The sequence below is a fragment of the Salvia hispanica genome, chromosome 4, assembly GCF_029641045.1.
Source record: "Salvia hispanica isolate PSC_SH4W2 chromosome 4, Shi_PSC_v1, whole genome shotgun sequence".
Lineage (NCBI taxonomy): Eukaryota > Viridiplantae > Streptophyta > Magnoliopsida > Lamiales > Lamiaceae > Salvia > Salvia hispanica.
Window position 1 is genome coordinate 4,878,369 of NC_142695.1, and position 125,181 is coordinate 5,003,549.

Below are 125,181 nucleotides of genomic sequence, written 5' to 3' on the forward strand. Positions count from 1 at the left end.
AATTATTTTTTAAAATAAAATAATACTAGTACAAAATGCATTCCAAAACATAAAAGTGTACATCCTTTAAGAATGATTTTTTCATAAAAAGAAGATAAATATTGTAGTTATAGGATTTTACCACTCCATTGATAGAGGGGTAAAGATACCTCTTCAAAATGGAAAAATGTATAATAGCTTCTCAAATACCATTACCTCTCCATTTAACTATTCCATTAAAGATGCTCTTAAAAATACTAGTAGTAAAAAAATAGGTAGTGTACTCTGAATTTATTTAATTTGCAAGTCGAATCAACAAAAAAAAATAAAAAAGAGCTTATTAACACGCATCAAAATAAATTAATTACATATGACGAAGTAAAATACTTAATGTATTAGATCAAATATAATCTATTTGACGCATTGGAGCGTTAATATTGTTGCGTGGCCGAGACGAAGGTTGTGTCAAGGCCACCCGAGCTATTTTTAGGTTTCGTGAGGGCGTGGGCTCGGTATTGGCTGTGATGTGAAAGAGCCCAGCAGATTGTGGTTGCCTCCAGTGAGAATGAGAAGAAGGATATAGAATTATATTTGTGTGAATTTTAGTTTGAAATCCTTTAATATGAACAATGATGTGAATCAAATTGAGTTCTAGTTTATTTTATGCTTTGTTTGAAAATGAAGATGAACTAATTTCGATTCATTCAGGTACATGGCTCGTAAATAAAGGATATGGCTCGAGCGAGAAGCTCGGCCGATCGATCGAGGGTTCACGGGATGCGAAAGAGAAAGCTCATTAAAATTCATGCCGTCCCCAAATTATCTATTTTTATGAGTCAGATGAATTATTAGTTTGATAGCTTCATAATTAAATGTAAATAAAATTGATTAATGAGATTTGAGGTCTACTTTTCAAAAAATAAACTGAGATTCCTGGCTAATTCAATCTCGATAATTTTTGGCCAATTCAATCTTATAATCATGAACCAGTTTAATAATAGTATACCAAATAACTGACCCTCACATGCTATGTAGCCAAACAAATGAATTATTCATAATCAACCTCAATTGACATTTAGGGAAATGAGTTTGATTTGTGCCCCAACCGACTGCACCACCTCCGGCAGCATTGTGACTATTGCCTCAACATCATCTCCGCCGCTGTTGACCAAAACCACCATATTCTTGATCGCCAAGGACGGCGTCGCGAACCGGCACGGCTGGCCCCACCCGTAATCCACCTTGTACGTAGAGAACCCCCGCCAGCTGGTGAAGTAGCACCACTCCATCTTCCCCGTCACCATCAGCACTGCGAGCATCGCCAGTTCCTTCATGTAACACTCTCTACTCATCGTTTTGGTGATATATCCATCTCTCACTTTTCGTATCGCCTCCCTCAGCCTGCTCACGAGATGGTGCAGCTCTCTAGAAGGATCCCCGAACGCCAGCGACGACATGAAGCAGTTTCCGAACACGTTTTCGAGAATCCCGGGAGGGTTCGTTCTCTGCCTCAGGCTCACTGCCATCTGAGCGGCGAATATCTTGTTCTTCTTCGATCTCGCCGCAATGAAATGCTTCCATATGAACGCCGACACCAGCTCCACTCGTGACGGGTCTTTTGTGGCGGATTCCGGCGAGGCCGTGGCGGCTTGTCGGAGAGTATCGATTTTCTTCTTGTCGAAAATGAATCTCTCGGTCACGTATTCGTCGCTGGGCTTATAAAACTTCATCAACGGTGAAAACGGGACGCAACTCAAGGGCCGGAAATACGGGTACGTGCCTAATATGGGTGGAGGGATATCTGTCTTTTCGCCTCTGCATTTTGCCGCCCAGGCGGAGACAAACGACATTGCGGAGGCGAAATCGGCGATCTTGTGGGAGACGCTGATGGTGATGGCGAGCCCACCGCAGTCGAAGAAGGTTACCTGTGTTGGAAAATTTAAAACATAAATACACCTCGTTGTAAAAGTAGAATTGAAAGGAAACGAAACGGAATATATAAATTTCATGGACTACTCGTAAAACCAATAAATATTAAGATGGAATATCTTAAGCCTTTATCTTAGCATTAGAGCAGGTCGTCAATTATAGACTGAAACTTTAACTGACACATAACATATCTAGGCCAAAGCAAAATACTGAATAACCAGATACATATATTTCAGTCAGCTCATTAGAGGACTATGATAGAAATCCATGAAGTTCCATCCTAAAACTAATTGGTGACAGAAGGAGAGGCTAATAGACCTATATATACAGTGGTTTCAGTTCATTAGAGGACTGATCCAACCAAATGAGTTTGGGGGTGAGTAGGAAAATGAAAAATATAACAAATATCCCACGTCGGTGTACCTGCACGACGAGAAGTGGCCATCCAGCATGGTCGAACGTTGTACAATACGAAGGGAGTAGAAGCTTCATATCTTTCACGGTGGATACTTGCAAGGCAGTTTCGAGTTGAGCGTGAACCTTGGCTTCAACGAACTCAAAGCCAGAGGCACTGTCGTTGCAGTCTACGTACATACCGTGTTTGAGCTTGCCAGCTAACGGGTAGAAAGAAGGCAGAGTAGCTAAGAGAGAGTGTTTCAAGATTTGAGATATGTGGATATGGTTGGAGGTGTTGAGGCCAGTTGGCTCATCGGCTTTGTAGAAGAAGATGAAAGGAATGTAAATAGATGGTAATGATCTGTCTATGTATGACAATTTGAGGTTTTTGAAGGTGTGAGGGGAGGGCTTCATTACCTCCTTAGAGATTATTTCCACACCACCTTGCATATCGTTTATATTTGCAGAGATATACAAACAAGTAGTTAGAGGGATCTGCTTTTATGTTTTTTTATGAAACGAATGATGATTATATATAGCACCACTTGTAAAAAAGAAATCATTATTATATTGTTTGTTCATTCAATATTTGAAACGTGCATTAATTCTAATAGGACTGTGTTGCATCTGTTGTATCCCAGAGGTTGCTTGCTAGCTAGGGCCGGCGGTTTACCCGAGTTCATGCTGCTCGTGCTCGGATGCAACCTAATTCAATAATGTTTTTATAATTATGGTGGAACGAAGAAAGTAGTTTCTTATTCTTGTTCGATAATTTTCTTTTGCATGCACTCCCTATATTAAAATAAATTTTTGTTTAGTCTTTGTATGATTGCACCTTTTACATTTTCACTGAATTTTATGATTGCTTGGCAAATAATCTTACTATACAACTTATTGCAAAACATAAGGGCGATAAATGTCAATATATGTAGGCCTTGTATTGTCTCACTTTATATATAAACGCCAAATATGTACAACTTGTTAAAAAACAAAAGGCCGTCAGGCCGGGGATAAATCCAAATTTTTCTGGGCCTTGTATCACGCTATCTATATCTCAAATCTAATCTACTCTCGATATCCACTCATTATATGTGTTCTAATCTTTAACTATATTTCAAATTTTTAATTGTGACTAAATTCTTCTATATACTCCATTTGCCAGAATTTTCAGTACGTTCATCTATTTGCTTGTTGGAGTTTCATATATAGTACTCTAGTATATACATTTAGAGGATTTAGGTTGAAATAATCCTTTAATATAAAGAACAATCCAAAAGGTAAAGGAACACCCGACAAAATTTAACCCAATGTAGCTATTAAAAATATTTATGGATATGTTCTTTATATTCATATTGTTAGAAGAAATATCGCACCAAATCATGAGGATTATATGCAATTGATATGGGAGAATAGTATACCTTATATAGAATGTAGCAATTATTGTAAATTAGATTTATCATATGTAGTTTTTCTCTAGCCTATATATTCTTGTAACCTCTGATCATACATACGATTGAATAAAAACGAATAATTCCCCCACTAATTTCCTACATGGCCTCAGAGCAGAAACGATCTTGGCTCAGAGAATTCTCATCATAGCCAAATATACCAATTCTCGACCTTTTCTTTTCCAACCCGAAACCATAATCTACAACAAAAATGTCAGAATACGATTCAATTCGGAGGGATATCTTGAAGGAGGAACCGACCCCATCAGTGGAGGCAGCCTACGGATGGATAAAGACGGAGGCGGCTCGACGTCGAATCATGCCACTGGCATCGCCCTCAACCACCGGAGAAGCCAACGGCAGCAATGTCGATTTATCATTTGGGGGTGAAATCGGACACGGATTCGCGGTCATCGGACAGAACTCCGCCGCCCAGAACCAGCGACCACTGTACCCCGATGCTCCACCGCGCCCCTCTGCCACTAGCCGATCGGGAAATCCATGCTCCGACACCTCGAAATTATGGTACTCTCACTGTGGAAAACAGAAGCACACATGGGAGACATGCTTCAAACGGTTGGGGTACCCGGAATGGTGGGAGGAGCGATAGAAATCAAGAGCAGGGGCGGCGCAGGCGAAACTCGTCGTAGGGGTGAACACCGACGGAACACCACGACGAATCGATTGTGGAAATCATGGGGAATCAAGTGGACCAGGGGCGTGGATGCGTCAGGAGGACCAACCCGTCGGCGGCAACGTGAGAGGCGCCAGAAATTTTGCAGAGAGGACTGGAATTCTCGACGGAACGGCGCAAGGAGGTAACGGGTTTGGGTTAATCCCAAACCCCAATTTGACCCTTTTTTGTTGTAGTTCTAAGAATTTATAGTTAATACCCCATAAGAACTATAAATTCTGAAAAATACCCCATGTAGTTAGTTTTCGACCCCCTGACTGTCCAAAAATTAAAATTGGACCCCAGACAGTTCGAGAATATCATGTTGACCACAATTATGTGTTTAAAAACCAATTTGAACCCCTGCAAGAAACTACCGTTGCATTTCATGTTCATGATGTCATTGATAAACACTCGAATGGTTGGATATTTGACTGTGGGGCAACTGATACCATGACTCCGGAAAGGAATGATTTTATTACTTTTGATAATGGCACGAAGTCATATATTAGAACTGCGAGTGGGGAATTGATTACTGTTGAAGGATCGGGCACCATTGAAATTTCACCTACACTTCGACTCACGAACTGTTTATATGTTCCTACTCTATTCCAGAGACTGATGTCCATTAGTCATGTGACTAAGGAATTGAATTGCACGCTCCTAATGCAACCCGACTTTTGTATTTTAAAGGATATTCAGACGAGGAGGATTCTTGGGCGTGGCACTGAGAAACAAGGACTCTATTACGTGGATGAGATAGCTCAACATGACAGTGCAATGCTAGCTCACGGATCCATGAAACATGAAACTTGGCTCTGGCACCGAAGACTAGGACACCCTTCTCCTAGTTACTTTCGATTGCTTTATCCGAACATTCCTATTTCTTCTGATTTTTCATGTGAAACTTGTGTTTTGGCCAAGAGCCACTGACAGTCCTTTAAGCCTACAAATACTCGTGTGAAATCCATGTTTTCTTTAGTACACTTTGATGTTTGGGCTCCTGCACCTGTGGTGGGCAGGAAAGATTTTCGATACTTTGTGATTTTTATTGATGACTGCACTAGAATGACATGGGTTTATTTTTAGAAAAACAAATCTGATGTGTTTGATAGATTTACCTCGTTCTTTAAATTGATTGAAACACAATTTCATACCACTATCAAAACCCTTAGGTCAGATAATGAGAGAGAATTTGAAAATAGTGTTATGACCTAATTTTGCAAAGAAAGGGGAGTGATCCACCAAACTTCATGTGCCTATACACCAAAACAAAATGGGGTTGCCGAGCGGAAAAATAGGACAATCCTAGAAATGACCCGAGCTATAATGATCGAATCCAAAGTCTCCAAATTTTTTTCGCCAGAAGTAGTTGCCACATCCATTTACCTCATTAATCGCCTTCCTACAAAAATCTTGAACATGAAAACCACCCATAATTCACTATCCAAACAAGCCAAAATACCCGAACACTTGAACCTTCAGTCCAAAGTCTTTGGCTGTACTGTCTACACTCATATCCCAAAACACGAGAGAACCAAACTATCACCTTGTGCAACCAAATGTGTCTTTGTGGGGTATGGGGTGAACCAAAAAGGTTACAGATGTTATGACCCTTCCACTTGAAAAATCACCACCACCATGAACTATAATTTCCTGGAAACCGAATTTTTCTATCATACCCACCTTAGTAGTCAGGAGGAAAGTGGTCCAAATAATTCCGATTACTATCTAAGTTGGGTTGTGCCATTGCCAAGCTCCTCGACTGGGGATTCAACAGATCTAGTGGTGGTCACTGCCGCCGAACTAGTCTCACCACAAGAACCTTCTCATCTGCCCCTAACTGATCCTCCTCTGACGATATCCGAGATAATTCTTGAACCGAATATTGTTGAAAGTCCAGTTATTACTGACCCAGTTGATTCAGAACCCTGAAAGGAGTATAACACTGTGGATGGAGATACCGGGAGATACATGCTTCCTTTCCGAAGTACAAGGAGGATCCCAGCAAAACGATATTCCCCTGAAAAGATAGGGAAGAAAAGCTGCTACGGAATGGCAAACTTCGTGCAAGGAAATTTGACTAAAATGGCTCGGGCATTTGAGGCTGCATTGTACGATGAAGAAGAGATCCCACAGACAGCCGATGAAGCAATGAAGCATAAGAAGTGGAGGGAAGCAATGCTTATTGAAATGAAAGTCTTGAGGAAGAATAGTGCGTGGATCAAAAGCAAGTTACCTGAAGGAGCTAGAACTGTCGGGTGCAGATGGGTATTTACGATAAAAAGGAGACCAAATGGGACAATAGAGAGATACAAGGCACGACTCGTGGCGAAGGGATACACCCAAATGTATGGTGTGGACTATGCTGAAACATTCTCCTCGGTTGCTAAGATTAACACTGTGCGGGTGTTATTCTCGATTGCGGCTAACAAGGATTAGCTGCTCTACCAGTTCGATGTGACGAATGCATTCCTACACGGAGAGCTACCTAAGCCAATATTCATGGAACCACCACCGGGTTTCACAGGAGAGTTTGTAGATGGGGAAGTGTGCCAACTCAAGAAGACACTATACGGGTTGAAACAATCACCACGAGCATGGTTTGGGAGGTTTACCGAAGTGATGAAGAAGTACGAGTACGAACAGAGTAATTCAGATCATACTCAGTTGTTCAAGAAAAAAGGAGGGAAGATCACATGTCTGATTATGTATGTAGACGACATGATCATTACTGGAGATGATGAGGAGGAGATAGCCGAACTAAAGAAGAACTTATTCCATAAGTTTGAGATGAAGGATCTTGGTCTCCTCAAGTATTTCTTGGGGATAGAGGTATCGAAGAAGGGAATCTTTATAAATCAGAGGAAGTATATACTTGACTTGTTGGCCGAGATAGGGATGATCGATTGCAAGCCAGCAGATACTCCTATGGTACAAAATCATGGATTGCAGATAATAGAAGGAGCGAAGCCGACTGACAGGGGGATCAGAGGTTAGTCGGGAAACTTATCTATTTATCTCACACTAGGCCGGATATTGCATACGCAGTTGGAGTAGTGAGTCAGTTTATGCATGCAACGCAAGAAGAACATTGGTAAGCGGTTTTGAGAATCGTTCGGTATCTGAAAGGAACGGCGGAACATAGACTTATGTTTGAGAAGCATGGGCACATGGAGATACATGGTTTCACTGACTCTGACTGGAACCCAAATGATAGAAAATCGACTGTCGGGTATCTTACATTTGTAGGAGGAAACCTTGTAACGTGGAGAAGCAAGAAGCAGAAGGTGGTAGCACTTTCTAGCGCAGAGGCAGAGTGTAGAGGAATTAAAAGTGGACTGACAGAGATATTGTGTGGCTGCGAAGACTGATGACGGAATTGGACCTTCGACCTGCCCTTCCTTATAGATTGTTTTGTGACAACAAGACGACCATTAGTATCTCAGAAAATCCGGTGCAACATGATAGAACCAAGCATGTGGAGGTAGACAGACACCTCGTCAAGGAAAATATTGAAGCAAAAGTGGTGGAAATATCTTATGTCAAATCTGAAGATCAGTTGGTAGATATCTTGACAAAGGCAGTGAATTCGAAGTCATTCCAAGAAGTATTATGCAAGCTAAGTATCAGGAATCTCATTACTTAGCTTGAGGGGGATTGTTAGAAGAAATATCGCACCAAATCAGGAAGACTATATGCAATTGATATGAGAGAATATTGTACCTTATATAGAATAGCAATTTATTGTAAATTAGGTTTACCATATGTAGATTTTCTCTAGCCTATATATTCTTGTAACCTCTGATCATACGATTGAATAAAAATGAATAATTCCCCCCACTGATATGTTCTTTATATTCATATATTTCGATTTTTGAGAACACAGAGAATGTAATCTTTTGTAAAGTTATTATGAACCCATGCCACTGTAATATAGGCTTCATCCCAAAAATCGACGTTTGATTTTCTCCAGCTCCGGCAGGAGCTTCTTTCATGCTAATCCTGTCACTAGAGATTTCTGCTGAGCATTTGAAAGCCAACTCAAATATAGATGCTGCAGATTCCAAAATTTTTTCGCCATCTTCTTCGTAGACATTCGCTACTAAGTTGGCATCTATAACTCGATATGTTGATTGTGGAACTGAACTTCTGATCCAACTCTGCAAGCTTTGATCTCCAACAAACATATCCTCACTTGGTCTTTTTCTTGTAAAGGTTTCCATTAACATCACACCATAGCTATACACATCACACCTTGTGGATACTAGGCCTCCTAAACCATATTCTGGAATGACAAAAACAATTTTCTGTTAAAAGACATGATTTTCTTGAAAGTATTTTATGCATAGAATTCACCTGGAGCAATGTAACCAAGTGTTGCAAGAGTGTTTGTCAGCACAACACTGCCCCCCTCGCATAAAAGTTTCGATATGCCAAAATCGCTAACATGAGCTACCATTTCATCATCTAGTAAGACATTACTAGGCTTCACATCACAATGAACAACCGGAGCCCCATAGCCATGATGAAGATATTCCAAAGCCGATGCAACATCAATCATTATGTTCATCCTTTGTATGAAATCCAAGAAACAGTTGTGCGAGTACAACCATCTCTCAAGGCTACCCTTAGGCACGTATTCAAGTACCAAAGCTTTGAATTCTTCGTTGGAGCAACTGCTTATGACTTTCGTCAGATTTCTGTGACGGATATTACGTAGAACCTCACATTCAACATCAAAGCTCCTGTAAGCAGCTTCATCAGCTTGCAGCTGAAACACCTTTACAGCAACGACATTTCCATCTCCAAGAATTCCTCTGTAAACAGAACCAAAGCTTCCCTTGCCTAGTAAATTGCTCTCATTGAACTCTTGAGTTGCTCGTGAGAGTTCATAATATGAAATTCTTTCAGGTATAACCACAGACAAAATTTCATCACTTCCAGTAGTTGCAACAACTCTCCTTCTATATCTGAGGAAAATAAACCCCAAACATAGAATTGTGGTAAGAGCAACAGCACCAGCAAGAATGAACATAGCGCGTCCTATCTTCTTCCCCTTTGATCTGCGTCCGGACACAACTTTACAAGGCTGGACATTGAACCTTGGAATTCCACATAATGCTACATTACCTTTAAAGGACTCCATTGTGAAGTTCACAAAAGGACCACCAGTGGGAATTGACATTAAAACTGTTGAGGTATCGAAGAGCCTGCAAAGATTTTGGTAATGAGCCAGAGAGGTTATTGAAGGACACATCCAGATTTTCCAAACCAAGCATGCTACCAATAGACACTGGGATGGAACCTTCAAGTCTGTTACGCGCCAAAGAAAGATCAACCAAATTTAGTAAGCTTCCAATAGTGCTTGGGATAGACCCTGACAGCTGGTTAAGGGATAGATTTATGTAGTTGGCTGCTGCTAACTTATCAACCTCTGGAGGTAAGAATCCAATCAATGAGTTCGCGGACAAGTCTAGTCTCAACAAATCCTTCAGGCTCCAGATGCCTAATGGTATGCTTGAAGTAAACATGTTAGAGTTCAGCAAAAGACGACGCAGGGATGTGACATTTCCTAAACATTGTGGAATCGAACCCGACAACTTATTTGAGCTCAAATCCAAATCAGACAAGCTGTGTAAACCACACAGATCATCTGTAATGGAGCCGCTCAAGGAATTGTTATCTAGAAACAAGCCTTGGAGATTGACCAAATGCTTCACAGTAGGTGGAATATTACCGGATAGGTAATTGCTGCCTAATGGAACTCTAATCAAGCTGGTCAAGTTGCCGATCTCATCAGGAATTCTGCCCTTCAATCCGCAGTAGGATGCAGAAAATTTTTCGAGGTGCGAAGATAAGTTCCCAATGGAAGACGGAAGAGCGCCACTAAAAAGATTACCACTAATAAACAAAAGTAGTCAGAAATCTGCAATTTGTCAATGAAGTAATGAAGCTGAGTTCTGAAGACGATGATCCAGTGATTAGATTGTTGTCTATAATATTAAGCCCTTTGATGAATGTTAGGCTTCCAAGAGAGTGAGGTACAGCGCCGGTAAATTTGTTAGCACTGAGGTCGAGATCCATGAGATAGGAGCAGTTAGAAATGGATTCAGGTATTCGTCCGCTTAAACTATTATCGCCAACATAAAGCACGTTAAGAAAGGGAATCCCGCTGCACAAATTGGTTGGAAGAGCACCCGACAAACCATTGCCAGAAAGTGCAAGAGATCTAAGAGTTGAAATGTTAAAAATCTCATATGGAATTGTACCACTCAGCATGTTCCCTTGCAGTGTAAGATGCTCCAACTGAATAATATGTTGGCCAATTTCTCTTGGTATAACATCTGTCAAAATAAAGTAAAAAATATATAGTTGATGAGTCTAAATGTTGGAGAACGCCTAGTCGGTTTGATTAAGGATTAAATTCTAATTATATCAAATTGTTGGGCTGTTTGGCCTATTAAATATTGCTACCTCTATCTTTAGAAATAAAAACTTTTAAAACGTTATAATTTGTACTCCCTCCGTTTCTTCATATTTGAGTCATTTTATCATTTTGGGACGTGTCTTTATAGTTGAGTCGTTCCCTTATATGGTAATTTTTTCCTCTTTCTTACTTTAATCTCTTTTACTTTATTCTCTCTACTTTATTCACTTTATATTTTATTCTCTTAACCTTTTCCTCTCTCTTACTTTTTTATCTATTTATTTAACAGATGCAACATTCATTTTTAAAACTCCGTGCCGAAAAGTTCCGCCTCGACTATGAAGAAACGGAGGGAATAGTAGTCCACAATTAATGGAGTGACGGATAGAAAAAAAATGATTGAAATATTTTTAATGAATAATGGGTCTCACTTTATTTGAAAAAAAATTTACCATAAAAAAATATTGTAAAATTTCTAATTTTAAGTGACGAACAAGTACAAAAATAATTTTTAATTACTTTTTAGTGGACGTATGTAGTACTCCCTCCGTCCCGCTTAAGATGACACGTTTTTCTTTTTAGTTTGTCCCAACTAATATGACACATTTCCTTTTTTGGTAACTTTCTCTCTCCAATTAATACACTCAACCACTTTTTCTCACTCCTATTAAAATATTCATCTTTCTTTATCTCTCTACTTTAATACTTACACCCACCTTCTCTCTCTCCAATTACACACTTTAACCAATAACTCCTAAAACCCCGTGCCGGCTAAGCAATGTGTCATCTTAGCCGGGACGGAGGGAGTAACAGATTTTCCCTAGATTTTCGGTCATAGACCAGTGGAGCTGGGTAGGGTCATAGCCAGGTGGGGTTGGTGACAAACGACCCACCATCAGCCCCAAATAATTATTGAATCGGCTTATGTTGGTCACTGATCCCATGTTGCCCACGCCTCGACGTCAATTATTAAAAAAGTTAATGCTATTACAATACTTTCTCCATCCTTCTAAAATAAATTTTTTTGAACAATGCGGGTTTAATGCACAATTGGTAAAATAAGAGAGAAAGATTGATAAAATAAGAGAAAAGAAGAGACAAAATGGTTTAAATAAAAGAAAGGAAGAGAAAAAGTTGTGGAAGTGATGTTAGTGGATTGTGGAGTCTACATCTTATAATATAAAAAGTTTCTATTTTTAAAGGATTTGATCCAAAATTAAATGGAAATAGTTTCTATTTTTATGAGACAAATGCATATTTATTATCTCCTCCCACTCTATAAGTTATGCTCCTAATCATCAATTCCTAAATCGTCATTAATAATACTTCCTCCGACCTTGAAAAGTACGTATAAATATTTAGTTCGACACGTATTTTTATGTATAATTAATAAAGTAAGAGAGAGATAAACGGTACTAGTTTAAGTAAGTGTTAGTGGAGAGTGAGTTTCACGTCAGTATAGTATAATCACATAAGTTATAAACAAAAAATAATTACGTTTAAGAATAATGTATTGTTCTATTAAAAAATTAGAAAGTTTATACTTTTTCAGAAACGAACTATTAAAAAAATAATTTTATACTCTTCAGAGACCATGAAGTAAAAAATACGGGAAAAAAAGGAGATAAGTAAATTATGATTAATATTCTTTTCATATCATTTCTGCCGATAAATTTGCAACTGAATAATCATACCCTTTTTGACTCCATACCTGTGAAATTGTTGTATCCCAGATCCAATGATTCTAACATTGTAAGATTCCCTATCTCTCTTGGAATGTTCCCGTAAAGATTAGTCCTCTCTAGGCTTAACACTTGCAACGATGATATATCGAAGATACTGAGGGGCAATGTGCCTGTAAGAAAATACACAGACTCGTAACTAAATAATTTTGAATAGAAAGACTAGTGGTGGAGGCCTGACTTTTATATCGAGGGGGCCAAATTATTATTAACAATTATGGTATATTTTTATTATCGATGACTCTAGAAAAAATTTGACTCTCATGGAGTTGTGAGAGATACATATGATGACAATTTGTCGATGTTTGAAATAATTAAAGAATGCAATTTCTTACTATCATTCTATCACAATATATATCCGTAGTCCGCCGTCCGCCATTAAGAGTACAGGTCACTTTTGCATATTCATTTTATAGAAATGATAATAAATAGTTAAAGTGGAGAAATAGTAAAGTAAGATAGAAAATAATGTAAAGAAGACTCTTATCAACATTTCTCCACTTTAACTATTTATAATCATTTTCATAAAACAAGTGCGCAAAAGTGACCGAAACTCCTAATGGCGGACGGAGGGAGTATATCTTTAATTTATATTGCTTATTCTCAAATTATTCATATCTCATTATCTATTTAGAGATGTCAAACGGGCCGACCCAACCTGGCCCAGGACCGCTCTGGGCGGGCCCAGACCCGGTCCACCAATGAAATGGAACGGGCTTGGGCTGGGTTTAGAAGGTTAAATGGGCTCTAATTGGGCCTTTTTTACAAATCCAGACCCACTCAAAGCCCAGCCTAGGCCCGGCCCAACCCAGCCTGGCCCGGCCCACTTACCAACTGGGTCCGAGCTTAGTCTGAGCCCATTGTATATACCAAAACTCAGGCCCGGCCCGGACCACTCCAGACATGGCCTAGGGCGAGCCTTAATGTCACCGGCCTCACTAGGCCCAGGTCGGGCAGGGGCGGCTGGCCCGGCCCACTTGACACTTCTATATCTATCTCTATCTCAGCTATGTACTATTCAAGTTAGAATTATTTCAATAGTAGTTGACATTAAAACTATGCAACAATTATTAACGGTAATTTAGACCCCAAGTATTAAAATCATGTATCAGCCACTACCCTTATGACACTATGTAGATCCGCTTCTGGAAAGAACTACTCCATCTATTTCACAAGAGTATGCACTCTTTTTTTTAGTCCATCCCACAAAAGCATGCACTTTCTAATTTTGAAAGTTTTTCTCCTTCTATTGAAGTAGATTCATTCTTCACTAACAATACTTTAATTACTTATGTCTTTCTCTCTCTTTTTCTTTACCAATTATAAAATTCGTGTCTAACAAAAAGTGCATGCTCAGTGTGACACGGAAGGAGTATATTATTAGTACCGGAACAATGCTATAATATCACTTGCCGTCTTTATTCTTTAAAACTATCTTCATATATATATGAACTTTTATATTTCTAAAATAACTTTTTTTACTTTATTAACCTAACTTTTGTTCTTTACTTTATTAACCAAAATACCTTTCAACCCTTAGGGGCTACTTTGGTAAAATTCTTTACTTTTTGTATCATCTCCTTTCTCTAAATAATCTAAAAATACTCCTTTCGAACCTAATAAATATGTCATTTTAATTTTACTATTTTTTTAAGTGGATCTTATATTCATCGAAATAATTATACTCAAAATTATATATTACTCCATTCACTTTCTTTCAAAAAGTAGGTACTAATACTAACTTTATTTATTTAGTACAAATAAAAGTAGGACTGATATTTTATTAACTTTTTCATCCATTTTCTTTCACAAAGTTAAACGATTTCTTAAAATTTGCACCAATCAAATATGAGACATTTAATTGGGACCAAAGGGAGTAATTACTTTCTCCGGTCCCCAGAAATGTACATATTTAATTGGTGCGTGTTTTAAGAAATTGTGACTTTGTGAAATAAGGTGAGTAAAAAAGTTAGTGGAGTGTGAATCCTACTTTTATATACTTCTAAGTTTACTCCTTTTGTTTCCTAAAAATAGAAATTCTTTCTTTTTTGGTCTGTTTCTTAAAAATAGTTTAAACATTCCCCTTTAGGAAATAGACCCCACAATCCACTAACACTAATTCCATCATTTTTTCTCTTCTTCTCTCTTACTTACCCCTTTTTTTCTCTTAATGTCTCTTCCTTTACAGATTTTGTATTAAACATATGTTGATTCCAAAATTCCTATTTTTAGAAAACGGGTGGAATATAATAACTGTGAATAGAATGAATTAGTAGAATGCGATATCTACTTACTGAAAACAATAAAAGTGAAATTAGATATTTATTAAGAACCATTCACATGATACTTAAAATGATTCTATTAATAAAAACAGAGGGAATATATTTTATATTAAATTAATAATTTGGATAAATATATTATGTATTTTATATTATCCTCTTCACTATTTATGAGTTGTGAAAAAAGCCTTTATATATTTATAAAAATAATTCAGCCAAGTAAATAGATACATATGGTAGGGACAGAAGCATATGAGAGAGATGCAAATTAGAGAATCATATAATATTTATTATTCAATTTAAAAATTAAAGAAGAGAGAGGAGAGAGGAAATATACAACAAAGAAATTTGTTATTTTGGTCAAAAAATGTTAAATGTGGATGTGTGATGATATTTTAAAACAATAGCAATTGCAAATGGTATTATAGCAAAGTTGAAAGAGAAAATATAAAATGTTTGTAAAGAAAGTGGAGCATACCACTTAGATGGTTTTCCGAGAGATCCAGAAATTGTAGCGCTCTCAAGTCGCCAACGGCTGCGGGTATCTGTCCCCTAAAAGAGTTGGAACTCAACGACAGCAACTCAAGTTGTGAACACCGTGACAGATTTGATGGAATTTGGCCGCTCAATCGATTTCCACGAAGGTGAAGCTTCTCAATCGACGGAAGATTAGCGCAAAGTTCATTTGGTATTCTGCCACTCAACATATTCACTGAGAAAGCTAAAACTCGTAGCGTTGATATGTTGAACAAAGCAGGTGGTATAGAGCCTGACAGATAATTATATTGAATGCTCAGATGCTGCAGTCTTTGCATTCCACCCAACTCTTGTGGGATTTTTCCTTGAAGGGAATTGGTTGAAAAATCAAGGTAATACAGATTTGTCAAGTTGGAGATGGATATTGGAATAGAACCTATGAAAGTGTTGTTTCTCAGAGAGAGATACTCGAGCTTAGGTAACAAAGACAGCCATGATGGGATCTCTCCCTTCATACCGTTGGACCAAAGAGAGAGATATTTCAACCGGCGCAAGCTAGACAACTCGTGAGGCAAAGTGCCGCTGAAATAGTTGCTCCTGAGGTCGAGAGACCTGAGGAAGGAGAGGTTTCCTAGCTGTGGTGGAATGCTTCCGTAGATTCCCATGTTGGAGATGTTTAACGCGGTGACTCTGTGGTGGCGCGTACTGCACGTAACACCAATCCAACTACAAACGGAGGTCGAACTGCTCCAATTTTTTGTGATGGTGAGATCAGGGTCTAGGGTGATTTCAGCTTTTAGTCTGAGAAGAGAAGATTCATCAGTGGTAATAAAAGATTATGAAGCAAGCCATGAAAAATGAAAGCAAAGAAGACTTAAGCTGAGAAAGGAAATATTTTCACTGTTTCATTCAATAAAAATCAGCTGCTGTCAAACTCTATGCATATATATATGCAGGGTTCAGCACCTAAGATAATAAACCCTAAAGGCATCTAATAACTGATTACACAAAAATACAAATCAAGCTGCTCCTGCAACAACTTGTTTCCAGCTGCGTTTGTGGTCCACACCACCAGTTGGCACGTTCTTATCTATAGTAGCTGCATCCTTCTTCTTACACACGTTCTCCACACTCTTTGTAAGACTTGTTTCACTTTCATTCGTTGCACAAGATGATGTGGATCGAGTTGCCACATCTTCATCCGTGAGCTGGCATGAGTCTTTCTCACAACCACTGTTAACACGCCCCCTCAATCCTAGCTTAGATTGCTCGACCACTCCAAGTTTTTCTCGCAATCTGATGAAGGATTGGTGACTTAAAGGTTTCGTCAAGATGTCGGCTATTTGACCTGAAGTAGGCACATGCCTGAGCTCCAACTCATTTGCCAAAACCTTGTCCCTCACAAAGTGAACATCCAGTTCAATGTGTTTAGTTCTTGAATGAAGAACCGGATTCGAGGCTAGTGCTATTGCACTCAAATTGTCAACCCAAACAACAGAACTTCCATTCTTCTTTACCTTCAGCTCACCAAGAAGTGAATGCAACCAACTGATTTCTGCTGCCACATGCGCCAAACTGCGATACTCTGCTTCTGTGCTAGAACGAGCTACTACTGTCTGTTTCTTCACACTCCAAGAGATCAGATTCTCACCGAAATAAGTGCAATAACCACTTGTTGATCGCCTATCATCTAAGTCCGAAGCCCAATCAGAATCACAAAATGCTGTAATGCTTCTTCCACTTCCACCTCTTATGTGAATCCCATGATTCAAAGTCCCTGACAAATATCTGAGGATCCTTTTCACTGCTTTCCAATGAGAGTCCAGAGGTTGAGCCATATACTGGCTCACTTTGTTAACAGCAAAATTGATGTCCGGTCTTGTGATTGCTACATATTGCAGTGCACCAACGGTGCTCCTAAAAAGCTTAGCATCTTCGAAGAGATTCCCAACTGATTTTCTTAAATCACAGTTAGAAACCATGGGTGTAGGACACCCCTTTGCTCCTAACATGTTCACTCTCTTTAAAAGATCTTGAACATAGGTGGATTGACTAAGATGCAGGCCATCTTTAGTTCTTAAAACCTCCACACCAAGAAATAGATTCACCTCCCCTAGATCTTTCAAAGAGAAAGGAGAGTGAAGTTGAGAAATAACAGTCCGAATAGAAGATGGAACATTACCAGTTATGAGCATATCATCAACGTAAAGTAGAAGATAAATTACTTCAGTGCCAATGTGCCTGATGAACAAAGAAGCATCAGCCTTTGACTGAGTGAATCCAAGAGAAAGTAAAACAGAGTGGATGGTAAAAAACCAAGCTCGAGAAGCTTGTTTTAAACCATATATTGCTTTGTTCAGTTTACAAACAAGATGAGGCCCTCCTTGCTCAAAACCAATGGGCTGCTTCATGTAAATTTCCTCTTTCAAAGTGCCATGTAGGAAAGCATTGTTAACATCCAAATGAGATATTGACCATCCGTTGGAGACAACAATAGAGAGAATAAGTCTGATTGTGGAAGGTTTCACTACAGGACTGAAAGTCTCAGAATAATCAAAGCCCGGCTGTTGGGTAAAGCCTTGGGCAACCAGCCTGGCCTTGTGTCTAGCAATGCTTCCATCAAGAAATTTTTTAAGTTTGAAGACCCATGTACAACCTATAAGGTTTTTTCCGGGTGGTAAAGTGGTAAGAATCCAGGTATGATTTTTAAGGAGAGCTAAAAACTCCGAGAGCATGGCAGCTTTCCAAATAGGAATCAAAAGAGCAAGGAGAGCAGATTTTGGAATTAGATCAGGTGACAATTTGATGGTGTAGATTTTAGGTTTGAAGACTCCTGCTTTTGATCGAGTAATCATGTGGTGTGTGTGAGGAGAGGGAGGTGGTGGTGGTGGTGGTGGTGAACTTGTGGGGTCAGTAGGTGACTAAGGTGAGGAGTGATCAGTGAGTATGGGGGAAGCTGGAACATCAACTGAGGCATGCGAATGTGAGTTATCTGAGGTAGGGGAATTGTTAGGATTGGATGTTTCTGAGGTAGGAATGACAGGTGAAAGAGGTGGAACAGGAGAGACAACTGAGGAAAATGGTGTTAAAAAGCTACCATGAAAAGAGGCATCAGCTGAGATAGTAGGAACATTGCCTGATGATGACTTATTTTTGAATGGAAAAGAAAGTTCATCAAAAGTTATGTCTCTTGTGATGATGGTTTTACCTCCGGGAAGTAGAGCTTTATAACCTTTATAGGAAGGGCTATATCCGAGAAAAGTTGCTCCAACAGACCTGAATTCCATTTTAATCTTGTTATATGGTCTGAGAAAAGGATAGCAAAGACAGCCAAAGGTTCTGAGAGCAGCGTAGTTCGGCTTCGATTTATGAAGTTTCTCAAATGGTGATAGGTTTCCAATGGTTCTGGAAGGCATGAGATTAATAAGATATGTAGCAGTAAGAAATGAATCATCCCAAAAGATGTGAGGCAGCCCAGCATGAGCAAGAAGGGATAAGCCTGTTTCAACTATGTGCCTGTGTTTTCTTTCCGCCAATCCATTTTGTTGTGGAGTGTAGGGACATGACACTCTATGAAGTATACCGGATTCTTTGAGAAAATCAGATAATGCTTGGAATTCACCTCCCCCATCTGATTGAAAAATTTTAATCTTGCAAGAGAATTGGTTTTCAACCAGCAACTTGAATTGTTTAAAAACAGATTGCACATCACTTTTATACTTCAAGAGATATATCCAGGTGAATCGACTATATTGATCAATGAAAGACACATAATAGCTGAAATTATTTCTTGAAGAGATTGGTGATGGCCCCCAAAGATCACTATGGATTATTTGTAGAGGAGACGTGCATTCTGAATTTGATAAAGTATAAGGTAATCTATGAGATTTTGATATGCTACAAGAATGGCACGGAAAATTTGTTTTCATTGACTGAAGTGGAATATTACATCCATCAAGAGCATTTTTAACAACATCATAGGAAGGATGTCCTAATCTATTGTGCCAAATGGCTACATCAGTGCATAAACTAGAGCTGAAAACAAGTGAATCTGTCAAGAGAGATGTGTTGACTGTGGGATTCTTGACTTGATTGAAAGAAGAAGTGGATGCAGTGCCTCTCTTGATTTTTGGCTGACTAACAAGAAAATGATAAAGTCCATCATCAAGAGTTCCCTGGAGCACGATTTCCTTGGATTGTCGGTCCTTGACAAAACAAGAGAAGGGATGAAACTCAAAGAAAACAGAGTTATCTCTAGCAAATTGAGAGACACTAATGAGATTTTTGGTTATGTTAGGCACATGTAGAAGGTTTTTTAGAAGGAGTTTTTTGCTAGAGAGAGAACCTCTATCAGACAGAAGATGTGTTTCTCCAATATGAGCAATATTCATTTTATGACCATCACCAAGAGCAAGTTTCTTACCTCCTGTGTACTCTGACCCAAGAGTGAGGTTGCTCAGATCATTTGTAACATGATTTGTTGCTCCTGAATCCGGATACCAAGCTGTGGTGTTGGAGGAGTCATAGCTATACTCTGAAGGACATGCCACTAAAGGAGAGGATCCCATAGGATTTGGTCTTGACTGCACTAGGTGTGCTGATGGGTGTTGTGGTGGCTGATATTGCTGCTGTTGCTGTCCACGGAAGGTTGAAGAGGATCCATTTGGCTCATATCTATACCAACATTTGTCTGCCCCATGCCCAGGTTTCTGGCACAGTTGGCATATTAGCTTTGAGTTGTTGTTATAGTTCCTGCCTCCTCTTCCTCCACGACCACTTCTTCCTCTCCCACCTCTGCTGGAATGGGATGAAAAGTGTGAGTTCCCATTTCGTTGCCCAGATTGTTGAGCCAAGTTGAGAGAAGGTTGTGTTCCTTCAGCACTTCCTGCACTATCAACTGAATCCATTTTCAGCCTTGTCTCAAAAGTCAAAAGTAGTACAGCAACTTCTTGCACTGTCCATGGCTCACGCCTTGATGAGATTGCCACCATTACTGAGTTATACTCTTGTGAAAGCCCACCAAGAATATAGAGTATCTGGTCTCGTTCTGTGACTGCACAATCTGCAGATCCTAAGAAATCACAATAAGATTTCATTTTGTTGAGATACTCTTGCATCCCAAGATTTTCTTTCTTGGTGTTTTGAAGCTGCGATCTAATCTGCATTATCTTAGCCAAGGATTGACTAGCATAGTTGGTAATTAGAGTCTTCCAGATATCTTTGGTAGTCTTGAGCCCGACGACTTGAATCAGGGCACTTTCTGAAAGAGATGACAACAACCATGCTCTCAGCCGCTGATCTTGACGACGGCTTGCGAGCATCTCGGCAGTAAGGGAGTCGGCTGAAGAGAGTGCTGGCGGCAGAGGAGTTTCCCCCGTGAGATAGCCTTCCAGGCCGTAGCCCCACACAGTTGCTTCGATTTGCTGTTGCCATATAAGAAAGTTGGAGTCCGTGAGTTTCACAGAGATAGGCAAATTACTTGGCAGAGATGGAATGGATAGAAAAGAGGAATCAGCACTAGCGTTTGATTCATTGGAATCTGCCATGCCTTAAAATGGAATGAAAGAGTAAAGCAAGAGGCAAAAGAGCCAGGATTAAAATCCTGCTCTGATACCATAAAAGATTATGAAGCAAGCCATGAAAAATGAAAGCAAAGAAGACTTAAGCTGAGAAAGGAAATATTTTCACTGTTTCATTCAATAAAAATCAGCTGCTGTCAAACTCTATGCATATATATATGCAGGGGTTCAGCACCTAAGATAATAAACCCTAAAGGCATCTAATAACTGATTACACAAAAATACAAATCAAGCTGCTCCTGCAACAACTTGTTTTCAGCTGCGTTTGTGGTCCACACCACCAGTTGGCACGTTCTTATCTATAGTAGCTGCATCCTTCTTCTTACACACGTTCTCCACACTCTTTGTAAGACTTGTTTCACTTTCATTCGTTGCACAAGATGATGTGGATCGAGTTGCCACATCTTCATCCGTGAGCTGGCATGAGTCTTTCTCACAACCACTGTTAACAGGTAAGGTTGGTGAATGTTTTGGCAGCGCAAGAGTTTTGGGATTGGGAGGTTATAACTAATATTACTATTAAGGCTATAATTTGAAAAACTTGATCGGAAGTTTTCTCCATGGATACTGATATGGATTGGGGAAACATGCTAGGCTGCTAACAATAAATACTAGTAGTACCTTGGGGAAACACATGAGTTTTAACACGTACTCCCTTCGTCCAAAAAAAATAGAGCAATTTGTGTATGACACGAGTTTTAATGTAGAATTGGTAAAGTAAGATAGAAGAGAAAAAAGTAAGAGAAAAGTAGTGTTAGTGGAATGATGTATTAAGGTTATTATTTGTTGAAAATTTTCTATAAATGAATGTGCTCTATTTTTTGTGGACGGCCAAAAATGGTTATTATACTTTATTTTTTGTGGACGGGGGGAGTATTTGGTAAGTAAAAGAGAGATAGAAAGAAAAAATTATTAAAGTATTGTTAATGGATAGTCTCACTTCATTAGCTAGAACAAAATTCCTAAAATAGAATGTTTCTATTTTTAAGGATAGACCAAAATGAAAATAATTTCTATATTTAAATAATGAAAGAATGTACTCTCTTTGTTCCTAAAAAGTATGAACATTTAGTTTGGCACGATTTTTAATGTATAACACGCAAAAAAAGAGAAAGAGACATATAAATGATGGTGTAAGTAGTGTTAGTGGCGCGAGTGAGTAGGTAGTGTAAAGGTATAAATTGTAAAAAAATGATGTGTAAAGATAATGTATTGTTTAACTGTTCTAAAATTAGAAAATTTATACTTTTCAAGGATAGACTAATAAAAAAATAGTTTATATTTTTTAAAGACGGGCAAATAAAAAAAATAGTTCCTTACTATTCAAAGATGGACTTTGTAGTATAACCATGTTTTTAATGCATAATTATGACTGAATAACATTTATTGGATTTAAACAAACTTCATCACATATTCATTGTGAATTATATTGAAGTTAATAAAGTTGTTGTGAATATTGAAATTAATAAAGTAGTTGTGAAGAAAGTAGTTGTGAAAAGGACAAATTGTTATAAAAAATTAGAAATTTTGTCAAATCTAGTCGAAAACCATAAAGTCATGTTTATTTGTCAAAATTTTATTTAAAAAAATAATTGATTCTTAATTTTTAGAATTTTAAAAATAATTTGATTGTTTAATTTTTAGAATTTTAAAACTAATTTGATTGTTTAATTTTTAGAATTTAGTGTTTGGTTTGATTTCAATCAAACTAGTAAATTAATCTGAATTCTGAAAATTAGGCATTAGGAGTCTCGGTTTACTACTTTAGTCTATCTGTCATTAGGGGTCTCAGTTCACTTACTATAAATAGTAGACACACCTTATTTTCCACTACCTTATTCCACTCACATTCTATTATAAAACTAAGTATATAAAAATGGGTCTCACATTCCACTATTTCTACTCATCCAATTTTCATTACATCTCTTAAAACTCATTCCGAACTCAAATGAGACTCCTAATGACGGTCGGAGGGAGTAGTATAATTTTCCACAATTCTGATTCCCATATTTTTTTAGGTGTTTTTTTCTTCTTAGTTTTAGGATTCTTACACATTTAAGCATTTAATGGAGAATGTAGGACTCATTTTTATATATTAATTAAGTCAGAATCATAATATTAAAATTATTGGGTATAATATTATTATTATTATTAGTAATAGTATTAGTACTAATTAAGCCAGTATTTTATACTCCATCCGCCTACGAAAAATAGTTTCATTTGCCATTTTGCGATGTCCACGAAAAATAGTCTCATTTTTAAAGACAAAAGTTTATCTCTCACATTTTTTCCACTTTTTATTTCTCTCTCATACTTTACCCACTTTTTCTCCACATTTTCTCTTACTTTACCTAATTTTTCTCTTCATCTCTCTTACTTTACCAATTTCACATTAAACTCGTGTCGTCCATAAATAAAACTATTTTTTATGGACGGAGGGAGTAGAAAATTTAAATATCTAATAATATTCCAAACATTAGAAAGTAAAATTGGTAGGATAAGTGATATAATTTTCCATGTCAACTTTACTTTTTCCTTCAAACTCGCATGGCATGAGTATAATCTAATATTGATACATTGGATCATTACTAAACGGTTAACACATGCTACTTCCTTTGTCCCTGAAAAGTATGAACTCTTTTCTTTTTAAACCATTCCTAAAAAGTATGAACATTCTAATTTTAAAAACTATTTTCTTTATAATAAGGTGAGACTCATTCTCCACTAACAATGTTTTAGAAAACTTTTTTTCTCTCTCTTATTTTACCAATTATTCGTGTAAAACCAAATGTTTATACTTTTGGACGGAGAGAGTACTGTGAAAGAAATGAATAACTTTTTGTAGACATATCATATGAATAAAATCAAACTATTTTCTTTTTTAAATTAGAAAATAGTAATCACTCTTTCCCACAAGAATATGCACTCTTTTCTTTTTAGTTCGTCCCATAATAATATGCATTTTTTAATTTTGAAAACTCTTTTTCTCTCTATTGGGGTGAGACTCATTTTCCACTTACAATACTTTAATTACTTTTCTCTCCATCTCTCTCTTACTTTATCATTTTTCCATTAAAACCCATACCGATTCCAAAGTGCATTCTCTAGAGGCGGAAGGAATACAACTTAAAATATATACTCCCTCCGTCTCAGTTTAAGAGTCACATTTTGTCATTTAAGTTCGTCCCAGTTTAAGAATCACATTTAGAATATACCATATTTGGGCATAAAAATTTTACCTCATTATTCTTCTAATTTACACTCAAATATCATTACTTTCATAAAAACAAAACAAAACAAAATTCTAAACATACAAAAAGTTAAAAGGGTCTCACTTTCCATTACCTTGCTTCAGTTATTACATACTCCAACAACCACTATCTCACTTCATTTAAAACACTCCACCAATTTCTTAAAACTAGTACCATAACTAAATCTTACTCTTAAACTGATACGGAGGGGAGGGAGTACTACTTAATTCGTAAATGATCAAGACCGGCACAAAGCAAAGCAAAGCAATGGAAGACTTTATAAGTCTTGTTTGATTATTCCAATAAGTGTTGTTTGATGGAAGACTTAACAAGTCTTGTTTGAAGACTTAATACTGATTGTTGACTTGCCTAGTCCGAATAAATTAGAATTGAATTAAATATGTGTCCCGAAGAGCAGCACAACGGTGGTATTTCAAAACAAAATATTAAATAAGTAAGTAGATTTTTATATATAAAATTCAAATGGTCCCCAACCGAATTTAATTTCTACGTTCAACTTGTCCTCTTGAAGAACATGACTATTCCAAGATAAGCGATTTATATATTTTTTGGGAACGTCCCAAAATAAGTGAGTCATATTTTGTTTTAGTATTTTCTCTATTATTTTTTCTTTCTACTTTATTAACTTTTTTATTTTATTTATTTTTCACTTTACTAACAAAATCTCATTTTCTTAAATTTTGTGTCGAAGAGTTTGTACTCCATTTATTTTGGGATTTATTTTGGGATGGAGGGAGTAGTATATGTCTCATTTACTAATTGGTCATTGTAGGGGTATAGGGTGGACAATCAATCGGTTAAGAATTTGAAAATGGATACGGACAACAAGAGAAATGAAGAGGAAAAAGGATATGTATAGTATAGTAGGTGGAGAGTCTTGTCTCATATCCTAACGGCAAACTGGCAAATGAAAAGAATAAAAAAAAAAAAGATAAATAGTACTCCCTCCGTCCCAGAGAAGTTGACACACTTTCCTTTTTAGTTTGTCCCACAAAAGATGTCACATTTCTCTTTTTGGAAAAAGTTCTCTCTCATATGAATATAAAAATTATATTTTCTCTCTCCATTTAACACACAAAACAAAACCTCCTAAAATTCCGTGCCATTTTCAAAGTATGCCAACTTCTCTGGGACGGAGGGAGTATCACTTTATACGTCAAATTATAAGAAATATAATACTTTCATTTTTTATTCCCAAATATTTCCCGATAGGGGGAGTGTTATATTGCTAACTCATAACTTAATTGTTAACTACAACTAAATAATAGCCATTAGATATTCAAATTAAGGGCTTAGATCATCAATCCCTAAATGTCAATACGATCAACGAAAAACGTCAATAAGGTCATAGGATTAATTCCAAAAAATATCAATAGGGGTATTAATGTCAATTAACTACATGTTTAGTTATAACTAACTTTTAAGAGAAATCCCAAAACTTTAAATTCGTATAACATATATCAAATTAAAGATAATTTCATAAGGATTCCAACGATATCCTACATGCATATGTTCCGACGTCAAAATTTTAAAAAAAAATCGAAAATTTTTAAATTTTTCGTACAACAAAAATGTCATCATGCTATATAAATTATGTCAATATAATACATGTAGAATGTCAATATAATACATGTAGAATGTCAATATAAACAATGAGTTAACATTTTTAAAGCATTGTGTTGACATTCTCAAAGCATTGTGTTGATATTTTCGAAACATTATATTGACATTTTTATCCAAAACCCTAATTTGGAGTTTTTTTTTATCTTTTTTTATTTTATTAATAAAAACGAAAATTACACGTGACAAATTGTAGACCACACATTTTCTAAAATCCTATGGCCTTAAATTAGTTGTAGTTAGCAATTAAATGATTAGTTAGCAATTGATCACTCCACTTTCCCGATGTTATACAGTGTACTAGTATTGAAATTTTTAGTCACGTGGAAATAAATGGCGTTTAATACTTATAATATATTTACACACGTTTATACTTCTCTCAAGGCATTTTCGATCATTTATACTAATAAAACTTATTTTAGTGCATGTCATATCAAATACTTCCTCTTTTCTAAGGTAGTTGTCATTTTCAGATTGTACAAAGTAGTTGAGTTATTTTCTTTTTGGACAAAAAGTTTATCTTCTAAATATCATCCTTCATTCGTTCCATTAAGTATGAAACGTTTGTTTTTCGGCACAGATTCTATGTAGTGTTGTTTTGTGAGTTAATTAAGAGAGAATAAAGCAAGAAAGGGGAAAAGCAGAGATGATGATATTTTCATTTTAAAAACGTTTCATTTTTAATAAAACAACCTAAACAGAAAAATATTTCAATTTTAATGGGACAGGGGAGTACTACTCTCTCTTAATCTCCGTTACTTTATCTTCTCTCTTAATTTACTCTCTCTACTTTAAAACTTACCATATCAATTTCTTAAATCTACCGTCCAAAAGAAATGCCCCAACTACCTTGGGATGGGAGAATAGTAATTTTACTCCAACTATTTACATTTAACTTAAATTTAAAAGAATAGTCTCTGTACCACCCATGTCCAAAAAAAAAAAAAATAGATTAGTTTTATCATTTTTGGTCATCCACCAAAGTTAGACAAATTTCTAATAATGCAGACTCAACAATCCTAGCACTACTTCTCTCTTACTTTTTTTTTTTTCTTATTTCTCTTATTTTACCAATTGCACATTAAATCTGTGTCATAAAGTTTTGTGGACAACGGTAGTATACATTATTTTTGGTCGTCCCATAATAGATATCACACTTTCCTTTTTAATTTGTCCCATAAAAGATGTCACATTTCATCTTTTGGAAAAAGTTTCCTTTCATATCAATTATAAAATTATATTTTTTCTCACCACTAAACATAAAAATAACATATCATAAAATCCCGTGACATGTCCTAAGTGTGACATCTACTATGGAAGAGAGGAAGTATATTTTACTCAAAAACCAATGAGATTAATTTGGAAGTATTATTAAAGCTAATTTTAGGTTTGAGCACAATTAATAAAATTACTATCCAAAACATGGATGCAAGATATTTTTCACAAAAAAAATAACTCGATTGTTTTTGTTTTTGCTAATTCATGATTTTTTTTGTTTATTTTATACAACTATTATACATAAAAAATTCCATGTTTAATAATACTTCATTAATGAACTTGTTTCAAAATTTATGTATAATTAGTAATATTAAATATATACATATCTCAAATTTTCATACTCCCTCCGTCCCACAAAAGATGTCACACTTTCCTTTTTAGTTTGTCCACAAAAGATGTCACATTTCCCTTTTTGGAAAAAGTTCTCTCTCACATGAATATAAAAAATATATTTTCTCTCTCCATTTAACACACAAAACAAAACCTCCTAAAATCTCGTGTCATCCCACAAGTGTGACATCTTTTATGGGACGAAGGGAGTATCATTTAATTATTTTTATCTCATTACTCATCTCCCTTGCATCCTTATTATTCCGCAACTTTCGACTACGCCAGCATAAAAAATACCCGATAATTGCTACCAATAAATTGGACCTCTAACGTCAAATCCTGCGTCTGCCACTAGATGCAAGATATATTTCACGAAAAAAATTCGATAATTAGAGTAATAAATCTTTAGGACACTATTACTCCTTTTCGTCCGTGAAATGTTGTCCAGTTTTGTCATTTTGGTTCGTCTGTGAAAAGTTTTCCATTTTGTTTTTTTTTTCTATTTTTGGTAAATGAACCTCATTTTTGGTTCGGCCGTGAAAAGTTGTCCACTTTACACTCATATTCTATTATAAAACTAATAGTACTATAAATATGGGATCCTCGTTCCACTAACATTTTAAACTCAATTTTTCACATTTCTTAAAACCCACACATTTCTTACAACCTGTATCAAGTTAAACTTGAAAATATTTCATGGACTAAGGTAGTACTAAAATTGACATACTTAAAAATGGAGAGAAAGTTGGGTTATTTTTGACAAATAGAGAAGTAGGATAGGTGCATAATGTGAGAGAGAATAATTTTCTTTTCTTGAATTACAAAATTTCAGTATTTCGACTGGCGAATACATCATTGAATCATATCCTCTCCGTTCCATAAAAGATGTATTTTACTTTTTTTTTGTCTTCCTAACATATAAAATAAAATCTCCTAAAATCTTGTGCTGTCCCACAAGTGTGACATCTTTTGTAGGACAGATGGATTAGTTATTTAATTGACATTTAGGGAAATGAGTTTGATATGTGTTCCCAACCGACTGCACCACCTCCGGCAGCATGGTGACTATTGCCTCAATATCATCTCCACCGCTGTTGACCAAAATCACCATATTCTCAAGGACGGCATCGTGTACCGGCACGGCTGGCCCCACCCGTAATCCACCTTGGCTGTGATGTGAAAGAGGAATGAGAAGACGTATATAGAATTGGTGTGAATTTTAGGTTGAAATCCTTTAATACAAATAATGTCGAGAATCAAACTAAGTTCTAGTTTATCACGTTTATTTTATGCATTGTTTGAAAATGAAAGATGACCTAATTTCGATCCATTCAGGTACATGGCTCGTAAATAAAGGGTATGGCTTGAGCGAGAAGGCCGAATGAGGGCTCACAGGATGTGAAAGAGGAAGCACATTAAAACTCATCCCATCCCCAAATGACCTATTTTTATGAGTTGGAGAGAGTATTAATTTCATAATAAAATATAAATAAAAGTAGTTAGTGGAATGTGGGATTTTACATATATTATAATACTGTAAAAAGTAAATTGAGACTCTGAAGATGCGCTTTAGAGTGCATGCAGTGTGCGTGTGTGCTTTTGATAATTCTCAATCCAATAGGTCCAGAGGAATCAACTAGATCTCAGGGTCTAGGGGATCATGAAACTATCAGACAGAGGTCGTTGGTTGCACTCTACATCTCAAAAACCTCAACCCACTATACTACAACCAGCACAGGGAAGTAAAAGATCGATCCCACGAGGACGGATGTGTTACGAAACTGCATTTGGGATGTTATGGAAAAAAGAGGGTTGGCTGCTGCCACACAATTTTTGGGTTGAGAACTTAAAACTACTGGGTCTGGGAGATTTAAAATTACTTTATTCTATCTACTGGGTCTAAGAAATGAGAACGTACGGAACATACATGACTTGAGAAACGAAATTTTGACTATTTTAAATAACTGGAGCTAACGGACTAGACGGACTTTCCTAATTTAGACAAACAAAGACAAAACAGACAGTGGGGACCAATTTCCTTAAACGACTAGTGTAACAGCCTGCCCTCCTAGGGTATAATAAATACGACGACTACTACCAAAACGGACTCAAAGAAATGAACGAAGGCTAGGGTTTCATTTAAAGAGTGTTGACCAAAAGATTAGAAAGAACTATCAGAGCATTTAAAACAACAACTTAACCTAGAAGCTTGAATAAGGAAAAGGAAGGTATAATAAATGACGTTCAAAAATCTCAAGAGTATGACATAGTTTCCAAGATAAAATCCACAAGATAGTCTAAGGCCTCTAAACCGAAAGGAGAGTGCAAAATATTCAAAATAAACATAAGTGTATCAAAACTCAGCGGAAAGCGACCAAGAGAAAGAATAGCTATGTATGGAGACACAACTACGCTTGAAGTTGAAAACAACCATCTTAATTAATTATCATGCTCAACACCCGCCACCGCTCGTCATCGTTCAACCTGCACATATGGAAAACACATGCAGGGCTGAGTATTTTGAAATACTCAGTGAGCTCATTGCCAAAACATTTTATAAGTTATGCCACCCTTACCAAGTGAACTCGAGTTTTAAGCAGTTATAAGAAAATATCACGAGTATCACAAAATATATTTTCCATAGACTGACCAGTCAAAATAACTCCCCATTTTTCCTCAACAAATTCCACAATCACAATCCTTCCATGGTGCGACGAAAGTGTGGCCACACTTTTCGCCCACGAGACCGGCCGACTAGCAAGGACGGCTCCCGATCCCCTCGTGTACACAGCCTGGTAGGGTTTGCGGCCCATACTCAGACCCGAATTCGTTAAACATATCCATAGCCCTATAGCCCAATGGAGCGAACTCTCAAACTGGGCATCAGGCGCACAATATCACAACAAAACAGACACAGGCATGACATAACAGTTAAACCACCCTTATTTCTCCACATTCATAGATTTGCACATAAAAGAGTTTAAGAGTAAAGCCCACCTCGACTGCTTAGGTTTCAAGTATGTTCTTTCCTTTGTTATCCGGCTTCGCAACTGAGGTTTCACCTTTTCAATCACATAGGCACATATCACAAATCAGATTCAAAACAAATTCCTAATTCATGCATGTCCCAACGCTTTTTCCCTTTTTCCCATCGATTCATCTTGTTATCACTAATCAAACTTAAGTCATGATCATCATATAAATTCCATTCGTATCTCAACTCTAGATCTAACACCAACATAAGTTACACAAGAGTATTTATGTAACAGCCCGCTTTCCTAGGGTACAATAAATGCGGCGACTGCTACCAAAACGGACTCAAATAAATGAACGAAGGCTAGGGTTTCAATTAAAGAGTGTTGACCAAAAGATTAGAAAGAACTATCAAAGTGTTTAAAGCAATAACTTAACCTCGAAACTCGAATAAGAAAAGGAAGGTGTAATAAATGACGTTCAACAATGTCAAGAGTATGACATAGTTTTCCAAGATAAAAACCACAAGATAGTCTAAAGCCTCTAACTCGAAAGGAGAGTGCAACATATTCAAAATAAACAGAAGTGTATCAAAACTCAGCGGAAAACGACCAAGGGAAAGAATAGCTATGTATGAAGACACAACTACGCTTGATGTTTCAAATATCCATCTTAATTAATTATCATGCTCAACACCCGCCACCGCTCGTCATCGTTCAACCTGCACATAAGGAAAACACATGCAGGGCTGAGTATTTTGAAATACTCAGTGAACTCGTTGCCAAAACATTTTATAAGTTATGCCACCCTTACCAAGTGAACTCGAGTTTTAAGCAGTTTAAATAGAATTTCACGAGTATCACAAAAATATTTAAGATAGATTGGCCAATCAAACAACTCCCCATTTTCTCATCAATTCATAAATCACAATCTTTCCATAGTGCGACGAAAGTGTGGCCACACTTTTCGCCCACGAGACCGGCCGACTAGCAAGGACGGCTCCCGATCCCCTCGTGTACACAGCCTGGTAGGGTTTGCGGCCCATACTCAAACCCGAATTCGTATAAACATATCCATAGCCCTATTGCCCAATGGAGCGAACTCACAAACTAGGCATCAGACGCACAATATCACAGTAAAACAGACATAGGCATGGCATAACAGTTAAACCACCCTTATAACACCAATCAATATTTTCGACAAAATAAAAGAGAGTTTTAAGAGTAAAGCCCACCTCGACTGCTTAGATTTTCAAGTAGTTTCGCTTTTCCGTTATCCGGCTTCGCAACCGAGGTTTCACCTTTTTATTCACATAGGCACATATCACAAATCAGATTCAATCACAATTCTCAACTCATGCATGTCTCAATACTTCCCTCTTTCCCATTGACTCATCTTAATCTTCATAAATCAGTAAAACCTAGTCATGCTTATCATATATTTTCCCTTAGTATTTCAACTCTAGGTTTATCATCAACATATGTCACACAAGAGTATCTAGCCATCAAGCACACCACACACACAACACACACGACACACTCACACACGCACACACACCACACGCACACACGACACACACACACACATGTTCCATATTCACATATCCCTTTTTATCCCACTTTCCTCAAACAAGATGCATGAGGGTTCAAGAAGACCGATTCATCGGTTAGAAAAAGGAAAATGGATGAAGAAGAAGGAATACTTATATATATATATAAACAAAGTACCTTTTTAGGGATAAACGATCGGTAGAAACAAAGTAGGGACTTGGTTCTTCAAGAATTCTTGGATTAAACTTCGATTCTTGTCCAAAAGATAGCAAGATATTGGAGAGTAGAAGAAGAAAAATTTGAGAGAGTGGGGAATGGTGGGGGACGAAAATTTGGGGTCTAGGGTTGGGGTCTTCTCTTATTTATAGTGTTCAACAAGATCTTTAGGTAATTAGAATAGAATATTTGGTAAGATTTTATTCTACACAATGAATAAAATAATATTGTGAAGTAGGGAAGAAGAAATACCAAAAATAAGTTCTAAGGCATAAACATGGAATTTTCAAAAATTTGGCCTTCTAATTAGCCATGGTTTCATTTTGGTATATTTTACGGAGTAGAATAAAATATCACGGAGTAGAAATGAAATAAAAATTCTCCACCATTGGCCTAGAAATAGGCGTGTGATTTGGTGTCTAAGTAAGGCATGGATTTTTTGAATGTTGACTAAAATAAGGTATGGCAAGGATCTCTTGAAGTATGGAAAGATTTGGTATAATATTTAAATTCTAGGTATGGAAAGAAATGAAACAAGGGATTAACTAAAAATAAAATAATTCTTTCCTTCCTATAACAAGTGATTTTCGAAAATCACTAGAAAAACAAAGGGCTCGATTTTTCTCCCAAAAAGAATAAGGAATAATTGAGTTTTGGATTTAATTTGGATAAAAATCCCAAGAATTAAATTAAATCTGGAAAAATAGAATTCCTCCTCCAAAAGGCTAGGGGTCGAAAATTACAAAACAAAAATTTAGGTGACAAGTATTTATGGGAATTTCCTCTAATATTCTCACTCACCCTTAAACAAATAATTCACCTTATAAATTAATTAATCACATAAATCTCATAATTCAATAAATCACATGCCACATCATGAAATCAATAAGTTTGACTTTTCAAACTTTCAACGCAAACCCTAGACTCAACTCGGCCATAGCATCACATGCAATAAATGCATTCACGACTCCACGTCATCACTAATAATTAAAAGGGCCCTAAAATTAGGGTTCTAAATTCCGAGATGTTACAATTTAGCCATCAACCACACACCACACAACACAACACACGCACACGACACGCACACACACCACGCACACGCCGCACACACACACCACATGCATACATATTTACATATCCCTTCTATCCCACTTTCATTCAAACAAGATGCATGAGGGTTCAAGAATACCGATTAATCGGTTAGAAAGAAGAGGAATCGAGTAGAACGAAGAAGATGGATATAAAAATACCTTAAAAGAAAAACGAACGGTAAGTATTAGACTCGGTTCTTCAAGATTCTTGGATTGAACTTCAATTCTTCTTCAAAAAATGACAAAGTATAGAAGAAAATTTGGAGAGAGTGGAGAAGGGAGAGGGGGGGGGGGGGCGAAAATTTGGGTAGGGGGCAAAAATTATGTGATGGCTAGGGTTAGGTTTTTGGCTCCTTATTTATAGAGTTCAATAAAATCTTTAGGTAAATAAATAGAATATTTGGTAAGATCTTATTTTCCACAATTAAATAAATAAATATTGTGAAGTAGGGAAGAAGAATTAACAAAATAGACTCTAGGGCAAAATCTCATGATTTTCGAAAATTAGGCTCTTAATTAGCCCAGATTTCGTTTTGAATATTTTACGGAGTAGAACAAAATATCACGGAGCAAAATAAAATAAAATCCTCCAAGTATATAGGGTAGTAGGCGTGTATTTTGGGGTTCTCCCATAAGGAATATATTTCGAATATTAACTAAAATAAGATAAGGCAAAATCTCTTGAGCTATGGAAAGATTTGGTAGAATATTTAAATTCTAGGTATGGAAGGAAATCAAATAAGGGATTAACTAAAATAAAATAATTTTTTCCTTCCCACAATAGGTGATTTTCGAAAATCACCAAGACACAAGGGGGCTCGATTTTTCTCCATAAAAATAAGGAATAATTGGGTTTTGGATTTAATTTGGATAAATATCCCAAGAATTAAATTAAATCCGGAAAAATTATAATTCCTCCTTCAAAAGGCCAAGGAGGTCGAAAATCACAAGAATTGGGTGGCAAGTATTTATGGAAATTTTCTCTAATATACTTACTCACCCTTAAACAAATAATTCATCTCATAAATTAATAAATCACATGCCACATCATATAATCAACAAGTTTGACTTTTCAAACTTCCAATGCAAACCCTAGACTCGACTTGGCCATAGCATCTCATGCAATAAATGCATTCATAAATATTTCACGTCTCCACGTCATCAAAATAAATTCTAGGGCTCTAAAATTAGGGTTCGGGAAATCGGGATGTTACAACTAGGGTCTAGAAAAACTGCAGAAAAGCAAAAAGGACTTGCAGAAAGTGCAGACAAAAGCAGATCTGATTCTAACTACCAACAAACTTCATCTTCTTCATGAATCAAACGAGAATATCAGAAAGAACAGAGCATTTAACACCATAAAAACAAAGTAAACTTCAGATCCAAACTTAAAACGAGAAATTAAAGCTGAAACTAACAGATCTACGCTACTGGACCTAGAGGATGCAGAAACAGACAGTAAATAGCCAGAACAGCAAACACCAGCTCCGCCAAACACCAACTCAAATCCAAACATCTCCATACGTAAATCCACAGCCTCCAACAACAAACCAACAAATCTCATCTCCAAACATCCAACAATCATCAACAACGAAAGAGAAAAGCAACAAATAAACATCAACTCAGCAAGATCTAACAAAAACCAACGTAAACTTCCATAATATGCAGAAATAGGTTCAGATCCAGCAAATCAAAGTCAGAAACTACAGTTACGAAACTAAAACCAACAAGTACCTGAAACGGAAAGAGAACTAAGCAAAACGAAAGTAAATATTGTTTCTTCGCTTTCATAAGGCGGTGTTACCGACAGCAAAACGATGAGAACCACCATGGCGGCCAGAAATCACCCCATATCCAAGTGCGCAGCAACTGAAATGTGTGCTTGAAGTGGGGAACTAAGTGATGAAAACATGGAGCCTCCAAAAGTGAGCTAAGAGAGTGTGTAGAGATAGATGTCCTATTTCTTCAATGTTGAGCTCTATATAAAAGTGAGGCTCTGATCCATAGGGCATCCTTTTGGTGAGTTGACGCTTATGCCCTTGAACAAGATGCTCTAAAAATCTGCTCTTTGCTCCTTTCTGCTCCTGTCGCCAACTTCTGATCCTCCCAGGTCTAGACGACGACATATGATTTCATCTCAAATTCATCTCCTTTGCGTCTGCCAGGTCAGGTAACAACGACTCCTAAGCCTGACAGATTTATCACACACCTGAACTCAGAAACATAGATTAATGCCCCAAAAACACAGAATTTTCATCTAAAACCAATGCATGAAACGAGCCTTATCAGACTCCTAATTCAATCTCAATAATTTTGGCCAATTCAATCTTATATAATCTTGAACCAGTTTAATAATACTCCTCACAAGCCATGACTACATTATAATTGGATTTTGCACCGGAAATAATGGAAAGTAAGCTATGTAGCCTAATAAATTAATTATTTCATAATCAACCTCAATTGACATTTAGGGAAATGAGTTTGATTTGTGCCCCAACCGCCTGCACCACCTCCGGCAGCATGGTGACTATTGCCTCAATATCATCTCCGCCGCTGTTGACCAAAACCACCATATTCTTGATCGCCAAGGACGGCGTCGCGAACCGGCACGGCTGGCCCCACCCGTAATCCACCTTGTACGCTGAGAACCCCCGCCAGCTCGTGAAGTAGCACCACTCCATTTGCCCCGTCACCATCAGCACTGCGAGCATCGCCAGTTCCTTCAAGTAACACTCTCTACTCATCATCTTGGTGATATATCCATCTCTCACTTTTCGTATCGCCTCCCTCAGCCTGCTCACGAGATGGTGCAGCTCTCTAGAAGGATCCCCGAACGCCAGCGACGACATGAAGCAGTTTCCGAACACGTTTTCGAGAATCCCGGGCGGGTCCGTTCTCTGCCTCAGGCTCACTGCCATCTGAGCGGCGAATATCTTGTTCTTCTTCGATCTCGCCGCAATGAAATGCTTCCATATGAACGCCGACACCAGCTCCACTCGTGACGGGTCTTTTGTGGCGGATTCCGGCGAGGCCGTGGTGGCTTGTCGGAGAATATCGATCTTCTTCTTGTCGAAAATGAATCTCTCGGTCACGTATTCGTCACTGGGCTTGTAATACTTCATCAACGGTGAAAACGGGACCCAACTCAAGGGCCGGAAATACGGGTACGTGCCTAATATGGATGGAGGAATCTCTGTCTTTTCGCCTCGGCATGTTGCTGCCCAGGCAGCAACGAAAGACATTGCGGAGGCGAAATCAGCGATCTTGTGGGAGACGCTGATGGCGATGGCGAGCCCCCCGCAATCGAAGAAGGTGACCTGTCTTGGAAAATTTTAAAAATAAATACTTCGCGTTGTAAAAGTAGAATTGAAAGTAAACGAAACGGAATATATAAATTTCATGGACTACTCCTCGTAAAACCAATAAATATTAGCAAGATGAAACCTCTTAATTAAACCTTTATCTTGGCATCAGAGCAGGTCGTCAATTTTAGATTGAAACTTTAACTGACACATAACATATCTAGGCCAAAGCAAAATACTGAATAACCAAATATATATATATTTCACTCAACTCATTAGAGTACTGTGATAGAAATCCATGAGGTTCCATCCTAAAACCAATTAGTAACAATAGGAGAGGCTGATAGACTTATATATACAGTGGTTTAGGGTGAGTAGGCAAATGAAATAAATAAATATAACAAATATCCCACGTCGGTGTACCTGCACGACGAGAAGTGGCCATCCAGCATGGTCGAAATCCGTACAATACGAAGGGAGGAGAAGCTTCATATCTGTCACGGTGGATCCTTGCAAGGCAGTTTCGAGTTCAGAGTGAACCTTGGCTTCAACGAACTCAAAGCCGGAGGCACTGTCAGAGCAGTCTACATACATACCGTGTTTGAGCTTGCCGGCTAACGGGTAGAAAGAAGGCAGAGTAGCTAAGAGAGAGTGTTTCAAGATTTGAGATATTTGGATATGGTTGGAGGTGTTGAGGCCGGTTGGCTCATCGGCGTTGTAGAAGAAGATGAAAGGAATGTAAATAGATGGTAATGATCTGTCTATGTATGACAATTTGAGGTTTTTGAAGGTATGAGGTGAGGGCTTCATCACCTCCTTTGAGATTATTTGCACTCCATCTTGCATATCGTTTATATTTGCAGAGATATACTAACAAGTAGTTAGAGGGATCTGCTTTTATGTTTTTTTATGAAACGAATGATGATCATATATAGCAACACTTGTAATAAAGAAATCATTATTATATTGTTTGTTCATTCAATATTTGAAACGTGCATTAGGACTGTGTTGCATCCTGTTGTATCCCAGAGGTCGCTTGCTAGCTAGGGCCCGCGGTTTACCCGAGTACGTGTTGCTCGTGCTCAGATGCAACCTAATTGAATAATGTTTTTATAATTATGGTGGAATGAAGGAAGTAGTTTCTTATTGTTGTTTGATAATTTTCTTTTGCATACACTCCCTATATTAAATTAATTTTTTATTTAGTATTTGTATAATTGCACCTTTTACATTTTCACTGAATATTATGATTGCTTAGCAAATAATCTTACTCTTACTATACAACTTATTACAAAACATAAGGGCGATAAATGTCAATTTATGTGGGCCTTGTATTTTCTCACATTATAAATAAACGCCAAATAAGGAGTAGAACTTATTGAAAACAAAAGGCCGTTAGGCCGGGGATAAATCCAAATTTTTCTGGGCCTTGTATAACGTTATCTATATCTCGAATCTAATCTACTCTCGATATCCACTCATTATATGTGTTCTAATCTTTTATATTTTAAATTTTTAATTGTGACAAAATTCTTCTATATACTCCATTTGCCAGAATTTTCAGTACGTTCATCTATTTGCTCGTTGGAGTTTCATAGTAGTATATAATTTTGAGGATTTAAATTTTAAAATATGGGTAGTTTATTTCAGTTTCATCAAAACTTGTTTGCTAAACAAGACCTCCTCCTATTTTAACGATTTTTTTCATATTTATATATGGATACTATTTTCACTGCATGATTGTTCAACATCCACAGGGGTGGGCCCGGGTGATCCTCATTTAGTTACGCTTTTGTTGAGATTTATCCGTCCGCCATTATTTGTTACAAGTTTTCTTTTAGGTTCGTTCATTTAATATTTGTCACATTTACTTTTACTATTTTTGGTAATTTACTTACATTTCACTAGTTTATTCTCATTCATATTTTATTATAAAATTAATACTTCATTTGTTCCAAAAAATAGACTAATTTTCTATTTTCAGTCGTCCTCCAAAATTAGACAAAGTCCAAATAAAGAAAGTTTTGAACAAACACACACTACTAATAATGTGGACTCCACAATCCACTAACATTACTTCCACTACCCCTCTCTCTCACTCTCTTACTTTTCTCATCTCTCACTTACTTTAACAATTCCACATTAAAACGCGTGTTGTACAACTTTGTCAATTTTAGGATACGAAGGAGTATATAAAAATAGGACCCACATTCCAATAACTTTTTCAGTCCACTTTTCATTACATTTTTAAAAACTCGTGCCAAATCAAAGTGTGCCAACTAATGGTAGACGTAACTATGTCGATTCCAAATATTTTTTTTGAAAGAAATCAAAATATATCAACTGTTTTTTAGCTATATTAAGCAAATTACTAACAATTATATAAAAACATAGTACTTCCTCCATCCATCATTAAATGTTTCATTTTTTTCTTTGTTGTCCGTCCGCTAATAATAAACGTCAAATTTCACTTTTAATATTTACTGTAGTTTTGATAATTGGATCCTACATTCCACTAACGCATTCCACTCATACTGTATTTTATTATAAAATCAATATATAAAAATAGGTTCGACATTCCATTAACTTTTTCTACTCAATTTAATTTATAAAGTCAAATAATTTCTCTCTCGCTCTCCTTATACGAAGAAAACAAAAGAAATTCTTGTTTCATCAGCTACAAAGTATACCCGGAAAGAATAACGCACAAATGAAAGCTGTAAATACACAACGCAAAGATTTCTTTATTTCTCTTGTCGCATAACTTCAATGACTTAATCTGTCCATTTCCATTGGACTATATAGCCGTATACGGCGGCATGCATAGTAACATTACTAAACCAACATAAATCTTGTCAAAAAAAGATTAAAAATTTCTATGTAAATGTAACATGTATCATTCTATATAAATTTCAAATGCATCAAATTGCATGACATGCTTAATTATCAAGGAAAATGAAGCACCATCACTACCTCATCACATGCTTCCCTATCCAAGGCCACATCAACCCTACTCTCCAGTTAGCCAAAACCCTCGCCACCCTCGGCGCCACCGTCACGTTCGCCACCTCCGCCAGCGGCCTCAAACGCGTGCACGACCGCCTCCCCTCCCCGGATGGCCTAACCTACGCTCCCTTCTCCGATGAGAACACCCCCGCCAGCGACACCACGACCTACATGACAAACATTAGGCGGTGTGGCACTGAAAGCCTTATCAAAATTATCCAAAACTCGCTTGACACGGGCTGGCCGGTAACCTGCCTAGTCTACAGCCTCCTCATGCCTTGGGCTGCCAAGGTGGCGCGTGACATGAACGTCCCCTCCGCCTTTCTCGCGATACAATGTGCCGCGGCCTTTGCCATTTATAGCCGATTATTTGGCGGCGGCAGCATTGATGGAGGAGAGATTGATTCATCGGTTTGTGTTAAGATACAAGATTTGCCTACTTTTTCTTCGTGTGATTTTCCAACATTTGTATTGCCTCAAAACTATATGCATTCTTTCATGAGGCCTATGATGACAGAGCACATGAAAGAGCTCGAAACCCTACCAAAACCGCTTGTTCTTCTAAACACATTTCAAGAACTCGAGCAAGAGGCGATCAAGGAGCTGGAGAGCAAGCTAAATGTCATTGCAATCGGGCCGTTGATTGCTACAAGCAACTCATTTGGTGGTGACTTGGATAACGAGGACAAGAATTATCTTCAATGGTTGGACTCGAAGCAAGAAAAATCGGTTGTGTACATTGCATTTGGTAGTTTGGTGGTGTTGAGCAATGAGCAAAAGGTAGAGATTTTGAAAGGACTTGTGGAGAGCAAGAGGCCGTTTTTGTGGGTAGTTAGATCACTAGATAGTGAGGAGGAGGAAGTGAAGAATATGTTTGATCAAGAAATTAGAAATTGTGATGGTATGATAGTGACATGGTGTTCACAAACGGAAGTGTTGAGTCATAAGTCTATAGGGTGTTTTGTGACGCATTGTGGGTGGAATTCGACTCTTGAAGGTCTGGTCAGTGGGGTCCCGTTGATTGGGTGCCCACATTATTCTGACCAGACGACGAATGCTAAGCTTGTGGAAGATGTGTGGGGGAATGGGGTTAGAGCAAGAATGAATGGAGAAGTTGTCATGAAAAGAGAAGAATTAGGGAAATGTTTGGATGTTGTGATGGGTGAGGAAGAAAGAGGTAAAGAGATTAGAAAAAGGGCTTGGTTGTTGAGAGGCATGGCCATGGATGCTGTCAAAGATGGTGGGTCTACCTACAATAATTTGAGGAAGGTTATTGACACTTCTTGAACGAGGGTTACTCGGTATTAGTGTTCGTTGGTTTATTAGACATGCTCACATGCATCCTAATTAATATCACTACGATGGTTTAGATTTAATGTTTAATTAGAAGAGACAAGCGTCGACAATATAATTTAAGTATTATTTTGGAATTTATAATTATTCGTGATTTTATGGTAATGATTAGTTTTGATATAGCTTAAATAATTTATTGGTATTATTTTTAAGCAATAAAAAAAATATTATAGAAGTGATCAAGGTCTAACTAATTTTAAGTGTATAATTACCATAACTCAATGTAAAGAGATTAGTTTTGATATAGCCTACCTAATATATGGAGTATATCTTGTATATATGGAGTGAAAAATTCAGTGGTCAAAATTACATTGAGTTATGGTAACTATTTTTTAATATATTTTTATTCCTTATATATTTAAATAATTTTAAAATATAGGAATCGAAAATTGAAGCGTTACATTCATCAATTACTCCAAAATATGATAATCAAGAATCGAGATCGATTCAATGATCTTCCACGAGAAATCACGGTGGACATCCTGTCAAGACTCCCTGCTCGAAGCATCATGAAGTCCAAGTGCGTTTGCAAGGCATGGCGCTATCTGGTGCAGTCCCCCGAATTCGGCCCGTTGCATGCTAGTCGTGCGGCCTTGTCCTCGGGCCACCTTCCCGCCATTGAGGACCTCACATTCTCAAACATTACCTACTCCCTCTTGGGGTATATTGAGGATAATGAAGTGATACAAAACCCACCCAACGGTTTGGTTCTCTCCCATAAATGGCCAAACCCTAACTCGTTTATACATAGCTCAGTTAATGGCTTGCTCTTCATGATCAACTTGATCTCCGCGTCTGAACTATTCATATGCAATCCAATCACTCGTGAGTATGTCACTTTTATTCTTGAGTGTGATTTGTGGGAATATGCATTTGGATTTGGTGTAAGTAAAAGTGGTCAACACAAGTTTGTCATGATTTCTCAATCTCAAAATACGTGTCAAGTATACACTCTAGGCACGGGGCAATGGAAAAGCATTGCGATTGGGAGCCAGTTTGAGTATGATGTGGAATACAAGGTTGTTTTTGTTAATGGGAATCTGGCTTGTACTTGATAGTAGCGAAGCTAGGATTTCTTGTCTCGATCTTGAAACAGAGCTATTTACCTCTTTTTCTTGTCCTGAACAAAAAGGCGATTTTGAGTTTTATTCCATATCTGATTTGGAGGGTCTCTTGTGCTTCAGTGATGATACATCTATGTATGAGATTGAAATATGGTGTATGAAAGAGTATGGAGATGACAAATCTTGGACTCTTGATTATGTTATCAAGAGACCAATGTTTACGGTCGAAATTGGTCACATTCTTCATTATATATTCAGGTACGATGATAATATGCCAAGAGAAAAAATTTATTATATTCTTGATGAAATTGAGGCATACCAAAAGAGGCTTCGTGGTGATGAATTTCTCCATACTTATCATATTCTTCGTCATATATTAGAAAATAATATGAGTGAGCACGTTAACGAGGATGAAATTGATGGTATTATTGATCAATTTAAACTACTTGAATTTGAGCATGATAAGCTTTATCCCATTAAAGCATTCCAAGATGGCAGGATCTTACTCGCGTTGGAAAAATCTGCTCGACTATTCTACTACCCGAGTGGCAAGACTAAATTTATTCGATTGATCACAGAACGGGGGAGCATTGCTCGTTCCAACTTAGTTTATAGTCCTAGTTTTGTTTCCCTCAAATCCTTGGTGATGGATAATATGAACGTTCATTCGTTTTAGAGTTTTATTACATTAGTATTTCTTTTGAGTTATATTGTTATATGAATGTATTTACTCTTTTTGATTGCTTTGTTTTGTCCTTTATAATAATCTATTTTGGCCTTGTTGTTAGTGTTTTATTATACTTAAGATGAAGGAGGAAGAGATATTTGGGGAATAAGTAGCCGGCCGCTCCCTATCTCGTTTCTTCTAACCCAAGAATAAAATTGCAGGAGTATATTTATATTGTTGGGTTGTTTTCAGTGTCATAGAATTGTTAGAATAAATAGAGATTTTACACTACATTTTATTATATAGTAATTTTTTAAATTTGGGTTTGTAAAATCGTTTATTGCATTTAATTAAGGTTAAAGTGAAATGAGATATTTATTAGCGGACGAACGGAAAAGGAAAAATAAGACATTTAATTGCAGAGGAAGGGAGCATTGATTTTCACTCTATGTGCGGTGTGTCCAAATATGCATAAACAACCGATTCTCAAATAGTAAGGAAATATATGTAAGTGCAGCTATATGAGCAACAATGATTAATATAGGTTGTTCCTTTACCCTAACAACAATTTGATCTCTGCTAGAGCCAAAATCGCTCCACCAGTTCCGACTTTCGAGCATTTGCTCAAAGCATGGGCTGATCAGAGGCATGTTTGAATACGCCTTTCCGGCTAATTTTATTCTACAAGCATCACTACCCTCTCCTCTTCTTGGTCGAAAGGACTCTGCTACAGCCCTAAGTTATCTGAGGCATCAGTTGTTGCAGTTTTCGCCCGATTTAGATGCTTGTTACTGGCCAAATGTAATCATATTTCATCGTGCCACAGATCTTATTTCAACGACACTTGTTGAAATATCTTCGTTATGGACCTGAAGCTGCTATGACTTTTCTCAGACCAACTCAAGGAGGCACCACGTTTCAAGATGTCTGCACCAAAACTGGAACGTAACTCTCCACTGCAGTCTCATCATATTCTGCAATCAATTAATGGATCAGGGAAAATGAGAACTACGAATTTGGCATGGTATGATATCCAGGAATATTTGTATGAATTGATCCGTGACTGAGCTATTTCTAAGCTACCAGTTACTGAAGACAACAATTTTAATAGTTGTATTAAATTTTAGATATTAGAATAAATCATGACTATGAAATTATCCTCAGATGGCAGTGATATTGGGATCACCTTTAGCATATTAAAGTCTTCTTCAATCAAAGCAGTATCAGAATCAGAAAATGCACGTGAAGGGCCTCCATCAGGTAAAACCCACATAAAACTTTCCTGTTGCATATTGAAAGAAACATAAAATCAGGAAAAAAAAGTGTTAAAAAGCAAAATTTACAGATATCACAGGCAAGATCATTAAATGTTCTTCAGAAAATGTGTAAGTAAAGAAATACTAGTTAATGTAGTTCTATTCAATGTCCTGAATTCGTCTTAATTAAAAGTTCCATTTAAAGTACGCTAAAGAAATGTAGTTATAATTTACTGAGCAAGTCACATGTTGTAAAAGGTAGATGGAAGCACGCTAAAGAAAAACTTGCTATATCATTATCAACTATGAACAATTTTAAGTACTATCGAGATTATGATGTTCAGCAAAATATTACAGTAAGTACTACTAAAAATGATTATATTTAAGAGATGGGAAGCCTTTGGAAGGAAAAAAAAAAAAGATATGGAGTAATATATACTTGATAATTTTATCATTTGATAAAAAGTAAGTGCGGTTTTATCAAACAAAAATCATTTCATATATACTTGATAATTTTATCCACACTTAATGTTGGATATAAAGCTCACCTCGATGCTTCCCAATAAAGTACTACTTCTCTACACAAGCTCGGCTTCAAAAGCAAACTCCTTGTACACGCCCTTCTTGAAAGAGGGTATGCATTCAATTAGTCTTATGAACATACATAAGGTGCATGGCATACAATGATCCTATAATGGAATGCATTCTATATATGATCGAGGTTCGATCAAGATAACTTCATTCCATGGACTAAGGGTTTATCTCAAATTAGGTCCTTTTGCCATTTTTTTGATACGAAAATACCCGTTTGAGCATTTGAGCAATTTGATCTTTTTACACTTTTAACAATTTAAATATGATATTATTGCAGTGGTGTACTAAATCTAATATTATTTCAAAATTATCATTCTTCTTCTTTTTTGTCATCCTTCACTTTATATCTTTATTTCAATATTAGATTTAATTTTAAAAAATTAAATTTTAAATTTTGATTTTTAAATATCAATAATTTTTTATTAATTATTAAAATTATTAAATAACAAAAATTAATAGTTTTGATCAATATTTGATAGTGTGTGATATTTAATCAATAAGGTATGACGGCGCCTTAGTTTTAATCATAAATAGATCATATAACACGATTTATTCTGAAATAAATATGCATCTAATGTAAGATTAATATAAGTTTCGTTTATTAATTTGAAAACAATCAAAATTAACTAGAAAATTTCAACAAAATACTCCTATATATAATTAAATTAGTAGTATCAAATTTTTAGTCAACTTCATGATATTTAATCACAGGGAATTATAACAACCGAACAAAGGCTAAATAGAATAGCTCTTTTTTTCCATCATGATTAATACTTCTATTATTTTTCTGTACTTCTTCCATTCAGCTGAATATTATATTAAATAACAAAAATTAATTGTTTTAATCAATACTTATAGTGTCCATTGAAGGGCAGGGGTTTTGCACGTGTGTCGTGTGCACGTGTCCCTCCTTTCGACAAGATTTATAGTTTCCCACTTTTGCAGCAAATATTATTAAGTATAAGCGGCAAGAGCGGGGTCGAACCCACGGAGACCATGGACCTACTCGAGATTATTTCTACAACACGGGGTTGGTGTTAGCCACCACGCCTTGAGCATTGGAGTATGGACCTAAAAACTAGAGTGGGAAACTTAACTTTAAACATGGTTTGAGAGCTTAAACTAATCTAACTAAGCGAGCATGAAATGAAATGTAAATCCCGACGTCGGAGTTGTCAATTCCTCTGTCGAGGCTACAGAGCTAAGCTACATGGATCTAAACATCTAAACTACAAACTGGGAAAAACATCCAAGAAACAGGAGTAAATAAATCATCAACATGAAAGTAAATCAAAGCGGTAAAGAAAGCAAGGATCCAACATCGGAGTCGTCAATTCCTCTGCCGAAACCATTAAACCTAACTAGAAAGCGAGGTATGAAAGAGCTTCTAAGATGGAGGCGTCAATTCCATCGTCGAATCAACCAACACACTGTAAACCTGCACTAAAACATTGAAACACATGAAAATAAACTAAAGCTGTAAAGAAAGTAAGGATCCAACATCGGAGTTGTCAATTCCTCTGTCAAAGCCGTTAAATCTAACTAGAAAGCAAGGTGGTGAAGGAGCTTCTAAATCGGGACCGACTCTGAAAGCTGGAGCGAAATCAGCAAGACCGGCGCAGCAGCACACCGGCGGTACAGTCGCGGTGAGGAGCTGGGCGACGAAACTGTGACAAAAACACAAAAGAGATGAAAGAGAAGAGCGAGAGTGAACACACCGGAAGGAGGCAATGGCGGAAGTGAACACAGTAGAAGGAGGCGACGACGATCGATGACGACGAACAATTGAGCCCTAGACTTTCGATTGGAGGATTGGCGAAATGATGAGAAGAGAAGGAGAAGAGTCGCGCGAAGATTAATTTTGAAAAATGATATGTTTTTCGAATTTAACCCTATTTTCATTTGTTAATGACAATTTTAACCCCGTCATCTTATAGTGAAGTAATTCGATCATATAATGATGTAAAATCTGGATGAATTTCAAATATTACATGGATGAATATCAGCCCTTGATTTTCTTAATCTTATGGCTGATATTTGTTCTCTAGTTATGTACTTAATGGGCACTTGCCCCATATTAATTAATCATATCTAGTTTGTATTGAAATTAGGTTGTGACTAGTGATGGGTTGGTATAGTATATATATCGTATTGAAATGTTATAGTATGTAAATTCTACACTAGAGATAAAAAAAAACTACTAACATACCCAAATTTTATATGCTACCATTTTCAACAATAATACTGTACCTCATTTTTAACTATTTTACCCACTTTATTTCTTATACTTATGCCATGAGACTATTTTTATAGGAAGAAGGGAACATTTGTTATTTATAAGGGATGATATGTTCCGAATGGCATCTTCTTGTGAAAACATTTTTAAAACAAAATTGGTCATGAGCCGCATTATGATTCTTCAAAAAATGAACTCTAACTAGCTAGTGTTTATTAAAATATGAAATTTTAGACAAGCCGTCCCAACACATATATAGATTTTTGGTTCATCAGCAGCAACGTAATATAATCCAACGGAATTAACGTTAAGTCGTAATTAAGACACAGCTAATTCTAAGGTTTCTTTAGTTCTGTCGTCATGATTTAACTGTTTGGCCATTTTCTCTTGGACTATATTTATGAACATACATAATTTAAAATCTTAGATTACGGCCGGCAGTGTACATTTATAGCATAGTCCCATTTTCCTTGTCATGTTCAATAATTTATTATAGATATCCTAAAAATAAAATTAACGTTATCTTTTACAAAAATTATAGGAGTAGTAAATTAGTTTTATCCAGGATTAATCATATAGGAGTATATAAATACCAAATACAAGCATTTAATCAGAGCGCATAACAAAACTTCCTTTTAGAAAAACCTTCTACACATTACTATATCAAAGAAAGAAAACCAGAAATGAAGCATCATCACTATCTGATCACTTGCTTCCCTCTCCAAGGCCACATCAACCCTTCTCTCCAGCTAGCCAAGAACCTCGCCGCCCTCGGCGCCACCGTCACGTTCTCTACCGCCGCCGGCGTCCTCGAATCCCTACCGCCCGCCCCCGACGGCTTGTCCTACGCCTCCTTCTACGACGAGAACTTCTCCCTCACTGCGGCCTACCTCACAAACTTGAGGAAATTTGGTCCCCAAAATCTCACCGAGATTATCCAAAAGTCCCTCGATGACGGCCGGCCGGTGACCTGCCTTGTCTACAGCCTCCTCATCCCGTGGGCTTCCATGGTGGCGCGTGACATGCACGTCCCCTCCGCCTTCCTCGCGATACAGTGCGCCGCCGCCTTCGCCATCTATAGCCGTTTCTTTGGCTGCGGCGGCGTTAAATCGGATGATTCGTCAGTTTGTGTGAAGATACAAGATTTGCCTACTTTCTCTAGTTGTGACTTGCCAACATTTGTATTGCCTGAAAACGCCATCAATCCGGTCATGGGGCCTATGATGATAGAGCACATGAAGGAGCTTGAGACCCTTCCAAAACCACTTGTTCTTCTAAACACATTTCAAGAACTCGAGCAAGAGGCGATCGAGGAGCTCGAGAGCAAGCTAAATGTCCTTGCAATTGGGCCGTTGATCGTGACGAGCTATTCATGTGTTGAGGAGAATTACATGGAGTGGTTGGACTCGAAGCCGGAGAAATCGGTTGTGTACGTTGCATTTGGTAGTTTGATGGTATTGAACAAAGAGCAAAAGGTTGAGATTTTGCATGGGCTTTTGCAGAGCAAGAGGCCGTTTTTGTGGGTAGTCAGATCATCGGATACCGAGGACGAGGACGAGGAGGTGAAAAAATTGGTTGAAGAAGAAATGAAGAAATGTGATGGTATGATAGTGGCATGGTGTTCTCAAATGGAGGTGTTAAGCCATAAGTCCATTGGTTGCTTTGTGACGCACTGTGGGTGGAATTCGACTCTTGAAGGTCTGGCCTGTGGGGTCCCGATGATTGGGTGCCCACATATTTCTGACCAGACCACGAACGCTATGCTTGTGGAGAAGGTGTGGGGGAATGGGGTCAGAGCGAGGGCGAATGGAGAAGTAGTGCTAAATAGAGAAGAATTAAGGGAGTGTGTGGATGTTGTGATGGGTGAAGGAGAGAGAGGTGAAGAGATTAGAAAAAATGCTTTAATGTTGAGAGGCATGGCCATTGAAGCTGTCAAAGATGGTGGGTCTAGCTACAATAATTTAAGGAAGATTATGTTGGAATAAAAAGAGCAAGACACAATGGAAGAATTAATCAAGAATATATCTTCCACAAAGAGAATCGAACTAAGAAAGGAAAAGATCGAGATTTTTGTATTTAATTTATACTTTCAAATTTATCTTATGAATTAGTCCAAAGTATAGGGATGTTGAACCACAAAAAAATGCAAAACAATATATCCAATATGACTTTCGAACTATGTTGTTATCTAAGAAACTCCAATCTTATTTTCTACCAGGTTGTAGAGATCTAGTTTATGAATTATAGCTTTGGATCACCGAAACTGTATCATTTTGTGCCATGTATTTTCGAAAAAATAATTACACAATGGAATCCGATGAATAATGTTAAGAAATCAGGCATAAAAAAATAAAGCCAAGACATTTTTTATACAAAAGCAATAGTTTCACTTTTAATTGAAGGGTTTCAAGCTCCTCCAAGTCGTTGTTCATCACCCTCCGAGCCTTCGGCGACGCCATCTGAGCCTCCGGTACGCCAGAACAAAGTTGATTTAATTCTATTGTAAATCAAATAATGTAACGCTCCACTTTTTCAAACCCTAATTTTCGGGTTATAAAATTTTTTGCATTAAATGCCTTAAATGCTTGATATGTGAATTAATTGATGAGTGATTTGCATAGTGTCTATGTGACCTAATTGCGTATGGGAATTGAGATTGAGTTGAATAGTCAACTTGTCGAAATGTTGACGTGGCTATTGAATAGTCAAAGATGTGGAAAAAATGATGTGGCCGTTGAAAGGTCAATACGTTGAGAAAAGGGAGTGGAAGTGAAGAGATGATTGATCTGAATATGTGAATATTTGATGCGGAGAAATATAATTGTGGGGGAATTATTATTATTTATTTTGCTAAGGGATGAGTGAGAAAAATAATAGGAGCATTTCTTAAACCATGTGGAATTTTCGGCCATCATGATTATTGGAGAAGAAATAATATTATTCTTGGATTTAATTATTTGTTTGGGATAATTATCCAAATTAAATCCAAAGTCCAAATACTCTATAATTCCTACATGGAATTTTCGAACTCCACCTTTGATTTTTCCCATGAGATTTTCGAAAATCTCATATATTGGAGAAGAGGGAATTATTTATTTATTTGATCCCTTATTTATTCTATTCCATGAATAAATATAAATATGCTAGAATATCCTAGCATATCTTGCCAAATCTAAGGAGATCTTACCATATCCTAATTTAATTAGGATTATTATTAAATCCCTTTTTGAGATTGAAAATCACACGCCACTTTTGATATTAAATTGGGGAGTATTTTATTTTATTCATGCTCCGTGATATATTATTCTACTCCGTGAAATATTTGAATTAATTATAGGCTATTAAAATAGCCTACAAAATTCGAAAATCCTCTTACTTCTCAACTAATTAACGCCACTTCCCCAATATCTCTCCCAAATCTTTTATTTATTTAATTATTGGGATATTATTATTGGCACTCTATAAATATGAGAAAGAGATCAAACCCTAGCACACCAAAAACCGGCGCCCCACTCCTCAACAATTTCGAAAATCTCTCTCCCACTTTCTCCATATTTTCTTCAAGTTTTCTACAAGATTTCTTCATCAATTGAGAAGAATTCAAGTGAAATTCAAGAGATTATTGAAGAATCAAGACTAATTCCTTGTTTCTACCGTTCGTTCTTTTGGAAAAGGTACTTTAATTATTGATCTCCTCTTCTTCTACCGATCAATCGGTGTTCTTGTTTCCACATGCATTTAGATTGAGTGAAGGGGAAATAAATTGATGAATTTTGGGATGCATGGATGTGTGTGTGTATGTGACCGTGTGTGTGTGTGCACGCCTCGGTCGGCGTGCACAAGTGTGGTGTTCGTGTGCGTGTGTTGTGTGTGTGGAACACTCATGCGTGACACGATTTAATGGTGAATTGGAGTTGTTATTTGAATAAAAATGATATGCTAATCATACTTTGATTTTGATTGATGATTTTGAAAGTAATCGATGGGAAAAAGGGAAATATGGGAAACATGCATATTTTGAAGTCAATGAGTGAAACTGATTTGTGATACGCCTAATTTAAAGGTGATACTTCGCGCTCTCAGCGTGATAAACGAGGAGAAGAGACTACTTTCGAGATAAGCCGACGAGGTGGGCTTTCTTTTAAAATAAGGACATTGTCCTAAACTGATATTGATGAGAATGAGATATGTGTTATCATGCCTTGATTTGTTTTGTCGTGCCTATCCCTCGTGGCTATGCCACTATTGATTTAATCGAATTCGGATCCTTGTAGAGCCGCAAACTCTACTTGGGTTAGTGTACACCAATGTTAGACCGAGTGCTGGCGTACGGGTCGGCCGGTCTAGTGACCTGGATTGCGGCCGCAGTCCTTGTCATGTAGAATGAGGATATGGTAAACGTCGATGAGAAAAATGGTTGCGCGACCGTGATATTTGGTAAAGAAAATATTTTGGTGCCTCGGGTCTTTCTAAAGTTAAAACCCCGATGGACACTTGAGAATGGCATGATAACTATAATTGTGATAAAACTGTTTTCGGCAATGAGTCCACTGAGTATGATTATAAGTACTCAGCCCTGCATGTGTTTTCCCTATGTGCAGGTTGAGCGGTGGCGAGCGGGCGGCGGTGTTGAGTAGGAAATAATAAGATGATCTGTTGGTACTTAAAGTGTCGTTGTGTCTCCATACATGGCCTCACTTCTCTCTTGATCGCTTCCGCTATATTATGAAAACTCGTGATCTTTGGTTGGGTATAAACTCTTTTAGGACGTGGGAATATTTTTGAACATGAAACATATGAGTCTATTTTGGAACCTTTGCTATTTTGGAGCATTTATTGTGATAGTCTTTTTGGATTTCACTGCTAAGGCATTATTTCTTCTTCTGCTCAATTGTTCATTAAATGCTTTGGCTAAATCCCTTTTAAAATGGAACCCTAGCCCATGATCTTTGATGCATTTAAGTCCGCCTAGTTAACGATCGCCGCATTTATTATACCCTAGATGGGCGGGTCGTTACAGTTGGTATCAGAGCCTCAGTTCTTTCCGCTCTGGACCCAAGAGTTTTGTTGAATTAAAAATCTGAAATTTGTGTAAATTGATTAATGGATAATCGTCGAAGGCTCAACACCGCAACTCGTCTCCGCTCAACCACGATGAATGAGGTAACAAGTATCTCTTGAATATTGATTTGAATTATGAAATATTGGAAGTTGAAGCGAATGGGAGTTGTTGTGATATTTGGAAATTTGTGATGGAGTATAAAATGATGATTATGCATGCAATTGAAATTTGCGGATTATGATTATGCAAAATAAAAGATGAATGCTGTTATGCAAGTGATTTGCGACTAAGATCGCTACGAATCGAATAAATGAGATTCTATATGATTTGTGATTTTCGTGATGAACGATATCTATGAGTATTGATTTGAATTGTGAGATGTTGGAAATTGCGATGGGAATATTACTCTGGTGAAAATGAAAATATTTCAATGGTAATAGAAGTTAATATGATGTCTTTGAAAAAAAAAATATTTCTTGGGAGTGTGAAATGATGTATATGCATGGATATGAAATTGCTAAGTGCGATTATGCCAAGAATGATGAATGATGTTGTGCAAGTGAACTTGTATTTTACTCGATAAAGAAAATCGGCGAATACGTGTTAGACTTCTTTGTGCTTGGATGAATGAAATCCTATATGACTGTGATCTCTTGATTGTATGTGAAACAACACCTATGGGAAATGTGAAGTAAATACTATGGCTTTTGGAAAATGTTGTGAAGATACGAATTGGGAGACATTATGAGAATATACAAATTGTTTTTAACAATGAGGCATGAAGGCGTTGAATGTGATGGATATTGAAGTATGATTGTGAATTTGTATTGGTTGATGTTGAGATTTGTTATCACTTCTGCGAAACTAAAGAATTAACTTGAAGGAAATACACGTTGCTTCCATGAACGACAAAACTTTATGCCTATGTGATTGAAATTTCATGACTATGAAACTGTGAAAGGAAAAGCATGATACGCGTGTGGTTGTGAGCTGTGATTGTGATGTACATGCGCATGAACTACATGATTTATGAAATGCGATTCCATGAATGATTGATTGACTAAGTGTTGCTATTCACATATATCGATTTACGATATTTGTTATGAAACACCAAATGGGTTATGTGACAAACATGTTTGATTGTGCAATATATGAATGAAGTTTCATGTGGTGATAACCTATGACCAATGAAGTACAAGGTATCGTATAGAATCACTACGAGAGTGAAATGTGAAATTTGTGAACTCTGTTGCGAACGTAGAAGCCATATGGAGCTTGAGTTAGGTAATGATCGAATATTCGTTGAAGTGTGAGACTTCAAGCTATGCTTGAAATTATAGAGTGCCTAAGAAGTAGGCCAGACTGAACGTGCTAGAACTCAGTTGCAAGATGACAACTGCAATATCACTTTCCCGAGTGACAAAACCAACGAAAATATATATATGTTGAACTTGGTGTATCCTTACAAGGGTGAGATCATACCTAAGAGCTAATAAAACTATGCAGTCTTGCATACCCTGCCAAAGTGGCAATGCGACACAAATACGACGACGTTTATGACACATTAAGATCGCGTGTATAATGGCAATCAAAAATGACTATGTGGCATGGCAAGAAGAAGACTTTGAAGATGCGACCATCAAAAATAGTTATTAATTTCGATGATACGATGAATCTCAATTTGGAATCCACGGTTTCATAGAACGATGCTACCATGTTCATGCTCGCGAAAAATGTGCGAGAGAGTGCGACCTTCGTAGCTTGAATGGCCGATTTTTAAATCAACAGTACTTACTTGGATCCTAAGTTCTTTTCGGGACGTTTTGAATGACTGTGAGCCATTGTCTATTTAAACGCCTTGGTTGATTCACAACTTGCAAGTGATATCCATTATTTCTTTTCCTATAACGAGTCATGACTCACTTGGCTTGAAAATTTGGTGTTTGCCCTTGTAACTTTGGACATCTGGATTGAGTGGTCTTCTTTAATTCGTCATTCACAAGGACGATATTTGAATTTACGAGCCTCCGTCATTGAACTTTGATCCTAAAGTTGTTTGCAGTTATGACCTTTAGTATGATCACATCTCCAGACCTGATTTATTCAAATGATGGAATATTCTACTTGAAATTTTGTTCACCTCTTCATTTCGCTAGTTCGCTCTTGCAGAAGTAAAATTCTTTGTAGCTCAATGATTTTTCTTTCGCCAACACCAAGTTGAGGCTACGATGTTCTCTTTTTCGTTAAACGGGTTTGATCGTGTTAATTTTCTGAAAAGTTCCAATCACTTTGGGTTGCCCTCAACAAACCCGTGAATCCATTGATGTGATTTCATTTTTCAATACCATGATGTCATTGAACCATTGATAGTGCTACTTCATGACATTTGTCTATGTTTCTAAATTCTGTCGCGACTGATTGTTTTAGGCTTTGACATGTTTGAACGATATCATTCATTGCTGTCCGGAATTTTTGCAAATTTTGATCGGGCAGTCTGCTATGGAATTTGAGATTTATGGTAGTTTCATCCTGTTTTCATGACCTACCTCATGCTCTTTCGAACTCTCGTCTGGAGTAAATTCTTAAGCTTTATGGGTTTTACTTGATCCCTCTAAACCCATTTAAATTCTCAGAATGGACGAGTTAAGTTCAATGGAACTTAGTCCTCGCTTTGTTTCAAACCAATTGTCAATGATGAGATTTGGAAGTGTCAAGCTAGAAATATTATCCTTGTTTCCTTGATTAAGTTTGGAGCCTTCCGATGAAAGACATTTTGATGGTGTTTTTTTTTTGAGTTGAAATCAATTTCTATCCAAGTAAGACTGTTTGATCAATTTTCGAATTATTGATAATAGACTCAAGGAAATGTTAGAATTGTGCTTTCGAATCACGCGCGGAAATTTTTACACCAACTAAAAGCATCGACATAATCAATAAACGAGACGTTAGATATTCTGCAACAACGAACTACCTGTCACAAGCTGCTAGAAGACCGAACTTAAACAATAATCTCTTGAGAAAGGAAATATGTGTACGAATGGTTGATGATCAAGGCATGACTACTAATGTGATAATTGGTTTTTGATAAGATGATGGTGTCTTCACCAGTGGGTGGGACGATATAAATCTCTCGAGCATGCTCAAACGTAGAAATTCTTTTACGAGATCTTAAAATTAGTCGCTCACGACCTGCAAGTAATGGCGATGGGAGAGATCGATATAATCTTGGGAATGGACTGGCTGACAACGAACTTTGCGACGATTCGTGGTAAGGAGAGGCAGATATCTCTACAAGCTCCGGGAAGCGAACCCATCATATACCACGGAATCTCGATGAACCGGCGAATCGCCATCATATCCGCGCTTCAAGCGACCGCAATGATGAAAAAAGGGCGAACTGCCTATCTTGTCTACCTCCATGGAGAGGAGAAAAACGAGAAGAAGATGGAAGATGTTGCTGTCATGCAAGAATTTCCCGACGTTTTTCCAGAAGTGTTACGTGGACCACCGCCAGATCGACAATTGGAGTTCACGATTGACCTTGAACCGGGAGCCGCACCCGTATCAAAGGCACTATATCGAATGGCGCCAAAAGAGTTGGAGGAATTAAAGATACAACTCCAAGAACTCATGGACTTAGGTTTCATTAGACCTAGTGTCTCGCCGTGGGGCGCACCAGTACTCTTCGTGAAGAAGAAGGACGGATCAATGAGGATGTGCATCGATTATAGGGAGCTAAACAAGTTGACCCTAAAGATGAAGTATCCACTGCCAAGGATAGACGACTTGTTTGACCAACTGCGAGGAGCAAGAGTCTTTTCAAAGATGGACTTGAGGTCCGGATATCACCAGCTACGAGTTCGAAGGGAGGATATACCCAAGACTGCGTTTCGCACAAGATATGGCCACTACGAGTTTGTGGTGATGCCGTTTGGATTGACGAATGCCCCAGCGGTATTCATGGATTTGATGAATCGAATATTCCATCCGTACTTGGATAAATTCGTTTTAGTCTTTATAGATGACGTGCTAGTCTACTCAAAGAACGAGAAGGAGCATGAGGAGCACCTACGAATCACGTTGGAGACGTTGAGGACCGAGAAGTTGTATGCCAAATTCAGCAAGTGTGAATTCTGGCTGAAGGAAGTGAATTTTCTAGGACACATTGTGTCGGCAGAAGGAATCCGAGTGGACCCCGCCAAGGTTGAGGCAGTACAACAATGGAAGTCGCCTTCAACACCAAACGAAATTCGGAGTTTCCTAGGATTGGCAGGATACTACCGAAGATTCATTGAAGGATTCTCCAAGATAGCGAGACCAATGACGCAACAACTTAAGAAGGGAGTCAAGGTGAATTGGACCTCAAAGTGTGAAGCAAGCTTTCAACTCTTGAAGGAAAAATTGACAACCGCACCAGTGTTAGCTGTGCCCGAGTCTGGAGTGAACTACGTAGTCTACACTGACGCTTCGAAGGTTGGATTAGGATGCGTATTGATGCAAAATAATAAAGTGATCGCCTACGCGTCACGACAATTAAGACCACATGAGTTGAATTACCCAACGCACGATTTGGAGTTAGCAGCAGTGGTACATGCCCTAAAGATTTGGAGGCATCTTCTCTACGGAGTTAGATGTGAAATCTTTACGGACCACAAGAGCTTAAAGTATTTCTTCGAGCAGAGAGACTTGAATATGCGACAACGAAGATGGCTCGAACTAGTGAAGGACTACGATTGTGACATCAACTACCACCCCGGCAAAGCAAATGTAGTGGCAGATGCTTTGAGCCGTAGAGATCATTCGCAAATAGCTACCTTTGCGACGGAAGAAGAAAGCTTGATACGAGAATTTAGCAAAATGCGATTAGAAGTGATAAGAGCACCTGAAACAGTGGAAGAGCGAATTGCCACTTTGGTGGTTAAACCAGATCTGAAAACGAGAATCGTTGCAGCGCAACGGATGGATGCGGAACTAGAGGAAATCCGTATTGAAGTAAGAACCGGTGAATCCGGAAAATTTAGTGAGGAGTCCGACAACGCCCTCACCTTTGAAGGAAGGTTGTGCGTGCCAAACAACGAAGAACTTAAGAACGAGATCATGAGCGAAGCTCATGAAACTCCATACACTGCTCACCCTGGAAGCACGAAGATGTACCAAGACTTGAAAAAGTCCTTTTGGTGGAATGGCATGAAGGGAGATATCGCAGCATTTGTAGAACGTTGCTTAGCCTGCCAACAGGTGAAGGCATTACATCAACGACCACATGGAAAATTACAACCATTAGAGATACCCGAGTGGAAATGGGAGCACATCGCCATGGATTTTGTGACGGCCTTGCCAAAGACCCTAAAAGGGAACACCGCAATTTGGGTGATTATAGATCGCCTTACCAAGAGTGCGCATTTCATACCGATTCCGGTAACCCATGGATCGAGCAAACTGGCTCGGATCTACATAAAGGAGATCGTGCGATTGCACGGAGTCCCAGTGACAATTACGTCCGATCGTGACCCGAAGTTCACATCGAAATTTTAGATTAGTCTACTGCGCGAACTTGGAACAAGATTGAACTTTAGCACGGCGTTTCACCCGCAGTCCGATGGACAATCCGAGAGGACGATACAAACTCTCGAGGATATGCTACGAGCCGTAGTGCTCGACCGAGGCGGAAGTTGGGAGACCGCACTACCGTTAATCGAATTTGCTTACAATAGCAGCTTCCAAGCAACAATCAACATGGCGCCATATGAAGCCTTATACGGAAGAAAATGTAGATCGCCGCTCTACTGGGATGAAGTTGGAGAGCGACGGGTGCTAGGACCCGATGCGGTCGAAGAAATGGTCGAAGTCGTTCGACAAATTCGTGTGAGAATAAAGGAAGCCCAGGACAGACAAAAGTCATACGCTGACGTCCGACGAACTGACTTACAATTTCAAGTCGGTGATAAAGTTTTTCTTAAAGTGTCCCCGTCGAAAGGGATAACACGTTTTGGCGTTAAAGGAAAATTGAAACCACGTTTTATTGGGCCTTACGAAATTCTAGAAGGAATAGGACCCGTAGCCTATCGATTGGCGCTACCGCCAAGTCTTGGAAACGTGCACAACGTCTTTCACGTATCGCAGTTGTGAAAATATGTGTTTGATCCGAAGCACGTGATTCACTACGAAGAAGTCGCGTTGAATTCCGACTTGAGCTACGAAGAGAAACCCCAAATGATCTTGGACCGAAAGGTTCAGAACTTGAGAAATAAATCCATTGCTAGCGTGAAAGTACTATGGAGGAACCACGAATATGAAGAAGCCACGTGGGAGCTTGAAGACAAGATGATGGAACTGTACCCGGATCTTTTTCCATGAGGTACCAAATTTCGGGACGAAATTTCTTTTAAGGGTGGTGGAATGTAACGCCCCACTATAACCTGGCTCTGATACCAACAGATGGAACGCCGCATTTATTATACCCTAGATGGACGGGTCGCTGCATTTAAATTAAATAGTAAAAATTACGAAAATCATCGAAATATCTTAAAATGCTAATCCATGACAACAAACAACGAAAAAGTATCTACACAATTTTTATTTACCTAGACACATTCTCAAAAGTAAACATCTAATTTTACTCAATCATGTTTGTCATTTTGGACCTTTTATTGCTCCGTCCATCCACCAAATGTTGTCCATATTTTTGTCATTTCGATTCATTCACAAAATATTATCTATTTTACTTTTTTTCCTATCTCATACTCTATTAAAAAATTAATACTAGTCCATCGTCCAATAAAATGTAAGCAATTGAAATCTCACGGAAAGTAATGCACAATTGGTAAATGGTAATGTAAAAGAGGATGTGAACTGTAGTAGTTAAAATAGTGTTAGTGAATAGTATGACTCACAATATTATTAGTGTTTATTGAATTATAATGGTGGACCATAGTGATATAAATTATATATAAATTGATGTATGTAGTTAATGAGTTTGAGACAACTTTTCATAAATGAAAATGCTCATACTTTTATTGGACGGATGAAAATGAAAAATGCACAAATTTTTATGAGACTGAGAGAGTATATAAAAGTGAGATTCATATTCCAGTCACTTTTTCAATTCTCTTCTGTTCACATTTTCTTAAAACATGCGTCGAGTTAAATATGGACTATTGGACGGATGGGTAACTCATAACACCTACTACCATAAAACTACTCCATGTCTCCTCCGTCCCAAAAATTGACAAATTTGATAATGACACGGATTTTAATATGTAATTGGAAAAGTAAGAGAAGGATGAGGAAAAAAGATAGTGAATTTGAGTGTTAGTGGAAGCGTGATCTATGTTGTAACTGACGCGTATGATTATTACTCCCTCCGTCCCGGCTAAGATGACACATTGTTTAGCCGGCACAGGATTTTAGGAGTTATTGGTTAAAGTGTTTAATTGGAGAGAGAGAAGGTGGGTGTAAGTATTAAAGTAGAGAGATAAAGAAAGAAGGATATTTTAATAGGAGTGAGAAAAAGTGGTTGAGTGTATTAATTGGAGAGAGAAAGTTACCAAAAAAGGAAATGTGTCATCTTAGTTGGGACAAACTAAAAAGGAAAACGTGTCATCTTAAGCGGGACGGAGGGAGTATATGTTTAAAAACTTTTCATATTTAGACTTTGTCTAATTTTAGGGTACAATCTAAATAATAGAATTAGTCTATTATTAGTCTATTTTTTTGGGACTAATGGAGTATAAATTCTACTACTTCAAACTTGAATAGCTCCGTTGCATAGTAGATAGTATAGTTGAAGAATGACACGAGATTTTAGGAGATTTTGTTTTGTGTGTTAGATGGAAATAGAAACTATTATATTTATATTAATGTGAGATAAACCTTTTTCTATAAAAAGGAAGTGTGAGATCTTTTATGGGATAAATTAAAAAGGAAAGTGGGATATGAATAAACAGAAGGATTAATGTATTTTAAAACCGCAAATTACAAAATGCTATCCGTTAATTAAGCCTTCTTTAAAGGGTTGCATTCATTATTTAACAAAAAGACAAAACATACTCGCTTAATCACATGGACTATTGAATTTGAGCTACCGCTATAAATAGTGAACTTAAAAAAGTGTCCACAATCGGTCATTAACTATTATAATTGTCAAAAAATGGAATATTGTATCCACCAAATCAGGAGACACTCTTCAATGCTGCATAATTTAATCGTCAAAAATTGGAATGATTAATTAACCGGAAATTTCAATGTCGTTTCTCTTACTTCTCCAATGCTGAAAATTCTCAGCGAGACATACTAAGAAATCTGGTTCTCTACTTTGAACTTTGAAGATGATTGCGAGCTCTTTCTCCGCACCAATTTCCTGCAATTTAAGGCTAGCTTCGAGTTACTCGCAATTTAACCAGCATAGGTTGATCAGCTGCCGGTTTTTCTTCGAGAGAGGTGGTAGATTCGTTAGCAGAAGTCAACGAGTTTACTGCGGGTCTCAGGTATTTTTCATGCGTGTGTGTGCGTGTCGCGATTTTCCTGCACTAGTTAAGAATTGTACTCCTATTTACTTGTTTGGTTGATGTTGTTTAGTTTCTGTTCAAGTGATCAGTCTGCTTAATTGGAACTTTTTGCTATTGGTTTTGGAACTGATGATTGTAGTTCCTCTTTTTGTCAATTTCATTATCAGTATCTTCTATTTCAGAATTGGCTGATAGATAGCAGTTTCTGTGCATTTTGTTTCACGTATGGAAGAGTTTCTATTGTTCCAGTGAAGAAATGTATAATGTCGAATCAAGTTGATTTGAGTAAAACTGAATTTGGTTGATTGTTCATGGATGCTCGGAGCTGAGAACATATAGATTGAAGTTGATGGATCATGGCTGCTTGGATTTAGGGCATATAAGATTGGTGTTGATCTGACAAGAGATACAAAAAGTACAGAGATGAATTTCATCACTTTGTGATGAGTATGTAGCAATGGAGTGAATTACAACAAGGAATGTATTTATCAATGTGATTTACAATTTAATAGAGGATAATGGAAGAGGGTAGAAGATCTAAAAGAAGCATCTCTTGCATTGTAATATAACTTTTCAAATTGACTATCAAAATTAGCTTCTGTAAATGAATAGGGTGTCAGTGGCATGGCATACACAATCCCTAGAAATTTCTCTATGATAAAATTGTAAATTGATTATCATATTGCAAGGTGGGGGGGGGGGGGGGGGGGTAGAGTAGGAGCTATGTCCATTATATATGTTCAACTAGTTTAAGTGGAGCTGTATGGATGGCTCAGCTGAAAATTTCTTACTTCTTAAGTATTTGTTGCGCAACACTCTGTTAAAGTACTCTTGAGGTTCATTGTCAGACTTGTGGTAATATAGAGAAAATATATGGGCTCGACCAAGGTGTTACAAGATCTGTGCTAAAAGTAACCTCACAAGAGTATTGTGATTTCAAGTTGTTAGTTACAAAAGCAACAAATGGTAGCGCATGCCTTTTGATATAGAAATCGAAGCGATGAGTTCACATAATCTATCATATCACACCAAAAAACATTGTAGTGAAAACTATAATATCATGCCTCTGAAAAGATGTATTGCATGGTTCAGATAAGCTTCTTTGATCAAGGACTTATATCTGCATCTTTCTCTTACCTTTATGATGACTTACTTATAAATTCACATTCAAAGCTGGTTGTTGGCGGGTATTAGCCTGTCGATAGTAAATAGCTGCATGACTTATAAAGTCTTTCTAGAAGACATTAACCTTGGTGTATTGTTTTGTCTAAAGCTGTCTTACAAACTTGCAAAGTACTATCAAGAAAAGATTTTTGATTTGATAAATGCAGAATAATATGAGAATTTTATGTGCTTGCTGCTGCTAGTCATTTCCACTTATGTGTTTAAAAAATATGTGTTAAATAAGATGCAGTGGAGCTTATCACAGTTTATCAGGCTATTTTTCTTCAATCACCATGATGTCTCAAAGTGGAAATTTCCACGGAAGACCGAGAAAAAATATTTTAACATCTTGATTCCTTTTCAATGATTTTGAAGATAAATGATGTGCGGATCAGAAAGTTTGCTCCTGTTTTGGAACGTGAAATAGCATCAGGAAATGGGATCTTACAATCTAATGAGTGGAAAACAGTTCCTGATATTTGGAGGACGTGTGCTGAAAAATTTGGTGATCGTGCAGCACTGGTGGATCACTATCATGACCCTCCAACAAATATGACTTATAAACAGGTTAGTTTGGGTCCTTATTTCTTAATTGTTTTTTCTCTTTCGATATTTCAGGTTTATGTAATTACATGTATCATGTGCTCCTTGAATAACTATGAAACGAACTTCCTTGTAGTGCTTCTAACTTTTCCATTATATCACTGAAGTGCTGGATTCGAGCCATTAGCCTTTACCGTGATGTACTTCACCATCAATCTATTAATTGAACTGCATCTACATTTATGCATCGGACATTAAGATTGTTCCCCAGCTACTTTTATTACTGATTTAAGTTTTAATTCATCAAACAGGCTGTTCTTTAATTGTATGCTGAGCAAATCGTAAATAATAAGGTGGTGCAGCTGACAGCTGTTAAGACTTCTTTGTTCGAAATGCATATTTGCGCTACGAATGTAACTTAGCTTTGTCTTGAAGTAGACATGTGCATGTTGTACTACTAAGAAAAGTCTAAAGTTCATTTTTGGTCCTCTACATATGACCATTTTTCTATTTAAATTCTAAACAATATGTTCGTGTCGCTCGGGTCTTGTACAACATGATTCGGGCCATTTTTTCCCATTTCAATTTATTCATATGTTGAGGACCAAAAAGATCAATTTAGTCAGTGCTAAGGACAGAAAAAACACCTATAATTTAAAAAATGACTGGATTCGAAACCAAAAATTCATCAAATTTTCGATGACATTGATGATACAATTGTAACAATCTTGATTTCAAAATGAACTAAAGACATTTATAATAAGGAATCATGCAGAAAAAAGGATGGATTGACGGAAAAGGAACACTTTTAGTGTAGAAAAGAATTTTCAGTTTAATTACCTGGAGTTTGCAATTCCGGAGGCAATGCCTCAAATAGGACCAGATCCTGCTTACTCCTCGCCGACGGCGAGGTTTGAAAGAATGCACCGATGATGTTTGATTTAATGCCTTTGAGAGGCATTGACATCGACGTTGATTGTGTTGATTCAGCTTAATAGTAATTTCTCCATTTTCTCTCTCCTGCAGTATTCTATCGTCGTCTTCATCTTCGTCCTCCGTCAACCAATCGTAGGGTAAAATTTGGTAATCTGTATATAACAGCTATGATGCTGTGAACTTGTAGAACACTTAAATAGGAATTGTCTAAATTGAATTTGATTTTTGTTGTTTAGTAGGGACAGATGTAAGAGTATGAGAAAGGTGCTAGATGTTTTACCTCTTTTGTGCTGCGAACAAATTAACATGATGCCTATGAGATCTAATTATAATGTGAGGAAATCTGGTTTCTTCGTGCTTTTTTGGACCAACTTCTTCTGAAGTATTTCCTTGATATATATCAGCTAGAGCAAGAAATTTTGAATTTCTGTGAAGGCTTAAGGGTCATTGGATTGAAAGCAGAGGAAAAGCTCGCCCTTTTTGCTGATAATTCATGCCGGTGGCTTGTTTCAGACCAAGGTATGCTGTTGAGAAACTCCATTTGGATGTGATGACCTGAAGAATGCTGGATTTTTCATAATCAAGCATGCAATGATTAAGAACTCCAGTTCTAATTTTGCATGACAATCTGATTGTGCTTCCATTAAAGATGACAGCAAACAATTTTTTCTCTATGTAAAATTGTAAATCAGATCAAGACTACTGGCTGTGTATTTCACTTCATATTTCAATGCATTGCAGCATATTTCATCTCATGGCATAATCTTATACTTCTTGACTCAATCACTCTTTTTGTAATATGTTAAGTTAACCTCAGGTATTATGGCCACTGGAGCAATCAATGTTGTCAGAGGTACAAGGTCATCCGTTGAAGAGCTTTTGCAGATATACAACCACTCTGATAGGTGAAAAAATCATTTAAAGGATTTGATCTTCTATTTTCCATGACATCTAAACTAGCCAAAAAGACTTTAATTGAACTGTATAATTGGGAGATCTTTTTTTTCTGATGCCGAATCGCTCTTGAGAATGACCAAAACATATGAGTGAAACGAAACCAACCGATAGAGAAACTCAAGTTTCTAACTCTTGTTTATTAAATTTTCCATTAACCTACCATTAACACTAAAAATAAAGCCTTCAATATAGGCAACAAAAAATCCTAATACTAATTGGAAACGAGAAGATAAACTCAACTTCTAATCCTATTTGGAAACGAATGCAAATAAATTCAATCTCTTTTAAGGGGATAGAACTTGACACGAACAAAAAGTAATTAACATTAAATTCAAAACTAGAAAACAACTAAAAGATAAACTCCTACTGCAAGTCTTCATCTTTATCACAAGAGGGCTCACACATGCATCAATTTCTTTTTATCTTCTATTTTGGTATATTTAGTTATTTGGTTGATATAGTTATTATAAAACTCAGTTATTTAATACAGCTCATTAATCATAGAAAAGAGAGGGACTGCCTGATGAAAAAATCTGAAAAAATACCAATTGTAGGGGTGACTGACCACCTCAGATGCTTTCACAAATAATGAATTTGACAAAAACAATTAAGGCAAATTCAAATCATATGGTAGTTGTCAGCAACCCAGGCAAAACATGGAAAATGACTATTTTGTATATCAATTTTGTCGATGGAGGTCTCTAGATTTTAATACTACATCCGTCCAACGGAAAATAATCTTGTTTTTCCATTTTGGGCCGTCTACCAAATTAGTCTCTATTTATTTCTAGTCATTGTTTTCTCTCTGATGTGGGTCCCATTTTCCACTAATAGTACTTCAACTACTTTTTCTTTCTATTTCTCTCTTACTCTATCAAATTTGCATTAAAACCCGTGACGCCACACAAAACTACTTTTGCTTTCTGTCTCTCTCTTACTTTTATCAGTTTTACATTAAACCCATGCTGTCCACAACCAAGACTACTTTTTGTGTACTGTGGTAGTACTTGAAATGAAATGATAGTACTATTTGAAATCCCTTGGAAATTTATCACATGATTTTACCTGATTTTCTTTCTTCAATAGAGGAGGGAGTGATGTGGGGATTTTGAAAAAATATTTGGGTTGGGAACTGTTTTTCTGTAAAATCTCATATCTGTTCATATTGGGGGATTTCATCTTCATAATGATCCTATGATTTTTTGGCTATTCCAATTCCAAACCTTCACGTGAGTCCTCTTTAGTCTTTTTAATTGGACTTGCAATTTTATGAAATTTTAGAGAATCCAAAATTAGTGGTTTTTCTCTGTACTAGGTCAGGTGGAGGAGTTAGATTGAGGCAAGACTTGAGGATGTTAAAAGGTGTGTTTAGGGTGAGGTGTTTTCTTGTCAAGCTAGTTTACATTTTTTTTACCCTTAGGGATCCAAATTTCCTTCCCATTGTTTAAAGATGTTTGGAAAGCCCCTAGCATAGGAAGGCTCGGTTGTTTTTATTGTTGATGGTTTTAGGTTAAACTCCCCGCTTCCCGAACACTCTGTTGTGCCCAAAATTGGTGTATATGGTGCAGCTGTGGTGCAGAAGACTTGGACCTCATCATTTGCAGTGCCCCTTTTAGTTTAATTTATGGTATAGGATGCTAAATGAATCCTGATTATTATGATTCAAGCCATCCTCTGCTTGTTTTTTTCCTTTAATTTGAGCTAGTAGCTGTATAAGCAAAAATGGTCAAGTTTTATTATGGAATTTATTCGTTAAGCAATGTGCTGGTAGCTTATTTTTAAAAAGGCTATAATCCAAAATTGGTCCTCTACATCTGCCCGGAAAAACTTTTTGATCCTACACATTAAGTGTGATAGCTTCTGGTCCCAAACAGGAGGCTATCACACTGAAGATGGAGGACCAAAAAAATTTTAGGGAGCAAATGCAGAGGACCACTTTTGAACTTTAGTCTTTAAAATAACTGAAGCTTCCTTATATTCGAATATGTTAAAGTTAAATCATTGTGCTGTATTATGACTTATTCCTTCTGGGACCACTCATAACATTGTTCAGTTCTAATATCATTAATGATGTTTCTTTGGTTCTTATCAAAGTAACAACAATAATTTTGGACGGGGCTCTGCTTGGTGTGCATTCTGGTTTTCAAATGGCTATATTCATTTGGAAATGATACGTCTCTAATATCATATGCCAAAAATTACTTTTGCTTTAATTTGTCTGGTATCACGTATTAGTAGATGTTACATCACTATCCATTGGACATGACGTCTTTTCTTGAGTTAAACTCTGGCCTTTTGTTTGTTAAATGCAGTGTTGCTCTTGTGGTGGATAATCCTGAAATGTATAAACGGATTTCAGAGGCCTTCCACTCCCGAGCCACTTTAAGGTTTATCATTTTGCTTTGGGGAGAGAAGACAAACATAATCAGTGAAGCTGCACCGGATGTTCCTATATATACTTATCAGGAGATAATAGATAAGGGTTGTCAAAGTCGTGAAGCTTTACGCCATTCTGGAGATGCTAGTAAGCCTGTTTTATCTGCCATTACATAATCCTAATTAATTTATATTTTCCCTGATATTTCCTTGGTAGAATGTAACCAGAAGTTAAGTTTACTGTTTTATGAAAAGCATTAATATGTGATAAATTTTCTTTTTCATTGTTCTGCAAATAAGCTATGTCAACATGGATTAAATTGGTCTGCATTTATATACAACTGTTCTTGACGCGGGAAATAGTTCCTTTTTACATGTAAACATAAATTAACCATACGGTACATCAAATTTGTACAAATAAATTATTGTGTAATGCAGAAAAGTATAGAGACAAGTATGGAAAAGTATACAGTATATTCCATGGGGAGTAGAAAACGAGGGTTACAACTAGGTTAATCTAAAGTTCCAAACCTAAAATAACAACAGATACACAAGGAAACCTAGATACAAAAATATAATCTACAAACCAATGCTACGTTGGTCTTCAATTATCTATCTTTGTATCCCAAAAAGAAATGTTTGTACTTCCCCTGTTTGTGAAGGCCAGGGGATGTCATGAGATTGGAAGAAGTTGATTCAGGATTTAGTATGTGAATTTATTGCTTACTTCTACTGTCCTGAGTTTTGATTTACACTACCCAAATATAGTTGCTGATTTGGGACCATTGGTTTCAGGGATAAAATTTACTTATGAAACTATAAGGTCTGATGATATTGCTACACTTATATATACAAGTGGGACAACTGGGAATCCTAAAGGTGTTATGCTTACGCACAATAATCTGTTGCACCAGGTAGGCTGCTTTGTTGTCTATTAACTTTCTGTCAGCTAATAGATATCTTTATGTGGTTAAAGTATTTCTGGTTATCCTTCTAGTTTCATGAAAGGTGCCATAAACTGGACCCAGTATGCTTCAACAGACCATGCAAGTAAATTTCAAAGTCAAAACTGTTTCGGAACTTAAGTTCAGCCAAAGATGGGTTTAGTATATTCATAGTGAATCAGGAATTAGCCATGTCAATCACCAATAAAGAAATATGTTAGTTACCGTTCTGCTAAACAGGCTTCTATTAAATTGGAGAAAACTATTTCTGCTACTTGGGAACAGCAAACAGATTAGAGACAGACCATAATGTTATTCGTTCTTATGTATTATAACACAGTTTTCTCTAGTCAAATATGCCCCACTCCGTTTCCTAATAACAAAATCAAGTCGGTTTAGCAGTAATAAATTTTAGGGTTGATTCCTAAAAAAGAACCCATAAATGATGTGTATTTTTTTGACAATTCCCTAGTTTCTCAAACATATATCTTGGCAACATGGAAAAAGCGTGCCCAGGTCACTTGTTCAGTTGAAATTTTTTGGATGTCTATTTTACTACAGGTTGAAGGATGATAATATTATTGCAAGATGTAAATAAGGTTACAGTTATTGAGTTTATTTGAGCAATAAACCATGATTTTAATGTAATTCCGGTGATGATCATCTATCTTGAAATGGGCACATTAATATTTCCGCTCTACTATGTGGCAGTGCCTTGTTAGTTGGCATATGTAGAGTTCCATTTCTCAATTAGAATTAATTATTTTTACATGTGATTATTGTACACCTTGTACCTTGACATTGATGGACATAAGCTCTAAGTCTTTGAAAAACTTGTTGATCGCACTTTTGTTATTTTTCTGCTTCATCACAATTGTGGTATATAGAGTGAACTAGAGGATATGACATCAAGTAATATATCATACAAACTAAATGATTTCAGGTTTCGGATGTTTTGTCGTTCAGTTTGATGTTCTCATTTTCTGTATCTGGTTCTTACTAAGATTCCGGAGTTTTTTTTCCCCAAATCATACCATCTGATGAGATATTTGATTGTGCTACATAGATTGGAAGCTTCTGGGACATTCTGCCAGCTGTTCCTGGGGATAGATTTCTGAGCATGCTGCCACCTTGGCATGCATATGAACGAGCTGCTGAGTATTTCATATTTACTCTTGGAATTGAACAAGTATATACTACAGTCAAGAACCTAAAGGTATGTAATTTACCCTTCATTTCACCAAATGCTATAGAAATATCATGTGGCCATTTGCTGATTACGTCAGGTTAACTATACATCTATTTTCTTAAGCGAATAATTTGATATTTTATTTTTTGCAGGACGATTTGTACCGTTATCAACCTCATTATGTAATTTCTGTTCCCTTGGTATATGAAACACTTTACAGGTGAATCCTACCACACAATTTTTTTCTTTTCCGATGAGTTTATCTAGTATTTTACTTATTCAAGTTGTCATAAGCCCATGCTAAATCCAAGTTGTCATAATTGAAGATGTACATTCTGAGTTTCTTGAAGCATTTGACTTTGAGAAAATCTACTAAAAATGGTGATATGGATTTGCCTCCATGTCTTGTTTTTGTCAGTATCCTCTGTTGATATCTGTCTTAACTCCTAAGTAGATGTTTTCACTTTGGTTTGTGATCCTGATGAATAATCATTAGCTAATTTGGAATTTCCTATTCAACTTGGTACTTGTTGCATAATATTTTTCACTACCAAATAAGATTCTGGTAAGCATAAATGAGGGGAAATCTGAAAATGTTCAGGTTAAACTAGGACTATTAACCAATTTTTCTATAATAATGCTGCATTTTTCCAACCGTCTGCCAATGAATCCCACTCTTTTACATAGATGATCAATCTTTGCTTTCATATACTGCAGTGCAATCCAGAAGCAGATCAGAACAAGTTCTGTTGTACGTAAAGTTGTTGCTCTTTTATTCCTGAAGATCAGTTTCACATACATGGAGGCAAGAAGAATTTATGAGGTATCTTAAACTGGTATTACTTTTCATAACTTGTTGCAAGTATGTCAATGATAACTCATTTTGGTACACATAATTTGGGAATCTATTTCAGCTGCTCGATCTGATATTCTTAATTCAGCCGACTGTGTTGCTACAAATCATGTGTGATGTGTATTGCTTACTTTTGTTTAAATTTTTCTTAGAATTGTTAATGTGCATATTAGATCTTATAAGATTAATGTGATTATCAAATATGATAACTACTTGTTTTCAGATTCTTATTCTTTCCCCACCTTAAGGTCTACATCTGAAACTGCAATATTGTCTGATAGCTGACATACAAATTGATAGTAGCTATGTTCTGTTGAAGCAAAAGATCTTAAACTGAAGTTTTTGCTATCTTCGCAATGTTCTCATATGCGTCTTCCATCATTTAGCTTAAGATATGACCAAACATATGATTTGTTTTCTGATTTAAACATTAGTTGTTTAAGCTTGTGTTTTCGACCGCTATTAATTTTTTATTTAATCTCCACGTACCTCTTTTTTCTCAAGTTAATCTGCAATATCTGTTTTCAGCGCAAATTAAGCATGTATTATGTGCCTTATAAGTGGGTGATATAATGCTTTAAAACATATAGGCTTCTAATGCTGATATACTGGTCTTTCACTTTCCTATGATACCTGCTCAAAAAAGTAATGTTAGCTTGGATGAAGGGAATACTCTATGATGGTTTATTTTCATGTCCATTTCCTCCATATTACTTAATTCCAGCTGATAACTTCTTATCAAATCACTACCCCAATAAAATCCCTTATTGTTCTGCAAAATGTGTTTATTCATTGAAATTGTTCTATTGCTATTGTTGTTACTCGATTTGTATTTTGTGCTGTTACAAATGTTCTGAGAGATTCTGTTTCTTTTTTTGTTTTGGAGTTGTCAGGGGTTCTGTTACTTGATAAAGTATGTTGAATAATTTTCTGATTTGTAGTGCTGCATTCTGATTATCAGTTCTGCACTATTTTGTTTGTTGTCTGTTCCTAGGGGAAATGTCTGACCAGAAATCTTGAACAACCTTCCCACGTTTCTGCAGTGTTTGACTGGTTATGGGCAAGGATCATTGCTTTAATATTGTGGCCACTACATACATTAGCAAAGAAAATTGTCTACAGTAAGATTCATTCCGCGATTGGAATTTCAAAGGTTTGTGTTTCATATATGACTTTGTAGACCTTTTCTCTAACATGTCATCAAAAAGGATACCATCAAATTCCATTTTTATAAGAACTTCAACATTGGCAGGCTGGCATAAGTGGAGGCGGCAGCTTGCCCCCACATGTTGACAAGTTCTTTGAGGTGAGATGTGTTTGTTGTTTAGTCAACGATACCATGGATCTGGATCAGATTTTAAATTCGCTTAGTTTTATTGAGCCAGGCAATTGGAGTAACAGTTCAAAATGGATATGGCCTAACAGAAGCATCACCTGTTGTAGCAGCTCGAAGACCAAACTGTAACGTAAGCAACATGATTCTTGCACTAGAAGCAGGTGGAATTTAGAATTGCTAAATCATTATAAAATGATGAAGTTCAACCTTTTTTGTTTCATTATTCTGTGAAGTGATTTAAAATAAGGTTGCCACTGGAGTGGAGGCCGTTCCATTTAGTATACTTCTTTCTGTGACCAAACCTTTTTTATTTCATTATTTAGTACTCTGTATTACTTCTTCCTGTGTGACACCATATATGTTTCTCATCCTTTGACCCTACTCTTTCCCCTGATTTACTGTATAAACAAATGAACTGTTAAGACTCTTGTTGATTTAGTTTTGAACTACCATATTTGTTCTCTCTTGGATTTGCAGTAGTATAATTCAATTTTCTACATTTTTACAATATGCTTATATATTTTCTTGCATGGCATATTTCTTGACAATGTCACAGCCTTAATGTTTAAAGGTTCTAGGATCAATCGGACATCCTCTTAAACAAACAGAAATAGAAGTTTTTGATCCTGAAACGGATGTCATTCTCCCTAATGGATCAAAAGGCATTGTCAAAGTAAGGGGCCCGCAAGTGATGAAGGGTTATTATAAGGTACATGTCAATGTCTGCTCTCGAACAATTTAAGCTTAACCTCCCAATAATGTGGTCAGTAAATAGGTTTTGAGTTTTGACAAAGGCTGAAACGAGCAGATCTTTTGTCTTAAACATATACTCCCTCTGTCCCATTAAAAATGAAACATTTTTCTTTTTGGGTTGTCTTGTTAAAAGTGAAACGTTTCCTAAAAGGGAAACAACACCATCTCTACTTTTCCTCTATCTTACTTTACTCTCTTATCATTAACTAACAAAACAACAGCACATAAAATCTCACGACGAAAACCAAATAGTATTTCATATTTATTGGGACGGAGGGAGTATATAAGATATATCTACAGATTTTAGTGTTATTCAGTTCGTTGTCTAATACTTGAGTGAAATAGAATATTAGTTTAACTAGTGAATTTCTTTGATGTTCGATATCAGAATCCCTCAGCGACAAAACAAGCTATAGACGACGACGGCTGGCTTAATACTGGGGATATTGGCTGGATTTGTCCTCCTCATTCTATAGGTCGGAGTCGTCGATCTAGTGGTGTTATTGTTCTAGAAGGACGTGCAAAAGATACAATAGTCCTTTTGACAGGTAAACAGTAAAATTTTGAAGGTTGAATCTGTTTTGCCTTCAGTCGACGTGCTTCATTGAAATTAAACTGCAGTGAAATGAAGTATACCATATCCAGAAAACAGGAAGAAACATTGCTCAAACAAGTTTGACTTGTAGGAGTAATTAGATAAAAATCCAACCCTTCCTTGTTTCCAAAACGTATGTGCTAGTTATGTGTCAGTTTGCACAGCCTTAATTTTCACTGATCTTACATCAGAATTGAAACTCTTCACTATTCCTTCTGAACATTCTAATCGTTTAACACTTACATAGTTCATAACTTCATATTCATTCAAACTCATAAGTAGTGGTTGTGGCAGGTGAGAATGTGGAGCCGTCGGAGATTGAGGAAGCTGCTATGAGAAGTAACCTTATTCAACAGATTGTCGTCATTGGCCAGGTGACAACAATAATTTCATACAGATAGGATATCTAATCCATTCATTCCCTCTTGATCAAACATAAATAATCGTGCAAATGGGATTTGTATCTAAGAACATTATAACTCGGCAAACAAATAGGATTTGTATTCAAGAACTTCATATGGTATCGATGTTGTGTAGGATCGACGACGACTTGGAGCTATCATTGTCCCTAACAAAGAAGAAACCCTATCACAAGCTAAAAAGCTGGCTATAGTAGAAGCTGATGCAGTAGAGCTTAGCAAGATGCAACAGATTAATCTACTGCACGAGGAGTTGAGAAAATGGTGAGAAAATTGATTCAGCAAAGTTTTTATTTCATTTTGGGTACCAGTTTTTTTAGAATGATTCTCTTTTGATCACATCTCTATATCCAAAGTATAAGATATTTTTTCGTATTTTGTAAAAGTAATATTTTCTGCTCAAACAGCCTTGGACTCTGTTTAAACTATAATTTAAAAGAAAATAGTTATCTACAGTTTCACTTTTCCACACAACTGAAAGGGTTGCTTGTATGGCCCTAACTTTGGAGGATAGATTAGAACACACTTGATGGATTCTATGAAGGATTACATGATCAAGCAGTCCATAATTGTTCGTTCTATCAAATATGGAGTGGATTAGGCTACATTGTTTTGTCTATCTAAACTGTCTAAGTAAAACACCCCCTAATAGTGTGAAATTGAATCATGCAAGTATGTAATGTTGCTTTTCTTGCAGGACCTTGGACTGTTCGTTCCAAGTTGGACCAATCCTGGTGGTTGATGATCCGTTCACGGTAAAACTTGCATCAGTATCAAGATTTAAATCTACCGTTGAATGCATTATTGATCATAGCTTGTTACTTCTGGCTCCATTGCAGATTGATAGTGGTTTAATGACTCCTACGATGAAAATTCGAAGAGATCGAGTAGTGTCTTTGTACCAAGAGCAGATAGACAACTTGTACAAAGGAATTGCCTAAAAGAATTGGATTTTGCTATATACTTATAGCTGTGTGTGTGTGTGTGTGTGTATGTGTGATAGAGTGAGAGAGACAGAGACTTCTTCAGCCTTCTGGACTGGTCTAAGAGGGAAGAAGCTTACAGCCATGATCAGAGAAATTTGTAACAAATAAAATATATGCTTCTGCTTCAAACTGACAAAGTATGTTGTGAGTTTGTCATAGTTAAGAACATTCTCCAAAATAACTGGAGTTGCTAATAAAATGTTGTGATGCATCTGCTGCAATATTTTCGACTCTGATACATACTTATGTAATTTTGAGACACAAGACCTAGTCATAAACTAAATAATACTCCCCTCCATCCCATTACAACATTTAGTCTCTCTACTTTATTATTTTCTTCAACTTTATTATTTTTCCACCTCTCTACTTTATAATTTCTCCTACTTTATTCTTTCCCCTACTTTATTATCTCCCCATTTAATTCATCTCTTTTACTTGGTAGGAATATTACTTTGCTTTTATATCACTCCTACTATAGTACTCTATAATATTTAGCATGCATATGAGTTTTATGTTGTTTTTATAAATTGGTTGTATAAATCATCCTTCTACGAATGATGTTGTTTTAAGTATTACTATTTTTATTATTATTACTAATGAATCGTATAGCCAAATTGATATCTCATGTAAGAAGCTCCATAAAACTGAAGACTACTAAAGCTCCATGTAATTTTAAATTATTAATTATAAATACTTTAATATTTCAATAATTAAAAATCTTTATTTAACTATTATGTCTATTATTTAATCCAGTTTTTATGTTAGTAGTTGACTGAACTTAGTTGATTTTTTTGATTATTTTAAACATATGACGATTAGTCTTATTAACCTATTAAAATTTTAAGTACTATTTTATAAAGAATCATAATCTTCAAAATATTACTCCCTCCATCCCACATTTAGAGTCACATTTAATTATGACACGGGTTTTAAGGAATTTGTGGAGTGTATAATTAATGAAGTGAGATGGTGGAGTGTTTAATAAATGAAGTGAGATGGTGGAGTGTGTAATAAATGAAATGAGATAGTTGAAAGTAGATCCCTTTTTGACTTTTTAGTTTTTTTTTTGACTTATTTTAATATAGATAATGACATTTTGATGTAATTTTGATGAACAAAAGGGTAATATTATATGATCAAATATGGAAAATTCTAAATGTGATTCTGAAACTGGGACAGACTTTTATGGCAAAATACGACTTTAAAACTGGGACGAAGGGAGTACTATTTTTCTTAAGAACAAACATTCCAATAATATATTCAAAATGCCAATTGTATTTATCATGACCTGCACAATTTACAATTTGTATTTCAGTCACAAAATTAAAAATTCAAACACCCTTAATTTTCACTATTGTTTGAACTTTGAATCCTCAACAGACTAAAAGTCGTCGGAGCTCTCTCCCGAATTCGTAATCAAACCCTTCACGTCTATCGCTGCGGATTTTGGCTGCCTCGAGCTTTGATCCCACGGAATAAGACGTCGCAACTGATGATATCTTCTTCGAAGGTCCGTCCAATTTTCACGAATTGATCATTTTCATGGTTACGAAGAGCTATTTATTTCTGTATTGCCAGTGCCTGATGAAATTAAGTTATGTTTCAATTTGAAATGCGTAAATTTTCAATCTGAATCGGAAATTTGTCATGTATATATTGTTCCGAAAGAAGTGATTTTCGCTGAGGGGCTAATGCTGTCCCTAATTGAAATCTTCGTTATGAATAACATCTAGCAATCTTCATGCCTGGTTATTCGTGATCGTTTTAGGATGTTAATATGCTTAATCGTTTGAATTGAATTCTAATTCTTATTAGAGTTCCCTTTTTTCGTGCTTCGAAAATATAACGGATTTGCAGTATATTTACGTGTTGACTTAATATTTTGGTTTTGCTTTTATGTTTAGTTCATGATAATTCATTTCTGGATTTTGATGTATATCACTTATCTGCTGGTTAGTTTTACTGTTACGCAATTTAGTCTTTCATAGGGGAATAAATATGAGGATATATAGTAGCTTTCTCATGTTATGTCATGTAACGTGCTTGCTTAACCATTACAGGCCTCTTTTCTCATGCTAATTGAAGAAGAATGAGAAAGAAAATTTGAGTACTTTAGTTTATATGTTGTGTTGATTCCCCAATCCAACAATGCTTTTGTTGATGGAAAAAAAGAAAATTCTGTTTTATAGACGATTGGGCTTCAAATTGTATTTTTATTTTTGTTTCGTTTGAGCAAATGAATTAAAGTCTGCTCTAAAGTTTTTTGGATATTCTAGGGCATTATTGTGACTTGTCATATCATTTACTCAAGATACACAACTGTCAGCACCCTCAAATACTAGATATCCTCCCGCCTAGACTCACGGTTGCTAGTGCTGAAATGCAGGAGGAAGATCAACCCACATCTACTAATGAGGACCGTGATCAATCCACATCTGCCAATGAGGACCGTGAAACAAATTGTTGGGGTTGTGGGCTTCGTGTTAGCGTTGCTGCTTATGCATCAGCTTTCAAATGCGGCTGGTGTGGAGCTATAACTAAGGAACATGTGGTGAAAAGTGATAACATCCGATTGAGACGCTGCCTCGACCGTTTTTTTGTTACCATTGTCATTTCATTCATGCTATTCTTTATATGTAAGCATGGATATATCTTGATTAATATCATTAAAGCCTTCAACCTTCCCACCCCAAGTTGCTAAATGCTCTTAAGTCTTATATATTGGTTACTGTATTTAGAGTTGCTGAACAATTTATCCACTATCACGGACGTTAACATCCTATGCATTATTTATCTGTTGCCCCACACAACAAGTGAAAATTTAATTGCATGCCCTAGCTGGTATTGTGGACAGTTTGAAGCTATCTAATTAGCTGTTTTCCGTATTTACGCATGTCGACAATCTGGCACATGACTCCTTAATAAACGGCATGGATGTTACCTTGAAAACTTTATTACTTGGAAGCATTTCCTGATGTTGCACCCGTGCAACTGTATGTGCATTGTTTCATTTGGAACATAATATTTTCCATTTTTGGATGTCTCTTGAAGTTTTGACTATTAGCTGAGATTAATTTTATTTAAGAGTATGATTTTCAGACAGAAAGAAGTAATAAAGTCTCAATCATAAGTTAGTGTTTTGTCTGATGAATTGATTGTTTCATGCATCTAATGCTGACTATATAATCTATTTTAGGCTGTGAACAAGTTTTTTGTTCTTGATTTTTGGATTGTAATTCTGTATTTAATGATATTGGTGATACAGGTGCTGGTGTTTGGGCTGTTTATCCTATCATCTTCTCTGTTAGTTACTTCCGTGGTGTGTTTCACTTGGCCATTATAGCGATATTGTCTATATGTACTTTATCGTCATTTTGCCTCTCGGCATTTCAACCTGCTGGTATTCCACCACTGATAATCTGGGGTAGCTTTCCAGCAGTGGGGCAAGGTGGACTAGACAATTATACCTTCTGCCATTATTGCTCAAAGCCAAAATCACCTATGGCGCACCATTGCCGTTCGTGTGGGACGTGTGTATTGGACATGGATCATCATTGCCCTTTTGTAAGTTCTTGCATGGGTTACAGGATTAGTATCATTTGGATCTCATGCTGCAACAACATATGTTTTCCGTAATCAGTTTCATATATTGAGTGGCAACTGTCAAGAGAACTCCAACTTAAGAAGTGTTAACTGATTGCTTTTACTCCTGCTCATAATATCATTTTCGTGTATGAAGTTTGGATTTGGTCTGATTGTCTGAAGACATTGAGAATAAACCAAACATCTTGGGATGCCACAGGACATATCTGTTGTAATCTATTTAAACTTTGAAGTTATGTGACCATCTGTTCATTGAGCAAATTTTGAAGTTTACATATAATGCAATACGATGTATTGCTCCTCTGCCTGGGATACTTTAGTGAAATTATTTTGGAAATGAGCTTCACAGATACATTTTTTTTTCTTTTTATGATTTTTTATTTATTTATATGCATAATCAACAATTTCGTCGACTTTATGCAGATTGGGAACTGTGTTGGTGCTGCAAATCATCGGTGTTTTATCCTCTTTCTTTTATCAACAGTCATAAGTACATTTTATGTTACTATTATGACTTCCTATTCTGCACTTCAAATCTGGCCGCATCCGGAGAATGAACCTGTGATCCGGTTGAGTGGATATGCTAACCCCGAGTTAATGTTTGGAGTTTGGAAAAAGACAATTTTGGCCTTCTTGAGTGCAGCAGTGTTTCTGCCTGTGAGAGGACTTGTTCTAGTTTATCTATTTCTTTCTAGTTTGTCAGTGAGCATTGGTTTGAGTGTGCTGTTGTGGCAGCAGCTTAGTTACATATATGTTGGAAAGACTTACTTGAGTCATCTAAGAGCAGTAGACAGTGAAGAAGTGATGGAAAGAGATTGCCAAAATCTTGCAAGATTTTTTGGCTGCCCATCTACGACAACAGCATATTTGCCAAGTTATTGGAAGTCACGGAAAGCTCATACGAAGTGAAGCTGAGAGGTAGGCTAGTTTTCCTTTACATTAATATTCTTGAATTTTCAACTCAGTTTCCTTTACTTTGATTATGCATGAAAATGATTATATTTTTTGTGCTTAATCTGATTGAAGATCATTTACATATTGCTTGAAGTCCTTTCTGCTGCTTATTTAGTTTCTGGTATTTTTTTATAGGTTGGAGAAAAAGTGTTGGTAACTCTCTATATCTCATTCTGCTCTCCACACCCAAGATTAATTTAATCAGTATATGTCCAACTCTCAAACTCAATAATTGCAACTGAGTTTGGGCGACGAGAACAAAACATCTCTTGTGCTCTCTTCAAACGCGTGCTTCATTACTTCTTCTGTGTTCGGTGATCAACAGCTGAGACAAAATCCTGACTGCATACTACTTCATTTCGGTATGAAGGCTTCCATCTCTCTGTGTGTGTCTGTCTGTCTGTCTGTTTTGTGATAAGATACTACAGAGCTCATTGCAAAACAATGTACTAAATGGTTGAGCAAACTTGTGTTTCAGCTTATGTTAACTGTAATTCCACCATACACCCCTATTTGTTAGGCAGGAAAGCAAACTTGTGTCTCAGTTTCTTCCTTGCGGTTCTTTATAGTATTGGATTGTTTACAAGTTTCTGTTTTATGCTCAGTAAAATTTTGTTTCAAATAGCCTTACATATTATCATATCCCCATCATGAGACGAGAATGGCCAAAATTCTCCAAATTATCAGTGAAAATAAATTCAATGAATAAAATAAAAACCCTGTATCGAGATGACAACAATTGAGCGGAAATCCTACATTGGATACGAGAAAAAGAATTCTCGAATTTTATAGCTCTTATTTTTTCTCTCTTTAGCCTTTAGGTATGATGACACACATTTACACCTAATAATTGGAAATCAGTATATATTCAAAAAAAATTTATGATTAAATTAGAAAACAAATTTCATTATCAGAAATCAGATTACTTTTTAGGAGCCTAATCTTTTCAAACTGACAAGGCCAGTGTTGTGCTTTGTTGTGAATCAGTATTCATATCACAATAGTTTCTACGAATTCAATTTAACTAACCATATTCATAGATTTTAATTGCTGAATTAAATTTAAAAAACTGTGTTAAAAAGTTTAAATACGAAATTAGCAGTGAAATTGTATCTTATGACAAAAAATGTGAAATCAATGAATTAAAACAAAAAGAAATAATATTAGTAGAACGATTTTGTCTAGTTTGTATAAAAAGCCATATTTCTTCTACCAATTTAAAGAAAAGCAGCAGAAAATAATCGTTGTTCATATATAGAACTGCCTGAAAACGGCGAGGAATGAATGAATCATCACTTTGAGATTTTGCATCAGATAAAGCAATGCATAAAGCTCCGTCTCCCACTGGAGGGCAAGAAACTCCACGCCCACGTCGTCAAATCCGGCTTCGACCTTCACGGCCCTCTCTTCTCCAATACTCTACTCTACATGTATGGCAAATGCGGCTTGTTAAAAGATGCCCTCCAGCTGTTCGACGAAATGCCCCACAGAGACCTAGCTTCTTGGGCCTCCATTTTCACCTCACACAACCACGCCAATCTCCCCCAAAAAACTCTCTTCTTGTATTCCGCCGCCGCCTCTAAGGGAAATCTCCAGCCCGACGATTTCATCTACGCCACCTTGTTTAACGCTTGCGCTGGCTGTAATGCTTTGAAAGTCGGCGAGCAATTGCACGCGCAGTTTATTGCGTCGAGTTTTGCGGATAACGATGTTGGTAAGTCGAGCCTGGTTGATTTCTACGCGAAATGCGGGCTCCCTGATAGAGCTCGCAGTGTTTTCAATTCAATTGTGTTGAAGAATGTGGTTTGTTGGACTAGCTTGATATACGGCTATGCAAAGGCGGGAAGGAAGAGCGAAGCGGTTGCTCTTTTAAGCGATACGCCTTGTAAAAATTTGCAAACCTGGACAGCTTTGATATCGGGGTTGATGCAGGGAGGACTGTGTCTTGACTCGTTCAAGATTTTCAAAGAGTTGAGGTTGGAGGGAGCTAATGTAGATGAACCATTTATTTTGTCGAGTTTGATTGTTGGCTCGGCTACTTTGGCTATGTTGGAGCTCGGGAAGCAAGTTCATCGCTTAGTCATTGGATTCGGGTATGAATCTAATTTGTATGTTAGCAATGCATTGATTGATATGTATGCTAAATGCAGTGATGTTTCAGCGGCGGGGATGATTTTTGGCAACATGGGTAAGAGGGATGTTGTTTCTTGGACCTCAATTATAGTTGGAATGGCGCAGCACGGGCGAGCATTTGAGGCTCTGTCGCTGTATGAGAAGATGGCTTTGGCTGGTGTGAAGCCGAATGGGGTGACATTCACCGGGATCATCTATGCTTGTAGTCATGCTGGCTTGGTTGAGAAAGGCCGTCATCTTTTCAATTCTATGGTTGCGGACCATGGATTGAGACCTTCGTTGCACCATTATACGTGCTTGGTGGATCTCTATGCCCGTTCTGGATTGATTGAAGAAGCTAAGGATATACTCGATACCATGCCATTCACACCCGATGAAGCTGCTTGGGCTTCTCTGTTGAGCTCGTGTTGTCAAGGTGGGAAGAAGGAGATAGGTGTTCGGATTGCTGATCATTTACTCGAGTTGGGGCCAGAGGATACATCCACGTGCATACTTCTGTCTAACGTCTATGCACGTGCTGCTATGTGGGAGAAAGTGTCGAGAGTGAGAAAACTGATGTATTCAATGGAGTGGAGAAAGAAACCTGGTTATAGCTGTGTGGATCTCGGGAAGGAGATCCAAGTATTCTATGCTGGTGAGACGGAACATCCGATGAGGGATGAGATTTTTGCCCTTATGAAGGAGTTGGATGCGGAGATTAGGAAGAGAGGCTATGTACCCGACACTTCCTTGGTATTGCACGACTTGCAACACCAAGAGAAGGAAAGGCAGCTGTTTTGGCATAGTGAGAGATCGGCTCTTGCTTACGGGCTGCTGAAATCAGCTCCTGGGGCATCCATACGGATTATGAAGAACCTTCGTGTTTGTGGCAATTGCCACACTGTCTTCAAACTCATCAGCAATATTGTTGGTAGGGAACTCATTGTAAGAGATGTCAATAGGTTCCATCATTTTAAGGATGGGGAATGCTCTTGTCGAGACTTCTGGTGATCACCTGACGTATGAAGGTAAGGACTAAGCTTGTGGTTCAATATGAGCGAGAATTGTGGTTGCTTAATTCAAGAAGATTTTTGTTAGGTTCCATATTTAGAGATTTTTGTTAGGTAATATAAATTCAAGAAGATTATAGCTGATGCTTGATTATCTCTATATTCCTCCAAATGTATCTCATCTGACTCACTGTTTTTCGAAAATTGGTTTCTTCTAAACTTTGAAGTAATCACACCAATGATAAAGCTTCAAATATGGTGGTATTCGTAAGGAGTTAGGGTTAATTTAGGGAACTTGGTTAATTTTTTATCTTAAAACTTTTGAGGAAATATTTTTGAAGTATCATAAATTGTCTTCCACAAAAGTTCTTTTACTTAAAATATCTTTCCTAACTTTAGTAACATACCTGAATATCATCCAACCTCAAATTTTAGTTCTATCTTTGTCCACATTCCTAAATATGACCGCCTTAAACTTTCTCCGTGAATATGGAAGGCTACCACTACTATAACCCAAAAAAAGCCCAACAAAAGCTTCAAGTATCCTCAATCATCTAAAATTGATTGACTCAATTACTCAACATATCAAAGAACGTGGAACAATCCCTTATAACCCAACAAAGATTAACATTGAGAATAGACTGAGTACATAAAGTCAAGGCAAGCAAAAGAAAACTTGGTAACATTAGCAAAGAAGAAGAATTTGAGTTATCCAAGTCAAACCTCTTTTTCAGAGGGAATGTGAACTTGAAGATCCTCATTTCCATATGACTCTTGCTCATCTCGTATCTCTTCAGCAGAATTAACAGAAGAATCGCTGCAATCCACCAACTCAATTGACTTGAGTGTGTCTATGTTTCCAATATCCGATGGGATCTCCTTCAGCTCTTGTAATCCTCGAAGAACAAGGTGCTTAAGGCGCGGAAAATGTGTTTTCTCTGTAATCCATGTTTCTAGTTCATGACACCTTTCGATCACCAACAGTTTAAGACTAAGGAACTGCCCTTCAACGGTTTTCCACTCAGACCCAATGAAGGAATCATATTTGAGCTTGAGAATCTCAAGAAGAGGCAAGGAACCTATCTTATTCGTCATAAAACAAGTGGGAGAATATGATTTCCAACTGTAGCATCAGCTGCATACACACGCAGCAATCTAAAAACAGTTGGTAAATTAGGTTGCTCATGTTCCCACATCAAGGAACGAGCAACTGCTGAAGATCTCAATTCATCAAAGTTATCAGCCAGGTCAATGCTTCTTCTCTCTTGAATACAGATGCAGCGTTCAGACAGTATATCTCGTGGGATTTGGAGACTGTGCACACCTGCAATGAAGAAGAACTTTTGCTTACGAGCTTCTCTCAAGCAGAGGTCCCTCAAAAGATTGTGGATCCTGCAAGATATTAGTTTACCATTATAGTTGCGTTTTTCAACTAAAATGAGATTTCTGTCAACAAGTTCTCCCAAATACTTGTCTGCTACCTCTTCAAGGCTTCTACCTGGATCCGGTTTTAGAAATCCCTCTGCGTCCCAGAGTTTGATTAGGTTGGAGACGTGAATGTGGGTATTTTCTCCGAAGATTCCCGTATACAGAAAACATGGCTTCAGATGAACGGGCAAACTATCATAACTCATGTACAATATTCGCAAGCAATATTCACTGTTCTCTAAGTTAACAATAGAATCAAAATTTTCTGCTACATCTTGCCAATATCTTGCTGTTTGTCTCGACTTTGCTAGGAGCCCTCCAATCACAGTAATAGATAGAGGAAGACCTTTGCAGTTTTCTGCAATTCTCCTCCCGGTCTCGATCAATTCTTGTGGACAACAAGCTTCTTCTCCAAACACAATTTCACACAATAAATTCCAGCTATTAAGCCTATCTAGGAAATGCATCTCAATGGTATGAGATTTGGTAGGGAGAAAATCCAAATTTGAATGCCTAGTTGTAAAAATTATTCTACTCTCACTCTCGTTGGTATTAGGGAAGTAGAATTTCAGATGATTCCACACATCGAACATATGATGGTAAGGACTAAGCCTCTGTTTCAGTAAGGGTAAAATTTATTCAGGTTCCAACATATTACTTGCTCTAAGAAGGAAACACTACAGAATCCCATAGATAAATGGGATTATGACTGAACAAAGGAGAAATGTCGGTATATGTAGTATCGACAGTGGCTGCCACCGCCGCCTCCGTGGGGTGGAGTTCATCCCAGAACCTGTATTCATCTCTCTTGCTGCATGGAACACTTCCCTCACTGCACAACCCTTCCCTCCCCACCTTGCAACATGCCACACGACCATGTTTTATATTACCTGAAAATCAGATCATTGTCATCGTCGTACACAAGTTAATTGCTGTAGTGATTTTTAGTTTTTTTTTTTTTTTGAAATTATGATGAGGAGTACCATTTGATGCAGATAGAGCTGTGTATCTGGTGTACACAAATTTTGCTTTTGGATAGTCATGATTGAGTTTGTTGACGAGAAGGTCGAGTTGTTGGTTGAAAATTTGGACAATGTCGTTGATGGTTTCGACGCAGGATGAGAAATTAGGGGAGCCGTAGGCGCTGATGAGAAATGGTGTACATCCTATTTTGTCCAATCCTACAACAGCTACTTTTCTTGCTCCGTTCTTGTACAATCTCTGGTGATGAAGATGAATATTGGAATGCAAGTATAAAACGTAAAAGAAGAAAGACTGAAAATTTCTTACTTGAAACTGGTTTGCATACTGCTGAATGAGAAGTGTGGCAAAGTGATTTGGGGTATGATTTGTGGCTGAGGAATAGAACTGAGGCACATAGTTTAATAGGTAGTCGTTGCTGCCAAATCCAACATAGTATAAACATGAACGCAGGTGTCTTTTTGCTGCTTTATGTCCTTGTAGTAATTTCTGGATTCTGGAAATTGTGATTTCGTGATTTGATATTTGCATGCTCATACTGTATACATCCCCCTGCAATGTAGAAATTTCATGTTTAAAATCAGGCATATTACTAGAAAACCATGAAGTTTGGATTTGTTCGCAGTTATCCCACACCAAAAAATTCGATAGCACTCAGTTGTTCCATAAAAACTAAAACGTTTTCCTTTTTGGATTCAAATTAAAAATGAAATGTTTCCTAAAAGGGAAACACTACTATTTCTATTTTTTTCATCTATTTTATTTTATTCTCTTTTCATTAACTTCATTACATAAAAATCTCTTGCCGAAAAGTAAATTTTTCATAGTATTTGATGGGACGGGGGAGTATTTTCAACCAAACGATGCCGTTTTTATATGAATAGACGATACATTTTTATCAATTGTATGCAAATAAATCCAAGCTACATAATTTTCTCGAATTCTCTTGTTGAGTGAGAGAGAGATTTTACAGATTGAGTTCCAGTTTGATTGAGAATTCCAGCTCCACCGGAGGCATAGTTGAGCCCGCCAAGGATATCATCAGTCGTACCATTGGCAAATGGAGGGATGGAATGTTCAAAGCCCAACATTTTTGCTGAAAGGAAGATGGCAAAAACAAAATTTATGTACAGTGTATTAAATATGGAGTTATAACCAAAGCATGCAAAAAAAATATTACTATTTGATTTAGTCTGTGCTTTGATTTAGTTTGATGAGTTAAAACTTCTTCAAAAATACTTTCTTTGACAAATACAGTATAAAAAAATATGGAAGCTATGAAAGCAACAATATGTCTGAATTATACTAATCCAAATAACGAAAAAAAAAGTGTACCAATAAAATCTGCAATATTGCGACCATTGGAAAATCTCCCAGTTGGGCCAGATGGAAAGTCGAAACCATAGGGTAAGTAATCAACTCTGAATTTGGTATTCAGATAGTTGTTGTTTCCATTGTCTACTAACGAGTCTCCCAAAACGAAGACACATGGAAATTGTTGTGGTTTTGCAAATACTATGGTTTCAAAACTCACAAGATTCTGCAGGATTAACAACAAATAGTAAAATTTACAACACTTGTTTTGCGTCCAAGCCATTATAGAAATTATGTTGAATGGCACAAAGCATTAAAAAAAGACTTCTTAATTTATAAGTATGATTTTCATAGGGGTAAAATTAATTAAACATGTTTATTTTAAAAAGAGTAGACGGGCTAGGAACACGCTTCCTTTATTTCTGTTATGACTACTTGTCTATATTGAGAAAGTAATTGAATAGTCATATTTGATAGGATTGAAAACTCATCCAGGGATGAAATTCTATGAACAAAAGTGACATCTACGGATGGTTAGGCGGGTTTGAAACATCTGTGGTAAAACCTAAAAAAGATTTAAACGAAAGTGGGTGGCTATGTGTTGGGAACCCAATGGCTAATGAAACTGCGTGAATGCATATACGTGGGGTGTTACGTGCTTAGCATCTAAGTGCACATTCATTTTAAGCACACGATTGTGGATGCCTTGTGTAGAACATTTTTGCCCATAGCCAACTAGCCACGGGCACGCCTATATTACTATTACCAAGAACAATTTGATGCGGTTTAAATCTACTTAATGTCCATTAAAAAGGATTGAATTAAAGGTGATTTTAGTTTAGAGCTGGTTGGACAGTTTGCCCCAAGCTACAAACTACAAAAGTTAGAACAATTTAATTCGGTTTAAATTTTCTCAATATTCATTTGAAATAATTAAATTATAGGTGATTCTATATTTAGCCATTTAACTCTCTCACGTTTGCGTATATTTACATTTGTATTCGATCGTATCTCTAACCTTTTACATGAACTTCATAATAATGTCCTAGCCCTAGCTAGAAAAATTAAGTTCGTTTTGCCTAACTAGCAAATTGGAAATCTATCGGACTATTTAAAATTATGTTCGAAGAATAAGTTCGTTCCATTTTAAATTCAGGTAGATATATCGTGAGATAATGAGTCGATACACATGTACCATATAGTAGTAATAGTAATTGATTAATATAAGTATATTTTTTCAAGCAAGAAAATAATTTAATAGATTTTGGAAAGATTTTTTTTTTATAGACGGAAATGGCTCGAGCCGGCCAGCAGCGAGCAAAGGTTCAAGACAAGCGGCTCAAAGCCAAACCGCAAAAAACAAAAACAGAAAAGTACAATGATATCTCAGTCTAACACCACCAAACCTGCTAAAATGCAAAACTCCCAAAGAGCCAAAGAAACAACAAGAGCAACAACACAAACCTGGTAACAATCTTCACTCCAAAACCTGAAGTCTTGCACTTGATCGATCGACATCTGTGTTGTGGGGGAGGTATGGACAGCCACTCATATTCCATAACGTAAGTTGCAAAAATGATCTTCTCTTTTCGGCCTCCCAGTTTGGTTTAAACTTTTGGAAAATCATTTTATTCCATATGTTCCATATCGACCAAGATATGATATAAAACATAGAGATCCATGTTTTCTTATCACCCTTTTGGAGAGGGGTGCCCATCCAAGAGAGGAAACACGCCATCGGGTCCTTAGGTAGGCATATGGGATATGTTCCATCTATCACAACAATAGTACCACAATTGGCTTGAAAATCTACAGCTGAAAATGATATGTTCCAAAGATTCTGACTCCTCATTGCAAAAGATGCATGGATCATCCTCAATTCCTGCTATGCCATGTGTGAACAGTCTCTCTTTTGTGTTTAGCTTTCCTTGCAAAACGAACCAAACATGTAGTTGAACTTTGGTGGCACGAGATTACTCCAACGCGAGGCGCCCTTGCGATGTTCTAGGCTCCGCATCCTTCAAATTTCGGTTGACCTGTAAGACAAAGTTAGAAACAGAGAAACCCAAAGAATTGTGGAACGACCACACTCTCTCATTCTTGTGTTTTCCCTCAGCTCAATTCGATTCACGGCAAGTTAAAGATTCCCAAGGAGCTCATCTTCCCGGATAAAGAGTTTTCTTCTCCACTTCAGCTGCCATTCCCATTTTCCTTCTCATATTCCCATGTCTACAATAAGCTTATCCTTTTGGTTAAACAATGAGAAGAGTATTGGAAAGAGGTTCTTTAGATTTTGGATAGATATAGCAAACTAAACATGTTTGCCAATTAATAAGGAAAGTTAATTTGGCCGACCATCTTGATTTTGGAGCTAGTTTTATTGATCTTTGGCTACTCTTGATCCAGGTAAATCAAATTTTTTAGTTATGAGCTTAAATAATTTGACATTTAACCTTTATTTTATTTTATCATCTATTCCAGCCTACCCAGGTTTAAGGCTTAATAATTATCTTTATTTAAAAATTTAAAAGTAATTTTTTTATCAAAATTAAAATATTAAAAGATTATAGGAATTAATCTAAGGATACGAACATCAGGTATTCGGGTAGCTGAAATAAAAATCATACTAGGTTTGAATCATTCGATGAATCGTTGAGGCAATTTTTAGGTGAAGATGCTTGATTCGTCTAACCCTAAATAATTTGAATATTAAGAATATAATGGTTAATAGTATATTATAGCTATTCTAATCGTCGAAGTGTTTCTATAACTATTCTCAAATTACATAGTATATCCTAATTCCTAAATTTTACTTTTCAGTTTCGAATCGAGAGAGTAGATTTTTTAATAATTTCTCTAATTTATTTATTTTCATTTTCCAGAATTACAGTGGTCTTTATTATGTTTATTTAATTCTAATACTCACAAATTATTTGAATTAAAGGATAATATTTGGGAGTATTTGTATTTATTGTTGAGGCAAATTCATTTTCCCCTTTTGCTGTTACTTCCCTTTGACCTTCATTACCAATTCTCAGTAAATTGAGCGTTTCGACTCCGAACCTTTTAGTGCTGTATTGCTAATTTGCTAACACACACACAGCGGCGAAGATGGGGTGGATCGGAGAGCAGATTGATTCTATCAAATCCTTGAATTTCAGACAAGTTCTCACTCAAGCCGTCAGCCTAGGTTCGAGCAATAGACTTGCTTTTTTATTTAGTTTTTATAATTGCACAATTGCTTCGTGATTTTCTGAATGATGATAAGAGGTTTTTCGGTTGCTTTCGATTGTGTGTTTTGTCTTTTTTTGAATATGTGAATTCATGTGCGACTGTCTGTGCTCTGGTTTTAGTTAACTTTCCCTTCAGATTCGGAGTATATTTCGATGTGATTTTTGGTTTATTAGTCATCGTGCACTTCATTTAATTGAATAATTCTTGTAGAAAGTGAATGAAAGCTGAATTACTGTATCAACTAAGATGTAATTTTGATACCTTAAAATGAGGAATTTCTTCATTTAAAGTTTGCATTTTATGCAAATTGATTTGTAGATGTGATTATCTATTTATTACCTCTTTTGTTCTCTGATTATTCTCCTTGGTTACATGAAGTTTATGTGATTATGCTGTCTGTTCATATTGAAAACTAGCTCTGGCCTTGTAATATAGGTTCTATGCTTGAGTACCAAATCTGGACATTATGACATTTAATGATTCGCTCATATGAAGATTGTTTGATACTAATGTTGCTAGGCTTTTGTTATTTGTGTCCTTATTTTTATTCTCTCTTGTTTTTAAAGGGCAATTTGTCTGATTTGGTTTTTCATTTTAACCAATTGGTCCAGGTATGATCGTCACATCAGCACTCATTATATGGAAAGGGTTAATGTGTGTTACTGGCAGTGAATCGCCGGTAGTTGTTGTGCTTTCTGGAAGTATGGAGCCTGGTTTTAAAAGGGTGAGTGCTTTGATTACATTACATCAGTTGTTAATACCAACATTATTGATGAATCCGCCATGTCATTACTTAGTGTCATGGCCATGGGATTTTCTTCTTGTGCAAAAGTATTATAGCTTGCTAATAAAGGGTGTTTAAAATTGTGTGTATCACTTAAGCCAATTCTTGGTCCTTTATCAACTCTGCCTTGCTGCCAAACACCTCTTTATTCAAGCTCCGGGGGCTTCAAGGTTCAGCAAGGGAGGGGCATAGATATTAAGACTTTAGAATGCTCACAAATAGTAGTGCTGCAACCTTTCCTTTATCTGTTTCACGTATCCTACTAGTTACATTGAATTACACTTGAGCTGTCTGATAAACTTTAGTAATTTTTTCGATGGTTGGCACAAATCATATCTTATTACATGTCTGGTTCACAGAGAGCTACTCAAACCTGATATCTGTGTTGTTATTATGTCTAGCGTATCAATATAGTACTTTTCTACTTCCCATTTTCCTTGATTTTAACTTGTTCATTTACCTTTTTCAGGGGGACATATTGTTCTTGCATATGAGCAAGGATCCTATTCGTGCTGGAGAAATTGTTGTCTTTAATGTTGATGTACGTGGTATCAGTATTATGTGTTATTTCAGTATTGTTGCTGTCCTTGCTTGTCTTTGGTCCACGAAACTAAATTTTTATCCTGACCAGTGTTAACTAAAATCCAACCCCAAAGAGTTTGCATGTCCTCTTAGATATGTGATCATTTAAAGATGTCATCTTCTTTGCATTTGTATTGATTCATGGGGAATGTAGTACATGATCATTGAGATCTATAAAAACCCAATGAAGGAAAGACATTGCAGATGTTCATTTCATTACTTATATATTTCTTGAATTTTGAGACATGCTCTTGCTTCTAAAATGAGAAGCATGTCTTGTCTCCAAATTTGGTGTATGGGCCATAGGCTTTGCATATAAATTAAATTATTGTAATTTTGTCCCAAGCTCACTAACTTCCTTTACTTTCTGACAGGGGCGTGAAATTCCTATAGTCCACCGAGTTATTAAGGTATGAAAGTTGATACTTGTTTTCATCTTAAGTACCCCGCTTACATAGTAGCTGAGGTCTGAGGAACTAGATCAATAAGAAAGTAGTATTCCTGTTGTCATTGGGACATTGGAGAAAATAGAAAAAAAAAAGGTGAAAATTGTCAAGTCATTGGGTAGCTGAGAACCTTGAAAATTCAGGTAGGAGTGGGAGCATTGATAGGATGGAAAGTCAAAATCATGTAATACCATGAATATATTTAAACAGGAACAAGATATCTGTGTTATGTACTTATTTTACCTCGTACAGCATAGGAGGATTTATTGTCTTCTGTAGGATCTATAGAAATAATTATTGTGATTAAGCTTGGGAGATGCATGTACGTTTTACTGCCCCTTAAAGCTCAAAAACAATTGCATGTACGTTTTACTGTAGCTCAAAAACAGTTGCATGTCCCTGTCAAGCTTAAAAAAGTTCTTGTATTGGGAAATATCATCCTACTCCGTGCTTTAGTATAAGTAGTACATGCACCCAAAGAACTAAGTCCATACGATGTGTGTGCAGTTGTGCTTGCTTTATAACAAAACCTCATCTTTATATGCTCTTGTTCCTTGTGCTCTCATATTAACCAGTGGTTGCTATTTAGGTTCATGAACGTGAAGATACTGGGGAAGTTGACGTCCTTACGAAAGGTATGTTGTTTGAACTATTATTATTTGTCATAATAAAAATAATATATGCACTGAAATGTAAGTACTGAGTTGAAATGTTAGTGTGTTATAGTACGTTTGAGTTTTGAAGCATCTGCTAAATGTTTATGATTGGGATTAAGCAGGCGTTATAAATAATTTTATGACTCTTATCTTCTTCTAGAAACAGACACGATCCAATATTTCTCAAGAAAATGATGTTGGTATTCATGTTAGTCTGCTCTTTGTTTTCCAGGAGATAACAATTTCGGAGACGACAGACTTCTCTATGCTCAGGGTCAGCTCTGGTTGCAGAGGCACCATATTATGGGAAGAGCTGTTGGGTGAGTTCCTAGTTAAAATTAAATTCCAGAATTATTTATATAACTTGTGATACGCTTGGCATGGCTCGCGTATTAGAGTTATTATATGTCTGATTAAGGACAGCTTTATTTACCTTGTTCTTCTCTGAATTCAAGGATTGAGAATCTGCAAAAATTGTTGGCTGAATTAGATTTAAATCTATATAATCAATTCTGAGATTCCTTAGCTTCAATTTCTTCTATTATACTGGCTTTAGGAGCCTTATTTGACCTTCATGAATTAGGTCCGCTAATTCCTTTGACTGGGTGCATGTTGAACTCTTGGGCTGTACAAATGTATAAATTACTATTCCTAACTTTGTTGCACACTTTCTTTCTTTCTTTGTCCCTTGTATGAAGTTCGAGAATTCTAGACCTCTTGGACTCTGCAGCTAAATTTCTAATGATGTTTGTGCATTTTGGAGTAACTTCTTAAATGCTCAATTATATTTCGCATTATTCTTAGCAGCATAAACCAGTCGTCGTTTTTTGTCATATTTTTCTTTCATCGATAAACACATACTCATTATATTCTCCCAATTATTCATCTCCCCCTTCACAATCCCGTGGAACACTACTAGCACTTTACATTTATGACCTTCGGTCAATACTATTACATGTTAATGGCATGTTATATGGTATTTGCTTTGACGCTCTTCAATTACTGCGACTTCTTGTTACTTTCTTAACCAAATTTACTTATTTTGTCCCATTGTATTCCGATTACCAACAACACTGTATGTTCTGAGATTTGATGAGAGCATCGACACTTACAATACTGCTTTTTGCAGATTCTTGCCATATGTAGGCTGGGTTACGATTATCATGACTGAGAAACCGATCATCAAGGTTAGCTCTCAAACCTTGTGTTCTTGAAATACCAAATGAACTCTTTCATGCTTATTGTTTATTTCCTTGGATATTATGTCATGACGTTGCTTGTCATTGCATTATCTAAAGGCAAGTTTGTATTTGATTTGGCTTGGTGCAGTATATATTGATAGGCGCCTTGGGGTTGCTGGTCATTACTTCAAAAGAATAGAGGGGCGAGGTCGGTGCCAACTTTGACATTGGAGAGATTACAGGAAGGGATAGGAATATCGAAGAGAAATATCAACAACATAGACTGATCTGTATCTCTTGACTGTGTAAGTTCAGCTCCAAAGGGAATTAAAATTCTTATTAGCTTGATTTTGAGGTGTTTCCTTGAGCATTATGGTTTCTTGTTTATGCTGAGCTTTCAACTTGCACGTATTCTGCTTTCTCAGCCTCGATTGCTTGTTTCATTTGGTAGATGGATCGATACGAGTTTATTCTAATATGGGTTATAAATCGTGCATCTTGGACTTAGTTAACGAATAACAATTTTGAAATTGAATTAAATACCAAACAACTGATCGTTGAAGAAAAAAGAAAATAAGGTTGGCAGTCTTTGGACCCTTGAAAAAGTAGGATTTTAGTCTTTAAACACTTGAAAAAAGTAGGATTTTCATGTGGCGAAATTTCGTGGAGCTACTAAGCAATGTCGTGAAAATGAAGGAACTCGTGACGATGACAGCAACCTAATTTGTAAGGTCATTTTCTTTATTTCGTGTTATGAGCTACATAGATTATTTAATGCCTAATTATATATTTGTAATTTTTCCCCTAAATTTAAAAAATATATAATCAATTTATAATGTTTATTATGTATTTTATATAATTTCAAGTATAGGAAAATTATAGTTTTAGAATCCTAACATATTTCCATAAAAAAAAAAAATTACTTACAATTATACTTTCTTGTCCAAATGGCCTAGTTATTTTTATGAGAGGGCGAACACTACCTGATTTAGTTGAAGCTTTTTAAAGAGAATCATATCTGTGGAGATAATACTGGAAACCGAATATAATTGAAAAAGTAGTTAAAGAATTGTACTCCAGTAAATGTAAAGGTTGAAAGATTGGTACTTAGGGAGTATTAAGTAGTTATAAGTGTGAAAAACTTCATTAATGTTGGGAAGACTCCAACCCATATTTGAGAGACGACCTAGAATTTGTAGAAACGTGAGCAATGCTCGTCAAAAAATTCAGCCAAGTGAAATGATGATTACCTCTAAACACAGAGCTTTCTTCTTCCTCCTCATCACCATCTTCCACAATTCCATTTCCTTCACATCAACCTATGCTAACTACACCACTCTCTGCCACAAAATCGAAAGACAAGCCCTCCTAACCTTGAAGCAATCCATAAACTCAAACAAGCTCACCCTCTCCTCATGGAACACCACCAACTCCAACTGCTGCACATGGAACGGCGTCGTTTGCAGCGTTCCAACCGGCCACGTCCACCGCCTCCATCTCAGTTCTCACTCCTTACACGGCAAGATCAATCTCTCCACTCTCCTCCATCTCAAGCACCTCACCTATCTTGATCTCAGCCACAACCAATTCCAAGGAGCAATCCCTCCATCCATAGCGATGCTAAAAAATCTCGAGTATCTGAATCTCTCCAACGCCGGATTCCAGGGAGAGATTCCTCGGTCGATAGGGAATCTCTCGAGCCTACGCACTTTGGTTCTAGAAGGCTCTGGTCAGAGAGTGCATGGGCTTGGATGGCTGTCTGGTTTAGTCCGTTTGAAGCATCTCAACATGAACTTCATCGACCTCAGAAGCGAAACCAATTGGTTGGCAATCATCAACGCTCTTCCTCGTTTGGCTGAGCTGCATCTTAGTGGCTGCAACCTTCTGTCACCTCTCTCTACACTTGATCATGTTAATGCCACTTCTCTAACATTTCTTGATCTCTCTAGAAACGGGCTTGCCTCTTTCTCTGTTGCAGGGTGGATTTTCAGACAAGGTAACCTCAGGTTTCTTGATATGAGTCGAAACTATATCGAAGGCCATATTCCATCTACAAGCAATACAACGAAACTGCAACACGTTGATCTCTCTTGGAATAAACTCAGCTCAGTAATCCCAGATTGGATTTACTCATGCCAAGATTTGAAGTTTGTGTATTTGGGCAACAACTCGTTGAATGGTACCATCTCCAAAAGGGTAGCGAATCTAACATCTCTTGACACTTTCAGTTTAAGCTATAACCAAATCTCTGGGGAGATACCGAGTGAGATCACTAGCCTGTGCGCAATACGAGTATTGGACTTTTCTGGTAACAATCTAGAAGGGAATATATCTGATGTATTTGAAAATATATCCCATTGCTTCTTGGAAACAGTCGTAACATTGCGCATGAGGGAAAATAAACTGTCTGGTCACTTGATGGACCAGTTTGGCGAGTTCAAGAAACTGGAGTTTCTTGATCTCACCATAAACTCAATATCCGGAGTGATCCCAGACAGTTTAGGTAAATCGTCGTGCCTAAGGAGATTATGGCTTGCATTCAACAAACTGAGTGGAGAATTGCCAATGAGTATAGGGCAGCTTTCTAACCTGGAAAGTCTTACTTTTGGGAGGAATATGTTGGAAGGGGTTGTGAATGAGACTCACTTTGAAAAACTCACAAAATTGAAGTACTTGTTTGCATCTGGCAATAACTTGAGTTTGAAAGTGAGCCCTAATTGGATTCCACCTTTCCAACTTTTGGAGGAGATTGGCATTGGATCTTGGAATCTTGGGACAGGTTCTGAGATACCCTCATGGATTCATGGATTGCATAAGAATGTTTCAGTTCTTGATTTGTCTGATATTGGGCTATCTGGTGAAGTTCCAACATGGGTTTGGGGTGTAAGTATACTCAACCTCTCCCACAACCAGTTTCATGGAGAAATACCTGATTTTAAACCATGGAAAAATCACCGTGCTTTTCCATATCATCGACGTATGTATTTGAGTTCAAATCGATTTAGCGGCTCATTGCCTCGGGTTTCATATGATATGATTGAGTTTGATCTTTCCAATAATTCATTGTCAGGAAGTTTATCACACTTTCTATGTGATGCCACATTTGATACTTATGTGAAGGTTCTCCATTTGGGAAACAATTTGATAAGTGGGGAAATCCCAAATTGTTGGATGAAATGGTCTTCCTTGGAGTATATCAATCTAGGGAACAATTTGATGTTTGGAAGAATCCCTAGCTCTATAGGTTTATTGGCTAATTTGGTATCCTTGAATCTAGATGGAAACAAATTTTCAGGAGAGATACCTTTGTCAATACAAAACTGCACCAAGCTAGTGAAGTTTAATGTTGGTGGGAATGACCTTGTTGGGAAAATACCAACATGGATTGGGACAAGCTTGTCCAATTTGATGTTTCTTGTATTGAGATCCAACAGATTTAGTGGTGAAATTCCTTCTAGTATATGTCACTTGAACACACTCCAAGTCTTGGATATCTCAAGTAATGATCTTTCTGGGGTGATACCTTCTTGTGTGCATAATCTCACAGCAATGGCTACAAGTAGAATTCTTGAAAAATATGATGGAAGAGGGTTACAATATTCTGAAGTGTTTGATTCATTTATGGAGAGTGTCTCAATAGATACAAAGGGAGCAATGCTTCAGTATGATACCATTCTTGTATTAGTGACAAGCATTAGCCTCTCTGATAACAATCTTTCTGGGGAGATCCCGGATGGAGTGACAAGCTTGGTCGAGCTCAAATTCTTGAATCTGTCAAGGAATCACTTGACAGGACGGATCCCACGTGGAGTTGGAGATATGGAGCAATTGGAGTCTCTTGATCTCTCAAGAAACTCCCTGGATGGTGAGATTCCAGTTAGCGTCACAGTACTCTCCTTTCTGAGCTACCTCGACTTGTCTTGTAATTCGTTGGAGGGAATGATTCCAGAAAGTACTCAAATTCTTGGCATGGATGCTTCTAGCTTTGTCGGGAACAATCTTTGTGGGCTTCCATTGCCACGTAACTGCACCAATTCTCGTGACAAGGATCAGGAGGAGGATGAGGATGGTGATGAGGGTGAGATAGATTGGTTTTATGTGTTGGTGCCGTCAGGATATGTTGTTGGATTTGTAGGTGCGGGTAGTGTATTGTTGTTGAACATATCTTGGAGACAAGGCTATTTTGGGTGGGCGGAGAGAGTTTGGCACAAGATTTATGTTTATTCCACCATTAAATTGGTGATGCTCAAAGTAGCATTGGGAGGATAATTAGGGAGTAGTAGTGCAAGCATGTCAAATCTATATGGTGTACCCCCTGTCTCATTCAAGATGGTCACCTTTCCTTTTTTGTTTGTCTCAATCAAGATGATCACTTTTCAATATAGGAAATAACCTCCTCTCTCATCATTACAATATTCAACTACCTTTTTTTTTCTCTACTTTATTCTACCTAACAACACTTCCTAAAATCTCGTGTTACTCAAGAATGTGGCCATCTTGAGTGGGACGGAGGGAGTATATTACTGTTTAATGTATGTTTAGCGCTATCTGTTTTGTTTTACCTTAAAGCGCCTCATTGCATCACACCAAGTACATTTGGTGTTTCCTTGAGCTTCACTCTATGTCTTAATTGTTGTTTATGTTGTTTCTTGGCCTTTATTTTGTTTTTATAAATTTTGTTTTGTTTTCCTTTGGTAGATGGATCGATGTGAATAAATAAACAAGTAGACTTAGTTAAGGACATGCATATGCATAGATAAAGTAGATCACAGTAGCTTGTTGGCGCATAAATATTGTGGATACTTAATTTTGGCAGAATGGTAATAATGTGTACTACATACAACTTCTCCATTAGAAGTTCATCGCATCCAGCAGCTGCCCACGCCAAGAATTGTCTGAAAATAAGCCTTAAATTGTTCATTTTTTTTTTATTATTGTGGACTACCCATATTATTTATACCGGGTATTTTTAGATTGTAAATCAAATTTTAACGCTTTTTAGTTCGAACCTAGAATGTTTACAATTATAATACGTTTATCTCCATTGTGAATCGAACTACTGAGTATTGATCGAACGAGGAATATACGTAAAATATAGTATGTTCGCGATAAATCATCCGAGGGTCACAATTTAAAATATTGAAAACTAGTAAATAATTTAAAATTTAACCCAACTACGGAATCACATTGGTCGCATGCAAATAAAAGAATATTATGGTTTTGGAGTTTGATCATCCTCCTCTGGTATTCACTTATGAATCTCTGTTGGCCACTGCAAACTTCTGATTCTCTGGTTCGAATACACGCAAATTAAGCCGAGTAGTTAATCTGCAAAAAACAAAAAAAAATGAAAATCAAAGGATGTGAAATACTAACATCTTAAAGATAAGCAAAAACGAATCTAGGAGAAATGGATTCATGATTCAGAATGACATCAAGAGCACACCATTTCAACTGCATGATTCATTATATCCACACAAATAAGTGTTAACTGTTAACGAATCATTATAGAGAGAGATGGCATGAGACTCAAATAAGTAAGATATAAGCTGGGGTCTATTTTAAGAGTTGGATAATCATATGGTGAAAGGTATCGAAAGGAAAAATAACAAGGTAGTAAAATCTCAGAGATACATTATTACATAAATTCCTTCAATATTTCCATTTTCAGAGGACAATTATTCGTGTCTTGTATCTTACAATTACATGTCCATACATATTAATGAGCTGTCCCATTCCCTCTTTCCGGTCTCCCTACAAAATAATTGAGATGGAGCAAGCACATATATTGAAGCCAGACACAGGCTCTGAAAAGAACGCAACAATCTGTTGGTTGGGGCGAATAAAGTAATGGTCAGATTGTCGACTGCAACAACAGTTTGATATTGTCCGTTTTGGGTCAAGCCTTCACAGATTTGTTTTTGGATCACTCCCAAAATGCCTCAAACTAATTGTGATTGGACATGAATTATATACACCTTCCAACTTCACTCACAAAATTTGAAAAAAAAATGATTTTGGTTTTGTGTAAACAGGTTTTAGAATAGAGGGGTGAGTTCTGTGCCAACTTTGACACTGGAGAGATTACAGGAAAAAGGACAGGAATATTGAAGAGAAATATCAACAACTTAGACTGATCTGTATGATCTCTTGACTGTGTAAGTTCAGCTCCAAAGAGAATTAAAATTCTTATTAGCTTGATTTTGAGGTATTTCAACTTGCACGGTTTCTACTAAAAATCGGATTTATGTGGCGAAATTTCGTTGAGGCTGCTAGCAAAGTCGTTAAAAAGGAAGATTTTTGAAGATTACAACCTAATTTATAGGATTATTTTCTTCTGTCTTCACGTAAGAGATAACTTTTTTTATAGTTAGAGTCACTAAGGATAAATTAGTTTAATAGTTTTAGTCAAAATATACTTTTTTCTTAATTTCGTGTTGTTGTTAACTACATAGATCATTTCAAACTTATTTTCATATTTGTTTTTTTCCCCCTAATTTAATACAGATAATAATCTGTGTATAATGTTTTACTATGTATTTTATTATGTTTTTCAATATATTAGATTATTTTAAGAGAATGAAAATTATATTTTTAAAATCCTAACATATTCCAAATATAGTAATCATATTTTCAGTAATAAATTCAAGAAATTATAATCCCATGAACCATTTTCCCTTACAATTTTACTTTCTTGCCAATGGCCTAATTATTTTTTTGAGAGGGTGAACACTATTTCATTAGATGAGCTTTGAAGAGATGGTCATATATGCCAATGGCCTGATACTTTCTTGCCAATGGCCTAATTAGTAATATTTATTTTATTTAAAAAAATAAACAGTGTGTCGCATAAACTAGATTAATGTTGGGATGATTCCAACCCATATTTGAGAGCCTATAATTTTCTGCAACGTGAAGAAATGCTGTTCAAATTCAGACATTACTTAATCACATGCCACATTCGTCAAAATTCAGTCAAATGAAATGATGATTACCTCTAAACACAGAACTTTCTTCTTCTTCCTCAGCACCATCTTCTTCAATTCCAATTCCTTCACATCAACCCATGGCAACACCACTTTCTGCCACAAAATCGAAAAACAAGCCCTCCTAACCTTGAAGCAATCCTTAAACTTAAACAACTCCACCCTCTCCTCATGGAACACCACCAACTCCAACTGCTGCACATGGAACGGCGTCGTTTGCAGCGTTCCAACCAGCCACGTCCACCGCCTCCATCTCAGTTCTCACTCCTTACATGGAAAGATCAATCTGTCCACTCTCCTCGGCCTCAAGCATCTCACTTATCTTGATCTGAGCCACAACCAATTCCAAGGTGCAATCCCTCCATCCATAGCGATGCTAAAAAATCTCGAGTATCTGAATCTATCCAACGCCGGATTCCAGGGAGAGATTCCTCGGTCGATAGGGAATCTTTCGAGCCTACGCACTTTGGTTCTAGAAGGCTCTGGTCAGAGAGTGCATGGGCTTGGATGGCTGTCTGGTTTAGTCCGTTTGAAGCATCTCAACATGAACTTCATCGACCTCAGAAGCGAAACCAATTGGTTGGCAATCATCAACGCTCTTCCTCGTTTGGCTGAGCTGCATCTTAGTGGCTGCAACCTTCTGTCACCTCTCTCTACACTTGATCATGTTAATGCCACTTCTCTAACATTTCTTGATCTCTCTAGAAACGGGCTTGCCTCTTTCTCTGTTGCAGGGTGGATTTTCAGACAAGGTAACCTCAGGTTTCTTGATATGAGTCGAAACTATATCGAAGGCCATATTCCATCTACAAGCAATACAACGAAACTGCAACACGGTGATCTCTCTTGGAATAAACTCAGCTCAGTAATCCCAGATTGGATTTACTCATGCCAAGATTTGAAGTTTGTGTATTTGGGCAACAATTTCTTGGAAGGTACCATCTCCAAAAGGGTAGCGAATCTAACATCTCTTGACACTTTTAGTTTAAGCTATAACCAAATTTCTGGGGAGATACCGAGTGAGGTCACTAGTTTGTGCGCGATACGAATATTGGACTTTTCTGGTAACAATCTAGAAGGGAATATATCTGATTTATTTGCAAATATGTCCCATTGCTTCTTGGAAGGGGTCGTAACATGGCGCATGAGGGAAAATAAACTGTCTGGTCACTTGACAGACAAGTTTGGCGAGTTCAAGAAACTGACGTTTCTTGATCTCACCAAGAACTCGATATCCGGAGTGATCCCACACAGTTTAGGTGAATCATCGAGTCTAAGGAGATTATGGCTTGGATTCAACAAACTGAGTGGAGAATTGCCAATGAGTATAGGGCAGCTTTCTAACTTGGAAAGTCTTACTTTTGGGAGGAATATGTTGGAAGGTATTGTGAATGAGACTCACTTTGAAAAACTCACAAAATTGAAGTACTTGTTTGCATCTGGAAATAACTTGAGTTTGAAAGTGAGCCCTGATTGGATTCCACCTTTCCCACTTCTGGAGGAGCTTGGCATTGGATCTTGGAATCTGGGGACAGGTTCTGAGATACCCTCATGGATTCATGGATTGTATAAGAATTTATCAGTTCTTGATTTGTCTGATACTGGCCTATCTGGTGAAGTTCCAACATGGGTTTGGGGTGTAAGTAAACTCAACCTCTCTCACAACCATTTTCATGGAGAAATACCTGATTTTAAACCATGGGAAAACCGCCTCGCTTTTCCATATTATCGACGTATGTATTTGAGTTCAAATCGATTTAGTGGCTCATTGCCTCGGGTATCAAACGATATGATCGAGTTGGATCTTTCCAACAATTCATTGTCAGGAAGTTTATCTCACTTTCTTTGTGATGCCACATATGATACTTATGTATTGAAGATTCTCCATTTGGGAAACAATTTGATAAGTGGGAAAATTCCAAATTGTTGGATGAAATGGTCTTCTTTGGAGTATATCAATCTAGGGAACAATTTGATGTTTGGAAGAATACCTAATTCTATAGGGTTATTGGCTAATTTGTTATCCTTGAATCTAGATGGAAACAAATTTTCTGGAGAGATACCTTTGTCAATACAAAACTGCGCCAAGTTAGTGAAGCTTGATGTTGGTGGGAATGATCTTATTGGGAAAATACCTACATGGATTGGGACAAGCTTGTCCAATTTGATGTTTCTTGTATTGAGATCCAACAGATTTAGTGGTGAAATTCCTTCTAGTATATGTCACTTACACACTCTCCAAATCTTGGATATCTCAAGTAATGATCTCTCTGGGGTGATACCTTCTTGTGTACATAATCTCACTGCAATGGCTACAAGTAGAAGTTTTGAAGAATATGATGGTGGAGGGATACAATATTCTCAAGTGTTTGATACATTTATGGAGAGTGTCTCAATAGATACAAAGGGATCAGTGCTTCAGTATGTTACCATTCTTGTATTGGTGACAAGCATTAACCTCTCTGATAACAATCTCTCCGGGGAGATCCCGGAAGGAGTGACAAGCTTGGTCGAGCTCAAATTCTTGAATCTGTCGAGGAATCACTTGACAGGGCTAATCCCCCGTAGAGTTGGAGATATGAAGCAATTGGAGTCTCTTGATCTGTCAAGAAACTCCTTGGTTGGTGAGATTCCCGTTAGCGTCACAGTACTCTCCTTTCTGAGCCACTTCGACTTGTCTTATAATTTGTTGGAGGGGAAGATTCCAGAAAGTACTCAAATTCTTGGCATGGATGCTTCTAGCTTTGTCGGGAACCGTCTTTGTGGGCCTCCGTTTCCACGCAACTGCACCAATACTCGTGAAGAAGAGGAGGAGGATGAGGATGAGGATGGTGATGAGGGCGAGATAGATTGGTTTTATGTGTTGGTGTCGTCAGGATATGCTGTTGGATTTGTAGGTGCGGGTAGTGTATTGGTGTTGAACAAATCTTGGAGACAAGGCTATTTTATGTGGGCGGAGAGAGTCTGGCACAAGATTTGTGTTTATTCCACCATTAAATGGGTGAGGCTCAAAGTAGCATTAGGTGGATAGTTAGGGAGTAGTAGTTCAAGTAAGTCAAGTTATTCTTTAACATCACTTATTTGTATATATATGAGAAATTATATGCTACATACGAGCACTATACATGAGTGGTGTTTACGTACTCTTATCAATAATTTATTCTGTACAAATGGTAATCCAAACATACTCAAGTTAGAAAGCACTCAAAGTCGGGGACATGATTGGATCAACCGTTCCCAAAAATCAACTTAACGCATCACAATGATGCGTCTGATGGCTGTATCCCCAGTGGAGCAACTGCTGCTCAGTCCTGCAGTTTTGCACTACGATTCCATGGTACTCTTTCTCAACCTGATTCTCAACTGCAATGCGCTCGTGGCTATTAGTCGGATGGTGCTGCTCGAATTTATGAGAGTTGGCATAATAGTTCACCCCCTTTGCCGTAGTAAACTTAGCATCATGGTGGTGAGTTCTAGTGAGGGAGTAAACTGGCTCTGATGAAGCCAAGATGTCCCCCAACATGGCATTACTGTAAGAGAATGGAAGAGTGAGGCATGTCCCAACTTTGTCATTGGAGATGTTATAGAAAGAAATAGGATTGTTGAAGAGAAATCTGTATATTTGGTGTTTCCTTGACTATACACGTCTTGTTGTTTATGAGTTTCTTGTCCTTTATTTTGTTTTCCTTTGGTGGATGAATCGATGTGCATAGGTTCCTTTGAATTTTAGCACACAAACAAGCAAATAGGCCAACGCACATACATAGAAAAGGTATATCACAGTTAAGGCTTGTTGATGCAAAAAAATTATCTATACTTTATTTTTGCAGAATAGTAAGTTCACCGCATCCAGCACCCCACGCCAAGGATTGTCTGATAAAACAAGAATAATATCGTTCAATTTTTTCTAATATGGTGGATTAGTAATGTACGTTTAACTGGTGTTATTTGATTGTAAATCAAATTTTAAGCTCATGGTAGCTTTATAGTTTGAACATAAAATGTTTACACTTATCTCCATTGTGACTCAAACTATTGAGTACTAAGCGAACGAGGAATTAAGTATCGATATTCATAGTAATTGTATGTTTGGGAAAAGTCACCACAGAGTCACAATTTGAAAGATTTAAAACTCACTATTTTTAAAATTTAACCCAACTAAGGGAATCACATGACTCGCACGCAAAGAAAGGAATCAGATTGCAAAACCATGTTTATATGTGAAAGAATACACAGGCTGAAAGCAGGGAATATAATACTAACAGGTATCAACTACACAAAAGTTCAATTGACATTTGGTATAATATAGTAAGATTAAAATGTCGAATGGCAAAAAAATATATGGTGTTGGAGTTGGAGCATCCTCCTCTGTTATGTAGGATAAAGGCTTCATATGAATCTCTCCTGGTTCCACTAATTAATCACGAATACACCCAAATTATACCGATTCTTGTTAATCTGCAACAACAACAAAAACAAAAAGAATGTGAAATCATCTTGAAGACGAGCAAAAATGAATTTGGGACAAATTGATTCATGATTTAGGTTATAAGTTACACTATATATGATGGAATTATTCAGAAAGACAAAAAGAGCACACCATTTCAACTGCATGCTTCATTACATGCACACCATTCAAAAGTGATTAATAGAACATGATGAAAAGCATCAAAAGTAAAAAAAGAACAAGGTAGTAAAATCTCAGAGTTAACAATAAATTCATTCAATATTTCCACTTGAGGACAATTATTCATGTTTGGTATCTTACATGTCCGTACATATCATCGAATTGTCTCATTCCCTCTTTCCAATATCTCTATAAAATAATAGAGATGGAGCAAACACACATTGAAGCCAGACACAAGCTCCGAAAAGAATGCATCAATTGTTGGTCGGGGTGAAGAGAGTAATTCCCTGCACAGAGTAATCTGCCTCTATTTTCCCCTACGGACAGGATTTTAGTTGACTAGGTACAGACACATTACTCAGATTACAGCACTCAACTAATACCCTGGCATGTCTTAGCTTTGAGTAGATTTGTAAACTGCATCAGTAAATTTATTAGACAATTTTTTGGAAAAAATTATTACGCAGGTTGCTTAAATTAAAATGAGCAAATCTATCAACTAGTCTTGCATATGAATTAATCGAAACTATAATATTGAATTCAAACCCCAAAAGGGAAAATAGAATATTGCATTCATGAGTATAAATCAGTCCAACAGAGATCACAAAAGAAACTCTATACAGCCATACCAGTGAATGTTCAGAAAGAATAAACTTTAGAAAAAGTTAAGCTGATCCTTAGACAACAGAACCATTGATACTGCTACTCATTTACTACACAACTTCCTACTTCCTTAAATGTATTGATCAAATAATGGCTCAATTTAACACCCAACATCTAGTTCTGGCTAAAGTGAGCATAGGATCATCCAGACCTCATAAGTGTCATATTCACCATAATGAATGAGGATATTCAATTGTTAGGTGAGCAGATATAATCTTATCTATCAGACATATATATATTCAAAACAAATACTCAAGATAGCACACTCGGGTAATTCCTACACTAGTATGTGTTACACATAAAACAATAACCAATAACTGACTATTATACTAAGCAATTAAATTTGACTAGTACATCTTCTCAAGCTTGACAAAACCATCAGCTTTATTCCCAAGGACACCAAAATTTGCTCTCACTGTCACCATGCCTAGTCGTTTTAATGGTACATACAAGCAGTTTCCTATATGAATAAACATGCATCTATTCGTCCCACTACCAACAACAAAAGTCCCTAATCAAGTTGGTCACTCCCAGACATATTGCAGCCTCACACATCTCAAGATTCCATCACCAGAAAACATTAATAGTAGAAACAAGAAAAAAAAGCAATCAACGACCAAGTCAAATAGGATAACACATCCAACCATAGCAGCAAACAAAACACGAAAAGAATATCCGGCCAAATCAAAAATAAATAAACCTTTAATCATGTCACCGTGGCGACATCCGCCTCAATGCTTCACTGAGCCATAGCCTCAAAGCGCCTCAATGCATCACAATTCGGCGTCTCCCGCCTATATCCCCAATGAAGTTGCTGCCACTCAACCCTGCAGTTATGCACTAAGGAATTATGGTAATCATCCTCCACACGTTGCTCAATTGCAACGCGTTCGTGACTATTAGCCGGATACTGCTGCTCGAACTTCCCAGAGTTGGCAAAATAGTTCACCCCCTTCGGTGTAGTGAACCTAACATCATGGTAGTTAGTCCGAGAGAGGGAGTAAACCGGCTCCGATGAAGGCATGAAGTTCACTAACAATATGAGTATCACCGGCAGCAACTGCCCCACAGTTCTCACCCAATTAGGGCTATGATCAACTCCAACTCCAGCTCCACCAGTTCTCACTCTCACACCTGGTCCAAACGCAAATCCCCCGAAATTCCCAGTCGTTGCAGGATGCATTCCCCCGAAGAAGAAATTCCTAAAAATCTCATCCGCATCAACGTCCGCTTCATAAAACCCGTTAAAGCCACGCATCCCTTGACCACCCCCTCCGCCTCTCCTCACGTAGACCGGCTCATCCGACCCCAAGACGTCATATTTCTTACGGCTCTCCTCATCGCTCAAGCACTGAAATGCCTTGGAAACCATCTTGAACGCCTCCTCCGCCCCTGGCGCCGTGTTCTTATCAGGATGGACCTTCAAAGAGAGCTTCCTATACGCCTTCCGAACATCCTCACCAGAGCAACTTTTCTCCACCCCTAAAATCTCGTAGTAATCCTTCTTCCTCTTAATATCTCTGACAATTGTCACCTGCTCCTCCGTATAGGTCGCCGATGCGGTGGAAGAAGACGACGTCGATCGCGCGGCGGCCGGAGCCCTACGGCGGGGGCCAGTTTTCGATGGATCGGGAGGGCTTTCGTCGGTGGGTGAATTAGGGCTTTTCTCCTCCGGCGGTGAATCGCTGAGATTGGAGAGAAATTCGTCGATTTGGATAGACGGATCAAGCCTACGGGCTTTATTGAGGAATTTTAGGGCGCGATCTCTGTCGCCGGATTGAATTGAGTTCTTGGCGATGTTCAAACACTTCAATGCTTCATCTTTGTTGCCATCCATACTTTTCCTGCAATAGATTCTGTGCGGAGAGCAAAGGTGTATGCCGAGAATCGGAAGGTGAAGTTGCAGAAGAAATTGATTTGGATTGAATTGGGGGATTTGGGCGATGAACAAAGAGGGGTTTTGCTCTGTGCGAGATTCCGCAATTCAGATACCGATCAAAGTCAAGTGTATTTAGCAGGAAAATATCAAATACTACCAGTAATAGTAAAAATTGTGTATGTAGATTTATTTTATGAATATCACTTTAAATTCTACTCCACATTATAAAAAAATGTTTCAATTAAATTTTAATCGATCAACTTTGAATTAAAAATAGCCTTCTGAAATCTCAACGTAACTCATCATTTTTTAAATATTAAAAATAATCGTTTTTGAGCTATGTCATTTAGTATTTCTAATCTTATTAGGTGGCGATGCAATGTAAATATGCATTTCACATTTCAAATGGAATCAAATGAGATAGTGTACAAAGTCATTACAATGCTCAAATAAAAATCTAATTGCAATTAACAAATTGTGCCAGAAAAGATGTGATGTATTATAAGATTAATACAACCAATTCCAACATTTGTATCTGAAAGCTTATTACTCGGTCTGTCCCACGTTACTTGAGTCATTTCTTTTTTGCACTCGTTTTAAAAAAATAACAATAAATAGTTAAAGTGGAGAAAAAGAAAAGTAAGAGAGAAAATAATGTAAAGAAGAATCTTAACTATAGTATTCTCTTTTTTACTTTATTTTCTCTCCACTTTAACTATTTATTATTATTTTTGCAAAACGAGTACAAAAAAGAAGTGACTCAAGTAACGTGGGACGGAGGGAGTATAAGTTTAATTTGAAAAGTAGTAAACACGAGCAAAACTGAAAGTATCGAATATTTGACTCACAATGATCTAATGATATAACAAAAATCACGCGATGAACTGATTGATTTCCATACACAAACTTATGTTTGTAACTACAAAAGGAAACACCGAAAAAAGGGAACAAAATATTCTCAAACTTCAAATGTGCTATGAATATGGGGACGATGAACAAGCATAACTGGAACTCAAATTCACTATTCACCTTTCCTACTTGGCTTTAACGCACAGTTCCCTGTCAAAACAAAACCCGGAGGCTAAGTGGCACATCTACAGACAGTATATACAACACAACAGAATGGTAAGAATACTGCAAGTCCAATGAAGCCGCCCAGTAATCTGTAAGCGAGACGAGAGGCAACAAAAGGTAGTCTTACAGAAAATGTGGTCTTAATGCATAAACAAATTGGTTAAATTAGTGAGTTATAAATCCAAACAAGTTTAATCACCGATTTGAAAAATATGAACACCAATAACTCGAAAACTCCAATGTCGAGCTGTGTGGCAAAAGTATTTTTTTTACTGATGATACACACCAACATATTTGATGCAGGGTTAGCAAGGCTCAACCGTATATTTAGTTAGAAAATTCACTAGTTACATTGTAGAAGTAGTCACTCAGATCAAATGCACCCAATATAACTCATTTATATCAGATATGAACCTTCTCCAGACATGAGATGGTCAGGATCCTGTGACAAGTAACAATGACAGTATTAGTTTCACTGACTCGGTGTGTAAAATACACATAAATACACCAGTCTAGCATCTGGTCACCTTATTCCCCACTTGATGTAATCTGGGGACTCACAAGCCTTGTACTCATCGACAAGACTCTCAATCATATATCCGGATCCATCAAATTCTGAAAGATCGTTGTCCTGAACATGTTTCAATATTCTGGTTCAGTCTGAGAGTTCTGATAACTTAGAACTGTGGAAAACCTAATTAGATGTCCATACTCAAACAAAAGAAAGCAGCAGACAAGCACTTGGAGAATAAGTGGTGGATGCCGGTAAGACTGGCTAACATGAGTTGACTCACCTAATAGATACAGAGAAACATATGATCAGGATCTTTCAAATTTCAAAAGATGGGAACCAACTATGAGCTAATTTGTTTATGGATGAACTATCATGAAAAGCAAGCCAGTTCAGTAAACGGGACATATTAGCATGTTCCAAATTCCTGAACGAAGACTCTTATCAATGGACCTAATCAGCTAACCAAGTAAAATCTTACACGGTGAGCTGTTTGCACGTAAGGAGACTTCCTAGACAGAGCACCTGTCAAAATTGCAAAATAGCTTCAGATAAAAACCTGGTCTGATGACCAAAATGAAAAGGGAAATAAGATCTAAGCATGCCTGGTTGCTAGCTGGGCCCCATTCAATAAAATTAACAAGTTTTCTTTCATGTGTTCTCTGTAAACTATAATGGACCTGATTTTACGACAAGTGGAGTCAGGATTACAGATATAACACACAAGCGATATTTCAAAAAGAAAGAAAATCTTCAAACCAGAGCATGTAGTAGGTAATTTCAGATCAAAATCATAGGCAAGCCAAACTTTTTTCATGGAGTGTAGATAAAGATTGATATAACATTTACAAGCATAGAAGCATCTCAGAGATTAGGCTAATGACATAGGTGACCATAATTCAACAATCCCATGAACTATAGTCTCACATATTGGATTTTCAGTTGAGCCTACATTGGAATAAAAAGCTGTAAATTCATCTGAATTTTGTACTTCATAGCTCTCATAAGATGCCAGTCATCGCAGTTTGATGAAACACCTATTTGCAACCATTCATCCTTTACATTCGTTGTTAAGCTCCAGCAACATTCAATAATATGTCTGAACTAATGTTGTACAGCAATAATAGCAGCTGAACTTGCAAAACTATAGCTCATGGTACATTTCTTTGCAAAATCATTTATAGACAAGCTCATCTAAGTCTTGTATTCTACTTTAGTCTTGTTAGTACAATGATGAAGTTTGCAGAATCAGATTTACTTTACTATTAAAATAATTGCAATGTTAAAAACTTGATACCAAGAATTAGAAGACAACACCATACTATCTCCATAGTAATCCAATGATCTACCATGCCAAATCATATCAAGGGCATAGTTTAGAATACGGCCCAGACCTCTTCAGATTTATACAAATAGCATCATCCGTGCCAAATTAATGGCTACATACTTCATTAGCACGAAAATTTAGTTATACCGGAAAAGATTCACGCGGTCCAATGCGGAAATAGAGGCCTAACAGTCATTAAATACCCTTAGCAGTTAAACTGCAGATTCTCTTCCAGTGCCATAAACATGATTGAAATAAAATTAAAATGTAGTAACTTCCAAGTAACAAACAGTACCAAGGAACCATATCCTAATTTGAATGAGCATTTAGGATAAATACCTGGGTAGGATCCACTTCTCCTTGAATAATGTTAAAAATTGATATATATTTTGCCTGACTAGCCTCTTTTGTTCGTGGACAAGATGAAACCATAATATCTTTTGTCTGCAAAAAAGAATGTTATGAGAGAAATTTTCAAAAGTGAATTGAGAAAAATGGAGAGATTTCTCTCTTGCCTGAAGAAGTCTTCTCATCACATCAAGTACGGTTGTTTTCCTAATTACATTAGAATGCCAACAGGAGCATCTGCATTAGATCACTAACTTACGAATTCAAAGAACTACACTTTATCACGAAGCAACAATACACACAGAGCAGAAAAGTTAACTCAAAAACAAAAAGAAAAATCATGATTAGCGGTAATTAGCGGGCAGCAATAAGCTATAATGATTTTTCCAATTAGACATTTATTGTCAAATACTAATAAACTTCATAAGAAGCTCAATTCTCAACATGTACAACTCTTTCAGTTAATAATGATAATCTGTGCTTTCACGTCTCACACAACTTTGTTTAGGGCGGAAAATCAAAGTGTGAACATATAAGAATAAAAAACTAGGGTTCTCAGCACTAATGGAGCTTAAGAATGTGCTATAGGAGTTATTAATCTAGCCCATGATGTCAAAGTGATAAAGCCAAAACAAAATGGAGGGAGGGGGGAGAGAAATGTTTAATGTTTGTTTTTTTGCAAAATAGTTTTAGCAAGTTACACTGTGGTGGGCTATAGGCATTAAGCATGCCGTAATGATAGAGTGTTTTGTTTTATTGAAAATAAAAGAAGAACAAAAAACAAGGGAAACAAAATACTTCCATAAGAAACCCCAAGAACTTGAGTAGTTAAATAAGCAGCTGTGCCTGATGGTATTGGTATCCACTTGCCCATTTATTCCCAGCACCTCCTCCATGATCTGCGATGAATACATTCTCATGATTGTACAGATTCCTGTATTCACCATTTTGTATGCTATTAATCACCCGAGGCTCCAAATCCATAAGCAACGCATGTGGTATATAATGCTGATCATCTGCTTGATAGAAAAACACATCCTTACGGTCACCTCCCTGCACAATGCACATTCATCATGCAGATAATTTAGTGAATACAATCTCCCAAAAAAACTGTACATTAGACAATTTCCAACACTTTGAACTGAGATAGAATCAAACAGCCACCTATCTTACTTCCATTGCAAAAGAAATCGTGGACAGCATGTAAAATATCAATGTAATTCATAATCTCGCTCGAATTTTAGCTCTATAAAGGGGGGGAACTAATTTGGGCCGAAAACAGTAAGTGTGGCAATTAAGGGTCTTCTACATCTACACAAGTGGCACGAAGTACACCAAAAGAAAACGAGTATTAACTACACACACACACACCACTCCCAAAATCCAGACCCCGAGAGAGAATTCAGCATTTATGCGAAAAACAAAGCGTGGTAGAAGTGGAAAAGCAGGGATTCAGAAACCTGGGTTGCAAAATCTTCGAGAATGCCGTCCTTGCTGATGCCGTGCCCGATCTGGTTGCCGAATTGGCCGTCCTGCAACGTGATGATTTCGCGAGGCATTTCTGGTTCTCACTTAGAAATCGAAATGAGAGTAGGGTTTTTGCGATTTTTGAAATGAACAGAGAAGAGTAGAGATGAGAAAGATTGGAGATTTTGGAATTGGGTTTTGGTAGAATGGCGGGAACCTTCTCAACTCCTCTTTCTCCATCAGATCCCTGGTTGAGTTAAATGGGAATGGACTAATTATGCTATCTAGTGTAAGGAAAAAAGAAGAATAATCTGTGCTATAACGTAGTATAAAATTAATAATTTAATTATTATTCCTAAAATATAAACTTAATATGACTAATTTTATGCAGCTAATTTTAACTTAAAATGACATTTTAGTACTAGTATCTAATACCACTACAAAATAAGTTATGGCTATTCCCTTTATTGCAACTAATGTCTTCTACTACATGCATATCAACACAATATTAAATCGACATTGGGGTATAGTAAAAAATAGCATTGCATATTGTACTTCCCGTGCACCTAGTCGGGCTATATTGCATATTACCCTTCATAATACTTGAAATCAAAATAAAAATCATCACATCATTGATCATTCAACGAATATCAATAAAATGGCTTAGATTACCATTAAATCAATTCAATGTTCACAATAGATAGATACCATCTTTTATATTCTATTCCACATAAATATCAACTCAAAATTAAACAAATATATTAAAAAATAATCGTACCACTAGTGCATAGGTGTTTATACATAATCAAATAGTGCCAACTTAATTTTCTTGTACAGAGCAAATAATTAAGTAGCAAGGCCATCCGCAATGGGGCGGACGATGCGACGGTTCGACACTGCAGTATCGCGGACGATGGGTAATCCATCGTCCACGGACGATGCGCGGAGGATACCCATCGTCCGTCGCGTCGTCCGCCACTGTGGACGACGTGGACGATGGGTCACGGACGATGCGACGCGGTTCCGTTTTTTTTTTTATTATTAAATTTTCAAAACCTATATATTCCTCTCATTTTCACTTCATTTTTCACTTCATTTTTCTCACTTCACTCTCAAATTCACTACATTTTCAAGCAAAATGGATTCCGGAGATTATCCGAATAGTCCGATGTTCGGTGGTGCACGATGGCCGGGTACAGAACCCGACGAATACCGGCCATTCGACACCAACGCCGAGTACGATCCTGAGTTTTCCAGCGACTCATACGGGCTGTCCGACATGGAACCTTCTCCCCACCGCCCCTCCGCCGCCGCCGCCGCTTCTGGGTCCGCCACCAAGAAGAAGCGGACCAAGGCACGAGCCCAGAAGTTGCCTACAACGGAGGTGTGCGAAGAGTTCACCCCGGGAAGGACGGACTACTCCGACCCCGAATCCATTGTCTTGACGAGATGTTGGATTGATGTTTCGGAGGATCCGGTGTACGCCAACAACTGCGTATTGGGAGCGCATCGCCGAGAAATACAACGCGGCCAAGCCGGCGTACACGTACAAGCGCCACAGGGAGTAGCTCCCCAAGCACTGGGATCAAATAAAGAAGCAGGTAAATTTGTTCGCGGGGGAGTACGAGAAGTGCGAGAGGGAGCAGGCCAGTGGCGAGAGTCTCGCGGATGTGCGGGACAAAGCGATGCAGTCGTACATTTCATTGTATGGCGATTTCAAGCACTACCAGTCCTGGGCGCTCTTGAGGGACAAGCAGAAGTTCGTTGGTGGTGTGATTATACAAGTAGCGATAGCGGCGCGTCTCCGATGGACCTCAACAGTCCGGTGTTCGAGGATGAGAGTTCCGGCACACCGATGTCCTCCCAGCGTCCCCCTGGCGTCAAGGCTGCCAAGGGCAAGGGCAAGGCCACATCCTCCTCCGCCGCGCCGCCTGACCAGGCCCCGTCGCCGACCCCGAGTTCGACGCCGTCCGCGACTTCGACTGCGGCCCATGCGTACGCGGATTTGGCGGCCTCCTCCGACTACAGGACATTGTTGGACGCGCACACCGCCCTCATGCAGGCGACCAACCCGGCTCAAATCGAGGGCATTCAGCGGATGATTGATGGCCTTAGCCGCAAGTTGGGACTTCTCTAGACTAGTCTCCTTTTTTGTATTTAGTGCTTTTTTTTATTTCTTATTTTGTAACTTTTTTTTTAATTAAGTAAATTTAGAATTTCCCTTTAATTGTGTTGTTTTTATTTGTTTATTTTTATTTACATTTGCAAACATAAAAATATAAATACAAAATAGAAGTAAAATGCTTAGGGCGTCGCTTAGGGCGGGCTATAGTCCGCCCCACTGCAGGTGGAATAGGAGGAGGATAAAATGCTGACGTGGCGGTCCATAGGGCGTCGCATAGGGCGTCCCATTGTGGATGCCCTAACATAACTCCTTTAAAATAATTGTAGCAAATTCATCATTGAAGAATTCTATATATAAATTTCAGGAGTCAAAGAATGTTTTGCAAACATAAAGGATCAAAAGTGCAGAAATATATTTCCGATGAAATGAGAGTAGCATAAGAGTAACCACAATAGGGAGGACACGGCGGCCGCCGACTCCGCGGCGGCACAGCGCCTCCCTATAGTGAAGGCCACTTGAAAAACGGTGGGGGGTGGCGGACAGGAGGCGGACGACTAGTCGGCCTGGATGCGGCGTGTGAGGAGAGCCGCGGCGGTGCCCACGATGGGCTATTGCAGAGGCGGGGCGCCGCGGCGCCCGCCCACTTCTAATTTATTTTTTATTTTTTTTATTTTCGTTTGTTTTTAATAAATACTCCCTCCCACTTCATTTTCCCCCAATTTCACACTCTATCCCTTTTTCACTCTCTATATTTCACTATAATTTTCAGTTAATATGCACGGTGGAGATAGTAATTCCCCCAACACCGGAGACTCGGGCTACGGCAACTATCCTCCTACCCAGCCGTTGAGATCGAGCCCCACTCCCCCTCCATCCCAATCGTGGGCGCCGACATCCCCGCCGTGGCAACTTACACCCTAATATCGGGGTCAGTCCTCTGTTTAGAGGAATATGAGTAGTGTTAGAGTTTGTATACTAGAAATCACGTTTCGAGTGATTGAATACTGTAAAACTCTTATTTTATTTTCCAATAAATAAAACAGATTATTTTTTGTCATAATGTTGTTATGTTTTACATTTAATGGATGTTAATTCATGTTTAAATGTATAAGTTAACTTAACAAAGTCTAAGTCTTTGCTTTAGTAGACCGGTTGTGGGCGTCGTCCACTTTAAGGTAATACGGTCAGTTCTAAACAAAGAAAAAGATGAATTTCACAACCTAGTTGGAACTTGACTATCCAACGAGAAAGGTTGCAATGTCAGTCCGCATATTTCTAAGCCTTACTGAAATAAGATGACATTGGTGTGGTATAGCACTGAACGGATCTAACAGCAAGACTTGCCTTAGGCTATCTACTGAAAGGCGAGATCTTGATAAATATTTATTTCTTAATCAATGTAGGTTAGCATTGAGCATACGGTATTGATTATGCACTGCTTTGACTTATCAAATGGTGCGGGTTTTTCGTAACCAAATTATCCTGATATATTGGGTAGTGGTGATCAGTATCTAGCGGTGCTAGGATTGCTATTTGACAAGACGAGGTTTTTATTAGGGGCGGCGACTCTTGTGTGTGCGTGTCAACTAGCCAGGAGGGTGCCTAGACCTAGCTGTGTCGTTGGGTCGGTGCCTAAAACCTCTTGTCAACAAAAATACCTCAACCCACTTCTACTGGCTAGTATAATGGAGTAAGGATCGATCCCAAAGAGATGGATGTAGGCGAAGTGCAATTGCAAAGACATTTCGGAAGGGTTGGTTTGCTACCACGCTTTTGGGGTTGAGTTCTACTTAGGCGTAAAATTAAAATGAGACTCTACCTATACTGACCAGTAAGTAACTAAATGTTTAATGCTACTGGATGTGTACGTGAATGTGAAAGTTGGACACCTAGTTATGCATATGAGAAGCTACTAGACGAAACTTACCAAAAATGCCTAGACAAAAGGTAAAGGGAATCAAAGGATATGCTGGCAGACTGGCTGCTGGGTTTGTAGAAAAGCTGAAAAAAGTGCAAGTACAAAAGCAAAAAGTAACAAAAGCAACATATCTTTGACTGTGACATTTTCTTCTTCACCAAGCTAAACTAACCAGATCTAACAAACTCCATTGATGAATGCTCAAGCTCAAAAATTCGTAAATGCAATATTTAACTTGAAATTGAGAACGAAAGCAAGAAAACCTGAGATTTACGCATATTGGTCAACAGGACAGAGTGACAGAAACAAACAGAAACGAATTCCATGCATTTTTTAGAAACTTAAACCGATTAAAACATGTAAACACAATAAGGAAAGATTAGATCTAACTAAGGTAGGCAAATTCAAGCACTTAAACAACATAAAACTATCAGATTTAGCTAACTAGAGAGATTTAAAGCAATAACAAAGCTGAAACTCAAATAAAACCATAAAAACTTAACTTCATTCACACATTCAAACCAAAAGATGCTTTAAACAGATTAACTACTGAAATCCGAGACAAATGCAAGTAAAATAAGTTCTTAAACTAAGAAAGCATTAAAAGAAAGCATGTAAATGGCTGATGGCTTCTTCTGAAACTGGAACTGGACTACGGCGGCTGGAATGATTCAGGCATGATGACTCCCCGCCGGCTGGTGGCCGGAATCTTCATGGCAGGCTGCTGGATTTAGAGAGTGGAACTTAGAGCTAGTGGAGCTATTCTCCCAAAAAGTGTTCTCAAAGTGATACCTGATAAGTCCCAAGTGATCATAAAGTGATGAGTCAAAAAGTGATTCCTCCTTATGTTCAACTCCTATTTATAGGGTGGTTTGCCCTAATTTCTAGGGCTGCCTCTTCATGCGAAATGACAATTATGCCCCTCTTTAGTAGTTGATTGTTCCAAGCAAGTCATTCCTTCTCGTGTCCAGTTCCGTAGCATCCATCCTGGCCAGTTTGCACCTTTTCTGCCCATAATTGCCAGTTTGCACTTTTTGCTGCTTTTTCACTCGAATTTCTTCTGATCCTTTCCTCCTGATTTAGTACCTCAACCTGCACACTTTAACAACTATTTTGCAGATATTATCCAATAAAGCATGTTATACTGACCAGTAACCAAGGCTTAGAACGAGACTCATCACTATAATATTGAATCGTGCGCGAGCTGAATCTCGTTTGATAATGTCCTCAAGAGGAGCGCGAAACAAGGTTTTATTATTCGGAACCTAGCTAGTTGGAGTGTGATTACTCTATGAATAATAAATAAGCGTTTCATGCTAAGTACACTCTTGAAATTAATAAGAAGTTAATTAATTAAGTCAATAGCAGACATTAATTAATTAATGGACATTTTAATCTTAAGCACGGGAAATGAAAGTTAAACGGAAACCCGGATTACTTGTAATTTCGGATTTGGATGGGGAGAGTTCAATATTACTTCTGTAGTGGCTGCTCGTAATATTCCAATTATAACTTATATTAAATTGTGTGTTCAATTTAATTAGTAAAAAGTAAATTGGATGAGCCCATATCCAAAACCTTCCATAGATCCCTGTCTGGGCCCAAAAGGAACTTAATATAAATAGGAGAATAAAGGAGACTGAAAAACAACAATTTTCATTATTGTAATTTTCGAAAATTCCCCTCCCCAGCTGAGGAGATTTTCGAATTCCTCTCCTATTCCAAAAGGGATTTCTTCTGTCTTCTTTATTTAAGTCCTAGTATTCTAGTAAGATCAGCCCACACTGATATTGGGATACAGTTCGGGAACCAGAGAGAAGATTTGTGGTCTAGTACTCAAAGCATCACGTGGAGAAGAAGCTAGCCATCTTCAATTCTTTGGAGAATTATTTAGGTATTTTTCTGCTCCGTAGAAAAAGCATGTTTTAGGTTTCAATATTCTTAAAACATGATTAATTCAAGTTATGAGCATGATACATGTGATAATTACGCGAATAGGTTTTGTCTAAATAATCTGCTAAATAGATCTGATTATTATGTGATTGTTATTTATGCGCCCGCTTCCACTGCCAGTTCCAACAATTGGTATCAGAGCCAGTCTTTGGCTCTGATTATTTGGATTTAAATTTCGCGAAATTCATGTATGCATGTATTATTTGATTACGAAGTATGTTCTTGTGTTTTTGTTATTTTTTTTGTATATGCATGTTGAACTCAAGAACATTCGAATCATAGAACTTGAATTATTCGAACGCACGAGATGTGCGATTCGTCGGCGCTTGCGCCGGGACGAATCGCACTACATGCGATCGAAGTAGGGTTGTCGAGCGAGTGGGAGCCGAGGGTCGACGGACTTGGGGCGACGCACCGGCGAGCAAGGGCTCGCGCGCGCCGCCGGCCAAATCCGAGGGAAACTCTAGGCGGCACCCGCACGAATTCGACGAATGCGTCGAGCGAGTGGGAGCATAAGGAGCGATCCACCGGCGATGCACGGACGATTTCAGTTTCGTGTGCATCGCCGGCGAGACCGCCCAGCCATGCAACTCCCGGCTAAACGCGACGGGGTCTGGGCACGAGACGACGGACGAGTGGCGACGTGATCGCGAGCAGAGGAGCTCGTCCACGCCGCCGCCATGATCGCGCCTGCCTTGAACCTCCGGCGCTGAAACGCCGACGATGCGATTGGGTGGCGAAGCCACCGGAATCACGAAACTAACCCTAGACACCGCCTGAACCTTAATTCGCGCGAGGCGCATCCGGAGCAGCGCCACCCTCGGCGGCGGCTGCTGGTTGACGCCAGATCGACGTGAAGTAGAGGAGACGCCGGAGCTGCGCGGCTCCAGCCGCGGGGAATGCTCGACGGCGACGCGGTTTGCGGCGTGCAATCGCCGCGAATTAGGGAGGAAGCGGCGCGCCTAGCGCGCGCACCTACCGGCGGCGGTCGGGCAGCGAATTCGCCGCCCCGGCGAGCGCCTCCGGAGGATATCTTCAAATCTTCGTCGTGTAGATTCGTGCCAACCTCGAATCGCAAGATATTGACGAAAGATTATTTTAATGATTATTTAATTGATTAATTAATAGAAATCATTAAAAATAATATTATTTAATGAAATAAAATATTTTGGGAAGATTTCCCTAGATTTTAGGAATATTTGGATTATTTTCTATATCTATTAATATTTTATATCCTAGATGATATCGATAAGAATAATTTAATAGTTTCCTAAATATATTATATGTAGAATCTATAATAAGATAGATATATATAAGATTACATTAAATAATATAATTTAATTCTCTTCCTAATCTTGAACTTGGAAATTATATGAATTTAATTTTTCATATCTAATTAAGATTATAAATAATGTACTTTATTTTAGATATATCTTATAGTATGACATGAATAAGAATTAAATTCTAGATTAATAATTCCTAAACTAAGATATTAAAGATTATGAAAGATTTAATTATCCAGTCAATTAAATACCAACAGAATTTAATTAGTCTTAATCTGCCTTAAGGCTAAAGGATAATTAATGAAAAACCATAACTCAAATATCTAAGCGATAATTATGAACTAAATGTCTATATATGGTCTCCATCGGTTGGACTGCCAAATTTTGTGAAGCTGATTTTCTAATATTATCGCCACCTACAGAGTAGGGACAATAATCCTACGAAAACAGTAAGTTCATAGGGCGGACTTCTCAAATAATAAATAGAATGAACTAGAAAGTGGTTCCTAATATTATCGCCACCTACAGAGTAGGGACAATAATCCTAAGGAACTACGAGTTTCAGGGTTCAATCAGAATTTATGTGATAGCTTGGTTTTGTTATCAACACATGAACATTGTTATGGGAGTGTGTTGTAGAAATAAAATTCTGTAATGCTAAACCTGATGGTTGTGCTTAGGCAGCATTAGATGTGTCGACCTCCAGAGGAGGAAGCTATTGATATGTCGGTGTTGTGACCAGTAAATTGTCAAAATTTTAATGCGTATTAACCTCCAGAGGAGGATACAGTTTATTAATTTTGCTGTTGTAAGATTTTGAAAAATTTTATGGTTAATCTACTCAATTTCCTTACATAAGTTTATGACAAATAGTAAAATCTTCTGTTTGCAGTGCTTTATGATGTCTTTTAATCCTCTTTCTGCCATTCTCAAAGAAAACAAACTCGAGGGCCAAAATTACATAGAATGGAAACAAAATTTGGATATCGTTCTCACAGCCGAAGAGTACAAGTTTGTGCTCACCACACCACGCCCAGCTGTGCCGGCAGCTAATGCCGCGCAAGCACTGCGAGATGCGCATAGACGGTGGCATAAGGTGAATGAGATGGCTAAGTGCTATATGTTGGCTTCTATGTCATCAGTACTCAAGCATCAGCATTCTGCCATGGAAACTGCCACCGAGATCATGACGAATCTCGCAAATCTTTTTGGTACTCAGAATCGAACGACTAAGTCTCAAGCTTTTAGGAGTATCATGACGAAGTCTATGAAGGAAGGCTCGTCTGTGAGGCAACACGTCCTCGAGATGATGAGTCACCTCAACCAGATTGAGGTTTTGGGAGGGACGATCGATCCCGAGTCCCAGGTTACTATAATCCTTCAGAGTCTTCCCCCTAGCTTCCAACAGTTCAAGCTCAATTTTGAGATGAACAAGCGGAATTACACTTTGGCAGAGCTGCTGACTGAACTTCAGTCGGCGGAGGACCTTATGGTTCAAGCTAAGGTAGCTATGCTGAGTTTGGCGCCTAATTCCTCTGGATCTAAGCCTAGAAAAGGAAAGAAAAAGGCACCCAACCCAGTGGCAGCTAAGAATGCTAAGGGAAAGAAGAAACAGCGGGGTGACAAGAAGCCTACTGGAAAGTGCTTCAAATGTGGAGAGAAGGGTCATTGGAAGCCAGATTGTCCTAAGAAGGGCAAGGCTACAGGTATGCACCATGCTCTAGTAGTCGAGTCATGTTTGGCTTCGACATCTACTCATACTTGGGTTATTGATACTGGAGCAACTGATCACATATGTTTTGATCCTGACTTAATGCAGGTGACAAGACGGATACATGATCGTGAGATCGAAGTCCAGCTGGACGACGCTACGAAAGTGGCGGCCGTTGCAGTGGTAGACGTTTATTTACGTTTTTCTAGTGATAGATTTTTGATTTTGAAGAATGTTTTGTTGATACCTTCTTTTAGAAGAAATTTAATTTCAGTTTCTAAACTGTCTTTTGATGGATATTCGATTTCTTTTAATGACAATTGCGTTATTAAGAAAGATGACTCTTATATCTGTCGTGGTATCATGGAAAACAATCTGTACACAATCACTTCTACACAATTTAATCAACGTAAATCAGAACTCAATGCTACATCGAAAATTTCTAAGAAAAGAAATGAACCTTCAACTTCAATGAATGAAACGTACTTATGGCACCTTAGACTTGGTCATGCCAACGAAAGAAGGATTCATGCGATGGTTGATCAAGATCTTATTAAAGGTCTTGAGAAGGAACCGTTTTCGAAGTGTGAGTCATGTCTCGAAGGCAAGATGACTAAGAGACCTTTTAGGTCAAAGGGGAATAGGGCCAAGGAAGTACTTGAGCTCATTCATACTGATGTGTGTGGACCAATGTCAACCGAGGTAAGGGGCGGTTTTCGATATTTCGTCACCTTTACAGATGAGTACTCGAAAATCGGATACATCTATTTGATGCGCTACAAGTCTGAAACTTTTGACAAGTTCAAGGAGTTTAAGTCTAAAGTAGAGACGCATCATGGTAAGAGTATCAAATGCCTGCGATCTGATCGCGGAGGCGAATACCTAAGTGTCGAGTTTTTGGACTATTTATCAGTGGCGGGAATTGAATCCCAAATGACTGCGCCGGGCACACCCCAGCAGAATGGCGTGGCTGAAAGAAGGAATAGGACCTTATTGAATATGGTCCGGTCGATGATGAGTTATGCACGGTTACCTGTTTCGTTTTGTGGTCATGCTTTGCTTTCAGCAAACTATCTCTTAGACAACTTACCTTCTAAATCAGTTCCTACTATCCCATATGAGTTGTGGAATGGGCGAAAACCCAATATGGAACATCTCAGAGTATGGGGGTGTCCGGCTCATGTATTGGAAAAGGATCCAACTAAGCTGGAATCTAGGACGGAGGTTTGTGTGTTTATAGGATACCCTAGAGGAACGAAAGCTTATGAATTCTATAGTCTCAAAGATCAGAAAGTGATTGTGAGCACTCATGCCACATTCTTAGAGGAAGACTATATAATGAATCATAAGCCCAGCAGTGAGATAGCTCTTGAAGAGCTCACTCAAGTTACAACTTCCATTAACCAAGAACAATTACCTAGTGTACCAACAATTCCAGAAATTTCAACTAATACTCCAGATATTGTAGTGCCGCGCCGCAGTGGGAGGGTCTCTCATGAGCCCGATAGATACATTGGTTTGGGAGAGTGCATGGATCACTCCTCGGACAGCAATGTACTTGATCCCAGGAATTTTGCAGAGGCGCAGGCAGATGTCGATCATTGCGAATGGGTGAAAGCAATGGATTCGGAACTACAATCAATGGTAGACAAGGACGTCTACGATTTGTCTGTCCTACCCGAAGGCTGTACTGCCATTGGGAGCAAGTGGATATACAAACGTAAACGTGGAGCAGATGGACGAGTTAAAGTCTTTAAGGCAAGACTAGTGGCTAAGGGGTATACCCAAAAGGAAGGCATCGATTACGATGAAACCTTCTCCCCAGTGGCCATGCTCAAATCGATCCGTATACTTTTGTCTATAGCAGCTTACATGGATTGGGAAGTATGGCAGATGGACGTCAAGACTGCGTTTTTAAACGGGAGTCTTGAGGAGACCATCTACATGGAACAACCCGAAGGCTATGTGGTAAAGGGCAAGGAACACATGGTTTGGAAGCTTAAGAAGGCCATTTATGGCCTCAAGTAAGCATCTAGATCATGGAACCAGTGTTTCGATCAAACAGTTCAAAAGTTTGTATTCGAAAAATGCCCCAATGAAAGCTGTGTGTATAAGAAGGTTGAAAAAGGAAATGTTGTGTTCTTAGTTTTATATGTAGATGACATTCTTCTAATTGGAAACAATAAAAAGATGTTGTCATCAGTGCGAACTTGGTTGTCCAGCCAGTTCGAGATGAAAGATATGGGTGAAGCGGGACACATTCTCGGTATCAAGGTTCTTAGGAACCGAGCTAAGAGAATGTTGTGCTTATCCCAAGAATCTTACATCGATACAGTACTTAGACGCTTTAGCATGCAAGATGCCAAGAAAGGTTATCTACCCTTTAGACATGGCATCCATTTATCTCAAAAGATGTGTCCTAAGACAGCATCTGAGATAGCAGAGATGAGAAGAATACCATATGCCTCCGCAGTTGGTAGTCTCATGTATGCTATGCTTTGTACTAGACCCGATATCTGCTTTGCTGTTGGCATGATAGCAAGATATCAATCAAATCCCGGCCAAAGACATTGGACTGCCGTAAAGAATATACTCAAGTACCTTAATTGGACTAAGGACTATGTTCTAGTTTACAATGCAGCCGAGCTCTGTCCTTTAGGATATACAGATTCAGATTTTCAATCTGATGTAGATTCAAGGAAATCAACTTCCGGATATGTGTTTACCTTAGGAGGTGGAGCTGTAATTTGGAAGAGTGTAAAGCAGAAATGCATTGCAGACTCTACCATGGAAGCCGAATATGTGGCCGCTTCGGAGGCTGCAAAAGAGGCTGTATGGCTTAAGAATTTCCTTCTGGACTTAGGTGTGGTTGCGAATATGCCCAAGAGCATCACCATTTATTGCGATAATTCTGGTGTTGTGGCATATTCGAGGGAACCACGGGCTCATAAGGCGAGCAAGCACATAGAGAGGAAGTATCATATCATTCGAGATATAGTGCAGAGAGGAGACATACAAGTGGTCAAGATTGAGTCAGAGAACAACCTGGCAGATCCTTTCACGAAGGCATTAGCGGTAAAGCCGTATGAAAGCCATGTAGAAGGAATGAGAGTTCGACTAATTCAAGACCTCAATCCGCTTTCAGTATAAGTGGGAGAATTAGACGTTAGCACATTTTTTTTGTATACTCGAAAGTGTTTTGAGTATAAGTGGAAGATTGTTAGAGTTTGTATACTAGAAATCACGTTTCGAGTGATTGAATACTGTAAAACTCTTATTTTATTTTCCAATAAATAAAACAGATTATTTTTTGTCATAATGTTGTTATGTTTTACATTTAATGGATGTTAATGCATGTTTAAATGTATAAGTTAACTTAACGAAGTCTAAGTCTTTGCTTTAGTAGACCGGTTGTGGGCGTCGTCCACTTTAAGGTAATACGGTCAGTTCTAAACAAAGAAAAAGATGAATTTCACAACCTAGTTGGAACTTGACTATCCAACGAGAAAGGTTGCAATGTCAGTCCGCATATTTCTAAGCCTTACTGAAATAAGATGACATTGGTGTGGTATAGCACTGAACGGATCTAACAGCAAGACTTGCCTTAGGCTATCTACTGAAAGGGAGATCTTGATAAATATTTATTTCTTAATCAATGTAGGTTAGCATTGAGCATACGGTATTGATTATGCACTGCTTTGACTTATCAAATGGTGCGGGTTTTTCGTAACCAAATTATCCTGATATATTGGGTAGTGGTGATCAGTATCTAGCGGTGCTAGGATTGCTATTATATTGAATCATGCGCGAGCTGAGTCTCGTTTGATAATGTCCTCAAGAGGAGCGCGAAACAAGGTTTTATTAATCGGAACCTAGCTAGTTGGAGTGTGATTACTCTATGAATAATAAATAAGCGTTTCATGCTAAGTCCACTCTTGAAATTAATAAGAAGTTAATTAATTAAGTCAATAGCAGACATTAATTAATTAATGGACATTTTAATCTTAAGCACGGGAAATGAAAGTTAAAAGGAAACCCGGATTACTTGTAATTTCGGATTTGGATGGGGAGAGTTCAATATTATTTCTGTAGTGGCTGCTCGTAATATTCCAATTATAACTTATATTAAATTGTGGATTCAATTTAATTAGTAAAAAGTAAATTGGATGAGCCCATATCCAAAACCTTCCATAGATCCATGTCTGGGCCCAAAAGGAACTTATTATAAATAGGAGCATAAAGGAGACAGAAAAACAACAATTTTCATTATTGTAATTTTCGAAAATTCCCCTCCCCAGCTGAGGAGATTTTCGAATTCCTCTCCTATTCCAAAAGGGATTTCTTCTGTCTTCTTTATTTAAGTCCTAGTATTCTAGTAAGATCAGCCCACACTGATATTGGGATACAGTTCGGGAACCAGAGAGAAGATTTGTGGTCTAGTACTCAAAGCATCACGTGGAGAAGAATCTAGCCATCTTCAATTCTTTGGAGAATTATTTAGGTATTTTTCTGCTCCGTAGAAAAGCATGTTTTAGGTTTCAATATTCTTAAAACACGATTAATTCAAGTTATGAGCATGATACATGTGATAATTACGCGAATAGGTTTTGTCTAAATAATCTGCTAAATAGATCTGATTATTATGTGATTGTTATTTATGCGCCCGCTTCCGCTGACAGTTCCAACAGGTAGTCCCCATTCGGCGTTCGGGGATTACCTACCCAACATGGAGTCGATCAACCATCCGCGTCTGGATACCCTTTCTCACTCTCGACGTCGACGAAGCTCAGATCGACGCTGCTTCTCTCGAAGCTCCTCCATTCGTCGCTCATCCGATCGTCGTCGAAGCTCAAATCAACGCCGCTCCGCTCGAAGCTCATCCACTCGTCACTCCTCTCGCGTCGCCGAAGCTCAGATCGAAGCTCCTCTAGATGTCGTTGACGCTCTTCTCGCTGTTGTCGTCCTTGCTGAGCCGTCGCCAAAGGCTCGATGAGCGACAGATCTAGATTTGGATCGCGATAGTGGTTCCATGATGAGAAAGACCTCTGAGTGGTACCAACAAGTCGATGATAGGGTCAAGGACAAGAAGAAGAAAATGGTGAAAAGGTCACCGACGAAAAACTACAATGTCTATAAGAAAAAACGGTGTGGTGTTTAGTTGCTTCTTAATAACAATCTTAATCGTAATTGTTGAACATTCTAGTTGGTGCTTCTTCGTCAATTGTAGTCGTAATTGTATTGTTTTTACTGTAAGCATGTACGTCTTTTGCAGTTTATATGGTGAGATGTTTAGTTGCTTCTTAATAACAATCTTAATCGCAATTGTTGAACATTCTAGCTGGTTGCTTCTTCGTCAATTGTAGTCGTAATTGTGTTGTTTTTACTGTAAGCATGTACGTCTTTTGCAGTTTATATGGTGAGGTGTTTAGTTGTTTCTTAATAACAATCTTAATCGTAATTGTTGAACATTCTAGTTGGTTGCTTCTTCGTCAATTGTAGTCGTAATTGTGTTGTTTTTACTATAAGCATATACGTCTTTTGCAGTTTATATTAATGTTTTTATCTTGTATTAAGATTAAAGAAATACATATCTGAATATAATAAATACTCCTCCCTCCATCCCAAGATATTAGACTCATTTCTTTTGGCACAAGAATTTAGGAG

The 125,181-nt window shown here is 37.5% G+C and overlaps 12 protein-coding genes, 2 long non-coding RNA genes and 3 pseudogenes across 17 annotated transcripts; 10 read left to right on the forward strand and 7 right to left on the reverse strand.

Annotated features, from left to right (window-relative positions):
* Positions 1 to 917: 917 nt before the first annotated feature.
* Positions 918 to 2,811, reverse strand: LOC125193347 (stemmadenine O-acetyltransferase-like). The gene is made up of 2 exons (XM_048091121.2): positions 2,332 to 2,811; positions 918 to 1,904 (listed from the first exon to the last, which is right to left on the reverse strand). The coding sequence occupies exons 1-2, from the start codon at positions 2,752 to 2,754 to the stop codon at positions 1,044 to 1,046; spliced, it is 1,284 nt and encodes a 427-aa protein (XP_047947078.1). The 5' UTR covers positions 2,755 to 2,811; the 3' UTR covers positions 918 to 1,043.
* A 1,307-nt stretch (positions 2,812 to 4,118) lies between these two features.
* Positions 4,119 to 5,406, forward strand: LOC148927114 (uncharacterized). Its single transcript, XR_016128749.1, has 2 exons — positions 4,119 to 4,570; positions 5,119 to 5,406. It is a non-coding gene; the product is annotated as an uncharacterized LOC148927114 (long non-coding RNA).
* A 2,846-nt stretch (positions 5,407 to 8,252) lies between these two features.
* LOC125192052 (uncharacterized) lies at positions 8,253 to 21,494 on the reverse strand (annotated as a pseudogene). The gene is made up of 5 exons (XR_016128955.1): positions 21,385 to 21,494; positions 15,355 to 16,178; positions 12,567 to 12,710; positions 8,785 to 10,772; positions 8,253 to 8,713 (listed from the first exon to the last, which is right to left on the reverse strand). The product of XR_016128955.1 is annotated as an uncharacterized LOC125192052 (transcript).
* A 13,401-nt stretch (positions 21,495 to 34,895) lies between these two features.
* Positions 34,896 to 37,478, reverse strand: LOC125193545 (stemmadenine O-acetyltransferase-like). 2 transcript variants are annotated; one of them, XM_048091368.2, is made up of 3 exons: positions 36,988 to 37,478; positions 35,718 to 36,579; positions 34,896 to 35,451 (listed from the first exon to the last, which is right to left on the reverse strand). In XM_048091368.2, exons 1-2 carry the CDS (start codon positions 37,408 to 37,410, stop codon positions 35,719 to 35,721), a joined length of 1,284 nt encoding a protein of 427 aa, XP_047947325.1. In that variant the 5' UTR covers positions 37,411 to 37,478; the 3' UTR covers positions 34,896 to 35,451; position 35,718. The 2 variants fall into 2 exon arrangements, with proteins under 2 accessions (XP_047947325.1, XP_047947324.1); XM_048091367.2 differs by having other exon boundaries at positions 34,896 to 35,471.
* A 2,041-nt stretch (positions 37,479 to 39,519) lies between these two features.
* On the forward strand, positions 39,520 to 40,857 carry LOC125193755 (UDP-glycosyltransferase 75C1 pseudogene; annotated as a pseudogene).
* Positions 40,858 to 41,345: 488 nt separating this feature from the next.
* LOC125193757 (putative F-box protein At1g53370) lies at positions 41,346 to 43,310 on the forward strand. Its single transcript, XM_048091628.1, has 3 exons — positions 41,346 to 41,970; positions 42,056 to 42,245; positions 43,199 to 43,310. Exons 1-3 carry the CDS (start codon positions 41,346 to 41,348, stop codon positions 43,308 to 43,310), a joined length of 927 nt encoding a protein of 308 aa, XP_047947585.1.
* A 4,113-nt stretch (positions 43,311 to 47,423) lies between these two features.
* LOC125193759 (UDP-glycosyltransferase 75C1 pseudogene) lies at positions 47,424 to 48,725 on the forward strand (annotated as a pseudogene).
* Positions 48,726 to 59,959: 11,234 nt separating this feature from the next.
* LOC125196167 (putative acyl-activating enzyme 16, chloroplastic) lies at positions 59,960 to 73,581 on the forward strand. Its single transcript, XM_048094566.2, has 18 exons — positions 59,960 to 60,288; positions 61,849 to 62,040; positions 63,357 to 63,471; positions 63,770 to 63,857; positions 66,222 to 66,433; positions 67,081 to 67,199; positions 68,296 to 68,445; positions 68,571 to 68,638; positions 69,136 to 69,241; positions 70,266 to 70,424; positions 70,524 to 70,577; positions 70,657 to 70,737; positions 71,179 to 71,316; positions 71,749 to 71,908; positions 72,250 to 72,329; positions 72,493 to 72,638; positions 73,072 to 73,129; positions 73,214 to 73,581. Exons 1-18 carry the CDS (start codon positions 60,130 to 60,132, stop codon positions 73,313 to 73,315), a joined length of 2,187 nt encoding a protein of 728 aa, XP_047950523.1. The 5' UTR covers positions 59,960 to 60,129; the 3' UTR covers positions 73,316 to 73,581.
* A 1,084-nt stretch (positions 73,582 to 74,665) lies between these two features.
* Positions 74,666 to 78,503, forward strand: LOC125192203 (protein S-acyltransferase 11-like). The gene is made up of 5 exons (XM_048089716.2): positions 74,666 to 74,870; positions 75,747 to 75,996; positions 76,626 to 76,924; positions 77,387 to 77,881; positions 78,053 to 78,503. Exons 1-4 carry the CDS (start codon positions 74,853 to 74,855, stop codon positions 77,870 to 77,872), a joined length of 1,053 nt encoding a protein of 350 aa, XP_047945673.1. The 5' UTR covers positions 74,666 to 74,852; the 3' UTR covers positions 77,873 to 77,881; positions 78,053 to 78,503.
* Positions 78,504 to 79,131: 628 nt separating this feature from the next.
* Positions 79,132 to 81,194, forward strand: LOC125193580 (Pentatricopeptide repeat (PPR) superfamily protein). The gene has a single exon (XM_048091406.2). It carries the CDS (start codon positions 79,202 to 79,204, stop codon positions 81,038 to 81,040), a length of 1,839 nt encoding a protein of 612 aa, XP_047947363.1. The 5' UTR covers positions 79,132 to 79,201; the 3' UTR covers positions 81,041 to 81,194.
* Positions 81,195 to 81,756: 562 nt separating this feature from the next.
* LOC125193761 (putative late blight resistance protein homolog R1C-3) lies at positions 81,757 to 82,934 on the reverse strand. Its single transcript, XM_048091632.1, has 2 exons — positions 82,164 to 82,934; positions 81,757 to 82,122 (listed from the first exon to the last, which is right to left on the reverse strand). Exons 1-2 carry the CDS (start codon positions 82,932 to 82,934, stop codon positions 81,757 to 81,759), a joined length of 1,137 nt encoding a protein of 378 aa, XP_047947589.1.
* A 45-nt stretch (positions 82,935 to 82,979) lies between these two features.
* On the reverse strand, positions 82,980 to 85,045 carry LOC148927115 (GDSL esterase/lipase At1g29660-like). Its single transcript, XM_089069571.1, has 5 exons — positions 84,784 to 85,045; positions 84,420 to 84,544; positions 83,758 to 84,000; positions 83,451 to 83,688; positions 82,980 to 83,357 (listed from the first exon to the last, which is right to left on the reverse strand). The coding sequence occupies exons 1-5, from the start codon at positions 85,043 to 85,045 to the stop codon at positions 83,131 to 83,133; spliced, it is 1,095 nt and encodes a 364-aa protein (XP_088925697.1). The 3' UTR covers positions 82,980 to 83,130.
* A 2,724-nt stretch (positions 85,046 to 87,769) lies between these two features.
* On the forward strand, positions 87,770 to 92,056 carry LOC125192533 (uncharacterized). Its single transcript, XM_048090137.2, has 8 exons — positions 87,770 to 87,952; positions 88,608 to 88,720; positions 89,250 to 89,321; positions 89,737 to 89,772; positions 90,398 to 90,443; positions 90,697 to 90,784; positions 91,594 to 91,651; positions 91,794 to 92,056. Exons 1-8 carry the CDS (start codon positions 87,874 to 87,876, stop codon positions 91,842 to 91,844), a joined length of 543 nt encoding a protein of 180 aa, XP_047946094.1. The 5' UTR covers positions 87,770 to 87,873; the 3' UTR covers positions 91,845 to 92,056.
* An 828-nt stretch (positions 92,057 to 92,884) lies between these two features.
* Positions 92,885 to 95,914, forward strand: LOC148927116 (receptor-like protein EIX2). Its single transcript, XM_089056034.1, has one exon. It carries the CDS (start codon positions 92,885 to 92,887, stop codon positions 95,912 to 95,914), a length of 3,030 nt encoding a protein of 1,009 aa, XP_088912160.1.
* Positions 95,915 to 98,662: 2,748 nt separating this feature from the next.
* LOC125193764 (receptor-like protein EIX1) lies at positions 98,663 to 102,250 on the forward strand. The gene has a single exon (XM_048091636.2). It carries the CDS (start codon positions 99,005 to 99,007, stop codon positions 101,660 to 101,662), a length of 2,658 nt encoding a protein of 885 aa, XP_047947593.2. The 5' UTR covers positions 98,663 to 99,004; the 3' UTR covers positions 101,663 to 102,250.
* A 557-nt stretch (positions 102,251 to 102,807) lies between these two features.
* LOC125195840 (chaperone protein dnaJ 49-like) lies at positions 102,808 to 105,938 on the reverse strand. Of its 2 annotated transcripts, XR_007171789.2 has the most exons (3): positions 104,622 to 105,938; positions 103,400 to 103,675; positions 102,808 to 103,089 (listed from the first exon to the last, which is right to left on the reverse strand). XR_007171789.2 is itself a non-coding variant. In XM_048094097.2 (2 exons), exon 1 carries the CDS (start codon positions 105,756 to 105,758, stop codon positions 104,661 to 104,663), a length of 1,098 nt encoding a protein of 365 aa, XP_047950054.1. In that variant the 5' UTR covers positions 105,759 to 105,937; the 3' UTR covers positions 102,808 to 103,089; positions 104,622 to 104,660. The 2 variants fall into 2 exon arrangements, 1 of the variants encoding a protein (XP_047950054.1); XM_048094097.2 differs by lacking the exon at positions 103,400 to 103,675 and having other exon boundaries at positions 104,622 to 105,937.
* A 734-nt stretch (positions 105,939 to 106,672) lies between these two features.
* Positions 106,673 to 109,035, reverse strand: LOC125197150 (uncharacterized). The gene is made up of 2 exons (XR_007172000.2): positions 107,402 to 109,035; positions 106,673 to 107,316 (listed from the first exon to the last, which is right to left on the reverse strand). It is a non-coding gene; the product is annotated as an uncharacterized LOC125197150 (long non-coding RNA).
* Between the last annotated feature and the right edge of the window lie 16,146 nt (positions 109,036 to 125,181).

Bases quoted from the DNA above. Each gene is read 5' to 3' on its own strand.
- LOC125195840 (XM_048094097.2), bottom strand. From the start codon at position 105,758: ATGGATGGCAACAAAGATGAAGCATTGAAGTGTTTGAACATCGCCAAG.
- LOC125193757 (XM_048091628.1), top strand. From the start codon at position 41,346: ATGATAATCAAGAATCGAGATCGATTCAATGATCTTCCACGAGAAATC. The intron at 41,971-42,055 runs GTACTTGATAGT...CTGAACAAAAAG, and splicing joins TGTTAATGGGAATCTGGCTT to GCGATTTTGAGTTTTATTCC. The intron at 42,246-43,198 runs GTACGATGATAA...TGATTAATATAG, and splicing joins ATTCTTCATTATATATTCAG to GTTGTTCCTTTACCCTAACA.
- LOC125193545 (XM_048091368.2), bottom strand. From the start codon at position 37,410: ATGCAAGATGGAGTGCAAATAATCTCAAAGGAGGTGATGAAGCCCTCA. The intron at 36,580-36,987 runs GTACACCGACGT...TTTCCAAGACAG, and splicing joins GGCCACTTCTCGTCGTGCAG to GTCACCTTCTTCGATTGCGG.
- LOC125196167 (XM_048094566.2), top strand. From the start codon at position 60,130: ATGATTGCGAGCTCTTTCTCCGCACCAATTTCCTGCAATTTAAGGCTA. The intron at 69,242-70,265 runs GTATCTTAAACT...GTCTGTTCCTAG, and splicing joins AGGCAAGAAGAATTTATGAG to GGGAAATGTCTGACCAGAAA. The intron at 70,738-71,178 runs GTAAGCAACATG...TAATGTTTAAAG, and splicing joins CTCGAAGACCAAACTGTAAC to GTTCTAGGATCAATCGGACA.
- LOC125193764 (XM_048091636.2), top strand. From the start codon at position 99,005: ATGCTAAAAAATCTCGAGTATCTGAATCTATCCAACGCCGGATTCCAG.
- LOC125193347 (XM_048091121.2), bottom strand. From the start codon at position 2,754: ATGCAAGGTGGTGTGGAAATAATCTCTAAGGAGGTAATGAAGCCCTCC. The intron at 1,905-2,331 runs GTACACCGACGT...TTTCCAACACAG, and splicing joins GGCCACTTCTCGTCGTGCAG to GTAACCTTCTTCGACTGCGG.
- LOC148927116 (XM_089056034.1), top strand. From the start codon at position 92,885: ATGATGATTACCTCTAAACACAGAGCTTTCTTCTTCCTCCTCATCACC.
- LOC125192203 (XM_048089716.2), top strand. The intron at 75,997-76,625 runs GTAAGCATGGAT...TTGGTGATACAG, and splicing joins ATTCATGCTATTCTTTATAT to GTGCTGGTGTTTGGGCTGTT. The intron at 76,925-77,386 runs GTAAGTTCTTGC...GACTTTATGCAG, and splicing joins TGGATCATCATTGCCCTTTT to ATTGGGAACTGTGTTGGTGC.
- LOC125193580 (XM_048091406.2), top strand. From the start codon at position 79,202: ATGAATCATCACTTTGAGATTTTGCATCAGATAAAGCAATGCATAAAG.
- LOC125192533 (XM_048090137.2), top strand. From the start codon at position 87,874: ATGGGGTGGATCGGAGAGCAGATTGATTCTATCAAATCCTTGAATTTC. The intron at 88,721-89,249 runs GTGAGTGCTTTG...TACCTTTTTCAG, and splicing joins TGGAGCCTGGTTTTAAAAGG to GGGGACATATTGTTCTTGCA. The intron at 90,785-91,593 runs GTGAGTTCCTAG...TGCTTTTTGCAG, and splicing joins ATTATGGGAAGAGCTGTTGG to ATTCTTGCCATATGTAGGCT.
- LOC125193761 (XM_048091632.1), bottom strand. From the start codon at position 82,934: ATGCATTTCCTAGATAGGCTTAATAGCTGGAATTTATTGTGTGAAATT. The intron at 82,123-82,163 runs GTTGGAAATCAT...ATGACGAATAAG, and splicing joins TGTATGCAGCTGATGCTACA to ATAGGTTCCTTGCCTCTTCT.
- LOC148927115 (XM_089069571.1), bottom strand. From the start codon at position 85,045: ATGGCTTGGACGCAAAACAAGTGTTGTAAATTTTACTATTTGTTGTTA. The intron at 84,001-84,419 runs GTAAAATCTCTC...TCTACATTGCAG, and splicing joins ATCAAACTGGAACTCAATCT to GGGGATGTATACAGTATGAG. The intron at 83,358-83,450 runs GTACTCCTCATC...TCTGATTTTCAG, and splicing joins AGCTCTATCTGCATCAAATG to GTAATATAAAACATGGTCGT.